This window comes from Nesoenas mayeri (assembly GCF_963082525.1).
Source record: "Nesoenas mayeri genome assembly, chromosome: 24".
NCBI classification, from domain to species: Eukaryota; Metazoa; Chordata; class Aves; order Columbiformes; family Columbidae; genus Nesoenas; species Nesoenas mayeri.
In genome coordinates, this window is record NC_137546.1 from 5,418,703 (window position 1) to 5,561,794 (window position 143,092).

Below are 143,092 nucleotides of genomic sequence, written 5' to 3' on the forward strand. Positions count from 1 at the left end.
TCCGTTGTCCTGATCCCAACCTGGGCTTTGCTCCCCTCTCGGCTGATAAACCACAGTGAGGTGCTGGGATTTACTGAGGATGCTGGAAGAAAACAGGACCCATTGCTCTTTGCCATCTGCCTGGCTTGCTCCGAATCCTCCCGTATCTCATCTCCCTGCATATGGTCACCCCAAATCTTGGCCCAAAATCTGTGTTTATGGAAGTGGCTGCTGGCTGCAAGCTTCTTCCTGCCCATCCTGGTGGTGAATTACCCGTCTGCTGCCGTGCTTTACCCATCCAAATCACCCTTGCGAGCAGCTGGATGCTGCAATGCATCATTTTTTTAGCTCACTGACCTCTTTTCCAAGCTGGATATTTTTGGGAAAAAGGTGGGGAAAGCGGAAAACGTCCCCCCCTCCATAGGGACCAAAGGGCTGGTGGCTCGAAGGGCTCAGGATGGCCACAAACAGCTTATGGGGAGCTGGGCTGTTGGGTGGCTGGTTCCAAGTTACTCTTGTTTATTATCTTTAAAGCCAACGCTCTGGAGAGCTGCGTCTCTTGCCTGATGTGGATTAAGGTATTTGCAGCGCCTGGTGATGATAGACTGGCTGAAACAGCCCGGTGCCCTCGTGTTGCTGATGGAAACATCAAGGCAGACAGGCCCTCGCTAATGAGCCACCCTGCCCTAACGAGCTTGTGTTTACAGGCTGGGGAAAGAGGAGAGAGGAGAAAAAACATGTCAGAAAGCACAGCCATGCATCATCAAGACATGATTCTTTTTTATTAAGAGCTGGTTTTATTATGGGTGCTTTTTCCCAGCCATCCCGACCTGCTATTTCAGCCCTCGTCTATCATCCCAAACAAGGGAAGGAGGGGGAAAAAAAGAAAACAATTAGCTGGAAACAAAATACTTGTAATGGCTGCATTTTAATTACAAATAAAAAGCTCTCCAAATAGGCCTATCATGCAGAAATAAAAAAATTCGGATGCTTGGCTTGGTGCAGATGCTTTTCTTTGTGCAAATGGCTGTTACGGCTTCGTCTCTGTTTATTCGATCGCGAAGAACAAGGGGTGAGAGCAGCTGTGCAGCAACCCGGGAGATCTCCTCGCAGCACATCTGGTGCTGGCGTGGCCGTATCCTCGGCTGGATGTCAGGCTGGGGGCTCTGGGGGTGCAAATTAAGGGGTTACAGCTAATGCAGGGAGTGGGAGCTTGGGAGTCTGAACCCCAGCTGCATCTCCCTTGCTCCTGGGGCCAAGCCCCTGGTGGGGCAGTGGGATTCACCCTGTGCAGTGAGGGGAGGAATGAAAATCAAGTGATGTGAGCGGCTGAGTGTTGGAGAGATGCTGCTGTGCTGGGAAAGCTGCATCCTTCTGGATCTGGGTACCAAAACTGGGTGCAACAGGTGGGATGCTCCTGTAGAGCTGGGGCTTGTATCAGTTTTAAACTAAAGAAGGGGAGGTTCAGGCTGGACATGAGGAAGAAATTGTTGCTGCTGAGGGTGGTGGGAGCCTGGCCCAGGTTGGCCAGAGAGGTGGTGGATGAACCATCCCTGGAGACATCCCAGGCCAGGCTGGACGGGGCTCTGAGCAACCTGAGCTGGTGAAGGTGTCCCTGTCATGGACTGGGTGACCTTTGAAGGTCCCTTTAACCCAAAATGTTCTATGATTTTCCCAAGACAGAGCATGCAAATGTGCCCTTTCCACTCTGGGCAAGCCTGGATTTTTAGATCGCACCAAAAAATACTGCAATCTAGAGTAGCAGGGAGTCAAACCCCCTAAAATTTAACTGTTATTTGCACAAATCTGGTTTCTAGATGGATCTGGCAGCCCTGATTTGGTGTTTTGGGCATCCAGGATACTCTCCATGTGTGCTTCTTGCCTGTGTCTGAAACTATTTTTAATGAGGGTGTGCCAATTAGTGAGTTTGCAGTGCAGGCAAAGGGAAACAAAGAGTGAGCATCGTGTGTGATGGTTACTGGGGATGCAGGGATGGGGGGACTGGGTACCACACTGGCAGGGGTGGAGGCAGCTGTGGTGGTGCTGGTCATCCCAAGCATCCTCCATCCTTAGTGTATTTATTATCCACGTATAATAAATCCTCCAAGATGCTCTGCATCTGGAAAGGCCGGGCCAGAAGCTTTGCAGCTGCAAATCAATAGCTGGGGCTGGCAGAAAGTTTCAGCCTCAAATGAAATGGGATGAATCCACTGCAGATGCAATTGAGGGAAATCAGGAGGGTTTCCCTTATACCTTGTGGACTTCTTGGATTTTGGGTTGATTTGCTGTCTGGGAACTCGAAAGAGGAAAAAAGGAGAATTATTTTTTCACCTGGTTTGATGCAAAGTTAGACCTGTGGATGTTTTAGGACTGTTTGCAATGGCAATAGTGCCCATTATGAGTGAAAACAGTGCTGCTTTGTGATGGAAAAGGTCTTTTGCTAAAGTTTTGGGGAGGGAAAAAAAGAAAAGAGGCTTTATTGTTACCAAACCAAGCGCAAACCTGTTTCCAGTCTGAGCTTTTTAATTCTCCCTGTGAATACTTTGATTTTGATTTACTGTGTGATGTAAAAAAAGCCACGTTGCAGGTATTTTATCCTTAGAGAGGGGGATGTAAACCTGGATACCTCCCATTGAAACCGAGGAGGCGGTGGTGGCATGAAACCGATGTAAACCTTTTTATTGAAGGTTTAAAAACCCCCAACAAACCTAAACTGGCAGCAGAGTTGAGACGCCTCAGCCGTGAGCAACGTGATGGATCGAATTTGTGTGTCACTGAGATGCAGCAAACTGCTCTCGTGTTGATTTTTCTAAAGATCCGCAGCCATCAGAGAAATGTAACATAATTGCTGCCCTGTTTATCGATGGCGGCACCGAAAATCCATCGCCGCGGCAAATTAACCCCCTCGCCCCCAAAATGCAGCTCCTGAAATGCTCCTGCATCCACCTCCGTTGGCTTTTAGCTCTCAAGCCTCACCGGGGTGTTAATTCCCTGCAGCATCCAGTCCCTCGGTTCCTTCCCAACATGGGAAGCATCTCTATCAATTAATAATTATATACATTTTATATTTTTTTGGCTTTCTTGGCAGCTGTCAGGTATTGATAAGATTGATATGGGGACTGATGCTCTTGTGATAAATGGAACTCTGCTGCTGCATCCTCCAGCATCTTCATCCTCCAGCATCATCTTCTTCCCCCAAGGCGAAGAAGAGGAGAAGAGGTCCCTAAGTCCTCACTGTTGGTCCTGAGCTGCTCTAGACTTGGCTTTTCCATGGGATGGAGCCAGTGTCCCCCTCCTGGGACCCTTCCCAGGGCCTCGCTGGCTCTTGGCACCGGCCCTAAGCCCTTTATCAGCCGTGGCCAGTCCGGTCGCCTTCAAGCTGGGCTGTGTCACCGGCTGCTTTGTCACCTCCTGCCTATAAATAAAGCATGAGAATGGGATGAAAGGGGTGAAAAATCCTCCTGTGCCCAGAGCTGAGGGTTTAAACAACAGGTACAGCATGGAAAGGTCCAAAATCCCCACGGCAGGTGGAGAAGTTGGAGCCAAAGGGGTTTTTGTGTGATCCCTGGGCTTTAAACCGGGTCTGAGCAGGACCGGGAGCTTTTCTGTTGCAAGCATCACAGTGACCTCGCACAGCTCACCAGCAAATTTTCCCGCATCATATTCGTGCATGAGCTCTTATTTAGGGGCTGTTGGTGCGGCTTAGAGGGAGGGTTTCTTGCTGCTGGTGCTTCCTAACTAGTGACAACGTCTGCAAAACCCTTAAGCTGGGATTAAACCCAGCATCTGCGGCAATGGCAGCCACATTGTGGATCTGGTTTCTGCAGGCTGGCTGGTGGTGGGTTAAGGAGATGAACCAAAATAGCTGATATAATAATAAATGAGGTTTTATTTGGCTAGATGGCAGTTTCTCGAGAGGTTGGGGCAAGGGCTTTCACCCCAGGGTTGGCACCTCTAGGGGACTTGGGGATATTTTCAACAGGGTCCATGAAAAGCGGCTGAGAAGAACCCAATTACTGTTGTTTTTTCCTTTAAATCACTGCCCAGCGCCTTGTGGTTTTGGTTGAAAATCAGCTGCAAACCATAAACACCCCAATCCTCCTTCTGCGACTCGAGGAGTTTTCCCTTCTCCCCCTCTTGGGCTCTTCTGTAAATAAAAATGAGCTTTATTGATTTTATTTCAGTAACGGAAAAATAATTCGCCTTTGGCCCGAGCTCACAGGATGCTAAACTCCATCCAGCGTGGGTTTGGCTCTTTTTTGTCTCCTTTTTTTATAGTGTTTCTGATCTGTGTTTACGATGCCAGCGCTGACACATCCTAAACTACCGCACGGCTATAACCTCCGGAAAAACTCCCGGCGGGATCGAAATAGTGGCTGGCAAATGTTCCTTCCTCGCTGGAGCTTGTGAATCAAAAAGCATCAAGGGTTTAAGCAAAGGCTTGTGCCGGGGAGGGAGAACTTATGCTGGAGTCGATGCATATTTTATCACTGTGCTTATTCACTCGCAGCCCTTCTCCCTTTGAACGCCGTGCGGGTTTTAATTAAATAGTCATTGGCAAGGCTGTTATTCTAGCTTGGAAGGCCTCCAAATGGCCGTGTTTTTCCCCCAAAACGATCACAAGGGGATGTGTTCCCATCCCCCTCGTCCTCGCCAAAGTTCGTCTTCCGCAAATACCGCTAATTACGTTCGTCTGGCCGGCTGCCGGCTCTCTGATAGCATCTTTCATTAGCGCTGACCTCTCGGCGCTCACAAGGAGCTGGCTGAGGTTCCCGGAGCGGTGCCTGGTGGTTGTCACCAAGAAGTGTCCCTTTGGTCTCGTGCAAGTGGGTCTGGGTCTTGCAAGCGATGGGGTCGTGTTGGTGTTCATTAGAATCTGCTTGCAAACTAGGTTATGAAGCTTGGGTGCTGTTCCCTGTCTACGCAACTGGGTTGGTCCTGGTTGCAAAGCGAAGCTGAGGTGGGTGCCACCAGGATTTGTTCTACCAAGAGGTTGCTGGTGGTTGTGTGGGGGTGGTTGGCTTGGAAAGTAAAGACATGGACCTGCTGGAGAGGGGCCGGAGGAGCCACGGAAAGGATCCGAGGCTGGAACAGGGGACAGGCTGAGGGAGTTGGGTGTTCAGCTGGAGAAGAGAAGCTTTGGAGAGACCTTAGTGCGGCCTTTCTGGACTTAAAAAGGCCCATAAGAAAGATGGGGACAAACTTTACAGAAGGGCCTGTTGTGGTAGGACAAGGGGTGATGGTTTTAAACTAAAGGAGGGAGATTCAGGCTGGACATGAGGAAGAAATTGTTGCCCCTGAGGGTGGTGAGAGCCTGGCCCAGGTTGGCCAGAGAGGTGGTGGATGAACCATCCCTGGAGACATCCCAGGCCAGGCTGGACGGGGCTCTGAGCAACCTGAGCTGCTGAAGATGTCCCTGTCATGGCAGGGGGGGCACTGGGGACCTGGGAAGGTCCCTTCAACACAAACTATTCCATGACTGGGTGCAGAGAGCTGAAGAAATGAGTGGGAGCGGACAGGAGCTCTCTCCTTGCCTTTAAACATCTCAGGGAGGCTCTTTGATGGCAACACAGCCCATAGCAGCCTAGATGTTACTATAGGCAACTCCCCATAGGGTTTAGGAGAAACCACAGCTGGAAGTCGAGCTGTTCCACCCCAGAGCTGCTGCGATGGGTCTTGCCCTTCCCCTGGCTTTAAATTCCCAGCCGGCAGCTCAACCACTGACACGACTTTGCTCCCGTTTGTCAGGAACAAGATACTTAATTTGTCAGTTCGCTACGCTTAGTATTTCTTTCATGTATCACGTTGGTTTTAAATGCAAAACATGTCTTGGATAAGCTCACTTTTTTGCCTTTTTTTCCCCATCCTGCTGTAGCTGACACATTGAAGGTGGCTGTGTTTAACTAATAAAACAGATTTTTAAAATGCTGGTTTTGCACTTCTTTAATTGACTTCCAATTTCCATTCGCATGCAGCCCGGTACATCGCGAAGGAAAAACGAGCACCCAGCAAATAAGAAATGCGTCACTCACCCTTTTTTTACCATAATCAAAAATGTAAAAATTAAGAATCTGAATCAATGTACATTAAACTATGTAATTGCCTAAATAAACGTGTCGGGGGTAGATAATGGGTCTTCCTGATTAGAAAAAAAAATACAGACTTTAATGCAAAGGTTAGACTTGGTTGCAAAGCAGCGTGGCTTAGAGGTTTACACCTTCCTTATTGGGGGGATGGACCAGGCAGGGGGCTCAGGGGCCAGCGATGGTCCAGGTGCTGGTGATGAAGGAGCTGGAGAGCATCCTTGGTGGTACCCGTGAGGGATGGAAAAACTGCTAGCGGATGGTGGAAACTGGTTTCCCAGCTCTCCCGAGCCTGATGGTGGTTGTATTTTCTCTTCCAGCACCCAGTCCTGGTGGTCCCTGAGCCAGCAAATGTCTTGCATGAAGGGAAGGGGCTTCCAAGAGCAGGACCTTCCAGATAACCCCCTGGGTTAGTTGATATTTATCATTATTTAAACTTGCTTGGGGTGGTTTGTAGCTCTGTAAGACACACAATGGAGTTTTATTAAGATGCGCTGCGCCTCCCAACCCATTTCCCTGTAAACTGTGGCAGCTTTGCTGATCTGATCAGCAAATGCCACAAGCTCCACTGAAACTGCTCAATGGTTTTATGGTTATCCCGAGAGCTGCAAGCCCGTGGTTTGGTGCTGCCCATCAGCAGAAACAGAGGTGGGTGTCTGGCAATGCTGGCAATCGGTGGTTGGGATCTGGTGATGGGAATAAGTGGTTGGGATCTAGTGGTGATGGCAGGAGTTGGCCGTTGCCACCGTGTCTGCCAGCCCTCCCAAAGCTCCTCCTATGTGATGGTATTTGGAAGCAAAAAAAAATCATCCAGGTCTGAGTATCAGTTTGCATTTGTCCTTTCCTCTTTGTTTTTCTTTCACTGCAGCCAAAAGTCATTTTGCCGTCAACCACGGGATCACCACATGCTTTTTGCTCCAAACCTGCTTGTCCTTCCCTGCAGAACAAGCCGTGCTCCAGCACGGGATGTCCTCGGTGCTTTTAATCTCCAAAATTGCCTCCCCAGGCGAATTGCTGTTAATATTGGAGAGTGCAGGAGCCGCGGGGAGAGCTGCCCACCCGCCGTCCTTGTTATTCATCGCTCGCCATCATGCTGGGGGAATGAGCAAAAGCTGCTGGGTTTGGAGTTTTGCAGCCTGGCAGCGAGGAGTTAAAGGTGGAATATGAAGAGGAAGCAAAGAGGCGCCGTGGGAAGGGCAGGACGGCAGGAAAGCTTGTCTGGGGAAGAAATAGAGAAATAAAACTGGTACCTGGAAGGGCTCCAGCTGCCCGGCTCACAGCCGGCCGGCGCGTCCTCTGCTCCCCAGCAGCCAGCTGGCCGTGGTGGGGATGCCGAAGGGCACGAAACTGAGATGCTGGCAGGGACAAGAGGCTTTTCTGCAGGTTGTAAAAGGGGCTGAGCTGCTCCGGTGAAGCAGCCGGTACCTGGGTTTTGCTGGGGGAGAAGCGGAAATGTGTTGCAGCATTTATGAGGCTATCTTGTTGGGCTCGCTGCTCTGGCTATGGAGGTAGCTAAATAGCAAAGAGTTAAATAATAATGATGATAATAAGGAGCTTTTTTTGCCTGATAAGGTTTGCCAGCTCGAGCATCTTGGCAGTGTGAGATGCTGGGATGCAGGAGGTGGCAGAACCTCCTGGATGATCCATCATGATCCTCCTGGGGTGGGAAGAGGTGGAAGAGGCTGGGCCAGGGCAGCTTTTAGAATCACAGAGTCACAGAAGAGTTTGGGTTGGAAGGGACTTTCAAAGGTCATGAAGTCCAAGCCCCAGCTTTGCACAGGGCCAGGGTGCATCACCCACCCTCCATGCAACATGCTACGGCTAACGAGCAAACCTCAGAGGCAGGGTTAATTAATGCAGCCTCCCAAGGTCTCTTGACAGGAGTGGATGCCACTGATCTTCATAGGAAGTCCTTGAAGGCAGAAACCTGAGTTTTCCAGGCAGTGACTGAGAGAAGGAATAAATCCTTTTGGGAGCAATTTCAAAGAACATTAAGCTAAGCTCTCCTAAACCACCACGAGCAGCAAGATGTGTGATACCACGGGCTGCTCCAGCACCACCTCTTATCTCCAAGCCCTCCAAGCGCATCCCTGACTTTGTGCTCATGACCTGCTGCCACCAAGGAGGCAGGTACAAGGGTTTTGTCTGTCTGGGAGCTGCTTTTGTCCGTCTGGGGCTGCTGGATGATGGATGATGAGCTGTTTCTCTAATGGCTAGAAAGGAAGAAAACGCAATTACCCGGAGTAAGCTTTTGGCAGGACATGGATGCAGCAGAGTGAGGTCAGTGAAACCTGGGGAAAAGTGGCTGATGTTCACATCCAGGGCTCTGGTTTGCTTTTGGTTGCCTCCTCAGAGACACTGTTCGCACAGTAATTAGCCATGTAAAACATGCGTCGGCTCTTTGTTCCCATTAGGCTTGGCTAGGGCTCCAAATGATGTGCAACGGTAGCCCGCGGTTAATTTTACCAAATGTTCCCTTTAATTTCATTTAAGACCAGCTGTCTATAAATCTACAGTGCCTATTTACATTCACGTGCCTATAAATATGCATAAATTATTCTGTGCTGAGGCTAAGGTAAGAGATAAGGCTCTGATGCCCTGTGGCCCCCAACCTTGATCCCTGGGGTGATGTGTGCAGTCAAGCCTTGAATGCTCAACATTGGCTTGATGCCATTGGGGTTGAGCTTTGGGTGATACCTCCTCAGGGATCCAACCTCCGCCCGAAAATTCCCCGTTTATTGTATGTTCAGGTCAATATTAAACACCCTGTGTGTAAAGCAGGAATTTATCAGGCCGTGTACAGCTGGGAGCCGCAGTTTGTTTGCACCTGAGCAAGCACACCCATGTTTAAATACCTCTAAGCAAACGAGTCCACCCAGCTCCTGCTTTGCTCTTCCTTGTGTCTTGAAGTCTCAGTTTATTTTTACTATTTAAGGGCAGTTTGTCTCCTTCCTTACTTACGGGGACTAGGAGGATGCCTGCTCAATGGTAGATACGAGTAACATTGTCCTGGTAGTGTTGCTCCCATGCTACATGGTTCAATGTGGGTTGGTGGCTTCTTCTACGAGCTTTCACCATCATGTCATGTCTAAGCCACCACCTCTGTTGCACGAGACCCCAGCACAGATCCCTCAAACCTGCGTTTGCACCGTCCCTCCCTCCGGTAGCACCAGGATGGCCGCGAGGAGGCTGCCGCGGGGCGATGGGAAGGGCTGCAGCTCCTTGGTCCCGAAGCGTGGTGAGATGTGGTCGGCCAACAAGCGTACGTGGAAGTGCCGGCCAATGCAGTGGACCAGGTTGCCCACCACGGCGCACTGGAAGCCACCCGGGTCAGGCATGGCATAGGCTGCGCACTCATACCACAGCTTGGCCTTGGCGCTGCAGCGGTAGACGCCGATGCCCCTGCTGCGGTGGACGTCAAAGCGGTAGATGAAGCCGTTGACGCTCACCATGTCAACCGTCCTGTCCTTGCCGCCGCTGGCCGGGCTGACGCTCCAGCTGTCCGAGCGGGCGGCGTAACGCAGCAGCACGTAGTGCAAGGTGCCCCCCGTCACGTAGATCTCCCCATCGCACACTGTGGCCATGTGCGCCACGGCGAAGGTGTCATGGGGCAGGGGGGCCGTGAAGGTCCAGCGGTCCTGGCGGGGGTCGTAGCGCTCCACCGTGTACAGGCACTCGCCGCCGATGGCGTAGAGGTGGCCATCCAGGGCCACCAGCTTGCAGCGAGGCCGCGCTTGGTTCAGGGGACAGATCTCCCTCCAGATGTTGGTCAGGGGGTCATAGCAGAAAACACGCTTGGAGGGTCTTTGTGCCCGGCCTGTGCCCTCGCAACCAGCCACCACAAACAGGTAGTTGAACATGCTGCACATGGCACAACCCCTGGAGACCACCTCTGGTGGCACATGGCAAAGGTGACACCAGCGGTCCCCTCTGTCATCGTAGTAGCACAGGCGGCTGGTATGGAGGCCGGGCTCCTGCACGTTGACATCTGCCACGGCCACGGCCATCTTCCCCTTCATCCTCCGCCGCAGGATGAGCTCCCGCTCGCTGGCATTGAGGCGGCCGTAGATGGACGGTGTCCTCAGCACCTGCAGGTAGTTGTCACTCATCACCTTGTAGGCGGCCTCCTGGAGGTGGCTGAGCTTCTGTGCCTTGGCTGTGCGCAGGACCTCGTAGCAGTTGCCCAGGTCCAGGTGGGTGGGTGGTGGCATTTGGAAGAGGTCGGCACTGGCCACCAGCCCTAGCCGGGGGCTTGCAGGTGGCATGTTGGGTGGCTCCATGCCCCCAAAACCCTTCATGGGCAGCTGGAGGTGGGGACTGTCGGCAATGTGGAGGATGCTGTCCCTGCGGCCAGGAGATGGTGGCTCAGGGGACAACTCCAAGCTCCTCATAGGTGGTGGAACTATGGAGGGGGTGGTGGGATCCCATATTGACAAAACTGGGTCAGGGTCCCTGGTTGCAAAGCTCTGTAGCTCCTCATTGACCTGCTCCGAGCTGCGCCGCTGGGATGTTCCCAGGGGGATGTAGGGGACAGACCTCTTCTTCAACACTGTTTGGGAGATGGACTGGACGTAGTAGTCATAGACTTTGCCTTTGAGACCAGGGACTGGCTTCTCGGCCCCGTCCTCCGCCCGTCGCTCGCTGATGTAGTTCTCCTCCACCTGGATCTTTGCCACTGAGGAGAAAGAGTAGGAGGCATCCGCCACCACGTTGCTCACTGTCATCATTAGCCCCAGGTCCGAGGTGACACTAAGGGTCTGGGTTGTCCCCCTGAGCCCCTTGGCCTCCCGTTTAATGGCTCTGCTGGCTGAATGCTGCTCGGTGCTTTGGGCATGTCCATCAGCTGCCATCGGGCCATCGGTAGCCCCGGGGGACAGCCTGGTGCGTGGGGCGACCGTGTCCTTGCCCCTGCGGCTGCTCGGGGCTTTGGCTGCATCCCCAGGGATGTAAGAGCTCAGCTCACTTCCCAGCTCAGTTCCTGCTTTGCTTCCTGGCTCGCTTGCCAGCTCACTTCCCAGCTCAGTTCCTGGCTTTGTTCCTGGTTTGCTTCCAGATGCAATTCCTGGCTCACTTCCTGGCCCACTTCCCAACTTTCTTTCTGACTCTCTTCCTTGACTGCTTCCCGTCTCAATTCCTGGCTCCCTTCCTGACTTACTTCCCAGTTTGCTTCCCAGATTGTTTCCCAGCTTGATTCCTGGCTCATTTCCCAGCTCACTTCCCAGCTCAATTCCTGGCTCTCTTCCTGACTTACTTCCCAGTTTGCTTCCCAAATTGCTTCCCAAATCACTTCCCAGTTTGCTTCCCAGGTCGTTTCCCAGCTTGATTCCCGGCTCATTTCCTGGATCACTCCCCAGTTCAATTCCTGTCTCTCTTCCTGACTTACTTCCCAGTTTGCTTCCCGACTCAGTTCCCAGCTCATTTCCCGGATCACTTCTCAGTTCGCTCCTCGTCTCAATTCCCGTTCCTCTTCCTGACTCACTTCCCAACTCGCCTCCCGCCCCGTCCATCCCCTCTCTCCTCCACGCCAGCCCCGGTTCCCAAACCACCTCCTCACCCTCCTCCTCCTCACCCCTCCGTTCCCCCTGGGCATCCATACACCGCATCCCAGCGCTGCTCCCGTCCCCATCCCCACCTCCTCTCCTCGCCCCCTCCCCAAACCTCCTCCTCCGCAGCCCCGCCGCCCCGTCCCCATCCCCATCCCAAGCTCCGTTCTCCCTTTTCTCTCCTCCCGCGTCACCCAGCGGGATTTTACCCCCGGCGAGCGAGCGGGACTTATAAAACCTGAAGGCCCATGTCAGGAGGAGCAGAGCGGCGGCGGAGAGGACCAGCTTGCCGGCCAGCTGCATGTCGCATTGCCAGGGTGGCGTTACCCGCTGGGGCATTTTTCCATCCCTTGGAACACGGAGAAGCCGATTAATGATTGTTGAGCCAGCCCGGAGCGTGGATGTGAGGGTTCGGGGCAAGGTGACTTTGAGAAGGTGAAGTTGGCAGGAGGTTTCCGGATGAGTTTTGCATGTTTGGGGATGGGTTGGGCTCCGGGGAAAAGGTCCAGCCCAGCGCTGGCGGCACAGAGCCGGCTTTATTAAATAGCCTGGGAAACAGAGAGGCTCAGAGAGCAGCGAAAAGCAGCACAAAGGGAGGAAAAGTATCCTCTGAGCAGCCCGACGGTGCTGCCTCCCTTTCTTTTTTGCTATTAAAAAGGGATCATGCACTGGAAAGAGAAAATGAAGTTTTGTTGGTTGTTTTCTGGGAAAGGTCCCTTTTCCCTGGGTGCAGGGACGGAGAAACAAACCTTCGGTCCGACACTGAGCAGCTGCTCGGCGGCAGAGGCGGGTGACTAATCCGGCGGCCTTCGTTAGTGGCACACTCGCTAACGAGGGGTGACAGGGAATAGCCCGAAAGCTCCTCGGGGTCTCTCCGAGGCCAGCGTGGAAGTGGCAGGGGAATAAAGAGCTGGTGGAAGAGGTGCTGGGGGCGTTGGGAGGGGGAAAACGGGGCAGCGAAGAGGAAATAAAGGCAGGATGGAACTGCAGCTGGTGGCTGATGTGTTCAGAGACCCGCATCCTTGCGTGAGGAGAGGGATGAGCTAAGGGAAGTGAACAGATGTGCCACAACTGGGAAGAAATTTGGGGTGGGAGAGGTGTGAGTTATGGTTTCAAAGGGGTTTGCTGCTGCCTGTGGGATGTCTGCGGGGACTGGAGGCGCTGTGGGGAAACTGAGGCACGGAGGATGCCAGACAGTGTGGCGCTTGCTTCTTTCTCACTCTGGAGAGATGTCGGTGATGCGTCTCTGATCTGAATTTCAAAGATTTAGGGGAACTGTCATCCCCGTTGTCCCCGAGGCAGCCGGGTCCCCACGCCTGGACCGCAGCGGGGGGCAAGGAGGGAGCCTGGGGAATGGCATCCCTCATCCCTCACCCCTCACCCCTCATCCCTCATCCCTCTGCAACCACCGCTCAGCGAGCTCAATTCAAAGGGAGAAAATTAATTTCCTTTTCCCCCGAGGGGAACATCTCGCATACTGAGAGATGCACAAAGAATCGAGGCCCTAAACCAGCGAAGAAACAGCCCGAACGTGGGTGGGGGTGGGCGGCTGCTCCTGTTTGCGTACAGGGAATCGCTTGGTCCTGATCCAGTGGGATTTGCAGGAGAAACGAGCCCACGGGATGCTGAACCAGCTCCTTGTATGAGGCGTGGGTGCGATGGGTGCTGCCGGCGTGGGGCAGGGTGGTGGGATGGGGTCTAGAGTGGGTGGTGGGTGCTTGTGAGCTTGTACCCAGTGTCCACAGCCACCCAGACCACCTCGGGTACCACCTTTGGTGACGGGGAGCAGCATCTGAACCTCCTTGGGACACATTCCCCACCATCACAGCAGCTGCAGCACCCAGATGTCCTCCTGCCAATGCCGAGATGCTGAATTTCACCGTGTCGGTGCCAAAGGGGATGGGGGTGGTTGTTTATCTGCCACTACGTTTGCCAGGGATGCTCGTTAGGTGGAGAACCATGTGCTAAACAGTGTGATATTTATGTATATAGAGAGAGAGGATGGAAAAGCAGCAGAGGGGTGAATTTCCTGTGCTGGCCTGGCAGCTGGCAACCCCCATTTATATCCCTGCTGTGAACAGGGAGACCTCACCAGTATTTTTTGGGGGGGTTACAGCATTTGAGAAGATGTCACCTCGTACGGTGTCACAGGGAATTGGGATATTTAGATTAAGAGCTGACTGACGCATCCCACTCAGTTGCATCTCAAGCTTGAGCCCCAAATCAAAGCAACACCAGCCAAAACCCCCCCAGCTGCTCATCTCCATCCTAATTGACATGGGGACCCAAAATTCTATCACTGGGGGGGGCTGACCCAGCCAAAACCTTGGGCAAGGTGTATCCCTCCTGCCTGCAAACCCACAGGGACCCAAAGCTGAGGCTGGAATTGGGGTAACACACTGAGGCTGGAATTGGGGTAACACATTGAGGCTGGGATTGGGGTAACACATTGAGGCTGGAACTGGGGTAACACATTGAGGCTGGAATTGAGGTAACACATTGAGGCTGGAACTGGGGTAACACATTGAGGTTGGAACTGGGGTAATACATTGAGGCTGGAATTGGGGTAACACATTGAGGTTGGAACTGGGGTAACACATTGAGGCTGGAACTGGGGTAATACATTGAGGCTGGAATTGGGGTAACACATTGAGGCTGGAACTGGGGTAACACATTGAGGCTGGAATTGGGGTAACACATTGAGGCTGGAATTGGGGTAACACATTGAGGTTGGAACTGGGGTAACACATTGAGGCTGGAACTGGGGTAACACATTGAGGCTGGGATTGGGGTAACACATTGAGGCCAGGCACGAGTTTCGGGGCTTGGATGATCGGCAAAGGGTCTGTGACCCCTGGGTTTCTCCATCTCTCGCTGCCACTGGTTTTAATCTGCAGGAAGATCTGCCAAGATCCTCGTGTTCAGGAGCGGGCGAGGATGAATTATGCATGGGAACCCGGTCACGGCCCCGTAATGAGATGGGGGAGGCACCGGGTGACGCTCCCGGTCACTCGCGCTGACATTCGCGGCCCCGCGAGCTGCAGCATCCCTGCTTTGTCCCCCCACCCCCATGTCCCAAAGGATGCGCTGTATCCTGGAGAGATGCAGGTTGGGCTGCCAACACCCCAACTCTGTGCGTGTGCCAGGATGAGTGCGGTTGTCCCCGTCATCGGTGGGTTTGATGGACCTTGGGAGGGCAAATATGAAGCACAGGGGGAGCCGAGGAGGCTTTTTGGCTCTGGGTGCTGTTGTTTTCACAGATGGGTGGGGGGCCTAGAGCCCCGGGGGGGGGTTAATGAAGGAGGATCCCTGTGTGGGGGGTGAAACTGCTCATTGTCCAGCAGGACCTTTGGGGCAAAATGTCCATTTTTAAGGGGTTGTGCTGTAGAGTGGAGGAGGTGAGGGGCTTGTGTGTCCGGACAGACAGCTGCGCATCCAACCGGACACATGGACACTTGCACAGACAGATGGACACTTGTATGTACCACTGGACAGACGGACACTTGTACGTGCAGACAGATGGACAGACGCCTGCCCAGCCAGACACTCACCTCCTGCACCCTGCAGCACAAACTGCCCAAAAATGGACATTTTGCTGCAAAGGTCCTGCTGGAAAATCAGCAATTTCACACCCCTGCCCGACGCCCAGTGCAATGGGTGGGTGACAGACAGACGGACAAGACACAGGCAGATGGACACATGGACAGGCTGAGGGGGGGACTAAAGGGCCCGATCCTGCAGATGAGTGGGGGCGGGGCAGGGGTGTGTCAGGGGTGTGGCGGGGGTGGGGTGGGGGTGTGAAATTGCTGATTTTTGAGGGGGACTTTGAGGGAAAAGTGTCCATTTTTGGGGTATTTGTGCTGGGGGATGGAGGAGGTGCCGTGTGTGTCCCGACAGACAGACAGTTCTGCATCCAGCTGGACTAATGGATGCTTGTATGTCCAGACGGACACTTGTACGTACCACTGGACAGATGGACACTTGTAGGTGCAGCCGAACAGACACACACCCAGCCGGACAGTCACTCCCGCACCCTGCAGCACAAATACACCAAATATGGACATTTTTGCCCCAAAGTCCTGATTGAAAAATCAGCAATTTCACACCCCCGCCCCACCCCCACCACACCCCTGACACACCCCTGCCCCACCCCCACTCATCTGCAGGATCGGGCCCTTTAGTCCCCCCCCAGCCTGTCCACGTGTCCATCTGTCTGTGTCCTGTCCATGTGTCTGTCACGCACTCATTGCAGTGGGGGCGGGGCAGGGGTGTGTCAGGGGTGTGGCGGGGGCGGGGCGGGGGTGGGAAATCGCTGATTTTCCAGCGGTGCATTTGGGATGAAAAGGCCATTTTTGGGAGGGTTGTGCTGCAGGTGCAGCAGTGAGTGTCTGGCTGGGCAGGTGTCTGTCCAGCTGTACGTACAAGTGTCCGTCTGTCCAGCTGCACGTACAAGTGTCCGAGTTGTCTGTGCAGAGCTGTACGTCCAGCCGGACAGACGGACACTTGTACGTACGTCTGGACAGACACCAGCCAGACACTCACCTCCCACACCCTACAGCACAAATGCACCAAAAATGGACATTTTTTCCTGAATGCACCACTCAAAAATCAGCGATTTCACACCCCCGCCCCACCCCCGCCACACCCCTGACACACCCCTGCCCCGCCCCCACTGCAATGAGTGAGAGACAGACACACAGACAGGGACACGACAGACAGACATATTATGGGGGGGGGGGGGCTAAAGGGCCCGATCCTGCAGATGAGTGGGGGCGGGGCAGGGGTGTGTCAGGGGTGTGGCGGGGGCGGGGCGGGGGTGTGAAATTGCTGATTTTTGAGGAGGCCCTTTGGAGCAAAATGTCCATTTTTGGTGCATTTGTGCTGCAGGGTGCGGGAGGTGAGTGTCCGGCTGATGTCTGTCCAGATGTACGTACAGGTGTCCATCTGTCCGGCTGGACGTACAGCTCTGCACAGACAACTCGGACACTTGTATGTGCAGCTGGACAGACGGACACGTGTACATACAGACACCTGCCCAGCCACTCAGCTCCTGCACCTGCAGCACAACCCTCCCAAAAATGGCCTTTTTAGTCCCAATGCACCGCTGGAAAATCAGCGATTTCACACCCCCACCCCGCCCCCGCCACACCCCTGACACACCCCTGCCCCGCCCCCACTGCAATGAGTGCGTGACAGACACACAGGTGGGGACACAGACAGACGGTCACATTGGGGGGTGGGGGCTAAAGGGCCCGATCCTGCAGATGAGTGGGGGCGGGGCAGGGGTGTGTCAGGGGTGTGGCAGGGGCGGGGCGGGGGTGTGAAATCGCTGATTTTCGAGTGGTGCATTGGGGATAAAAAGGCCATTTTTGGGATGTTTGTGCTGCAGGTGCAGCAGTGAGTGTCAGCTGGGCAGGTGTCTGTCCAGCTGTACGCACACATGTCCGTCTGTCCAGATGCACGTACAAGTGTCCGAGTTGTCTGTGCAGAGCTGTACGTCCAGCCGGACAGACGGACACTTGTACGTACGTCTGGACAGATACCAGCTGGACACTCACCTCCCGCACCCTGCAGCACAAATGCATCAAAAATGGCTTTTTTTTTCCTGAATGCACCACTCAAAAATCAACGATTTCACACCCCCGCCCCACCCCCGCCACACCCCTGACACACCCCTGCCCCGCCCCCACTGCAATGAGTGAGAGACAGACACACAGACAGGGCCACGACAGACAGACGTATTATGGGGGACTAAAGGGTCCGATCCTGCAGATGAGTGGGGGCGGGGCAGGGGTGTGTCAGGGGTGTGGCGGGGGCGGGGCGGGGGTGGGAAATCGCTGATTTTTGAGGAGGTCCTTTGGAGCAAAATGTCCATTTTTGGTGCATTTGTGCTGCAGGGTGCGGGAGGTGAGTGTCCGGCTGGTGTATGTCCAGACGTACGTACAAGTGTCCGTCTGTCCGGCTGGACGTACAGCTCTGCACAGACAACTTGGACACTTGTACGTGCAGCTGGACAGATGGACACTTGTACGTACAGCTGGACAGACACCTGCCCAGCCAGACACTCACTGCTGCACCTGCAGCACAACCCTCCCAAAAATGGCCTTTTTAGCCCCAATGCACCGCTGGAAAATCAGCGATTTCACACCCCCGCCCCGCCCCCGCCACACCCCTGACACACCCCTGCCCCGCCCCCACTCATCTGCAGGATCGGGCCCTTTAAACCCCCACAATGTGTCCATCTGCCTGTGTTCCCATCCGTGTGTCTGTCACCCACTCATTGCACTGAGGGTGGGGGTGGAGGGGTTGAGGTGGGGGGGAGTGAAATTACTGATTTTTGAGTGGGACCTTTGGGGCAAAATGTCCATTTTTGGGCAATTTGTGCAGGAGGTGAGTGTCTGGCTGGGAGGGCATCAGTCCATCTGTCTGCACATATAAGTGTCCGTATGTCCAGTGGTACATACAACTGTCCATCTGTCTGTCCAACTGTCCATGTGTCCGGCTGGTCGTGCAACTCTCTGTCTTGACACTCGATACACTCACCTCCAGCACAATCCCTTAAAAATGGACATTTTGCCCCAAAGTTCCCACTCAAAAATCAGCAATTTCACACCCCCCTCCCCGCCCCCACCACACCCCTGCCCCACCCCCATTTGTGGGCAGGATCGGGCCCTTTATTCCCCCACAATGTGTCCGTCGGTCTGTGTTCCGATCCGTGTGTCTGTCACCCACTCCTGGCACTGTTGGTGGGGCAGGGGTGTGAAATTGCTGGTTTTCGAGTTGAACCTTTAGGGCAATAATGCCCATTTCTGGCAGCGCTGTGCTGGGGGATGTATAGATGTACATGTACCCACGCGTCGCGCTAAGGAGGACGCGCGGGGGTTGCAGCCGTGGCGTCTCCGAGCAGCGGGTGACGTCTCGGCGCTTGTGACTCTAATTGAATGTAATTGCCTCCTCCAAATTTCGCTCGAACCTTTTCAAAGTCCCTGAGATGAGGGAACCCGGCTCCCTGACGCCGCTCCTTGGGGTTCTCAGCCCGCCTCGTTCCCTAAGAACCGCAATTAATTTTTCACGAGCTAATCATGTCTCTTAGGCGGGTTGTCAGGCGCGGATCTGTCACTGCTCATCAATAATGGAACAACCCGAGCAGCTCCTGCCCCCTCCAGCCTCCTGCATTATTCACCGGCAGGTCCTCAGCCAACCGTGTGTGGTACGGGGGGGGACCAGCGCTTTAATTGATGTTCTAATTACCTGGAGGCAGGTGGATGGGGATGGTGAAGGATGAGGTGACAGCAGAGTCCGGCACGGGATGTTTTCTCTCGTAGAATCATTGTGGTTGGAACAGACCCTCAAGGTCAATTATTTTTGCGATCAATTTTTGGATTATTGCCTTGGCATGGTGGCATCTCTCCCACATCTTGGGCTTTTTGGGAAAGCAGGCAGCACCTCTGCTCAAAATGAGGAGAGACCCACGTCCCAGGGCAACGTTTTGGTGTTGAGAAGGTCCCATCCTGTATCCTGATCCATCACTGAGCATCCCGCGTGCACCCGCATGGGTGGATTTGGGATGCGGGACCTCCGAGCCCATCGATCCCCTCTCAGCTGCAGGATGGGGACACCACATCCCTCTTGAGATGGCACCAGTTGGTGCTGGCGCTGCCACTGTCTCTCTAATGCTCATTTCCATGGTTCCGGGCTAGAAATCGCCACATTTGCATTTAAATGGAGGTTTAGGCATCTGTAAATCCCCATTTTCCAAGCAAGAAGGCCTAATGGTTGTTTAATCACGTTGGGAAGAGGCCCCTGGAGCATCTCCAGCATCCGTGCTGCGACGGGGGTCTCTCCTGCCTGCTTGGTGGCGTGGGGGTAAACTGAGTCGCATGGATTTCCCTAAAAAATAAAGGTTCACCTGAAAAATCAAGTTTCCCTTCTTGCCCAGGTAGGTGGTCGAGGGGGCAGCTGGTCCGAAGGGATCCGGCTGCTCAGATGCTGGTTTTTGGGATGAAAGCGGAGCCGCTGATCCTCTTCCACCCCAGAAAGCCCCCGACCCACCCCTGCATTGCTGCCAGCCCCGATTAGTGCGCACGGGGTTTGTTCAGCTCCTCCGAGGCCGGGAAATCACTCGCAGCGAGGTTGGCGACGGAGCATGGTAAGGACTGAATCTGCTTAATAATAATTAATCATAATAGTAATAATAATGCTTAGCACCCGTCCGGGGGCTTTGGAAAGCTGAAGCACCACACGGCTGCTGGCTAATCCTTCAGGATTAAGAGTTCCTGGAGGAAAAGGCAGGAGAACACCCCGTCCTCGGGCTGCTCTCCCCTGGGGATCCTGGATGCAGTGAACCCCGGGGAGGGGACACAGCCCCAAAAAACCACCGGCATCCCCAGCACTGGGCGGGATTTGGGCAAAATCACCTGCTTTTTGTACAAAGAGCCGTCCTGCAGCAGGATTAACACCGTCCTGGGATGCGCTGGGTGGCGCCAGGATCTGGGCGCGTTATCTGTTTCCATGGTAACGCTCAGCTAAGAGGGATGGAGTGGGTGGCACGGACCGAACGTGGGTTCTAAACTCAACCGGTGCCTTGTGCCACGGGACACGTGCTGCCCGCTCATGTGTGAGCGGTGACATTTTGGGTGGGAGCCGCCTGTCACTAGAGATTGAGCGTCCAGCCCGGGACGAGCGGCGCGTGGCTCCAGCTGCCAGCAAAGCCAGTTCACCCCAACCACAGTCCCGGGGTGTAAGGTCAGTGATCTGCGGATTTTGGGCTCCCAGCACCACCGTGCGGGACTCGTCCCCAGTGTGACACTGGGGACACACGCAGTCCCTACCCCAAGAAACTGAGACCTGGAGCAGCTCGGTGCAGTGGGAATGGTGGCAATGGATTCTTTTCCTGGGGAAATCTACCCTTTGCATAATAGACACTCCCCCCCAAGACCCTGCGAAGCCCCTGGGCACCCCAAAATGGTTCTGGGTACCCCAGCACAAGGTAGAGCACTAAGCACAGCCTTCTACACGGGGAGAGTTTTCTTTTTCCCTTTTAATTAAATTGTCTGAGGAAGCCGAGACACAGACAGAAAAAGATATAGACTGTAAATAGTATAGAAAAAAAAGAGAGAGCAAGAGAACCAATTGATGGAGATGTAAATGCCAGGTGGAGCCGTACGGAGGAAGAGGAGGAGGAGGAAGACGCAGGCGAAGCTTCACGTCAGCTCCAGGATCACTGTTAGGGTGAGCACCAAAACCAGTCTGAAGCCGCGGTGGCCGGTAAGTGAACCTGGGCAGGAGAAGAAAACGAATGAGGAGTTTCGGGAGCCCCGTCTCGCTGCTTGGGTTCAAGCAGGATGGGGTCAGCACCTTTTCTTTGGGGGGATCTCCCTGCTAAACTTGCTCTGGGGCTTGTATGGGGTGGGCAGCAGGTTGGGGATGCTGTGGGGAGAAGTTCCAGGGACCCTTGGGGTGCAAGGACATCCCTGCTGCAAGGGCGAGGGCTTGGGGCAATGCGAGATCATAGAAGCATTTTGGTTGGAAGAGACCCTTAAGATCATCGAGTCCAACCGCTCCCCACCCCTGTCCCTGCCCCATGTCCTGACAACCTCATGTCCGTCTGTCCAGCCCTCCAGGGATGGTGACTCCAGCACTGCCCTGGGCAGCCTGTTCCAATGCCCCACAGCCCTTTGGGGAAGAAATTGTTCCCACATCCAACCTCAACCTCCCCTGGCGCAACTTGAGGCCGTTTCCTCTGCTCCTGGCGCTTGTTCCTGGGGAGCAGAGCCCGACCCCCCTGGCTCCAAGCTCCTTTCAGGCAGTTCAGAGATCAGAAGGTCTCCCCTCAGCTCCTGTTCTCCAGCTGAACCCCCCAGCTCCCTCTGAAGTGTTCTCGCATGGTCCTTCCATCCCTGGGTGGGGTTCAGGTTGAAATCTCAGCGCTACCACCACTCACCGTTGGAGTCCTCTGTTCCTCTGGGAATATTTGGGTTTTCTAATGGGAAAGAAACACCAGACAGTTTATTGGGGGTGGAAGAGATGAGCGAGGATTTCCGGAGGGACGGGGTGACCCCCGCGGTGCCGTCATACCGAAAACGATGAGGCGGGTGTGTGTGTCGGTGGAGCCCAGTGGGTTCTGGGCGGTGCAGCGGTACATGGAGCCGTTGAGCTCGGCCGGCACCCGCTCCAGCACCAGCTCTTTGCCGTCGTGCTCGGCGCTGCCGTCGAGGAGCCGGCTCCCCACACGCGTCCAGGTGAAGAGGGGCTCGGGGAAGACTTCGTTCTGCGGGGAGAGGAGTGTGTAGGGTGAGAAAACCCTGGAAAACCCCCAAATCGTAGAGTCATAGAATCACAGACTACTTCCTGCAAAGAGATTTTAGACCTGTACAGTATAGCCATGAACCATATGTTGACCTAAAGAAAACGGGAAGAGCAACAGTAACTCCAAAGTGTCAGAAAATACTTAACATTCAAACTCGTCTTCACACAGACCAAAAGACCATATCCAAACACAACAGCTCTTGTCGTCAACAGCTCTGACCACTTTAGAATGAACCAGTACAGTTTGTGCTGAAGCAACATTGTTGGTCAAAAAAACAGTTTATGGCATATTTGAAGTTACTTTTGTTTCTCTGCGAGACTGCAAATAATCAAATGTAGACATTAACACCTCATGAATACACTTAACTTTCCATCCAGCTATAGCTTTATTCAGCATGACTGTAGGTAAGGGTAGGAGCAAACAATCATTGAAGCTTAAAGAACATTTTTAAAATAAGTACCAAGGCTTCATATTTGTTCTGAAACTCTTTGTTCTGTTTTTACAGAATTCTGTTTAATTTAATTGTCTTGTTTTTTTAAGGGTCAAAAGACCCTCAGGATCATTGAGTCCAGCCATAAGCTAATTCTAGCACTAAACCACGTCCCTAAGAGCCTCATCTAAATGTGCATCAGCATAGGGACCGGGATGCAACCCAAGGCCAGCAGCCCAACCGTGAGGCTGTTTGTTGGGGCGGCATCACCCCGCGGCCATGGGGAAGGATGGAGATGCTCACCTGGAAGCCCTGCACCAAGATCCGCACGGTGTCTCCCACACGGGCTCTCGTCGGGGTCATCGTGATCTTCGGGCCCTTGGGAGCCACTGCAAGGGAAGAGGACAATGGGGGACATGAGCTGAGTGAGGGGTTGTGGGTGTGTGGCCTCGGCTGGGGTTTAATAACGGTTTGATGAGCTATGGTGCTGAGGGGCTGGTTGGCTAATGGCTGGGTGATTGATGGACAGGCTGACGGGTGTCCGAATGACTGACAGACAAGGCAAGGGCCCTGCGGGCAGATGAATGCAAAGCCCGCGAGATTGAGAGACAACTGTAGCGGGATGCATGATGGAGAACGACAGATTGCCTGATTGAGCCCCTTTCTGCTCAGAAAGAGGGGTCAAGAGGAGGCAGGTTGGTTTGAAGCCATGGAGATGGGCACCTCGGCAAAGCAACCCGTCAAAGTCTTGGCCTCATGGGGCTGCAGAAGGTGTGAAAATGCTGGGTTTAGGTTATTTTTGGGCTGCTGAGAGAGAGATTAAATGCTCAGGAGGGAGGAACAGATAACGGAAAGCCTCCTATTAGCAAGAGAATTGCTGCCCTCAATGTTGAGAGTCAACCTCCTGTTGACCTCCTTATTGCCACCAACCTCCCACTAACTGAGCCAGCTGATGAGCAATTTGCCAAGAAATGCCAAAAAAAAAGAGGCAAAAAGTGCCAAAAAAAGCCAAGAAACCCTTCAAAGCGTCCTTACCAAGCGTCACCTCGGACTGCATGGGCATGGAGAGCGCCGGGTGCTTGACCTCGCAGCTGAAAAGCGCCTCGTTGTCGATTTGGGGGTTGAGGGTCCAGGTGAGGGTGGCCCGCGCCTCCACCGTCCCGTCGCTGACGGGCGCGTGTGTGTGGCGGAAATAGTAGATGGGCTCGGCCACGTGTACCCAGCGTGGGAACTCCCGGCTCACCACCGTTTCGGGGATGATTTCGGTGACGGGACCTCGCTCAGCAGCCAAGCCCCGCGGTGGGTCCATGGTGACCGGGGATTGGCCGCCTCCCACTTCTCCTTCGCCCGCCAAAGATTTGGGGACCTTGGTGTCATCCAGGTCGCGGTGAAGGAGGTTACGGGGTGCCCAGTTTCCGGCGCCGGCCGGCGGCTCCGGCAGCGGGGTGGCCTCGATGGGTTCTCCGTCCCGCTTGAAGTACACCTGCGTGGGGACAAAAGGGACAGTGAGGGGACGGCTACCACCCTGGACATCCCCAGCATCCCTTGGGGAGCTTTGGATGGAGCTCCTTCTCAAGGTCCCCACAGAAAGATGATGCAGGGCAAGATTTGGGTAGCAGGCAGCTATTCGCCTCATTCAGCCTCCAAAAGCAGCACATATATATAATATATTCTCTCTATATACATTTTTACGGTTGATTCATGTATGTATATGAAAGATAAAGCCCCGGGGCTCACCAGCGGGGCGGGCTTGCCGCCGGAGACCACGCACACCAGGGTGAAGTTCTGCGCCTGGTAGCGGCTGAAGGGCGCCGGCGTGTCGGCCGCGAGCACCGAGATGGACGTCGGGGGAGCTGCCGGGGAGCAGAGCCAGGGCATTGGCACAGTGTCCTCAACAGGCACCCATCGCCATCCTCATCCTCACCTCTGTCCCTGTTCCCATCCTCATCTTCATCCGCATCCCCATGTTTGTTCCTGTCCCCATCCTCATCCCTGTCATCATTCCCATCCTCATGTCTGTCCTCATCCTCACTTCCATCGCCAGTTTCATCCCCATCTCCATCCTCATCTTCATCCCTGTCCCCATGCCCATCTCCATCCTCATGTTTGTCCCCATTCTCGTCTCCCTCCCCACCCTCATCCACTTCCTCACCATTGTCCCTGTTCCCATCTCCATCCCCATCTATATCCCCATCTGCATCTTCATCCCCATCCTTATCCCTGTCCCCAGCCCCATTCTCATCTTCAGGTTTGTGCTCATCCTCATTTCCATCCCCAACCTCATCCCTGTCCCCATCCTTATCCCTCATCTCTATCCTCATCTTCATCCCTATCCTCATGCCCATCCCTTGTCTCCATCCTCATCGTCATCCACATCCCTTGTCTCCATCTTTATCCCCATCCCCATTTCTATTGCCAACTTCATCCCTGTCCCCATCTTCATCCCCATCTCCATCCCTCATCTTCATCTCCATCCTCACCCCCATCCCTGTTCCCAACCCCAGGGATGGGAAAATGAGCCAAGCCCCTCCTGTCCCCAAACCCCGAGACCCCGCACTCATTTCCCACCCCAGTCCCACTCGGGGAGGCGTCGCACTCACCCATCACGTTGAGGAACACGTTCCCGGACGCCAGGACCACCTTTTCCCGCGTGGCTCGGTCATAAATCCCCACGTGACACTCGTAGGGACCGTTGTCCGAAATGCGAACCTCAGGGAGGCTGCGGGGGACAGACAGGGCTCACCCCTTGCTCCCCCCGCCATCCCGACCCCGTTTTCCCAGGGGACGTGGCATCCGGATCCCGAGGCATCGGATGGGGTCGCTTTTCAGCAGTGCCGGGGATCAATAAACTATTAATAACCGCAAAGGCTGCAGGAGCGAGCTGCGTAATGTGGTTTAGCAGCTGGAGTTTACCGGCACTGACAGCTCCTTGGGAGGGTAAGTAATTGCATTATTGAAAGGAGAAGCGTACGGGAGGTAAAGGCACCGCCGAGAGCAAAAAACCCACGAAGCGTGGACATGAAACGCCTGCGAAACGCCGATGGGAAAGTCTCGGCACCAGACGTTCCAGACCGCTCGGGTGATGCGGCAGCTGCAGCAAAGCGTGGCGGATAAAAAGCATCAAAAGCCCGAACTCCGAGCACACGCTTCGATCGGTGTATTATTGAGAGTCTTTAAATAGATATCGTAAAAAAAAGAAGAGAGGTGCGAAAGGATTGGTGCTGCTGGGGGTGGAAATGCTCGTGGGAGTTGCAAAGGAGTCACTTTGCTGAGCGTGAGCGTCCCACCTCGCCGGCGAGCAGCTTCCCACTGCGGCGAGGAGGAAGGGGCAACCCCTGAGCAACCCCTGAGCATCTCCTGAGCAACCCCTGAGCATCCCCTGAGCGTCCCAAGCATCTTCTGACCCTCCTGAGCATCTTCAGAGCATTCCTTGAGCATCTCCTGAGAATCCTTGGAGCATTCCCTGAGCAACCCCTGAGCATCCCAAGCACCTCCTGCCCCTCCTGAGCATCCTCAGAGCATTCCATCTCCTGAGCATCCTTGGAGCATACCCTGAGCAATCCCTGAGCATCCCAAGCATCTCCTGTCCCTCCTGAGCATCCTCAGAGCATTCCCTGAGCAATCCCTGAGCATCCCAAGAATCTTCTGCCCCTACTGAGCATCCTTGGAGCATTCCATCTCCTGAGCATTCTTGGAGCATTCCCTGAGCAATCTCTGAGCATCCCAAGCATCTCCTGCTCCTCCTGAGCATCTTCAGAGCATTCCATCTCTTGAGCATCCTTGGAGCATTCCCTGAGCATCTCCTGCACTTCCTGAGCATCCTCAGAGCATTCCATCTCTTGAGCATCCTGAGTATCCTCACAACACCCTGCTGAGCATCCCCTGAGCACCCCAAGCATCTCCTGATCCCCCTGAGTAATCCCTGCGCATCCCCCTTGAGTATCCTCTGAGTATCTCCTGAGCAATCCCCATCATCTCCTCCCACATGGAGCCACCCCCAGCTCAAACCCCCACCCTTTTCCCGACAAACCCGCTTTGCTGAACCCTTTCCAAAATCCCCCGGTGCCTCCTCCTCACCACACGAGCCCCCCCAGCACAAACAACCCCCCGTTGAAGCCACCAGTCACTCGGCAGCTCCTTTTTCACGGCCACGCCGCTTTCATCTCAAGCCTCCGCCATCTGTTCCAGCCTCTAATTAACCAAGAAATCATCCACACCCTTCGTTAGCGACAAGCAGGAGCGGTTCTGGTCCCCGCCAAGAAGAACAAGCCCTTTGGGTTTGCATGTGGCTTTGGGTATAAAATAGTCCTAATTGTGTCAAGTTCGATGTTTTTGCAATAGGAAAGGACCAGAGAAAGGGAAACCCCAGCCCTGCAAAGCCAGAATGGTGCTTGGGGTGTCCTTTGCGTCCTCTAAGCACGCTGGAAATAAGGCAAAATAGAAATGATATAGCTATGCATAAAGCAGTGCCTTACTTGATGAGGGTGGGGTTTTAATTAGAGGATAGGGAAAAGAAATCATTAAAAATCAAGGGTTGGATATCTCTCTGGGCTTTGCTTTTCACATGTGAGCGGGTGGCGTTCAAAGGCGGAATGAAAAGGAGCAGATAAGACGCGTGGATAACGTGGGACGGCACCGACGTGACCGTGCCCTTAAAAAGCTGTAAAGAAAACAGGCAGAAAAGGTGGAAGAATAGAATGAAAGAGAGAAAAACCTGAGTGGAAATGGTTGGGAAGTGACCGAGCCACCGCCGAACCCTTCCAAAAATTGCTCATCTGCTTCACCGCAGCCCAAAATAAAGCAGGACTCTCATTGGAAAAAAAAAGGCATCAAGCCAACGATTCAGAAAACAAGTTCTAGAGAGAAATATCTCCTTGCTCCCCAGGCAAGTTGTTGTTTTCCTCTGAAAAAAGGCGACCGCGTCAAAAGACTTTGACCGCGAACATCTATGGGCGATTTGCCGACGCCGTGCCGGCGATTACTGAGGCTTTTAAGCTCTTGGTCCTAGGGCGGCGAGATTTTCTGCTCGCAAATTCTATTAGTTCTACAAACATGTGGTGAAAGGGAGAAAAAATGGAGGGTTTTGAGCCAAAAAAGGAAAAAGAGCAGCTGGTTTTGCCTCGCTGGGATAGTGCAAGGACCTTGTCTCTTGCTCAAGGGATGCTCGTGGTTGGGATGTCTCGTTCTGCGCACGGGGGGATGTTTGATTTGGGTTTAATTCCCTGAATTTCATGGTGCTCCCTGCTAGGGTTCGGTTTATGGCAGGGGAGGAAGGCTGGTGAGTTGGGGAATGTGTAATCTCTTCGTGAAGCTGCCAAAAACGGGCTCTAAACGATAATTAAGAGCGTCAGAAACTTGTACGACAGCCGAGCGAGGGGCTGAGCGGAGCCTGTGCCACGCGGGGAAACGCAACTCAAAAGTGGAGCAGCCCCTGAGCATCCTCTGAACATCCCCCTGAGCAACCTCTGATCAACGCCTGAGTATCCTTGGAGCATCTCCTGAGCATCCCCCTGAGCAGGACCCGCACATTCTCCTGGGCAACTCTTAAGCATCCTGAGCAACGTCTGAGCATCCCGAGCAACTCTGGAGTATCCTGAGCAATGTCTGAGCATCCTGAGCAACTCTGGAGCATCTCAAGCAACCTCTGCGCATCCTGAGCAACTCTTGAGCATCCTGAGCAACTCTGGAGCATCCCAAGCAACCTCTGAGCATCCTGAGCAACTCTTGAGCATCCTGAGCAACCTCTGAGCATCCTGAGCAACTCTTCAGCATCCTGAGCAACCTCTGAGCATCCCGAGCAACCTGTGAGCATCCTCTGAGCATATCTGGAGCATCTGCTGACCTTCCTGAGCATCTTCTGAGCATCATCTGAACACCCCCAGAGCAACACCTGTGCATCCTCCTGAGCAACCTCTGAGCACCTCCTGACTCACTTGAGCATTCTCTGAGCAACCTCTGAGCATCTGCTGACCCTCCTGAGCAACCTTTGAGCATCTTTGGAACATCCCCTGAGTATCTCCTGAGCAGGCCCTACACATCCTCCTGAGTAACCTCTGAGCAACCTCTGAGCAATCCCTGACCCTCTTGAGCATCATCTGAGTGTTCGCTGACCCTCCTGAGAATCCTCTAAGCATCTTGGGAACATCCCCTGAGCAACCCCTGAGTATCCCATGAGCATCTCAAGCATCTCCTGAGCAACATCTGAGCATCCTCTGAGCAACCACTGAGGATCTGCTGAACCTCCTGAGCAACCCCTGAGCATCTCTGGAGTAATCTCTGTGCATCCACCCGAGCAACCCTTGAGTATCCTCTGAGCATCCCCAATCACCTCCTCCCCAGCCCCGTTTTCCTCCTTCTCCACTCTATATTCACATTTATTCCCCTGAAGCCACTTAACACCATTTCTCACAATAAAACATCCCTCTGAGAGCAGCAAAATTACAGCAGAAAACTCACCCAAAATTCAAATTCTAAGGGATTTCACACTCGCACACACGCTCATCCACCACATTTGCAAGTGCAAAGCATCACATACCCTATTTTCCCCACCATACGCAGAATTTTATTACCCCGCGCTGGGGAAAAAACAAGCTTGGAAATCCAGTTTGCAAATTCTAATTTAAAAAAAGAAATGAAGAAAAAAAAGGTGAAAAAGAAATACTTCAGCCCAGCCTTTTTTTTTTGCCTTGAATTAAGGTTCCCCTTGATGTTTGTTTTCAGGCTCCAGTTTTGTTTTTATAGCACTGGCAATAAAACAAGTGTGTAATTAGTAATAAAGCTGACACTCCTGCAAAGTGATTTGGCACTTGGAAGGAAAGCAAAGACAAGCTTCCATGATGCCTGTTTTATAAATATATATATACACATATATATTTTTATTTATTGCTTTTTTTCCAAGCTTTGTTTTTCTAAGCCCATTTTCACCCTTGGAAACATCCATAATTGCCACTTCTTCCCCAGGGACACACTGTGGGTATTTGGTGACCGCGCACGAAGGGACGATAATTCCTTTGCAATATAACGAATCCCCACCCGCAGTCAAAGAGGACACAGCGGCTATCGCCATAATACCCTCAACTGCCCCAAAATGGGGATATTCCTAAAAAAACGGCATTCAAAAGTCAAAGGAGGGGCTATTACCGCACGGTGGATTGATAGACCAGATCCTCCCTCTTCCGATAATTCTCCATGTGCGAAAAATTGGTGGAGAACATGGCGTCGAAGGTGAAGATCTTCTGCTTGATGGTGCCACCATCGGTGACCTGCGTGAAGAAGAAAATATAGATGACATACCCGTGGTCACTTGTGTGAACACACGAGCAGCTTTGCGCCCGCTTTTGAATTTCAAAAAATACTTTAAAATATTTTTATTTTAATTAATTTCATCCTTAATGTTTCTACTTTACATATTTCTGCTTTTGATATTTTTCCTTCAAATATTTTTAATAGAAATACTTTTAAATATTTTTATTCTTCATGTTTTTCTTAAGATTCACTGCCCATGATTTATTTATTATACACTTGATGAGATTCAAAACCAAACCCACGTGTTTCCGTCCACTTCACAGAATCCCAGAATCCCAGAATGTCAGGGGTTGAAGGGCCCTGGAAAGCTCATCCAGTGCAATCCCCCCATGGAGCAGGAACACCCAGATGAGGTTACACAGGAAGGTGTCCAGGCGGGTTGGAATGTCTGCACAGAAGGAGACTCCACAACCCCCTGGGCAGCCTGGGCCAGGCTCTGCCACCCTCACCCCCAACAAGTATTTATATCTCATATTTATATATGAGATATATTGAGATATATATTTATATCTCATATTTAAGTGGAACCTCCTGTGTTCCAGTTTGCACCCATTGCCCCTTGTCTTGTCACTGGTTGTCACCAGCAGAGCCTGGCTCCATCCTCCTGACACTGCCCCTTTCCATATTGATCCCCAGGAATGAGTCCCCCCTCAGTGTCCTCTTGTCCAGCTCCAGAGCCCCAGCTCGCTCAGCCTTTCCTCACACGGGAGATGCTCCACTCCCTGCAGCATCTTGGTGGCTGCGCTGGACTCTCTGCAGCAGTTCCCTGTCCTGCTGGAACTGAGGGGCCACAACTGGACACAAGATTCCAGGTGTGGTCTCCCCAGGGCAGAGCAGAGGGGCAGGAGAACCTCTCTGACCTACTGACCACCCCCTTCTAACCCACCCCAGGTCCCATTGGCTTCCTGGCCACAAGGGCCCAGTGCTGGCTCATGGTCACCCTGCTGTCCCCAGGACCCCCAGGTCCCTTTCCCCTACGCTGCTCTCTAATAGCTCATTCCCCAACTTACACTGGAACCTGGGCTTGTTCCTGCCCAGATTCATGACTCTACACTTGCCCTTGTTCTATTTCATTACATTTTTCCCCGCGTCGCCAATTCCCATCTCCAGCCACTCACTGGAATTGTAATTTTTAAATAGGAAAAAGTTCTTTTTAAGAGTGGGGAGGACTCACTTCTTCTTTGTTTCCCCCAATACCTCCAGATTTGTTTCTCCCTCTTGCGAGGAGTGAGATTTAGTACAAAATTCTGGAGAAAAAGGCAGAGAAAAGCAATGGAGCCGGGAAATGGGCATTTTGGGGCTAGAACAGCTCAGATCGATCCATCAGAATGTTAGAACAGTCTTTTTTTTAATAGGCCGTGCACAGAAGGGGATTTTTGGGGATTAAACCCCCAAAATCAGCATCTCTCCAGGATCACCCAGCACTTCTCTCCCCTCTTGGGCAAAATTCAACGCCAAATTTTCTTTATTCCCCCCTTTTTTTAATGGCAAAAAGGAAGGGAAGAGAAGAAATAACACAAAGAATCTGTCACTAAACCCACCTCTTCAAATTTATTTGCCAAGGCTGAGGCTTTTATGGCAAAGCAAATACACGTTGGCACGGACGCGGGATAAAGGACCGCAGGAAGAATTATCGGAGCCGTAAATCTGTGGCCTTGGGAACCAAGGGAAGTTTTCAAGGACGCGTTTTGATTTGTTTTTCCCGGTTTTTAGTCATGCCTGGAAACCTCCTGGAACTCTTTGGGTATTGGTAAAAAAGGGGTTTATTTAAGGGATTATTTTTGGGATGCAGCAGAGTGGTTGGTCCCAGAGGGATGTTCGGCGTGGGGACCACTGGATGTGACATGGAGTTTAAAGCCATAGGAGTTTCCCAGCACATCTGGGCAGATGTGGGTTCTATATCTATATCTATATCTATATCTATATCTATATCTATATCTATATCTATATCTATATCTATATCTATATCTATATCTATATCTATATATCTATATCATCTATATCTATATCATCTATATCTATATCATCTATATCTATATCATCTATATCTATATCTATCATCTCTATCTCTATCTATATCTACACCTACATCGATATGTCTATATATATGAGTATGGAAAAAGGAAAACAAATGCAGCTCAAAGCATCTCTCACACCAACACTCCCCCCCCGGTACCCATCGCATCCCCCCTGAGGATGCACACAAAGGGAAGATGCTGCAGCCTGATCGTATTCTTGGGGATTTATATAAAAGCACATTAAAAAAATAGTCTTTCTCTAGGAATTAAGACCTATTTTCATCCTGAAAATGACCCTGGGGTCATTTTTTATTTGGAAAGGAGCTACATATAAAGTTGGTGTGAGCGTAGGAGCCGCCAAGCTGGGGAAGAGGCCAAAAGGATGATCATTCCGCAGCACCCAAATTGCCCCAGATTTTATGGCCACACTGAGGAGCGGGAGAAAAAGGCGTGTGGGGAGAGGGAAAAGCACATTGAAGGCACCAAAGCTGAGCTCAGGCAGCTGAATTATTTATCAACTCCAATAAAAACCTTATTCTTGCCAAAACCGCAGCGATTGCTACAGTGCGGGGACACATTAACCTCCTGCCCCCTTCCCGCGTGCCCCTCCCCGGTTGCTGTCACCTCACCAGTGACCCGGCACTTTGCTGTCCCCAAAATACGCCGGTGCTGTTAATATTGGCAGAGCCTCTTGCCGGGATGCTCGGGGGGTAGATAAGGCTGCGGATGGGGGACCAAAGGGATGTTGGGGGTGGATTTTGGAGGACAAACCAGAGATTTTGAGGGTGTTACAACCCTAAAATTACAGGCGGTCTCTGTAGCACCCTGGGGAACAGGTCTGGATTCCTTCAACCCTCCTCGTCTTGGGGCCGAATTGATAATTTTCCTCCAAGTAAATGCTATGGAAAAAGGGAAAAATACCCGCAAGGGGTGACTGATGCTTGAGGGGTTTGTAGCATCCCGTGTCGCAGCTGCAGGGAGAAACGCATCACGCTGGAAAAACCCTTTCTTAGCTTTATTTCTGCCTCCTTCCCCTGCTTGTTCAAGCATCTGCATTTAACCCAGCTGGCTGATGTTCCTCCTCCCACCCTGCGCTGCCCCACCTTGCTCAGAGCCACCCAAACCGCCGCCATCACATCTACCTTCCAAAAACCACACATGAGTTGATTTAGTTGCCCAAACTTGCATGATTTGAGCACTGCAACCCTTTTCCATCCCCCAAAGGGCAGCGCCAACGCTGGCACCGCCCTCTCAGCATCGCTCAAAATCAATTGTGCAAAAGGATGGTGCAATTTTGGGAAGCGCAGCCCGCGCTCCCCGCTGCCGGAGCGATGCCCTGGCCCAGCGGTAATAGAGAGCTCAATAAACTGCGCTGCTGCTCGTGACCTTCTCTCCTTGCCTAAGTATGAGGAATTAAAAGAGTTCCCCACGCTGACATTTAAATTATCATCTCCGAGGCGCGGGGCTGACCGAGCCGGTGGGTAATGAATGGCACCGGTCAGACCTCTCGCGGTTTCCAGCCCCAAATCTCTCCATCAGCCGCTTTGCTCCGATTTTGGTGAATTTCTCCGCAGGTGTAGAACTCCAGATTTTTTCCTTAAAGAGCAGCAGGTTTATAAATCAGAGGCCATGAACTGGGTTGGCTTGAAAGTTTGGAGGGGGATGCAAATGTCTGGGAGATGGTTTTGAAGAGCGAGAGGCTAAAAAGCAGCATCCCAGTGCTGCATCCAGCCCTGCATCCCAAAATTTGGGGCTCTGGCTTTCCCAGCAGCATCATAGGGTGGAGGAAACGTTTGTGACATCCCTGGAATATCGGGTGCCCTTCGCTTGGTCCCTTCACCCTGTTTTCCCCCTCCCTGGAGCTGCTGTTGTTGCCAGTGGTGACTTTATCACTGTCACCAGCAACATTTCCCGCTCGGAGCCGCTGCCGAGGCTGGAATGTCTCGTTTCTCCTAATGGGCAGTGGCAGAGGGAGCCCCCGTGGGGACAGCCATTTGTCACCATCCATCAGGTGGCTCCGAGTGGCACCGCCAACTTCTGTGAAGTGTCGGCCACCGCTTGCCGTGGGGTTTGGAGCCTCCGGGGGTGTTTCCCAGGCAGGGATGAGCCCTTAACAGAGCAAAATGCTTTGTAAACCCCTGCGCCGAGCCAGGGGCTTAAAAACGAGAGCTGGGGAAAGGGGGGGACATAGGGACGTGGGGTGCGTCCCCTCACCTGCAAAGGCCACAGTGTGGAGAGAAGTGCTTGTGTGCGGGTGCTACAGAGAGCAATGTCCACATCCTATGAGTGCTACATAGAGCAAGGTCCACATCCTACGGGTGCTACGGAGAGTAATGTCCATGCACTATGGGTGCTATGGAGAGCAATGTTCACATACTATGGGTGCTACAGAGAGCAACATCCATACAGCATGGGTGCTACACAGAGTAATGCCTGTGTACGATGGGTACTGCACAGAGCAATGTCCACACACTATGGGTGCTACACAAAGCCATGTCCGTGCACCATGGGTGCTACACAGAACAATGTCCACTTACTACAGGTGCTACAGAGAGCAATGTCCACATACTATGGGTGCTATACAGAGCAATGTCCATGCACCATAGGTGCTACAGAGAGCAATGCCCACTTACTATGGGTGCTACGGAGAGCAATGTCCATTCATCATGGGTGCTATAGAGAGTAATGCCCATACACCATGGGTGCTACAGAGAACAATGTCCATGCGCCATGGGGCTACCAGAAAGCAAGGTCCATATGTCATGGGTGCTATGGAGAGCAATGACTATGCATCATAGGTGCTACAGAGAGCAATGTCCACTTACTATGGGTGCTACAAAGAGTGAGGTCCATATACTATGGGTGCTACAGAAAGGGATGTTCACATACTACAGATGCTGTGGAGAGCAATGTCCATGCTCCACAGGTGCTACAGAGAACCACGTCCATACACCGTGGGTGCTACAGAGAGCAATGCGCACATACTATGGGTGCTACAAAGAGCAACACCCACGTGCAGGCACTGCAAACAGCATCACCACCCCCCGCTCCACATTCTTTTCCTTCTTGCTAATTACACCGAGCACCAAACTCTGATCAACCACGGCAGAGCGGCTCCCCGCGGGTTCCCCCCTACACCCCCAGGCCGAGCCACGCGTCCCCGCTGGGAAATCACGCCGGGCCCTCGCCTGCCACCAAAAAACCTGCAAACCACTTTTTCTTGCAATTACCATCATCTCATCCGTGCCCCGGGCTGTGTGTACAGCGTGGCTGCTGCTGGCTGCCCGCGGCCCCCGCCGCTGCCAGCTGTCTGCACAGCCACTGCAGGCACTCCGAGGATTCCCCGTCCCTTTCCCACTTCTATATTAATTTTTTGAGCTCTGCACTGCTGCAAAAAAAGCAATTTTCTCCCTCCCCAGCCCTCACACTGACCGCACTAATCAGGTCTGGAGCGCGACCCCTGAGACGCCTGCGACAGCAGCCAGCGAACGGCTTGACAGCTCCGCATCTTCCCGGACTCATTACACGCTCGTTTGCAAGGATGTCACCACCCTCGTCACCCGCAAGGGGTTTTTTGGGCGCTCACCTAACACGTCAGGGGTTCGGACCCGTGTTTGTACATGTTCTCAGGCAAATCGCACCTTCTGGAGACAAATGTACCGTGGAAGGGGGTGGTTGGATGTTAATTAACGCCTCTGCAGACGCTGCGTGTTCTTGTTTATGCCGTGAAAAAGCGCCTTTGCTCAGCCCAGGCTTCCTTGAGCCTTCTGCATTGTAACTGCTCGAGCTGAGGGGATTTGTGACCCAAGGAAAACATTGTCCCTTGCTGCCATCCCCTTCTCCATGTCCCTTGGCCATGGGGCTCCCAGGGGAGTTGCTGGAGCGGGGCTTTTGGGGGTGCTGGGTTGCAGCACAGTGCTTTTTGGGGGTTTTTACCTGCTGCACGTCTAAGCCCCTTTACTCCTCACAGCCTTCAGCCTCGGTCTGCAGCACTCCAGGGATTGTGCACCCACCCCATGGGTTATGCACCCATCCTATGGGTTTTGCACCCACTCTGTGGGTTATACACCCACCCCAGGGGTTGTGCACCAATCCTACGGGTTGTGCACCCACCTTGATGGGTTATGCAGCCACGTGAAGGGCTTTTCACCCACCTGAAGGGTTATGCACCCATCATATGGAACATGCAGCCACCCTGATGGGTTGTGCACCAATTCTATGGGTTATGCACTCACTTGAAGGGTTTTGCACCCACCTGAAGGGTTATGGACCCATCCTATGGATTATGCAACCACCCCATGGGTTGTGCATGCACCCTATGGGTTATGCACCCACTTGAAGGGTTATGGATCATATGGATTATATTGCCACCCCATGGGTTATGCACCCACCCTGATGGGTTGTGCACCAACCCTATGGGTTGTGCACCAACCCTATGGGTTATGCAGCTACCCCATGGGTTATGCACCCACTTGAAGGGTTTTGTACTCACCCTGTGGGTTATGCACCCACCCATGGGTTATACACCAATTCTATGGGTTATGCACCCACCCTAATGGGTTATGCCCTCACCCTGTGGGTTATGCACCCACCCATGAGTTATACACCAATTCTATGGGTTAAACCGTTACCTTGATGGGTTATACACTCACCCATGGGTTATACAACCACCCTGATTGGTTATGCCCTCACCCCGTGGGTTATATACTCACCCATGGGTTATACACCCACCCTGATGGGTTATGCCCTCACCCCGTGGGTTATACACTCAACCCTATGGGTTATACACCCACCCTGATGGGTTATGCCCTCACCCCATGGGTTATATACTCACTCATGGGTTATACACCCACCCCATGCCCAACACCAAACTGCTGCTGAATTTGCTGCTGCACACTCCCCTTCTTTTGCCTTTCCCACTCCCTGCAACCCATCAACATCCTTCGACTCAACGAGCTCCCTCTGCTCTTGGGAAAATAAACCACGGGAAGCGGGAGACCCACGAGTCTCCAGCCCAACCAGGTGCCGCACACAAAGATGCTGTCAGGATGATTCACAAACGGTATAAATATAACTCTGTACTCCCAACATCACTCCAGCTCCCCCTGCATGGAGGAGCTGAGAATGGGGGTTCAAAGTCTGTGAGTGAGACAAGATGGGGGGGAAAAGGGGGAAAAATCCCTAAAATGGGGAGAGAATCTGGGAAATCCTGAGATGCTCTATAAAAAACCCAACTTTCTGAATGCGGGATGTCCCTGTGAAAGAAGAAAAAGGGAAAGCGGGTAAAAAATATGGAAGAAAGGGGGATTTGCGGTGATAAAAATAAAAGCTGGGTGATTTTCTTCCCCTCCCACCCTCTCTGTGGGTTCTCAGAGGGTGATTTGCTCGGCCGCCCCGGCGCATCGTCCCCTGAGCGAGGGCTCCAGCGCCCCTCCGTGCAGGGGGATTATGCAAATCCAGCTCCCGCTCGCGAGAAAGTGGGTTAATCCAATATTATTGAGTGGAAAAGGGAAGGAAAAACTCGATGGAGACGGCAGCGCCGTGCAAAAAGCCTCCTCCCCAAAATAAGGGGGAGACGAAGGCCATTGCAAGCTGAAATGTAGGGTTTGGGCTGGCTTTTGGTTTATATTTGGGTATTTCTCTGTATCCTCTTCACACTTAAATACACATATTTATAGCAAAAAACCAACTAGGACTTGACAGAAATACGCCTGTGCACACACCTGGCTCCGGCAACTGAATATATATCAGTACAGCGAGCACATTTTCCTATTTATAAACCTGCTTGGATGCGAAAAAGAGCTTTAAGGCAGAGCCGCTCCTTGTTCAGGGAGCAGAAACAAGATGGTAAACCCAGGAAAAATATCCTATGGAGGAGGGTGGCCCCTCCAGTCGAGGCCACCAACCCAATTAGCTCTTTCTTGTCCTCCTCCGCGAGCAAATGTATAAAGAGCTGAGTTTTCCCCATCCTGGAAAACGTCTGAGTTTTCTCTGATCAAACCCCTGCGGGGGTTTTATTCGTGTTTGGCAGCTTATCTTGAAATTCCCTGGAGAAAGCCAAAAATGCTGCTGGAGACTGCGATATGTGAGGCTGGATCCAGGCTCAGTGCGGCTGGGAGTGATGCTGGTGCAGGGGAGAGTTACAGCCTCCAAATCCCCCCTCCCCGAATCAAACCAGAGGTTCTAAGTCTCACATCCCACATCCTTGAGTATTTTGGGGACAGAGATGGGAAGGAGAAAGAATTTCCTGGGGAGGCTTGAAGAGCCCAGTACTACTCCCCACATACCCTCACATTTCCATCATTTCCCCCCCCAGCATGAAAACCACCCTCTTTTTCACACCATTTCACACCCAACATGCAAATCTTGTTTGTGCAGCAGTGCCAACCTGAGCCCCTCGCTCCCAAACCCCCATTGGCAAAGCCCCCAGCACCGAACCGAGCCTCAAACCCACCTGAAAAACATCATAAAAAGGCTGGAAAGAGCTTCACACAGCTCTTGGGATGATTTCAAAGCCGTTTTACATCTCTTCCCCCACCCAGATTTTCAAAGGCCGCCCTGCTACGCCAAATCAATATTCCCATCAGTGAGAGCATCGTTTGCTTTTCTCTCCTCCATCCAGCCTTGACCTTCTGTTGCACAGGAGCAAAGCAGCCGGGTGGCTCCGTGTCCCCGTCCCCAAGGGCTTGAGAAAAGTCACCGGCATCGCTTACCCGGTACCAGACGATCTCCCGCATCTTCCCATCCGTCTTGAAGTTGCATTTCAAGGTGACAGCATCTCCCACCACCACGGGCGGCAGCGGCTCGATGCTGACGGTCAGGTAGGCTGGAAGAGGTGAAAAAGAGCAGACAAAGAGATGTGAGCTGCCGGGAAGGATGGGGCAAGGGGTTAAAATGTTGTTCTTTAAACCGTTTGATGGTTTTAATGGCTCTGCAAACACTGTCTGCATCCCATATGGGGATAACGCATCGTGTCCCCTCGCAGTGATGAGTTTCAGCTGCTGCCAAAGCACAAAAAGACCCCACAAACTAGGGCAAATCCTTCCTGGCCTTATTTACCAGCTTCTGGCACCAAAAAGGACCCAGCGTTTTGCTGCTTTGCAAAACTGCCCACGTTTGCCTGGATAAACCCTGGGCGCCCAGCTTTTGAGGTTCGCCTTGATCCACATGCAAAGCCCTGACCCTGCAAACTCAAGCCCAACCTCCCTCTGAAGATCTTGGCTTTGACTTGGTCTCCACCATCATCCGCCCCACATCAATTCTGTCCCCATCGCAGACCAAATTCCTCCTCGGAAGGAAAGAAAATGCTTTAAAACCCCTAAATGACTCATTTCCCACGTGAACAGGTCAAATCGGTTGAACAGAGGATTTGCAAAGCCTCAGCTGAGGTTTTACAGCCCAGCTTCTTCCCATCTCCCCTGTAGCTGGATGCAGGATCTGTCCTCATAGCAGAGGGAAAAATCAGAACACGGGCGGCTCCATCTGCCCATTTTCTCCCTGTTTCCCCTCGATTTGCTGCAAAATATTCCAGGAGCACGGAGCAGGCAGGGTCAGGAGGGCAGGCAATTGCATTTCTATTCTATTTTCCTCTATTTCCTCTGGCTGCTGGAAGATCCTGGATTGACAGCCCACTAGATATGAGCCTTTCTTTAGCATCCTTTCCCTGACAGTACCCGTTTGACACCGTTTCCAACCAGGGCGCCCCAAAACAACCCTTAACCCGCTGCAAATATCCATTCTTTTGTAAATTATTGCTTGCGCCAGGTGGAAAAGCAACACTAAAGAACTCCGGAGCGCCTGGAAAATGGGAGCGGGTTTAGAAATGAGGCTGAAGAAATGAAAACTCCTTTGCAGAAAATGCCCTGAAAGGAGGAAAGGTGCTTTTATACGTCCCGCAGCCAGCAATTGGAGGCTCGCAACACTTGTAAAACAAGTTGCCGGTGTTTTCGCAATAAATCTCAAGCGCGACCCGCGGGAGAGGAGGCTGCAACACGTACCTGCTGCAACAGCAAAGCAGCGTGGCCTGGAATACTGAGCATGGGGCTGTCAGGCGCCAGAAACCCTCTTTATACTGGATTTTTGGGGGGTTGTGAAAGCAAATTTGCTGCTGCAATGGGTGGGTTGCAAGGAGATATAGAAAACAGTGACTTTTTCTCGGTGGTGGGGAGTGCTGGAGGGTGTTTTGCAGCGTTGCACACGGGGACAGCAGCACTAAGCGGGGATGTGGGGTGGAAATTAAGGGCTGTTTTAAGGCCTAAAAATGAGGTTTAGTTTTACATCTTTGCCACCCCAGCTCGTCAGCAGCCGCATTTATTTAGGGACGGCTTCTTTCCAGCCTCTCCTCGCCTGGACAGGGTTTATTTTAGCAGGCTAAAGCGAGGATTAATTCCTCACGGCTGCCAACGCAGCACACGCTTCCCCTCGAATTCGGGGCTTTGCAGATGCAGCGATGGGAGAGGAGGAGGAGGAGGGACGCGAGGAAGGTCAGATGAGGTTCCGCAGCCCCGATTCCCCCTGCATTTCCAAAATTGAGACGGGCAACGGGCACAAAAAGCAAAGGGAGGGGGACAAGCGGACGTTTTGCTCGTCTGCCCAAAGGAAATTGGGGACGGAACCTCCACATGTGCGGAAAAACTCTCCGTTGGAGCCGCGGGGTGAGATTATATCTCCCTCCTGCCCCCGGCGTAGATCAACGGGGTGATTAAATAAAGCGGGCGGGTGACAAAGACAGAGCTAAGGTTGCGTTTTCCCTCGTGCCTGTGTATTATTGCGGTACAGGAGTTCCCGGCTCGTAACCGTAGCATCTTAGATGGTTTTCCTGTGCACAGCAATGGGAAGCCGGAGCATCCCTGTCCCAGGTGTTTTGTGGTGGCTTAGACTGTTTTCTGATAGTTGGTGGCTTTTTAAAGTCGAAAACCAGCCAAGCTCGGGGTGTTTCCGTTCACCCACCTCCGCTCACGTGCAGCCATCGCATCGGCACAAGCATTTACCGCAGCAAATCCAACCGCAAACACCCCCAACCTGCTTCTTCCAAACCTCGAAAAAGCCTAATGAGGGGGTTTATTTTTGCTTTACACCCTCCATGGGCTGCACAAATCACTTTGAGATGGCTCAATGGGGCTGCAGCCCACCAGTTTGCACCTCTTTACCCAGTAATTTGGACTGGGCTGTGCTGGGATCTGGATATGGGGTCCTTAAAAATAGTGGGTGATCTGGCATTTCTCCTGTGCAGGTCCTGCCTGACAAAGCCAAAGCTCTGGGGCTTTGGGGCTTGTTGCGCTGGTGCCAGGGCTGCCAGGGGTGATGCAGAGGGGTGATGCTGATGCCTGGACGGTGAAACCCCAAATTCAGAGCAAAATCACCCCAAAAGATGAGGAAAAGAAGGAGGGAAAGAGCTCGAGTGCAAAGGGAGAGAAACAGATGCACAATCCCCGGAGGAGCCAGCCCCCAAAATGCTACAGATGTGTGTAAGGGAGGGGGAAAAGCAGGGAAAATCAAGCCTGCCATCAAAAAAGAACACAAGAATCCAGATGGAGCCGTCCAGAAGCTGCTGGTTTGCTGCTTGACGTGCGAATCTCATCCCTTGTGCCCCCTTCCCTGTGCTTTCCGATGCTGGAGGATGGCAACGTGTCACCGCTCCTCAAAACCCCCCGTTCGCTCCTGGATTTAACAGCTGTGCCAGGTATTGCTGAATTTTAAGGACTTTAAAGAGGGCTGAGCACCAGATTTACTCCTTAGTAGGAGGAGCCCGACCCAACGTCTCCATCATCCTCTGTATTATCAGCATCCCAAAGGCAGCTCCGAACCCCGAAGCTCCTCTCCTTCCCCTTTGCTCTTTTTGAATAAGACACATTTGATAGCGAAAGCTGTGCCGGGCCACCCTCTGATTAAATTCTGACCTATGGAAATTCAGCCTTCTGATTAGATCGCATCCCTGGGGAGAAAAGAGTATTTTTGCTAGCGAGCAGTGGGAATTCTTGCAACATCCAGTTTAAAGGGGAAAAAAAAGGAGAGAGAGGGGGAAGGGAGAGATAAATGAAATGTCCTTTTAAATCAGGAGTGACACATTAATAAAAGGAGCACATTGTAACATGCTCGGCACTTTCAATTACCAAATAGCTGCGAGGGGGGCAGCAGGTTTCACCAGAAAAAGACCCATTTTTGCCCCGTTTTGAGCGTCCCATGGGGGATTTTTGGCATGGGAGAGCAGCCCCATGGACGTCTCATATCCCAGCCCTTCCAAAAATTAACCTTGAACTAGCGATGGGCTTTAACCCTTTGGGATGTGTCCCCAAGGTTCAACCTGTCCCCATCTTTGCGTTTGGGGGCATTTGGAGCAATGACGATGCTTCCAGGGGTGCGAGGGGGAAGATGCTGTGGGATGGAGCTGGAGGAGGGACGCGTCTGTCCCCACTGTGTCCCCCCATCCTTCAGGTGCAAACACGTCCCCCTCAGCTGGAAGCAACGGGGAGAGATAATATTAACACATCATCATTTTAATCAGCCCGTGATTAGCGGGGCTCATACATAATTCACACCGAATCCTCCGCCGCTTTCCGGCGCATCCCCAGGATGGTATTTCGGGGTGCAAATACAAAGAGGGAAGGGGAAAAAAGGAACCAAGAACCCCCACTCATGAGCACAGGGCTGATTTTCATCATTTTCCAAGGTTTAAGTCATCCAGGGGGCACTTTGCTCCTTGCAGAAGAGCCGGTTGCGATGCTAAAAGATCGCTAATCACCCCAAAAAAGTAAAAGCAAAGGGGTGATTTCGCTGCCCGTTCTCAAGCAGAGGAAGATGATGGTCGGCATGAGGGGAAAACACTGGTATCTGCGGGTTTGTGGCCATGTGCGAGGCCTCGGGGACGTCACCTCCCGTGTGGGGGCTGAGGAGCATTAAGCAAACGCGCTTTGACTTGCAGCACTTTGCAACATCTTGTTCATTAAAAATTAAACGTCGACAGTTGCTCTCGTTCCTGTGAGCGCAGCAGATCCCTCCCCCCGCCCTCACAGCTCCGGCTATGCCTTATTTATGATATTCTGCCATGATTTACAGTGATAATGTCTTGCTGCTTTTTCTTGCTAAGCCAGGAGGGCTACAAGGGGCATGAACGGGTGAAGGATTCGCATCTGTCCCAATGAGCGGCCAAATTTTGCTCGGTCTTGAGCTTTTCCTCCTGGAAAGCTGCTGCATTGAGATACATATATATATATATTATAATATATATTCTATTTTTTTTTCTTTTTTTTTGAAGTGGAGCAATAAGTATTTTAACACATATTTAACATCAACGAGCGGAATGGGATGTGCCCTGTGAAGAGCATCGCGCCTCCTTTTGCAAAGGGAAAAATAATATCGGAGCAAGCCCGTTTGTATTTCTAAAAGCACAAACTGCTCGAGTTTTACTCCAATTTTCAGCTTTTCCTTCGACAAAACCAAAAGCCAAGTGTTAGGGGGGCTGAGTGTCACGGAGGCACTCGAGCTTGGTTTAAGGGACAACAGGGTCCAAAGCAACTTTGATTAAACGGGTGAGAAGCAGGGTTTTAGCGCTCCAAAAGTGACTCGAATACAGGTTCGGATATCAGTTGAGGAAAACTATTAAGGGGCAGCAACTAATAATTCAGGAGGTCCACAGAGTGCATGCATGTGGCTTCACCAAAACAATGCCGGCGCCGGCCCTGAGTCCGGGAAGAGTCCACACCTGCCTGATACGGTGTGGGGTTATTGTAAAGGGATACATGTACTCGTATTGAGTACGGAAAGTGTACACTCGCAATCCTGCAAGGGTTAATACACGTGCGAATGTGCATGGAAAGTTACACGTGCTCATGTGGAAGCACGGGAGGAAAATACACTTGCGATTATGCAAGGATTAATTTATACGCGTGCTCGTATTGAGCACGGAAAGTACACGTGCATTAGTGCACGGAAAGTATAAATACACGTGCAAATGTGCACTGAAAGTAGATACACTCGCAATCCTCTGAGGGTTAATTTTACTCACACCCGTGGCGGTGAGGCAAGCGGGGTCTCCATCCCAGGGGGGCTCTCGGTGGCAGCATTTTGCTCCTGCTCCAAGAGATCCGCACAAGGAGCAGAGTCTCGACGAGAGTCCCGTCTTTATAGGCTGATCAGACCTGACTGTGGGCATTCCAGAAGCTTCTCTACCCCCACACTGGCTTTGGGTGCCCCTGAAGCCTCCAAACATCCCCCACACTGGCTCCTCGGCGCTCCCTTCTCCTAACGGCCCTGGCCAGGGGCTCTGGGGCCAAAGGAAAGAAGCTGTCGGCCTCAAGCAACAGAGAGAGAGGGAGATGTGTCTCCTCCTTCCATGATGAAGGAGCGAAGGGAAGAGAGGGGGGTTTGCATCCTGCCACACTGAGCATCCCCAACCCGCTCAAAATTTGGGCCGGATTTTGCAAAACTCGAGCTGGTTCGTGGAATAAAAGTGCAAAAACACGTCCTGCTGCGAGGAAGAGCCCTGCTGGCAGAGAGCAAATTGTATTAACGCTGTGTAAATAGGATATTAACGGGCCGACCAAACAATTAAAGAGCCTGTAATTAAAATTCATCTTCCTTCACACCGCGGCGTATTAAAGTACAAACGTTTAATTAGATGCCTCTTACCTCACAGCCATTTGCATAAGTGGGAGGAAACACTTTGTGGTTGTACGTTTAATTATTCTTTATGGGTTTGCTGGGCTAAACCAGCCCCAAAATCCTTAGGTATTGCAGGGCAAACGTATAGAATATATAGGGAGTATATAGAGAATATGCTTGAGTCTATTTTTCTCTGACTAACTAGGATGCAATAGGCACGTTAAACCCGACAGATCCTATGGACGCCTCTCATGTCTTGTTAGCTCTTTGTCATGCAAATCGATAATTTTAATCGATACATCGATCGAGAGCGGCCGGTTTGGCCTTTCGACCCCTTTTAAATCCAGATTAACTGAGAAAACCACTTCATCAGGGCTGGGGGACAGACTGACCCCAAGGGGTTCTGCCGCACTTAGGGTTTAATGATCAAAACCTGTCATAACTCTACAAAACGATGCGTTTTTTAAGCTTTATCAGTTCAAAGTGTATGCCCGTGTCCCAGTCCGAAGCTTTTTGCTTTGCTTTGGGGTGTATAACGTGAAAATTAAACTCAACTTCCAACAATTCCAATGCTGGTGACAAAACCCAGTTGAGACGGGGGTTTGAACGCCGCCCACAACTGTGATTTTTGCCTCAAATCCTGGATTTCTCCTGGAAAAAATATCCTAGCCAAAAAGTATAAAGCAATAAAGCCTAATTTTCAGTACCCAACATCACTTTGTGTGCAGCCGTCTCAGCATCACACAGAGTATCTTCACCACTGTGCGATCACATAAGGGCTTCCCAAAGAGTTATGTCAATATATCTTAAGGAAAAAAAATCAATTTTTAGATGGTTTTTGTCCTCATTATGAACGCTACAGTCGTTTTGACGTTCTTAAGGGGAGAGATTGAATCTTACACGCCAGCGTCTGTAGCGAAACCCCGGTGTGGTGCAGCAACACCGCAGGTTGTGGAGAAACGAGGCTCTAAATGGCTCACGCTGGCCTGAAAACATGTTACAAATGCTCTGGCTTTGCGGGGTTTTCATGCACATCAGCATGGTCAACGACCTCGGACAGAAAAGGAGAGTTTGGGCCACTTCAGGCATGGAAATGCAATGGATGATTTGGGTGGTGGGAGCCTTGGGATGCTGCGGTGTCTTCTCCTGCTGCTCAAACATCCACCTCCTGCCTCTTCTCCAGCTCCTCCTTCCACCATTTCCACCTTTCCCTCTCCAACATCCATCTCTTCTATATCCTCTTTCCACCATTTCCATCTCTCCAACATCCATCTCCTGGCTCTTCTCCATCTCCTTCATCCACCATCTCCACTTTTCCAACATCCATCTTTTCCATCTCCTCCTTCCACCATTTCCACCTTTCCCTCTCCAACATCCATCTTTTCTGTCTCCTCCTTCCACCATTTCCACCTCTCCCTTTCCAACATCCATCTCCTGCCTCCTCTCCATCACTTCCTTCCATCATTTCCAGCTTTCCAACGTCCATCTCCTGCCTCTTCTCCATCTCCTCCATCCACCACCTCCACCTTTCCAACATCCATCTTTTCCATCTCCTCCTTCCACCACTTCCACTTCTCCAATGTGCACTCCTGCCCCTTCTCCACCTCCTTCATCCACCATTTCCATCTTTCCCCCTCCAACATCCATCTTTTTTATCTCCTCCTTCCAGCATTTCCACCTTCCCAACATCCATCTCCTGCCCCTTCTCCATCTCTTCCTTCCACCACTTTCACCTTTCCCTTTCCAACATCCATCTTTCCCATCTCCTCCATCCACCACTTCCACGTTCCCCTCTCCCGTTTCCTTCTATCAGCCACCCAACCACCAGCTCTATCCATCACCAAGCACCAGCTAACAGACCAGATGTAAACACCACCGTTTTCACAAACCCATCGCCACCGTTGGCGCGTGTCTCTCGACAAACAAATCCACGGTGGATGGAGCCATCCGTATCAGCTATGCGGTTTGGTCACGGACTGAGACAAAACCCGCTTTAACGTCTCCATCGCACCTTTTCTAAGTGAAAGCTCATCGGCAAGAGCTGTTCCAGCTCATTGGAGCACAAGATGAGAAAGCCCATTTCTAGCTCGGCTCCTTCGACTCGCAGCACCGAGTTAGTGCTTGTACTACATCTCCGTCAAGGCGTTTGCCTCAAATCCTCGGGAAATGGGTCATTCCAGCAAGAAGATGGAAGTTTGGAGGCAAAACGTCTGGAACAAACCCGTGTCCTCCTACAAACACCTGGAACAACCTTCAATGTGTCGTTTGGATGCTCAATGGATCCTGCAACCTAAAAATCAGGTGGTTTCCAAGACAGAAACTCAGAGATGCAACGCTAGCGGCATAGATCCTGAAGTCATGAAGCCAAAGGCCACGTCTTGTCCACCCTGTGAAGCCAAACCCATCGCCTGCAAAATGAGAGATGCTCCAGGTGGTGCAGAAGTGATGATTTGGGGGTGAATGCAAGAAAAAGGAGGTTTGGAGGAAAGCAACAGGCACTGGACAACTGGGAGCAGCAGGATTTTGAGGGTACCTTACTGGGATGAATGGGAAATCTCTTCCATTTGGGTAATACTTCAACACCTGCGAGGCATGAGGTTACCCCTAGATGAACATGGAGAAAGACCAGAGACCCACCCAAAACCAACAGCCACTTGCGAAACACCGACCCAACCCCCAAACCCCATCAATCAACCCCCCCAAAAAACAGTTTATGTGAAGAAGATGAGTCTCACCATCATACGCAGCTTATCAGCAGGGTTGTGCTCACCGCTTTGATAACTCTTCTTGATATATCGTATTGTATTAGCTGCTACCAGACCCCCCCCGCACAGGCTGGGAAGTTATGTACGTAAATTATAGATTTAATATTTATCTCCCGCCGTCACGCGGACGTGAAGTATGTTTAGCAGCACTTACTCCAGCTTGGTAAAGCTTTATTTATAATTTCTCCCCCCATGCTGCTCAGCATCGCCGTAAAGCCAATGGCTTATAACACACGCCTCCGTTTCCTAACGACGCCGGGTGTGGGGGGAAGGAGAATTTTACTACTGCATCTTCACACCGCTGATATTGCCATTAAACCAGAGTGCTGGAGCACCCAGCTGCTGTTTACAGCCGCTAAAATTGGTGGTCGTGACCCGCGATGGGTCATTGGGTTTGGATTTTTGGAAGAGAAAGGTGCTTGTCATCATTATATTGCTTGTTGGTCTCGTTCTTTTATCCCCAGTTACAGGTTATTTAAGGATTTGGCCATCCTGGGTGATTTTTTGGGCGGGTTTCGGAGTCCTAAATGATGTCTTATCCCAAGAGAAGAGGGAAATGAAACCTGGGAGAGCCCCAAAACAAGAAGCCGGTGACATAACCAATTGGGAGCAATGGCTTTGCCGGCACCTCTCGGCCTCTCCCCGGCAGCGCAAGCCGCTGCCGGTGCCAAAACGAAGCCAAAACCCCCCATGGGTCAACCAGGGCCTCCCATGCCCTATTTTTCAAATAGAGATGACACTCTTCATTTGCATATATGCAAATAGGGGCCAATTACCTTGCCAGTCGTGCTGTTTGAAAACCCCCTCATGCCAGCTGTTTAAGGTAGAGCCCTCAAAACCAATTGAACCTCAATTTTCTTCCCGTTTCATGAGCTAAAGGCGACAGATCTGGGCAAAACAAGGTGCAAGGGCTGGGAGATGCCGCCCATGCCTTGGAGCAGCTCTGAGCACTCATCCTTCCTCTCTCACCCCAAATTTTCCTTTCCCCATTTAAGCAAACCCAATTCTCACCGGATTCTTGTCCTCCTGCAGATTTCCCCCAAAGCCCCTGATTTTTCCTTAAGATTTCCACCCCAAATTGCCACCGAGCCCAACCGTAGAGCCAGAACCCCCTCCTGCGTGCCGCTCGTGCTAATAACTCCCAGCAGAGATTTGCTTTCTCCTTTTTCTAATGATGCCTCATTGTAGCTGTTAATTAACCCCAAGACCTCCTAAAAAACCCCAACTCTTTATATTCCCTGACCCTGTTAGCGCTTTAGCAGCTCTCCCCGTGCTGCACCGTGGGACGCTCCTCCGAGCGCATTTATTAGTAATTCCATGTATTTCCAGAGAGACTCACAGTGGGGTCTTGTCTTTCCCCAGCAAATCCTGAGCTCACCAGACGGGGTATTTTTCTACACTCCTACTTTTGCAGAGCGGGAGCCACCAAAACCAACGCGACGCCTCCAGCATGCTGCAACATCCCCCCTAAAAATGCATTGCAATAGAATATGTTGTCCCCCCAACGCCTGGGCAAGATGTGGGTTAATACCCAGGTGTCAGGATGCAACCTTAGCAGCCTCCCCATGCCAAAAATTCACATTTCCTCTCCTTTCGTATTGTTTTTCATCATGATGGGATCTGCAAATCTCCAGCAAACCCCGTCCAGATGTGGGGGTTTAATCCAGAATTAAGTGCGGCAGGAGAAGGAGATACTATATTATAATCCTGTGCTGCAAAGACTTGGAAATGTTGGGGCTTTTTTCACCCCCAAAAACCTCTTTTCCAGCAACAGGCTCTGCTTTGCATCCTGACACAGAAGAGATTCACTTCTGGCAGCTCTCCCTGTGTTGGCATCAGGAAGATGCAACATCTGGATGCTGCCCCCGAGCACGGGGGATTATGGAAAACCTCACCTGGGATCAAGGGTCTCGTCTCCAGCTGGTGCTGAGCAAAAAAAACCACCCTGGAGATGCAATTCAGAAGGAAAAAAACTAAAGTGAATTATTTGTATCCAGCCTGGTTTGTCAGAGCTCTAAACTGAAGCGGATGGATTAGATACAGATGTTGAAGTCTGGGAAAAAAGGTGTTGAGCCCTCAGCAAAGTCTGATCCGGGTCTTGGGTGAGCGGGGACGGACACGCCGATGGTTTTGTTGCTGCTTCATCCCCCGTCGGGGTGAGGATTATGACACCGGCAGCTCATTATTGGAAAGCAGGGCTCACGGTGTTAATCTAGGCTGGAGCTTAATCCCAGTCAGGGCTAATTAGCGGAGCTGGGAGCGGCAGGGAGATGCTCGAATGATGCTCTTGGAGTAAGTCTTGCTGTGTGCCTCAGTTTCCCTGCTTGCAAGTAAGACCTTTCACAAACCCATCTGAGATCCAGCGAAAATCCCATCCCGGAGTAATAACGAGAGGTTATTAAAGATGCTGCTCCTCTGCAAATTAAGCGGAATTTTGAATTTTTCCCACCTAAAACCTCACAATCCTCCCTAAACCGTCTCTTCTTCCAGCTTTAGTGGGAGATACACAGACTTGGGGTGGGCAGAACTGGGAAAGATAATTAATTTCACTTAAGAATGAGGAGGAGGGTTTAGGTTTAGATGCTGCCATTAGGTTTCCCATGGAGTTAAGCATCTCGGTGAGGTGTCGGCGGGGTTTTGCTCTGCCAAGGTGGCCCAAGAGAAGTCGGTGACCGTGACCCAGCTGATGAATTCACTTATTTATTTCTCTATTTGCAGGAAATCCAATTATCCCATATTTCTGATTGGTGACAAATGAGGCAGCCATCGATTCTCCCCTCCATCCCCGGCTCTGCCGGGAGCGCTCTCCGCCCGCACCATCGATTCCTGTGCCGTGGAACTGCAAAGGGATTATTCATGATTTTTTCCCCCATCTTCCCTCTGAACAACTTCTCTGCAGCACAACCTTGGGCAGAGGACGGGGAACAAAGCCCAGCACCAGCTGCAAGTGCCAAGTGCTACTAAATCCACTTTTTTCTTGCAAGTTAGAGAGTGATGTGCAGCTTTTTACCCCAAAAATGACCTGGAGGGAGCTGGGGAAGGTTGGATTGTCACCTTTAGTGAAATTGGGTGCTGAAAAGCAGCCAAAGCCACCCTGAGCCTTTCTGAAAACCCCTCTGTGCTCTCATGGGGAGTGTTCTGGAGGCAGCTGGAGTTTCTGGATGTATATGGGAGTAGGGGATGGATGGATGGATGGATGGATGGATGGATGGATGGAGCTACAGAGGGATGGATGAACGAACAGAGAGAGGGATGGAGGGAGTGATGCAGGAATAGAAGAATGAAGGGATGAAGGAAAGGATGGAGAAGTGGAGGGATGAAGGAAGAGATGGATGGAAAAATAGAGGGACGGAGGGATGAAAGAAGGGATGGATGCAGGGAAGAAGGAAGGGATAAAGGAATAAAGGAAGGGAAGGAGGAATGAAGGAATAAAGGAAGGGATGGAGGGATGAAGGAATAGAAGGATAGAGGAAGAGATGGGTGGAAAAAATAGAGGAATGGAGGGATGGAGGAATAGAGGGATGCAGGAAGGGATAGATGGAAGAACAGACGGATGGAGGGAAGAACAGAGGGGTGGATGGAGCAGAGGGATGGGTGGAAGGAGGGATGAAGGGACAGACAGACTGATGGGTTCATGGAACAAATACCTGCACATCCTACATTACAACAGACACAACACACCAGGATTTCCAGCTACAGCCTCTGGCCCTGGCCCAGAAAAGCCCCTCACAGGCACCAATTTGGCATTCAGTGCATCCCAACCTCCCCTCACCCCCGGCACAGGATTTTGCCGTTTCCCTCGGTATCTCCCCCAACTCAGCCCCATCCGCCGCCTTTTCCCCTCCATCCCCACCGTCCCCTTGCTGACCAAAGCCAGATTGCTAATTCCAAGCTCCCCTCTCCTCCCCGATTAACGCTCCGTGATTAATAATCCCTTTGCTTTCCCAGTAATGCCGCGCCGCTAATAAGATTAAAACATATCTCTCTCCTACAGCACTGATTCACAACGCTGATTTACGATTACTTTGCCGCTCTTACGGAGAGGATACACACGGCTGCTACCTTAATCCCTATCCATCTCCGCACCATTGAGAAATAACTGCTAATTAATACCTTTCTGTCTCCCGACTGCTTCCAGATATGCCCAGCTATCAGTATTTGTCTGCCTTCTTGCTCCTGATCTCCAAGGCTGATAGAGCAAACTCCCAGTCCTGCTCAATGTGTTATCCCTGCAGAGGGGATTTTGGGGTTTTTCCCCCCAAAATGGTGACATCCCGGAGGTCCTTGCACCCCAAGTTTGATCACAGCAAAGCTGAGGAGGTTTTTCTGAGCATCTTTTCCTGGGGATGATCTCAGCTCCATCTCCCCATGACTCCACTTGTCCCACATCCAGCCCTATTCCTGCATCACGACCCCACATTCCCCAGCCAGTTGGGATACGGAGCATCCTTAGATAAACTAAACAGCCCCATTTTTCACCCCATTGCATATTTTCCTCCTCTGCCAGGAGACCCTGGACTGGCCAAGCCAAGCAGCTGGATGCTTTAGGAACGACAGAAAGAGCTCGGGAAGGCGAAAAAAAGGGCAAAGAGAAAACTACCAGAGCCTCTGATCTGATGAATGTGGCAGGGGAGGCCGATGCTCTGCTTTTAATAAAACATAACGAAGCGTAGGATCATAAAATATTTCCTTTAATTCAGTGCTCCCGCGAGGCTGGCTAAGAGAGGCTGGGTAATGCGGTAGGTTTTCCTCGCGGCTCGTCGGGGGGTTGAGCGCTGCTGGGGTTGTTAAACAGCCCATTTGAAAGCGTGGAAGAGCTCTCCTTTCCATTTCCAGCCCAGTTTGGGGGGCAGGAAGATGGGGGGCTGTGTAGACCCCCATAGAGCTGAAGCGCATCCCTCCCGCTGCACGATTCGGGGGGGTCCCCAGCTCCAAAGCCGCATTGCTTCACCCCACAAAGATGGACCTTTTGCGGTGGAAAAAGGTCAAAAAGCAAATTGAGGTGGGATGTTGGACTCCCATCCTCATCCCCAGCGAGTATATACATGTCTAAGCATATATATTAAAAAAAATACTATATATATATATATATATATACACACATCTCCAAGGCAGTGTGGCGTAAGTGATTAACATTCTTGCGTTAAAAATCTCTCCGCATCTGCTTTGTCCTGCACTCAGCACTAAATATAACCGCTTCAATATGCTTCTCTCCCTTCACCAGAGAGATAACATTGTTTAAATAAGCCCTTTCAATTCAAAAGAGTCGGGTTGTTTTCTCACAGCGGGGAGCTTTGCGCAGATCAGGAGCCAGAGGAGGGTGGTCCATGCAAATCAACCCCGAGCCACCAGCATCCCCAACATCCAAATGTCCAAATCCCACCCCCTTCCAAATCATTTCCCACCACGAAGTCGCCCAGATGTAATTTCCCCGCTCTAAAAAAATACACAAAGAAATTAAAGACGCGTTTCTAGGAGCGGATGACGGGTTGAATTTGGAAACCTCGAGCGTCGCTGCGCTCCCACGCTGCTGCTATAATTATAGTGGCGTAAATGCGTTCTCCGTCAGGAGGAAACCCAACCATCCTCAGCCAGGCGACCGCTTGCAAAGAACTTCCGTAGGAAAGCAAATAAAACAAAGCCGCGATAACGCAACGAGAGATAAATAGAGCTTAAAAAGAGCCGCCTCCGCCGGCGCTTATGGGAAATATCTCATGATCGAGTCGCGAGGCGGGGAGATGGTTTGAGTGGAGATGGAGGTTTTTCTGTAGGAATTATGGTCTACCTGAGGCCAAATCAATGGAACTCAGCCTTGTTCCTGGTGGTGTTCTATTTTTTGCATCCTTTCTGGAGTAATATCAACCTGTTACATGATGCTTCTCCAGCATTTCTACATAGAAAATCCCCACTCGCTACCAGCTTGCTGGATATATTTTGGGGTAGTGGATAAGGCAAAGTTGCCCAAATCGTCCCACCTGGCTCTGAGTCACCATCTCCTTCTGCAACACAACTTGGCAGGTGTATCTTTGGGAGAAAAACCAAGAAAAGCAGTTAAATTCAAGCACCGGCTCTTGGGATGCTCTTGGACACGGCAAAGCATGTGGTCCCTTCATCTTGCAGCTCGTGCAGAAGCTGAATCTGCAGGGAACAGGGCTTTTCTGGGCTTAAAAATATGAGGAAGATGCTTGATGGAGCAAAAAAACTATCTCAGATCATAGTACATCAAGGGACGGCCTGAATTCAGGTTGGAAATCTTCCCAAGCGCGACTTAGAGCCAAGCTTTGAACTCTGCTCTCCAGAGGTGCAAAGCTGGGATGGAAACCTAAATCACTTGGCCATTAAAATGCCTTTCTAGATCATTTCCAGCCAAACCAAGGAGATATATATATATTTTAGAAGGAAAGACGGAGCCAACAGACAACTTGTCATGAAGAAGGTGCTCGTCTCTACAAGAAGACTCATGGGGTACAGGGAGCTCAGCTCACCCGCATCCCTACCACCTCAAAATTGGGGTGATTCTGGTGATTTTAGTGGTACCTGCTGAGCCGGAGCCTTTTTCTCCTCCTCCTGATGTTATGGCCCATCTCTCGGTGCCCAAAATGATGCCAACTGCCAGGCAAAAATCTCAATTGTCATCATTTTCCTCTTCTCAAGCATTATCAGCCCCAAGTGGAAAACCAGTCCCAGCACGAGCACCATCAAAAGCAACATTCCTACCAGTGAATCCAGGGTTATCGATGAAACACATCCCAAAAAACGCATTTCCATGGCCGGCAGTCCACCCAGAAGCAAACCTGAGTGTCCCCCTGCACCCCACCCCTCACCCGAAGGAACCAAACCCCCATCGCTCCGCATATTTCCATTGCTCTGCATCCCTTTGCGAAGGAAAAAAATAGGTATAAATATATGTACCCAAATCTTCATCCTGCTCCAAACCAACCTCCATCCTCGCTCCAAACCAACCTCCATCCTCGCTCCAAACCAACCTCCCTCCTCGCTCCAAACCAACATCCATCCTCCTCCAAATCAACCTCCCTCCTGCTCCAAACCAACCTCCATCCTGCTCCAAACCAACCTCCCTCCTGCTCCAAACCAACCTCCATCCTTGCTCCAAACCAACCTCCATCCTGCTCCAAACCAACCTCCATCCTGCTCCAAACCAACCTCCATCCTGCTCCAAACCAACCTCCATCCTCGCTCCAAACCAACCTCCATCCTGCTCCAAACCAACCTCCATCCTGCTCCAAACCAACCTCCATCCTTGCTCCAAACCAACCTCCATCCTGCTCCAAACCAACCTCCATCCTGCTCCAAATCAACCTCCATCCTGCTCCAAACCTCCATCCTGCTCCAAACCAACCTCCATCCTGCTCCAAACTAACCTCCATCCTTGCTCCAAACCTCCATCCTGCTCCAAACCAACCTCCATCCTCGCTCCAAACCAACCTCCATCCTCCTCCAAACCTCCATCCTGCTCCAAACCAACCTCCATCCTGCTCCAAACTAACCTCCATCCTTGCTCCAAACCTCCATCCTTCTCCAACCTCCATCCTCGCTCCAAACCAATCTCCATCCTTCTCCAAATCTTCCTCCTCACTCCAAACGTCCCTCATTGGGGTTGTCAGGATCCTATTAATGATATTTTTTGCTTCTAGCTATCACCAGCACCAATTGCATTTCAAAGGAGTGGCTCCTCTGCTGCCAACACACATAAACCAGGTGCTAACGCTGCGAGATCACGGAATTGCAGCAAGGAGGGTCCCCCAAAAAGGCCTTGAGGTCACCCCATTAGATAAGCACATGGGGAGGGCTCTGACACAGTGTTTAGGGGGGATAAACCAAATTTTTCAGCCAAATGAGAGTAAAAACAAACACCTTCCCCAGTTCAAATGGTTCAGCAGACCCTAGAAACTTCATTTTATAGAATAATGCTATAGAGGGAGCCATGGCGGTGGGTTATTGTTGCCGCATTTTGCTACGAGCCCACCTGCCCTTGGCACTCCGGGTGACTCCAGCCCCCAAAAGCGTCGAAAACAAGCCCGTGATTGATGGTTTATTTTAGGAAGGAGAAGGGGAAAAGTAGGAAGGAGATAATGCTGGGGGAAGAGATAATGTGAGTGCCAGTCATTAGTGAAAAACAAGCCCATCAGTGCTCCAAGTGCCTCGGCAGCAAGCAAACAAAAGGGCAAAGAGAGCAGCTTGGCAAGGGAACAGAACTGGCGGCATCAGCTGCATCCTCCTCCTCGCAGCGGGATTTGTGGTGTGCGAAGTTTGCAAAGCAAGAGCTGCACCTCCAGGAAATCAAGATTTGGGGGCTCCTTGCCTCGATTTGCCTTTTTGCTGAGAAAAGAGCAAGATATGGTGTCACTGAAACCGTGGTTTTCTCATAGAAAATAGGGGGGGAAAGCCCAAAGCGCTGAGGAAATCCCATGGGTCCCAAGCGGGGTGATGGTTTGTCCTCCCTGTGCCTGGTCCCAGGCAGGTTCTGGCCATCCCCATCCTTGCTGGGATAAGGTGTTGGCTCCATCCCACCTTCCTGGGAGACTTTTCCCTCAACAAGTGCTGCAGGAGCCTTCGCAGGATCCTTGTCCCTGTCTCAGCCTAATTCCCGAGCCATTAGCACGTCTGGATTAAATCAAACCCACTCTTATCACAACACAGCGGAGGGCTTTTTGTCGGCAGATCTTGGCAAAAGGAACAAGGCAAAGCTGGTCATGCTTTCCCAGTCGAGGATTTTCTGACAGAAAAGACCATTTCTGCAATGACAACCAGGAAAAAAAACCCGAAACATCTCCCCAGAATGGGAGGTTTGTGAGAACATGGTTAATGTCACATCTGGATGCTCCGTGAAAACCCATTGATGCAGGAGCTGAGCTGCATTTCCACGTTGCCCAAGCCCGGGTGCAACACCAGGGTATAGACACCTTGTCTGCAAGTGCTTGAGGGCATCAGAGAAATCACAGCGCGTACAGGAGGCCTGTGAGGTATACAGCATTTAGCATATGGCGTATAGCATTTAGCACGCAGCATATAGCACTTTGCATTTAGCATGTAGAATTTAGCATGTAGCACATCACATTTGGTGCCTTGCATTTAACAGGTAGCACCTTGTGTTTAGCAGGTAGCACGCTGCGTATAGAACGTAACACCTTGCATTTAGCACGTAGCGTATAGCACCTTGCATTTAGAATGCAGCACCTTTCGTTTAGCATGTAACATATAGCACCTTGCATTTAGCATACTGTATTTAGCACACTGCATATAGAATGTTGCACCTTGCATTTAGCACCTTGTATTTAGCTTTAGCATATAGCACTTTGCATTTAGCACCTTGCATTTAGCATGTAGCACATTGTATATAGAACGTAACACCTTGCATTTAGCAGGTAATATATAGCACCTTGCATTTAGTGGGTAACATATAGCATCTTGCATTTAGCGCATTGCATATAGAACGTTGCACCTTGCATTTAGCACCTGGCACTTAGCATTAGCATATAGCACTTTGCATTTAGCACCTTGCATTTAGCACGTAGCACGTTGCATTTGGCACCTTGTACATAGAATGTAGCATTTAGCACTTGGCATTTAACGTGTTGCACTTTGCATTTAGCATATAGCGTTTAGCATATAGCGTTTAGCACACAGCAAGGGCTGCTTAGCTCAAGGCTCTTGCAAGCAAATCTGTACCACAAGCCCTTATTTCAGCAGCAAGGGGAGCACCATCCCCAACCCAAACCCTCCAGCATCCCTAGGCTGGACTTATTTTGGGGGGTACTAAGAATTCCAAGGGATTGCTTGTTGCAGGAAGGGAATTTGGGGGGTAAACACCACAAAACTGAGCTCTGACACATGGGGGAGCTTCTGAAATGCTCAGGGACAACCAGGGACCAGCTACGATTTAATGCATGAGTGTTTCCACAAATTAATAAAGCCCAGACTATCTCCGCACCCCAAAGATGCTCATTAGCTTGGGAAGGTATAAGGCGAGGGGAAGATCCTTGCATGTGTTAAAGGGTTTTTTAAAGAGCTCTGGGTTCAAACTGTCAGCTCTAAACTGTTCAAAAATGGAGCTGGTGGGAAGAGAAAAATTGGGCTAATTGGGGAAGGGCAATTAGTACGGCCAGGAGGATTTTCGGACGGTGCTGCGTGGCCTGGATTTACCAGAGAGCAAAGCCCAGGCTTCATACAAATGCAGAATCCATGGAAATAGTAGGCGAGGATTAAAAAATGAGGTGACCCTGAGCTGAATGCACGATTTGCCGGGGAAAAGCAGGAGGAGAAAAGCACGGAGGGAGCGTGGGGTGGTTTTTCGGGTCAGTGCCGTGTCTGCAGGTGAATCGGAGCAGGTTTTGCTCCCACGTGGCGCAGAGGATGCTCCTCCTTTCCCCTTGTCCCCCCCAGCACTCAAACTTGCACCAAACCCCTCTTGGCTTTCAGTGAGCTCAGCAGAGACGCGAGCAGGTGGCTCCCATCGCCCCGGCAAAAGCCGCACGCCGGTATTTTCCTACGGAAAGGACAAAATCAAGAGCTTTTCCAGGCTTGCAATGAAGGGGTTGGATGTGAGCTGGGAAAATCCCTGCAAGGAAAAGCCTCGGGGTGAAAGGAGAGAGGGGAGAAATTCAGCTTGCTGAGAAAATTACAACCCTAAAGGGATTTTTCCAAACTGGTTTTTGGCTTGAAGAAGCAGTAGCGCAGGGATAACCCTTAGGATAGATCTCTGCAAAGCCCGGCCCAAGCAAACCTGGCCTTTTGGGGCAAAGCCCAGAAAACCCATAAGCAGCTTCAAATAAGAAGCTACACTTGAATTTTCCCCATCTCACGAGGCACCGGGAGGGGGTGGAAACAGCAGCTCAACCAAACCGCTCAGATAGAGACTATATAAATATCTCACCCAGATCAAAACTTGACATATTCAGCCCTTTCCTTTCATGTTTGCAAAACACGGCTCTGATTTTCCACGGCTGTAACACAAACCCCCGCGAATGTTTGACGGCGACATATTTCAGGCGACAAGCTGAGCGCCAGCTCGGATTTCGGCGATGCCAAAAAAACTCTGATTGCAGATGGGGCTTCCCAAAAATCTACGGGGGGGTGTGGGTGACCAGACCCTGGGGCTCCATCTCCATCATTATCCCTGGTCCGGCCACTCGCCTCCTCCGCACGGCCTCGTTTTCTCATCTTGACGGCTCTTTAACCCACTTCTGGCCCTGCCCTAGGCGGCTTTTGCTGGCCAAGATTGAGCTTGTTAGATATTAAAAATAAAAGAGCTGTCTTACAAGGGGCGATGCTCCCAGGAGGGATGTTTAACATGTCAGGAATGATGCGGCCGACCTACCGCACAAGCGGCTTTGTTTGGGTAAAGAAAAGGGCTTTTTGTTACAAGGCGATGGGTAGAAACCTTAAAAATATTCCTAATAAAGGCACAGGTGATTTTGGGATGGGAAGGATCCCCAGCGCTCGGGATCTTGTTGCTCCTCGTGGATGTGGCAGCGACGGGGGCACCGTGTGATGTATAAAGTGACAATAAAAGCAAGATTCCCCCCGCAAAACGACATGGGAGGTATATGAGAGACACAGAGAGACAGTAAAAGCAGTGGGAGTTTTGGGCACGTGCCCCCCTGTGTGTCCCCAGGAGATGGGGCTGGATGCTGATGGATCCCACGTGAAATAAAGCGCCAGGAAGGGACAAAATTCATGGGGCACGTCCTTCTTCCCCAGGACGCCGGCAGCTCCGGCCAAGGATGCTGTCAGCCACGGAAAAGCCATCTGCCTGCCCAGTTTTGGGAGCGAGCGCTCGGCCTCCGCAGCTCCCGGAGCAAAGGGAGGCAGCGCGATGGGTGCGCCAACCCCAAAATGAGCCTTTTTGCAATGATTTTTAGCCATTTGCTGAAAAAGCACAGTGCAAACTGGCTTTTTTTTTGGGGGGGGGACAGCATTTCTCTATTGAGTGCTGAGAGATGCTTAAAGCAGCTGATGCTTGGGATACAGGAAAGCAGCAAAGTCCCAGCATGGTTTGAAGAGCCCAAACCTGGCTCGGGGATGCCCAAACCTGACAAACTCACTCATGAGACCCTATTGAACGCCACAATCCTCGTCCCGCATCATTTTATAACCCACGTTCCTCCCCCAAGGGCCACAAGTGCCCTCTAGACCCATCGCAAACCAACTTTTTCCTCTTCTTTTTCCCCACCAAAACAGGCACCGCAAACACCCGCACGCCCGCTCGCACAAATCGGCAGCAGAAGAGCGATAGCCCAATTTGCAGTGATTTAAAAACAGGATAAAGGGTAGAAAAGCAATCCATGGATATGATGGACATCTTGCCGCTGGGGAAAAGCTCGGGGGATGTGTTTTTCCTTGGAAATTATCTACCTGTGACCTTAAAACAGTGGCAGAGGTGGAAAGGAGATCCAGGTGGGAGGCAGGACTGGATTTGGGATGTATTCCCGTGCGGATTCGATTACTGACCACGTGTTGGGCAGTTGGGATGCTCAGGATGCTCGGAGCAAACCGGGGAGGGAGAAAAAAGCAGCAGCCGCAGCCCCGCAGCACATAAAACCCATCACGGGGGGGACGGCAAAAAGGGATGCCAGAGATGCACAATGCTTTCCCGTCCCTGGTTCAGCTAAATCTGAGCCTAAACTCAGCGGTCCGTGGTCCTCCAGGGATTGTTTAGGAGCTGCTCGCGATGCTGGGGAAGAATCGGCTCCTTTGTGTCGAGCTCTCCCCGCTCAAGCCCGCAGAATGCGGCCGCCGCTCCCCCCCCGCGCCCTGCAGCAGCTGACGGTGCCTTTCCGGAGAGGAAAAAGTACATTATAAATAAAAAGAATAATAAAACGAGGAGATAGCGAGCTCTGCTCATCCCTGGATCAGGCGGCGCTTGGCAAAGCCTCTGAGGCTCCGGAGAGCAGCCGGGTCTCGCTGTGCTCATTAAAGAGCCGCCACCTGAGACCCTAGAGTGGGTGATTTGGGGGGGCACGGGGAGGGGGACGCGTGGGGAAACAGGGGAAAGAGAAGAATGATTGCCTGCGAACGCACAAGAAATCAAATTGCACGGCTCCCCCTCCGTCGGGATGCGGGGAGGGGAAAGTTTCCTGCCCCGCTGATTTTACCTCCTAGGAGCCCCGTTTTTGGGGATGGAGTTGGGGTGAAAAACCTCAACAAAGATAAGCGGGAGTCAAAATGTTCATTGGGGATCAGGGGGCTGCTGCTCCATGCTGGGTGTCCCCTCCCTCCCATCTGTGGGGTTTAGGGCACCCCCTTGCATACCCAAAGGGTTGGGGGTCTCCTGGGTGCTGCAAAATCCCCCTAAACACTCATGGGGGTCCCCAGGGCATGGACCCCCGTACGGAGCGAGCGGAGCCAGGAATGGGACTCGCAGCCGGAGCCCCAGTACAGAGCGGGGACGGGGATACTGGTCCCCTCTGTGATGCTCAGGGGTGAGGGACGAGCATCCCCCATCTTCTCATCCTGTCTCCAGTACCCAATTACCGGGTCCAAAACAGCTGCCCTATTAACACATCCACTATTAATTGCTCCCCTATTAATGTCTCCCCCATTAACGGCTCCAACACCAGCACCCCATTAATCAGCTTCAAACCCCAGTTCGGGGGGGGCAGCCCATTGACGGGTCCAAACCAGTCGCTCCATTACCAAGTGACTCCAAAACCAGTCTCCCATTATTGAGTCCAAACTGGGCACTTGCCCCCCACCCCACAGCCCCCCCAAGTCCTTGGGGGTGCAAACCCCAAATACGCCACACTCTTACAGGGGTACAGGTGGGTTATTTTTTGCGGGGGTGACACTCACCCAGCACCAGGTCCAGCAGGTCCCAGAGCAGCAGGCACAGGAGGGGGCTCATTGTCCGCATGATGCCCACGGGGGGGGCAGCCCCATTGGGGGGCTCACCGGCCCCCCAGCCCTTTATCCGGGGGGCAGGCGGGCATGGCGGTGGGGGGTTCAGCCTGGGTTTTGTGTCCCCCCCCCGCAGCTCCTCGGCCCGCACCCGTCGCTGCTGCCGCCCTAAGCCGATTTATTGCAGCGGGAGCGGAGCGAACTGGCGGCCGCCCGCCCCCGGGCCCCCCCCGCTGCTGAGCCCGCCCCGGCCCGGCCCCCGGGAGGGGCTATGGGGGGGCGGTGAGGATGCGGGAAAGGACGGAGAAAGGGATGCAGGATCTGGGGGGAGGTGCGGGCAGGGTTGGGGTGTATTGGGGGGGTGGAAGGAGGGAGCTCAATTTAGGGAGGGGGAGCAGGGGTTGGGAGGGTGCACAGGAGGCAATGTGCGATCCAGCGGGGGCAGGGGAAGGATGCGGGATGCAGGCAGGAGAGCAAGATGCAGGCAGAGATGTGGGGTGCAGAAGAGGGAAGGACGCAGGCAGAGATGTGGGGTGCGGGCAGGGATGCGGGGTGCAGGCAGAAGGGCAAGATGCAGGCAGGGATGGGGGGTGCAGGCAGGGATGCAGGCAGAAGGGCAAGATGCAGGCAGGGATGCAGGCAGGAGGGCAAGATGCAGACAGGGATGTGGGATGCAGGCAGGGATGCAGGCAGGAGGGCAAGATGCAGACAGGGATGTGGGATGCAGGCAGGGATGCAGGCAGGAGGGCAAGATGCAGACAGGGATGCGGGATGCAGGCAGGGATGCAGGCAGGAGGGCAAGATGCAGGCAGGGATGCAGGCAGGGATGGGGGGTGCAGGCAGGGGTGCGGGCAGAAGGGCAAGATGCAGACACAGATGCGGGATGCAGGCAGGGATGCAGGCAGGGATGCAGGCAGGAGGGCAAGATGCAGGCAGGGATGCAGGCAGGGATGGGGGGTGCAGACAGAAGGGCAAGATGCAGACACGGATGCGGGATGCAGGCAGGGATGCAGGCAGGAGGGCAAGATGCAGGCAGGGATGCAGGCAGGGATGGGGGGGTGCAGGCAGGGAGGCGGGATGCAGGCAGAAATGTGGGGTGCAAGTAACCAAAGGGAGCCCTGGGACTGCAGTTTCCATGTGCCCCCTCTTCCTCCAGCAGTTCCCTGCATCCCAGGATCCAGCCCTGGAAGCACTGAGTCCCCCCCAAAACCCACCCAGCGGCTGGGGACGCACCCCCTCTGTGGCCCTGCTTTGCAGTGACCTTGTTTTCCTCCGGCTCCCCAGATTTAATTAGTTCCTGGACATAGAGGAAAACACAAATACTGTTTACACATAGCGCAGGTAGAGATTGGGGCAGCCCGGGGCTCACAAACAGCCATGGCAGAAGAGATCAGGGGGCTGGAAGAAGCTTCTCCTCCAGGTTCGAGGCCTTTTTTCTGTTGCAATTCCACCTTAGAAGCAGCATTTCCCTAAAACACACCTTTTTTCTTTACAAAATCAGTTTTACCACTGTTTTTCACTGCTTTTCCCAGTCCCTTGTGCTCACCCCAAAACCTTTTCTTACAGCCCTCAAACCCGGCTTAACGCCACCGCTTCCCAAAATCAGGCGAAAGCCCCTCAAAAGTCAACCCCATGTAAAATAACACTCCCCTAAACCAGCATCCTCTTCTGGGGGTTATATTTGCCAAAAAAAAAAGCATAAGGACTGAAGGTGTCCCTGGGGTAAGGATGGGGAACAGCCTTCAGACTCCAGCACAACCAGCGACACCACTCTGGTGGAAATTGGTGAGTTGGGGCTTGTTTCTTAAATCCCCACCTTGAAAGCATCAGGCTCTGTGTAGATCAGTGCATAAAAAATACTAAATAAAACCAATTAGTTGCTGCAATTCCCCTGCGTGAGCTGGATTTTCGTTCCCCTCTCGCTCCGCTTTCCATCCGCTGGGAAAAGCCGCAGCTCGTTCTTGCGCGGAGCCGTCCAGAAAGCAAATCTGGCTTTGTTTGATCCTGGATTTGACGGCTCCCCGAGAGACAGCGCCTTTTCCTTTGCTCTCCTGGGTTTATAACAATGAGAGGAAGAAGAACCGGCACCCGTGGGGCCGCATCCCAGCAAACCCTAAAAAAGCTCCGGCCTAACTAGGCGGCCTGGAGGTAAAACCGAGTTCAGCCAAGCCCAACGTGCTGTTGTTTGGTTTCAAGCCACTCTGCGGGGTTAACAGCCCGCGCTCGACCCAAATGGTGCTGTCAGCTCCTGTAAGAGCCGCTCCTCGAGATGTCTCCACCGAGATGAGCTTCTTCCTCTTGTATTTTTGCCGCAAACCCCCGGCTCCATCACTCATCAGCCCCTTTTTCTGCTCCCATCCCAAGCAAGCGGGAATAACCCGATTTTAATTTATCCCAGGGAGGCACACGGAGCATTTTTCCCCCCTTGTACGCATAGGCGAGGTGAGTAAAGAGTGGAGATTTTATGCTGGGAACTGGAGAAAGGTCGTATCCAGCTAAAAACCATGCAGGAGACGTCCAACAGCTACACCCCACCATATAAAAACACATTTAAAATAAAATCCCACGCCTTCTCAAGCTGAATTTTAGCCCTTTAGCTCTGTCTTTTGGCTGGACAACCTTCCCCCAGAGCAAAAGCAACGAGCCGGTGAGAGAAGCATCAACTAAATAACTCGAAACATTGAGAGCAGGACTTGTTTTTCCGTGGCAAAGTGGCTTTGGCAGCCTCCAGATTTCGTATTCGAGCGCAGGGAAACCCAGAGAGAAGCGAACGGGCCCGTCAGCTGCATCCCAGGACATCGAAGGAGACAGTAAGTGATGTAAATTGGGGGATAAAAATCCTGCCGTTTGTATTGGGTGTCTGGCTCAGTTGGGTTTCGCCTGGGTTTTAATTTTGTGTGAATCCAGCGGCTGGTAAAAGCTCCTCGGTTGAGAGCCCTGGGGGCTTTGGGCCCCTAGAAAAGAAGAAAATGAACCAAACCGATGGGGAATGATGCTTCTTCCCCAGCTAAACACAGCCATCCACACCATGAAAGGGGTTATTCCATGTATTTTTCAATAAATCAGGGTTTCCCCACAGCCCCAGCCCATTGCCAAAGGCCAGATCGCTTCTTCATCATGCCCTGAAAATATACATCCCTATTTTGGGATGGAGCTCTCGTCCTCCCGTCCTTCCCACCTTCATGAGGGATGGATCCAGCTTGGAAAAACTAGGTCCAAAGCTTTAGCCCTTTGGGAGCAGCTTAAATCCAGGGCAGAGTCTTGCGGATGAGTCTCCTCCATCTGTCCTCAGCGACCCCGATTCGGCACCAAAAAAAGGCTCCAAAAGGCAACAACTTCTCAGCTCCTCTCTCCTGACCTTTCCAGAAGAAGCCCGTGTACTAATTAGCCGAGTAATAACGTGGCGAGGATGTGATTCCTCATTAGCTTTTGCGAGATTCCCAGCTACATGACTGATATGCATCTACAAGAAAATTAACTGGGGTGCCAGGGCTCCATAATCAAGATTAATGAGGGAAAAGAGCAGCACGTGGCTCCCCCTGCCCTTCACGGGGGGTTGAGCGCACCCCAAAAAATGGGGCCAAAGCCCAAATTGGTGGGATGTTCCTCAACAGAAACTCCCCACCGAGCCTGGAATAACCCAAATTTTCCCTGAATCTCAATGTAATATATTCAGGATCTCAGCTGGTCCCAAACACCCCGCACTTGCACCATCCCCACTGCTGGAAAATGCTTGTATAGAGCTGGAATAATAAGTTAATAAGGAAATATTATAAATAATAATAAATGGGGTTAATGGTAATACAGACAGTGCTTAATCTGCTCCTCAACATGCAAAATTCCTTTGCTTGTGAGCTAAAATGACACTAATTCACCCCAAAGCATCAGCATCCCAATAGGATGGAGAGGAGATATCACCTGTGTTGCAAAGAGTGTTCTCATGGTATGAAGGGTTAATTAGCGTTGATGGAGATATATCCTCGGCTAATTGCCCCATAGAATAATGAACCCCGCCACGGTGCTCCCAAACCCCACGTCATCCCTCGGTGCCTTGAAACTGGGGGAAAATTCAATCAAATCACAGGTGCTTGACTTCAAATAATCCCTTTTACTCCTCCCAAGCAGTTTTCCTTCAATAATAGAAACAAAAAGCCAATAAAACACAAACACATCACCATGGGATGACCCAACACTCTGCATTGAACCCAAACCCTTTTCCTCCACCCAAGCTCCGGCTTTTCCCACCCGCAACATCTGGTTTTGAGCAATAAAAAACCACCATAAAATGAACCAACTGCGTTCCTTCCATAAGTATTTCTTAGCGAAGCAGCTGGAGCCAAACCCACCGTTTCCCTGGTTGGAAAAGCATCTCATTGCATTTATTTTCAGCGTATTATTAAGCGCTGAATTCCCTCGACCGAGCCCGCTCCGGCCAGGTAATGCGAAGTATCAAAGCCCTGTGATGCGGGAGGGAATTAAAGCGATTTGTTCGATGCTTTTCTCCTCCCTTGACAAGCCCAGCGGTGGCAAAACCACGAGGAGCAAAGAGAGCATCGTCACATTAACGAGGGGCTTTTCACAGCGCGCGCATTGTAATTAATAAACTATAATTAATACGTTCCGGCGTCGATGCAGAAAAGCAACAGCAAACCCCAGAGCCCCCAAACCCACCGCCTAAATGTGCTTTTATCCCCAAATCTCCCCAAATTAAGGTATTAGTCAACCTTGCTTTACACACACTGCGCATTGATTGATTCCCAGGGCTGGTGTTTGGGGCTAGAATGATTCCATTATTATTTATAATGATAATTATAAATCCACGCTGGTGGCTAATGCGTTTCAAAAGGTATTATTTCATTTATCTACGCAACAAAATGGGACTTATAGCTAAATATATAGTCACACAAGAGAGAGAAACAGCCCTTCTATACAGGCAGAATTCAGAATATAAGTCTCCATATGTTCAGCCCTGTCCTTCCCTAGAGTCAGTGAGTCAATATTAAGGCTGGATTTACTATTTTCCACCAAAATGAGTGAATAAAATCATAGTTTTTAAAAACCGCTGCAGTATTTCATGCCTGTAAGTCACCCAAGGAGGGGGTTTGGGTTTGAATATCATGTTTTTGGAATAACAGGGAGTATTTTGAAAGGATTAGTGTGGCCTGTCTCCCCCTCCCCTCAGTTGGAGGGTTTGCAGTGTTTCAGCTGCAAAGAACATTTTGTTACAGAAATCTGCCTTAAAAAACCCCAAATTGAAACATTTCATCTGCTGCGATTTTTCCCCCAAACCCACGATTTACCCAAAACCTTAGTATTTTATTCCGTCCTAGAATAGCCTTAATTTGCCCCCCTAATTATTTGGGGTCTGTGCTTTGCCCAATGTACCCGATGCTCCTGCATCTCCAAGCCAGAAGGGGCCAAAAAATCCCCTTTAACACCAACCACCATGGGAGAGATTTGGCTTTTTTAATAGGATGCTCATCCCAAAACCACCTCGAGCAGTCCACAGCCCTCAGTTCCCTCCAAGAAACATCTCCCGGCGCTAAATGAATCCTCCTAGGGACTATATAAATATAAAAGTGCATATGCACAGAGATATATATATATATATATACACACACACATAAGACGTTTGAGAGGATGTCTTCACAGCTGTACAAATAGGCTGATGACAGCTATGGGATGGATATAAATAAGATTAAAAGTTGCAGACGCCCTTTCCACAGCATTTTCCCCACCTCCATCCCCCCATCCTCCAAACTCCTTATTTTTGCACTAAAATGATGGTTTTTTTGCACACATATGGGTCAAATGGCCTCAAAACCTGCTCAGGACCAGCCTCATGGCCTCTTTTTTTAAATGGAGTTGCTGGGGGTTACATCCATCCTCATCTTCACCGAACTAGTTGCCACCAAGCAATGCCAGATACAGATACAATTCTCCTTTTTCCCCAATAAACCCAGTTCAAAAAGCCCCACTAATGATCAATCAGGGCCTCTCAGCCTTGGGAAGGAGTTAAATAAATATTCAGCAACAATTTTAGGATCTTTTTTCCCGTCCATCCCCTTGGCTCCATCCTTGTTCTGTCCCCACAAATTTGGGGTGAACCCTCTCAACCCTCAAAGCTCCAAGTTCTAGAAAAAGATGCTCTTTTTCAGCATCTCTCTGTTGAATGAATAATGGGATTTGCAAGAGAGCATCAACTTTGGCGAGCAAATAATGGGGGATTTGCAATGGAACGTCACCTTGGTGAGCATATAAGGAGGGATTTGCAGTGGAACATCACCTCGGTGACCAAAAAAATGGGGGGTTTGCAATGGAGCATCACCTTGGTGAGCAAATAAGGGGGGATTTGCATCAGAGCATCCCTCGGCTGAACAAATAACGGGGGGTTGCAATGGAGCATCCATCCATTGAACAAATAATGGGGCAATTTGCAATGGAGCATCACCTTAGTGAACAAATAAGGGGGTCTGCAATGGAACATCAACTCAGTGAACAAATAAAGGGGGTTTGCAATGCAATGTCACCTTGGTGAGCAAAAAATGGGGAGTTTGCAATGGAACATCACCTTGGTGAACAAATAACTGTGAGTTTATATGAGAGCATCCCTCTGCTGAACAAATAACGGGGGGTTGTGAAGGAACATCACCTTAGTGAACAAATAATGGGGGGGTTGCAATGGAACATTCTCTGTTGGACAAATAACGGCGAGTTTGCAATGGAATATCACCTCAATGAACAAATAACGGGGGGGTTGCAATGGAGCATCATCTTAGCGAACAAATAACGGGGGGTTTGTGATGGAACATCACCTTAGTGAACAAATAACGGGGGGTTTGCAATGGAGCATCATCTTAGTGAACAAATAACGGGGGGTTTGTGATGGAGCATCACCTTACTGAACAAATAATGGGGGTTTGTGATGGAACATCACCTCAGTGAACAAATAAAGGGGGTTTGCAATGGAGCATCACCTTGGTGAGCAAATAACTGTGAGTTTATATCAGAGCATCCCTCTGCTGAACAAATAATGGGGGATTGCAACAGAACATCACCTCAATGAACAAATAATGGGGGGTTTGCGATGGAACATCACCTTAACAAACAAGTAACGGGGGATTGCAATGGAGCATCACCTCAGTGAACAAATAACGAGGGGTTTGCAATGCTACATCACCTCAGTGAACAAATAACTGGGGGTTTGCAATGGAGCATCACCTTGCTGAACAAATAACTCAGAGTTTGCAAAGGAGCATCTTTACCTGAACAAATAACGAGGGGGTTGCAACAGAGCATCCCCTTGGAGAACAAATAACGAGGAGTTCACCAGTAAAACACGACACAAGGAGTGAGGAGAGCGAGGAAACACCCACCCTGAGCTGAGCTTGTCACCGTCTTTAGCAACTGGAACAAATCTGAAGTGTCGACCGAAACTGTGTTAAGCATTCAGGGAGACAAATGCCAGGCCCGGGAATAAAGATCGGCTGCTCCCGTTTATTTCCATCAGGCAATAATAACCCGCGCCTTTGCTTTATGAAGTCGAATTTGTTACGGTGGATGAGCTGTAAAAAATGGTGGAGTTGTGGGGGGAGAGGAGAAAATAGAGGCTATAAATAAATTTGTAATTTTAATATGCATTACCATGTAATTGAGAGGGTAAAGGATGGAGATGGTGCTGGGTCGGAGCTACCTACAGCCTCCCATGGGTTTTTTTGGCTGAGCTACAAGTCTCTGGGGATAGATCCTATTTGAGTCAGATGGTGGCTTTGGCAGGGCATGCAGGAGCCCAGAAAAGAGTGGAGAAAGGGGTAAATAACATTTCCCGGTCACGACAAGGCACGGCGAGCGATGAGCAAGAAAGCAGAGCCAAACAGCTGAGCCTCAAAGCTCCCGCACTCACAAGGAAGTGGATTTGGGATTGGAACATAGGAATAATTGCTAATTTATCCCTGATATGCAGTGAGGGCTCCAGGAGAGCAGCAGCCTGCCCTTGGATGGGTGCAAGGGGATGGATTTCCTCTTGGGGAGAAGCACTGGTGTGGGGAGGCTTGGGATAAAATGGGACCAGTGAATGGATGCAGCATCCTTTGGGATGGATGCAGCATCCCTCGGGATGGATATCAGTGTCCTTTGGGATGGATACAGCATCCTTCGGGTTGGATACAGCATCCCTCAGGATGGATATCAGTGTCTTTTGGGATGGATGCAGCATCCCTTGGGATGGGTATCAGTGTCCTTTGGGATGGATACAGCATCCTTCAGGATGGATACAGCATCCTTCGGGATGGATGCGGCATCCCTCAGGATGGATATCAGTGTCTTTTGGGATGGATGCAGCATCCCTTGGCATGGGTATCAGTGTCCTTTAGGATGGGTACAGCATCCCTTGGGATGGATATCAGTGTCCTTTGGGATGGATGCAGCATCCCTTGGGATGGAGGCATCATGGAGAGGAGGGATGATGGGTCCCAATAGCTTGCAAAGCTCCAGCCTTGTTCTGCAGAGCTGGCACTTAGCAGCTGTTAAAAAGAATAAATGATATATATCTATATCGATAAATCTCCTCCTCTTAATGGTCAAGGCCACTTTCACAGTGGAAATTTTCAGCGCAAAGCCAGAAAAACCCAGCTGCTGCTCTACACAATAGGGAAAAACCCTCTTGCCAACCCCAAATCCAACCCATGCAATGTGTTTCCAACCTCGAGAAAGAGGCAGAGAAAGACAGACAGACACACAGATGGAGGGACAGTCACCTTTAAAAGCAGAGGGCAGCCCCCCACCAGCTGCGGGCTGTTGCAGGTGGCCATAAACCATGAGGATTTTAATCTGTTTTGCTAAAATACATTTTGGCATCATCTCCCCTGTTGCGGGGTTGTTTGCGCAGCTGCATTTTGGGGCCGCTCGCTTTGCAAACGGAGCGAGCGGTGACTTGGGGAGCACACGGACTTCCCTCCCATCACACTGCTCACCTTCCCTTTACTGATTTTTTTGCAGTGTTTTATAAAGCAAATTTCCCTTCAGGTAGCAAAGGTGCCGGGCTCAGCAGAACCCGGCCCCGCTGCCATCTCAGCGCCGAGATCTCTGATATTTATTTACCGATCGCTCGCTCGCAAAAGCCTGTCAGGTCTTTTCTGTGTCTTGGTGCTTTGCTCCTCCGTGCCTGAGCTTCGCTTGTATTTCAAGGGGCTGATCCAGCACAGGTTGGGGGCTTATAGGATGTTAATAGCATAATATATATATTTTTTTGGCATGGAAGAGTTGCTTAATAAAACATCTGCATCTTGGGGTGGGTTCATACCCAGCGTAGCGTGTCCCCCCACAAAAAGCAGGGATGCTGATGGCAGTGGGAGCTTTGCCAGCCCTGATTTTATCCCCTTTTGACCTCGGCTCTTCTGTGGATGCCCGAAAACCTTGGGAAAAGCTGAGGCTGAGAAGGCAGAGCTCAGCGGGACCCAGGCAAACGCGATCAGACAGGTCCCCTCCAGCCCTTGGCACGGCAGGAGCAGGGGGGGTTTGCTGGCTCCTACCTCCCCGTACCAAGGTAAATCCATCCCCGCTGTATCCGCAGAGGGATTTCCAAGGCATGGGGGCGATCCTGGGCTTGCAATGGGGGTCAAGCGGCTTTTCCGCCGCTTCTCATCACCCAAATCCCCGGGAGCAAACAAGCAGCCGGCGCCTGTTTAAACAGAGATGCCGTCAGGCTGTTTGCGCTCCCACAGAAAGAAGCGTCACCCGCGCCTCTCGCGGCCATCACCTAAATTCTCCTTGCGTCCCGTATTCCGAGCTTCACCTCCCTTCGCCATTCACCTCCGAGCATCCGTAGCCTGAAGGGATTGCCCTGGTCACCCAACCCGACCTTTGCCAGCGGGAAAAATTGAGTTAGTTTCCAGCAAATCCACCACAATTCCTTTGTATCTCTGCTCCAAGCCACCCTCTGTATCCATATTAAGACAACTTACACCAGCTGCATCATCCAGACCTTCCTCCTCCTCACTCCCAGCATCTCTACGCCCGCTTTGTTTTCACGTATTACCTCCCCAAGCCCATAAATCTGCGGGTTTGAAGCATCAATAAATGTTTTTACACATTGTCAGGGGAGCTCTTACGATGCCTGTATCACCTTGGGCACATACGATGTTTCACGGAGCATCCATCCATCTCCAGAGTGTGTGTTTTCTGCTCTAGATACTGACTTTAAGCACCGTCCATCACCCAGCGAGAAAGACAGATAACAAGCAACACATGCCGACGCAAACAGGTGAAATTTGGGCACTGGGGAAGTTTCCAGCCAAATACCCTGTTTATTTCCACATGGTGGAGTCTCCTTCCCAAAGGTGTAAATGGGATTTGCTTGTTTGCGTGCTTTTTTTCCCCAGTAGCAATGTATTTGCTTTAAAATAAAGGTGAATTATGCAAGATCTCTCAGGGTTAGCAAACATGACTACGAGCAAAATCAACTTCGTTTTGACCCAAATTAAAGAGATATAGGTCAATTCCTCAATATCCAAGCCCCGCAATGGGGTTTGCAGCATTGCTTTAGTGCATGGCCTTCCCAGTGGATGGGTCAAAGTGGATGCTTTTCAGCCCAAAAGCCTCAAGCTGGTCCTGAATTTCAGGTGTTGGGTACAAGGAGCAGTTGCACAAGGTGGTTTTTCTTAGGGAAAATGGGTTAAAACGAGCTTTTCAACAACCCCATGCTGGACTGGCTAAATACCTCATGGGATGGCTCATTGCTTCCTAAAACTAAAGCAAAAATGAAAAGAAAATATGGGGTTTTTTTGGGAAGCCCAGCGGGAACAAGCATTTCATTGCTGCTGCGCCAGATTATACAAATTGCTGGTAAATTTGGGGGAAAAACCATAAAAATCCTCCCACCTTGGGGTCTGCCCATCACCTCTGCAAGATCCTGACTCCTCCAGCTTCTTTTACCTTGAATATACGATAACGTGCTTTGCTGCGGAGGGTTTTCCCCCCTCCCGTCGCTGCTTCACCTCCCAGCATCGCGAGGCGAGCTGCGGCAATGCGGCTTGTGTATCCTACCAAAAGATATTTAATAAACATGCAAATCACCTCCCCACATCTCCTCGGGCAGGTGAGGTGCGCGAATGGGCTGTAGTTAAGTATTAAATCCATCCACTGCCAAGTACCTGGAGGAGAGCGGAATAAACCGGAGCTGAAGTTTGCATGGAAACAGGGTTAAAAAACCTCCTAAAAATGCGTTTAACGGCGGCGGGGAAGCTTCTCTCATCCAAAAACAAATCTGATACACCATACCGTGCACCCACCGGTCAGAATTTAAGTCAGTTGCAAAGAGAAAAAGAGCTAAACCCACAGCATATAGGCTCATTATGGACCAGACGCATGAAATTTTCCTTTTATCAAGTCAAGTATTCCCCGGTGGGTTTTCGCAGCGTTTCTCAGCCCCTGATTCCTCTTCCTGAACGAGCAGCACTTGATTGCTCATTTTAACCATATTCTGTATTTCCCAGGCCCATCATACCCTTCCTACCAGGTTTTCCTCTTAGATAAATAAGGCAAATCTTTGTCATCTCTCTTCAAAGATGATTTTGTCCAAGCCAGGTGGACTTTATAGATGCTTCCCCTAAGGAATAAATCACTATATTCCCCCCAGGCTGAGCGAAATAAATACAAAACTCAGCAAACCTTGAGATGGGAACAAGCATGTATGTGTCTTATCACTACATGCTCTTGAGCACGCTGTGCTTTTCCCTTATTTTCTCCCCAAAAAACTCCCAAATCCAAGGAAAATTGTCAACCTGATGATGTCCATAGGGAGGGCAGGGAAAGGAGCACAGCCTGGATTTGAAGCCAGCACGTTAATTTACAGGATTACCCCACAAAACATTGAAACCTTGGTATTTTCGCTCTCTAAATGACTATATTTGAGTAAGGTCTTCAAGAAGATGGTCCCACCAACATTGGACTTGCCCCTGTGGGAACAAAACCTAAAACATAATCCAAATAAGTCCTTTAGAATATCATAGAGGCAGCGACGCTTTGCACGGGGATGGAAACCCATTCAACCATTGCAACCAGCAGTGATTTGGGAGACGTCACATTTTGCAGTGCGCAAGGTGAGGAGCCTAAAAATGCCCCTGAAAAAGAGCCAGAGCTTCCCAAAAAGAAACAACAGGGCTGTCGAGAGAGTGGGGGGGTTGCCTATTGGACGCACAACTTGGCATCAGCTCAATCCATGGCGTTGGCAACAAAATATCGCAAGTCAAAATGTATAGAGCTGAGCTTAAACCACACAGAAGAGCAGCTAAATCCCATGCATCTCCCCCACCAACCAGAGCAACAAGCAGTATGTTTAATTTTTTGCAGAGCAAAAGGGGGAAAAAAGTTATTTTTCTTAAAAATAGTTTAAAAAATAATAAGAATAACAATTTTGGCACCGCTCGGAGCTTTCGCTCCTCCGCTGGCCCTGGTGATATCGGAGCCAGAGCTGCACATTCCCCGGCGCTTTGGAGTGAACGCAGCCAACATAAATCAAAGCCGAGCACCGCAACCTGCAATGGATCAATGAGGAGGCCAAAGGGAACGAGCGCGACCCCGCTCGCGCGGGGAAAACACCAAGCGGGGACGGGAGCCAGTTGCTCATTGCGAGCCAAGAGAAAATTCTGCCTTTTAAGGGTTTTTTCTGAGCCATCCAGAGGAGACCTTGCCCTCCTCGAGCGGTTTTACAGCAAGAAAAACGCTCAATTCTGGGCACATCCAGCCCAGCACGTGACTATTTCCTTCAGAGACCCGACCTTGGGTTGCAACGGGCAGTTTTACGAGGAGTAAAAGCACCTTGAGGAATTGACAGACAAGCGGCTTTTAGTAAGTCGGCGTCTCGCTTTCCTTTGGCTTTTCTCCGTTTATGAGCTCTTTGGAGATTCGGCTCGACATCTGCTCGCAAAGGGGCACTTTTCGGGGAGCGTTGCAACACGATGACGAGCAAAGAGTCGGCGGCAATGCCTGACCCAGATTTTTTGCTGCTCCTTTACACCAGCGATGAGATCCGTTCAAAATAAACCTTCTCCAAGAGGATTCCTAACTAAAATAGTAGCAGGAGGAAATTGTTACTACGGCTGGAAGAGGCGAGGATGAAAGAGCAAAAGCAAGAGAGGAGCAGTTGAATTATAATGATATTTACTTTATTTATAAGGAAAGAGGGGGAAAAAAAGGAAAAACAAACAAAAAACCCCACAAACCTTGGGCATTTGCATCCAAGTGCTCAGCTGTAACTTTGCCAGGAGAAGGCGGTTGGAAAAAGGCCACCAAAGTTGCTGCCCCTTTTGCATTTGGGCTCCGTGCACGAGTTCCTGTGCGATTCCCGAGGCCGCTGGGCTTATCGCTCCCGATAAGCCTCTTTTTATAGGTCTGGCAGCGAGATGCGAGAAAGCAGTAATTAAATTTCTCGCACGCAAGAAGGTTCAGCGCTTCGCGCCCGCGTCGGGAGGAGTCGGTATAAAACGTCGGGGTGGGCCGACGACAGAGGGATTGCAATTGTGTTTAGGGCAAGGCAATAATATGAGAAAAATGTAATGCTTTTCAGCTCAAAAAGCAAGTGCAAACCAGGGAGCATCTTCTACCCCATGATATTAATCCAACTGCCGCCTTTTTATCCGCTAAAACATGCACAGACACCCTGAGAAGTTCATGAGTGGTATAAACTCAACCAAGCAGAGACTTATAAGTAGTAAAGCCAACACATGCCTGGAAATCAGCTTGGAGACGTGGGTAGACCCAAAACAACCTTGAAAATGGGTCTGTTTAAGGTTTCCAAGTGCTCCGGAGAGGCTCAGGTCCATGGGCAAGCAATGGGACATGGAGACCTAGATGCTCCAAGAAGCTCTCCCTGGAGTCAACCCACCAACGCTGCAATGTGAATGAGTCTCCACCAAAAGGCGACGCTGCCAAATATCATTGATGACCTTCACGGAGCTGCTGATGTGGTTGGTCCAAGTCCAGCTGCTCCATGTCCATGGGGAAACCTCTTTTCCCAAGGCACAAAGATGAAAAAGAAGAGGAGGCCAACATGAGAGGAGCACATCTCCTCCCAGGATGAAACCCAACTCCGACAAACGCCCGTTAGCCCCATAAAGATGAAAAACAAGGGAGGAAAACGGGCAATAAGCTGCTTTCAGGTGGAAGACACAATGTGATGCCCTATTTAGGCAGGTGCTTCATCAGCCAGAGGAAAGAACTTGACTCATGTCTATTTTATGAGGTCTTTTGCGCCATTCTGCTGAGTGCTTGGCTGTCTCAAGGCTCCAGCCTTCCAGTTGTTAGAGGCAGTTATCTCTATGCAATTTAATTAAAGTCTAGTGTTTAATGACACAATGTGTAGCTAATTATTTTTCACTGGTTGTCAGGAGGAGCTTTTTTTTTGGTGGTGGTTGGAAAGCAAAATTTAATTACGGCAAAGAAAGCACGGAGGTACTATCTTGAGGGCTTTTGGAAACAAAGAGCTTCGAGTGGGCGAGTGGTGGATCCAGCTCTGCTCATCGAGGCAAAAGAAGATGAAATATTGTCCGGAGCAAATAACCACCAGATAGGGCCAAGAAATGGGGACCTGAGGGATGATCCAGGTTTGGTCCACTCTGATTTGGTCAATATGGTCATGGAAAGACATGAATAAGCCAGCACATGGATGCATGGAATGGTTTGGGTTGGAAGAGACCTTCAAAGCTCATCCAGTCCAACCTCTGCCATGAGCAGAGACATTTTCACCCAGCTTAGGTTGCTCAGAGTAAATTTCCGTGTCATCTCCAAGACATAGTCCATGGAGGCGCCATCCCAAGGCAGCAAGTAAGCGTTTTGGGGTAAAGATTTTGATGTAGAGCCTACGGGATGCAAAATGTGTGGGTGACGCCAACTCACAGCACAAAAATGGGAGACAGACCGAGTTCGCTCATCCTTGGATCAACGCAATAAAATTCTGGGTTTTCACCTTAAAATAGCTTCCCACACATCAAGTCCCTCTTTCAAGCTGTCATTTTTTTGGGAGGAGAATCTGTTCGCATCTCAACCCGTTTCTTCTGTCAAATGGCATTATTCCCTGGCCGAGCCTGCGTCATTCATCGGTTGCCGAACGCGTTCAGCGGCAATTTTAGCGTTGCGCAGTTTCGCCCCGTCAGCAGAAGGAGGATTTGGGAATCCTGTTTTCCCCTCCCCGTCTCCAGGCCTTTGTCTACTGGGAGATTTCCCCTCTCTAAGCCTCAGTTTCCCTGTAAAGTCGAGATAATGACGCACATTTCTTTTTGCAAATTGCTTTGATCTCTCCTGTTGAAGGGTGTTCTGCGAGACTTAATTACATGTGTCACCACCAGCCTTTGCTGCGCACATTAAAATATCTTAAGCCGCCTAGAAATGCAGAGGAGATCTATGCAGAGAGAATTAAATGTGCAAAATGCTCATCTGAGAGCAGAGTTTTGCAGTTTTGAAGAGGGCTGGTGAAGTTCTGCAGTTGATAAGTAGCTTTGAGAAACTCCCCATCATTTTCGCACACGTTATTATTTCTTTTTCCCTTCAGTATGAAAACACATCCGCTCAGTAATGCACTTAGAGTTGGCAGTGGGTCTAGAAGCAAGAGTTGCTTTTAGCAAGACACAAGCAGACACCATTTTGCTGCAAATCAACCCAACTTTTTCAAGCTAAACCCCCACTGGAAATGGTTATTTGCTTGAGATCTTTGCAACGCCTACACGCTCGGATGGTACAAGCGGCAAACGGTGACACCCAATAATTACAGCTGGTCAAAACATGGAATTTCAGTCTCAGGAGAAATACTGACATCCTGAAATTTGCAGGTTTGTTCCAGCTGATGGAGACGATATCATTGCAAAACTGCCCACAGACACGGGGGGGTTGGTTTCTGGTTTGGAGCATTATCTCCAGAAAAGCCTGGGTGATGTTACAAGACACTTTAGGTGGAGGTTTAAGTTTGTTAGCGCGTGATGCGACAGCGACCGAGACATTAGAAATGTCGCAAGAGCATAAAATATTCATTAAACACCCCAAAAACGAATGGGTGAGGGGAAAAACCTGCAAGAAGCCAAGCTGGATGATGCATTTTTCCCAGCAGCGTGGCCTTGACGAGATGAATATTGCAAAGACATCCAAGATCATTTACATTCTTCTGCCCACGACTTTCCTCCTCATCAGCCATCTGCTCCCCTTGACGGGCTCGTGCTCTTTGGGGAGAGATTTAGTTTCCAAGGCTGGAAACAGCAAGAGGAGCTGGAATGAGAACAGCAAAAAGAAATCAAAGTCCGGGAGGAATGTTGGAGGTCAAGGATGGAGCCAACTCAACGTGCTCCAAACATCCTTTTTCCTAAGGGTTCACCGCATGCACAATAGCGACGACAAAGAGAAAAGGAGGAAAAAGGCCCACAATGCAAAACAAACCCCAAAAAATAAGGAAGGGAAGAGAAAAGCAAAGCGCTTCCCAGGGAAAAGCGCCCCATCCCCAGTTCCCACCAGTATGGAAATGGGCAGGATGGCGAACGGTGGCGGCGAAAGCCACCAGTGCAATTATTTTGGAGAGAGGAGCGTGGCTTGAGAAACTCATTGCCGTCCTTTGTGGATCTTTAATGAACCTTTAAACACGCCAAAGGGGAAAAAAAATCATAAAACAAAGAGGAAGGGAAATGAAAAGCTCTCATTAAGGCTTTTGGCAGATCTGATTAGTGGGTTTAGAGCCCTAAACAACCGTTTAATTGGTAAATCCTCCGGCAGCCAAGGGAAAGAAAGGGCCGGGTACAAAAGCGAACTGTTTTCCTTGTTGTTGGAGAATGGCTCCCTTCCTCCCCGGGGAGAGGGCAGGGCCGGGCAGCCGCATTGCCAAGAAGATAATCCAAATATCCAGCAGAAAGTCCCCTCTTCTCCCTTGAATCCTGCTCTTTTTCTAAGTGCTGCATCCAACTTTGCATTTCTCCACCTCGCCCAGCTGAGATGCTTCATATGGCAATGTTAGAAAGGGCTGTGAGTTGAGATGCGAGCAGGGACCTCACCTAAAACCACATCTTTAGCGCTTGGGGGTAACTGGGGTTGATGCTGAAGGCTGTAGCTGCATCCCCGGCCACATCTGCAAATGGTCAAGCGTGGCTTATTTCAGGTCTTGTTTCCAGCTCTGTGCATCTTCACAATAAAGTAAAAATAAAATAAAAATAACCAGAAATAAAGAACCAACCTGTAGTTGCGCGGGCTGGAAGCGCAGCCAAGGCAAAGCCACCCTTTGCACATCTCCCTTTGAAGATCGTCGAAGCTTGAGCTTTGGTAACTTGGAGAAGGCAAAACTTTTCTGAGGTGGTTGAGCAAATCCCTTGTGTCGTGACTCATTTGTCACCCTAATTTAGCTGCCGCCCCTACGGCACACTTTGAGCTCGCCCCGGTTCCCTCTGACTCAGGATTGCTCCACATTTCCATGTTCTCGTTGCAGCAAAAGCCATTTGAGGTGGGTACCAGCAGCAACGTGACAACTGCAGTTGTGGTATTGATCCCTGGAAAAGTGGCTTTGACCTTTTCACAGAATCCCAGAATGTCTGGGGTTGGAAGGGCCCTGGAAAGCTCATCCAGTGCAATCCCCCCATGGAGCAGGAACACCCAGATGAGGTTACACAGGAAGGTGTCCAGGCGGGTTGGAATGTCTGCACAGAAGGAGACTCCACAACCTCCCCTGGGCAGCCTGGGCCAGGCTCTGACACCCTCACCGGGAACAAGTTTCTTCTCATCTTTAAGTGGAACCTCTTGTGTTCCAGTTTGCACCCATTACCCCTTGTCCTGTCACTGGTTGTCACCAGAAGAGCCTGGCTCCATCCTCCTGACACTGCCCCTTTCCATATTGATCCCCAGGAATGAGTCCCCCCTCAGTGTCCTCTTGTCCAGCTCCAGAGCCCCAGCTCCCTCAGCCTTTCCTCACACGGGAGATGCTCCACTCCCTGCAGCATCTTGGTGGCTGCGCTGGACTCTCTCCAGCAGTTCCCTGTCCTGCTGGAACTGAGGGGCCACAACTGGACGCAAGATTCCAGGTGTGGTCTCCCCAGGGCAGAGCAGAGGGGCAGGAGAACAAGGGAGTGACCCTCAAGCTGCCTCAAAATGGCGGCACCAGAATCACCTCAGGGCTCCAAATGGCGCCAGAATCACCTCAGGGCTCCACATCGCACCAGGGGAACGAATTTTGGTTCTTTTGGCCTCAATGCAACGCTCTACACTTGCCCTTGTTATATTGCATTAACTTCCTCCCCACCCAGCTCTCCAGCCTGTCCAGGTCTCTGATGGCAGCACAGCTTCCAGTGTCACCACTCCTCCCAGCTTGGTGTCATCAGCAAACTGGCTGATCCCTCACCCAAGTTGTTGATGAATATATCAAATAGTCCTGATTTACCATCCTCTTCACTATTTCAGCTTCATTTCACCCTCTCCATCCTTCACAGCCCGATCCCCATCATTGCAATTAAAAGCATCTTTAGTTTGGATGCTGCTGGCACCAGCATCCCCAAACTGTGGGTATCTGCTGGGAGAAGTGACAAAGCACCACGAACGAGCATCACTCGGTGTTCCTACTCCTCTGCTTACCCTGGAAATATTTTCCATGCAAACTTCGAGAAATTTGGGAACCCCAGCTCCTCCTGCAACTTCAATAACTTGCCGCCTTCCTTTGCTCAAGTCCGTAATGTTGTGCTGGGGATTAATTTGGCCCCGTGCCTCCTGTTCCATCCTTGGCCTTGGATGTCCTTTGAGCTCCTCTTCGAAAGAGATTGATTAATATGAAATTACTCCGAGTCCTTTTAGCCAGCGCCAGTTTTGACACTGAGAAGGGAAAGGGCAGGATGACAGCGCCCAAATCAAACATTTGCCAAATTAATTCCTCTGCTGCACATCCTTTCGAATTTTGAGTTGTTTTTTTGTTAAATCCATCAGGCAGTAATTCTCTAATTAGCTCGGCGTTGCTTGGGTGAGGACACCGATCTGATTTACGAGGAAGGAGAATATTTTAGGTATATATTATATATATATTTTAGGTGCAGCGCAACGCGAAAGGAAAAGAAAACACCCCTGACCAAATATGGGAGATGTCCAAAAGGTAAAAAATGCCTCTTAAACTGCATAAAAGTGTGGAATTAGAGGGGAATTGAAGGAATTGAAAGCAATGGGTGCGGGCAGGATGGTACCCGCTGGCTCCTGGCCACAGCCTTGGGAAAAATCACATTAGGGCGGCTGATGCTCCGCAGAACTGCTGCTAATGCATTAATGCTCCATTTAGGATCAGGACCCATCGATCCCTCAGCTCGGAATAACTAATTCCAGCCCCCGGTGGGTTAATATGATATTTACATGCTTGGAAACCTTCGTGTTACCGGCAGCGCTGTGACGGAGGTGTCAGGGCCCAGCGCCGCCCTGTAATCCCGGTAGAGCATCATTGATGCCGAAACCAAATCAAAGCATTGAAATCCAAAGCGCTGGTCCCGATGATGCTCAATCACCCAACACCTCCCCCGGCAACGCTCAGGTCAATTAAAGGAGGGAGAAGGTTGTATCTTTGGTGGGCTCAAATTTACAAAGTCTGTCGCCGCTGCAGCATAAATTAGTTGTTTCGCTCTTGCAAAATCCACCAAAAAAACCCCCAAATTTCATGCAAACCTTCTTTTTGCTGGTGGGTGAAGCTGTTCCCACCTTACCGAGCGCTTCGGCACACAAGGCATGATACGACCCCACGATATTCAGATTTTGCAGCCCCCACAGGCTGCCTATAAATAAGGCAAAGGGGAGAGAACAAACCCACGATAAGCTCGTGATGGATTCACCCACCCCAGGCGCCCACGTGCAGCTGAAACTCCTGCGGGAAAAGAAATCTGGGGGGGTCCACACTCTCCATCCCTCCCAAATTCTGCTTCCGGAGCCAAAAAGCTGCTTTCTGACCCTAAAAAACCCTCTTTCTGACCCTAAAAAGCCACTTTCTGACCCGAAAGTGCCAACTCCTGACCCCTCAAAAGCCACTTTCTGAACTCAAAGCACCACTTTCCAATGCCAAAGTACCACTTTCTGACCCCAAAACCTCACCTTCTGAACCCCAAATGCCTCTTTCTGACTCTAAAAAGCCACTTCTTGACCCAAAATTGCCAGTTCCTGACCCAAAATTGCCAGTTCCTGACCCCTAACCCCCGTTTTCTGAAGCTCAAATGCCTCTTTCTGACCCTAAAAAGCCACTTTCTGACCCCAAAATGCCCATTTCTGAACCCCAAAAAGCCACTTTCTGAACTCAAAGCACCACTTTCCGACGCCAAAGTGCCGATTTCTGAAGCCAAAATGCCGATTCCTGACCCCAAAAAGCCACTTTCCAACCCCAAACCCCCATTTTCTGAAGCTCAAACGCCTCTTTCTGACCCCCAAAATGCCAATTCCTGACCCCAAACCCCCACTTTCTGAACTCCAAATGCCTCTTTCTGACCCCGAAACGCCAATTCCTGACCCCAAAACGCCAATTCCTGATCCCGAAATGCTTCTTTCTGAACCCAAACTGCCAATTCCTGACCCCAAAAAGCCACTTTTTGAACCCCAAATCACCCCAGTGTTCACATGCAAGTCGATGGAGATGCCGTGACATAAACCAGGTCAATTTGGGGAGAAAAATGATGGATTTGGCCTCAGCGAATATGAGGGGAGACAGGAGGGAGATACCAGGGAAATCGGAGCCGAGATGAACTAATTCTGCAGGGACACACTCAAATATTTCCCTGCCTTGTTCCAGCCGGCAAAATTCCATTTATCTCGCTTCTCTTTGCATTTCTTTGGGATTCATTCATTTGAGGTTGAAACCCATAAATGGCCTTTTTCTCTCCCCAGACCCTTCCTGTCATTTCTAAAGCTGCTTTAATTCCCCAACAAGATTCATTCCCTTCTCGTTACTGATGATCCCGGCTCGGGAATCGGTCACCGGAGAATTTGATCTCCTTCCATCATTTTGCAAGCGCAACGGGCAAGAAGAGGTGAAGAAATCCTTAATTCTTTTTAAATAAATCCCATTTTCCCACAAATTCCCAACATTCCCCCATCACCAAGAACTTGGAGGTGGTTGCAGTTGTCCACCATGCAGCGATTTTCCCCATTTTCCCCCCAATATTTGCTTTTGCATATTGTTTCTGGAGCTGGAAGAGCAGCAAAAAGATGCTACTGGGTGGAAATTCGGGGTAAAATAATCACATGTTAAAGGCGAAATGTTAAGGCAAGAAGGGGGTCACATAGCCACCCCTGGCAAATCTTATTAAAAGAGATACAACCTTGTCTTTAAGGGGATATTAAGGAAAAAAATAGGGGAAAAAACACGCAGAGAGAAATTAAATAAGTGAGGTAAATGGTGCATTTAATCCAAATTTGGGGATAAATGTGTTGCCTCATCATGAAATGCTGATTTTTGCTTCCTAAAGCTCAGCTCTGCCCCAGGAGCTGAGACCAGGGGAGCGGTTTCTCTACAGGATGTTCATGTTTCTGCCCTGAATCAGGGGGGAAACATATAAATATATCACAGGATCACACAGAATCCCAGAGTGTCAGGGGTTGGAAGGGACCTGGAAAGCTCATCCAGTGCAATCCCCCCATGGAGCAGGAACACCCAGATGAGGTTACACAGGAAGGTGTCCAGGCGGGTTGGAATGTCTGCACAGAAGGAGACTCCACAACCCCCCTGGGCAGCCTGGGCCAGGCTCTGACACCCTCACCATGGAGAAGTTTCTTCTCATCTTTAAGCAGAACCTCCTGTGTTCCAGTTTGCACCCATTGCCCCTTGTCCTGTCACTGGTTATCACCCAGAAGAGCCTGGCTCCATCCTCCTGACACTGCCCCTTTCCATATTGATCCCCAGGAATGAGTCCCCCCTCAGTGTCCTCTTGTCCAGCTCCAGAGCCCCAGCTCCCTCAGCCTTTCCTCACACGGGAGATGCTCCACTCCCTGCAGCATCTTGGTGGCTGCGCTGGACTCTCTCCAGCAGTTCCCTGTCCTGCTGGAACTGAGGGGCCACAACTGGACACAAGATTCCAGGTGTGGTCTCCCCAGGGCAGAGCAGAGGGGCAGGAGAACCTCTCTGACCTACTGACCACCCCCTTCTAACCCAGTCCAGGTCCCATTGGCTTCCTGGCCACAAGGGCCCAGTGCTGGCTCATGGTCACCCTGCTGTCCTCAAGTCCCCCAGGTCCCTTTCCCCTACACTGCTCTCCAACAGGTTGTTCCCCAACCTTGACCTCCAGCCTTCGAGCCCATGCAGGAGCCGCTGCAAAAAAATCAGGGGAAAAACTGATGGAAATCTTATTTAAGCATTTTGGAAGTCATTTGGGGGTGCTTAAGTCTCTTATATTTGCCGCCGGTCCCACTCCACTGAGCAAAGCAAGACGGATGGCCCAAATAAAGCTTTTAATTGGCACCTTCTCCCCTGTCTTGGGCCAATTTCGAGGCTTAATCGTGATGAATAAGGAGGAGAACGGGTGGTGGGATGCAGGAGAAGGCGGCTTGTTGGGAACATCCTCTTTCCATCCTAATTTTCCCTATTTCCTGCCTTTACGCTGCCGTTTTTCAGCCCAAAAACCTGCATTTTGCTCCCAATCGCCAAGCACGAGCCGAAGCCTCAAAGTGCTAAAAATCTAATTTCTTATTTATTTGTAACAAATTCCCGGAGATTCGGCCAAGCAAGCGCAGGTAGGACACAACAGGCTCCATCCTCGGTCTTTATCTGACCCCAATTCTCAATATTTCTAACCCTTATTGGGATATTTTAGTGCTTTAGGGTGGTTTTTTATGGGAAAACCACAATGTGCTACTATTTCCCAGGAGCTAAACTTCATGCAACTGATTTTCCACATGGATTTGGGGTGGCTTTCCTAAAAATAAGCCTTTCTGCGCACTATTTTGGAGCTAAAACGGAGGAAATCAGGGCTGAAACTGCAGGAACTGTGATTTTGGGGCTGAGCATCTTTCTCAGTCCCCAGGCTGGTCCGCAAACCCCCTTTTTGTGAGCAAAACGTGTCCTTGGATGGTTTTGCTCCCCCATTTCTTTTTCTCCAGTGTGCCATTGCTTTATTCATCGATATTTGCATTGATTTTGCCATAAAACGTTATGGATTCTGCTTGGGGAAAAATAATAATCATCATAAATAACATTGATCTGCTGCTTAATTTGGTGCCGAGCTGGAGACATGTAACGGCTGCTTCCAGGACTTGCATTGAGGTTGCAAGAGCTCAGCCTTTTAATATTCCATTTTCTAAGCCTTTTAAACATTATTTAATGCAATTTGCTGGTGAATTTGGGAGCTCCTGGCTCTCCAGGTTGGGCAAGAAACAACATTTTTGGGAGACGCAGGAAGACGGTCATTTTCCCTCCCTATCCCAACACAAACCGCTGTGGAGCAGGGCACAAAAAACTATGTATAATATCACTAAATACTCACAATCATCCCAATCCATCAATAAATATCAATAAAACTCAAATCCACTGTAAATAATTTAGTAGTATTAGTCACAGAATCACAGAATGGACTGGGTTGGAAAAGCCCTCAGAGATCATCCAGTCCAACCCTTGGTCCAACTCCAGCCCATTGACTAGATCATGGCACTAAGTGCCATGGCCAATCTCAGTTTAAACACCTCCAGGGCCGGTGAGTCCAGCACCTCCCTGGGCAGCCATTCCAATGCCTGACCACTCTCTCTGCACAGAATTGCTTTCTCATCTCCAGCCTCAATTTCCCCTGGCAGAGTTGAAGCCCATGGCCCCTTGTCCTATTGTTGATGCCTGGGAGAAGAGCCCAATCCCCACCTGGCTAGAACTGCCCTTCAGGTAGTTCTAGAGAGTGCTGAGCTCACCTCTAAGCCTCCTCTTCTCCAGACTAAACAAGCCCAGCTCCCTCAGCCTCTCCCCATAGGGCTTGTGCTCAAGTCCCTTCCTCAGTCTTGTTGCTCTTCTCTGGACCCTCCAGCACTTCAATCTCTTTCCTGAGCTGAGGGGCCCAGAACTGACCACAACACTCCAGGTGTGGCCTCCCCAATGCAGAGCACAGGGGAAGGGTCACTGCCCTTGTCCTGCTGACCACGCTGGTTTGGATACAGGACAGGACACCATTGGCCTTCTTGGCCACCTGGGCACACTGTTGGCTCCTGTTGAGCTTCCTGTCCATTAGTCCCCCCAGGTCCCTTTCTGCCTGGCTGCTCTGCAGCCACTCTGTGCCCAGCCTGGAGCTGCAGGGGCTGTTGTGGCCACAGTGCAGGACCCGAGAAGAGGAACAAAATGCTCCTTTAATTTAAGTGTGATGCAATGCGCCAAAATGATGGTGCAAAGGCAAAATATGAACCATTATTAAAGTGAGTTTATCTCATGAAAAAGAATAATATTAGGGGTAGGCACAGAGCAAAAAAAAGCTCAGGAGCGCGTTATTTTTTCTCTAGGGAGGATTTTTCCACCTTTTCCTTGCAGAGTGACCTGTATGCTATAAAGTCCCTGGGTACCTGTAATCTCCTGCGTGCAGCACAAAGAAATAGAGAATTTGGGGTTTTAACGATGAGCAACACCAATCCCAGGCAGATAACGGTCGGGTTCAGAAACTCCCGCACACTCCGAATGCGAAAATTGGATTTCGCTGGTGTCCTCAAAGAAAAAATATCAAAGAATAGGAAAAAATATCCAGATTTGCCCATCTCTCTGGAGGAAAACTCCTCCGAAGGCCGCGGTTTAGGCTTGATCTGAAATGCCGGCTTATGGATTTCTAAATCAAATTGAAACCCCGACGCTTCAAAGTGAGGGAAATAAAGAAAGAAAGCGTTGAGGTTTGGGGGGAAAAAAGAAAGAAAGAGATGAAACAAAGAATTTGTGCTCTCTGCAGACCTCACATCCCCAACCAGCATCGTGGCCAAAGCAACAGTGATTTTGTGAGGTATGGAGGTATTTGTATAGATTTTTAAAAAAAATATTTGGTCTCCTGTTAGATGTTCCAAGCCTTTGACACCTTCATGCGAGTCTGGATTTGTCACCAACTTGCCTGGGGACCTAAATGCATCTTTAGGAACCAGCCCCTGGATTATACAAATTTTAATTCTGATTTATTAACATGCTCGAAGCGCAACTCTTGATACTTTTTATAAATGGGACCTTCTCACAGCAGCTGCATGAATGGTCCAATGATGGGAATTTTGGTATCAACATGTCTCCTGATGGTGCTCCCGGTGCCGTCCACCCCCAATAAATACAATTTGGGGGTGAGATATGGTATTTTTACCCCTGGCAGGTGCTTATTTCCCACCCTGTCAGGTGTAAATTAGATCATAGAACGTCAGGGGTTGGAAGGGACCTGGAAAGCTCATCCAGTGCAATCCCCCCATGGAGCAGGAACACCCAGATGAGGTTACACAGGAAGGTGTCCAGGCGGGTTGGAATGTCTGCACAGAAGGAGACTCCACAACCCCCCTGGGCAGCCTGGGCCAGGCTCTGACACCCTCACCATGGAGAAGTTTCTTCTCATCTTTAAGTGGAACCTCCTGTGTTCCAGTTTGCACCCATTGCCCCTTGTCCTGTCACTAGTTGTCACCAGCAGAGCCTGGCTCCATCCTCCTGACACTGCCCCTTTCCATCTTGATCCCCAGCAATGAGTCCCCCCTCAGTGTCCTCTTGTCCAGCTCCAGCGCCCCAGCTCCCTCAGCCTTTCCTCACACGGGAGATGCTCCACTCCCTTCAGCATCTTGGTGGCTGCGCTGGACTCTCTCCAGCAGTTCCCTGTCCTGCTGGAACTGAGGGGCCACAGCTGGACACAAGATTCCAGGTGTGGTCTCCCCAGGGCAGAGCAGAGGGGCAGGAGAACAAGGGAGTGACCCCCAAGCTGCCTCAAAATGGCGGCACCAGAATCACGTCAGGGCTCAAAAAAGTGGCCCCAGGGGAATGAATTTTGGTTCCTTTGGCCTCAATGCAACACTCTACACTTGTCCTCATTATATTTTATTAAATTTCTTCCCGCCCAGCTCTCCAGCCTGTCCAGGACTCTGGATGGCAGCACAGCTCCCAGTGTCAGCCGCTCCTCTCAGTTTGGCGTCACCAGCAAACTGGCTGATCCCTCATCCAAGTTGTTGATGAATATATTGAATAGTACTGGTCTCAGTACTGACCCTTGAGGGACTCCACTATCTTTGATTGATCTTTGGCTCAACTTTCTTCCATGAGCATCTTCTGGTAAGATGTCACGGCCTTGGAAATGGGCACCGTGTGGCTGGGACAACAGCATTTGTCCTGTTGGAAAAGCTCCATTGGGCCCCAAGCCCACCCTGGTACTGATGCTGGTGTCCTCCAAACACTTGGGGACAGCCCCAAAGTCAAGCTTTGCCCAAGCTGGGCTCCTCCATGACCTGAGGTTTGGTGATGTGCCACCACCACACCACAAATGTCCATGATGGGAGGGGAACAGCTACATTTTCCATGCTCCAAAGACAATACTTCCATCAAATACCCCCAGGAGACACCAAAAGGTCCATGTCTTGGCCAACTTGAACAACCCCACACATGCAACAGAGATGTAGAACCGCTTTTTGCCGTGTCTGCGCAACACTGGGTTTCCTATGGGGCCAGTTATCTCAGGGCGAGTGAGCAGGAGAGTCCTCCTGAAACGTTGATTGCAAAAATCAATACACATTTAATTTTAATTGAATTTCTGAGCTGGGCAGGAAAGCCGGAGCCGCTTTGCCTCTCTTCTTGCAGAGACGCTGTGGAGCAGATAGACAAACGGACATTCCGTCCCAGTCAGATGAGCCAACGACTCCAGTCAATCCAGTCTGTGTTGAGCCTAACAACCCATGGTCTTAGGGGCAAGATGCTTTCATCAAGAAAAATAGCTTGAAATCACCCAAATGTCACTTCTCCTACACACCCAAACCATCATCCAAATCTCAGTTTTCTCCTCCTACCCATCCAAACCATCACCCAACTCTCCCTCTTCCTCTCCTACTCATCCGATCCGCATCCTCTTGCTGTTGCCACCAGCTTCGGGCACATCTGTCGGATCCAGATGCCAACTGCAAGAAGAGGGAGAGCTGGGACAACCCATGAGCTCTAATTTCTTTGTCTAAGACACATAGATGGGGATTACATGGACACAGGTGACTCAGGAGGCTCCAGCTCTTTCTATACTCCATAAATAATCATCATTGCTGGCTCTTGGCTCCAAAAAATTCCAAGAAGGAATTGATTGTAGGGTCAAGAAGGAATTGTTATAGGGCCTTTAGCCCTTGGTTACACCAAAGCTGTTTTTTGGAGGGATGCATTTTTGCTCCCCTCATACGACCCCTGCAGAGCATCCACCAAACATCATCGCTGCAGAGATTACAGACTCAACCTCCTCATTTTCCCACCTGCATCTGCCTCCGCGGACCCGCACGTGGAATTTCAGATGCACGGAGCGGATTGATGCCGGCTCGTTCGACCGCTCGCGTTAATTCGCAATTTGGGTGCAGAAACTGCACACGCATCGGCGAAGAAAAGGGAGCAAAAAGCAAATTGGGAGCAGCCCCCGGTGCCTTGAGGGTTTTGGGTGGGCTGGAGAGATGCTCAGGGAAAGTGAGCAAGAGCCCAGCTAAACCCAGCCTTAATTTAGGCTCTGGATTAAGCAGGGGTTGTTAAATACTCCCTTATTTTGTAGCAAGGCAAAGCTCCGCATCCTTCCAACCTTGCTTTAATACCCATCGATTCAGCAAGACAAGGAAAACCAACAAGGGAAAACTCAGGATGGAGCAACATTGCAACATTTCAGGCAAAAATGATGCACAAATCCCCCTTTTTCCTGCATTTTCTGTGTCCCCCATAGCACCAACACCCAGATGTTCCTGGAAAGCAACTGCTCAATAGTAATTTTGAGGGAATATATATGTCACCCAAAGGGTTATCAACTGATACCCTCCTGCCTCTGGCCCCTTCCCAGGGCAAAGACGCTTCATCAGCATCCGCAAAAAGAATGATTTTTTAAATGTTATGTTATTTCTCAGCCCCAGAATCCCCATTCATCCTTCCTAAAGGAAACCAGTTTGCACAGCAGAGCTGCCCTATTTGGAAAAGCCAAATATCCACCCTCAGGCTTTCGAAAGCAATCAGAAGTTGCAGAGACATTAAAAGATGCAGAGACCCCAAAATAAGGTTTAAAAACCACCCCGAGCTACCGATGAGCACGAGCTGGTCCCCATCCCCACGGCAGTCGCTCTGAAAAGGGGTATTTGTGGTGTGGCTTTTGAGGTAACCTCGTGCATCTCCCCCCGATCTCTTTTCTCCCCCTTTATTTAGAAATTGGGCTGATTCACAAACCACTTCATCACTGCAGAAACACGCCCAAAATCCCCCATTCAACCGCTTGTGGTTCTAGAAGATGCCGGAGCGATTGGTGCTGGTACCAGGTGCTGGGAGGGGTGACCCCAAAACTCAAACCATCATGAGTGTTTCTTGCTAAACGGCCCTTTTTGAAGGTTTTTTGGAGCTCGAGTCCTCAGGGGATGCTCCAAAGTACTGAATTTTAAACCAGATGTACAGTGTCCAAAGGGACAGCGATGGGCAGAGCCCGTCCTCGCTGCAAAACCGCCTCACCCCTACAAACATCATATAATCACATTATAATTATAAGTTAATTAAAGCAGAAGAGATCAAAGCCACTTTAGACAGATTAATGATACGATGAGTGCCAGAAATCTTCCCCGGTTTATGCATCGACCGCATCGCCGGAGCCTTTTTCCAGGCTCTGGTGCTTTTGTGCGTGTCGGGTGGTTCTTTCATTTCCCCCCCCTTGGTCCCCCCCTTTTTTCCCTTCTCTCTCTTGATGGATGAAGGATTTGAAGTCCTAACAGCTGCGGGGATTTGTGTGGGGAAGAGAGGCCACATTCAAAGGATTATCAAGCGAAAAAATCAACTCGCTTTAAAACCAAAAATAAGACTAAAAAATGAGAGGGTTGGAGAAACCGCAGGCAGGCACCGAGAGATCTGTGTATATATATATAGTTATAGACATACTTATTTTTATATCAATTTAGTTATATATCTATTTAACACATTTATTTTAGATATATATTAAAAAAATAAAGCAAAAAACAGGGAGGCTGAGTTCAGTAACAAGCCAGCATCCCACATATTGAGGAGAAACGGGGCAGTTTTAGGGATGTTGATCATGGTGATGTGCCAAAAAAGGGGCATTTTTCATCTTCCAGCTCCCCGTCCCTTGTTTTCTCTCTCTTGGCTTACATGTATGGTTTTCTCCTCCTTTCCTCCCCATGGGATGCTCTTCTGCATATTGGGGTGGTACATGTGCCCAAGGGACCATGGGGAGAATTGGGTGGGTGTCTCTCTAAAAATCTCAGTATCTCTCCATTGTTGCCTCCGAGGGCCAGATTTCCATGGAGAAAAGCAAACTCAAGCCAAGATAAAAAAGAAAGAACTCTGTGCTCTGCACTGGGGAGGCCACACCTGGAGTGTTGTGGTCAGTTCTGGGCCCCTCAGCTCAGGAAAGAGATTGAAGTGCTGGAGGGTCCAGAGAAGAGCAACAAGACTGAGGAAGGGACTTGAGCACAAGCCCTATGGGGAGAGGCTGAGGGAGCTGGGCTTGTTTAGTCTAGAGAAGAGGAGGCTTAAAGCTGAGCTCAGCACTCTCTAGAACTACCTGAAGGGCAGTTCTAGCCAGGTGGGGATTGGGCTCTTCTCCCAGGCATCAGCAATAGGACAAGGGGCCATGGGCTTCAACTCTGCCAGGGGAAATTGAGGCTGGAGATGAGAAAGCAATTCTGTGCAGAGAGAGTGGTCAGGCACTGGAATGGCTGCTCAGGGAGGTGCTGGACTCACCGGCCCTGGAGGTGTTTAAACTGAGCTTGGCCATGGCACTTAGTGCCATGATCTAGTCAATGGACTGGAGTTGGACCAAGGGTTGGACTGGATGATCTCTGAGGGCTTTTCCAACCCAGTCCATTCTGGGATTCTGTGATAATCACCCCCAAACTGGCAGCCCAAATTGAAGCCTCTTGGGGAAGGAGAAATTCCAGCCTGGAAAGGTAAAGGAAAGCTGGAAAAATGCTCCAGTGTTCCCCCAAAATTCCTCAAATGGGGAAAAAGACAAGAAAAAAAACCCTTCTAGGAACATTCCTCCCCTTGTCCCCAAAGGACATCCCCTCATCGTGGGATGAGAAGCTGAATCTGATAATTGCCATCTGTAAATGTCTCCAGGCAAGGGCCTGACCAGGCAGCAAAACCCCAATGTTGGGTTCGCTGCCTTTCACCAAGGTCACCGCAAAGAAGAAAACGGTATTTGCATGCAATTTTCACCAAAAAAAATCCCCCCACGTTCAGACATGTCAGTTAAATTGGCTTTCTGGGCATTTCTTCCTCTTGGGTGAGAGCAGATTGAGTCCTATAATCACTCCTCAAATTCAGTTACACATTTCAGCTGGTTTATGCGGCCGCCATCCTCAAAATCAACTCAAAATACATCAACCATTGCTTTTGAACTGGTAATCTTGTAGATTTAAATCTCTCTTAAGGATGCTGCTGAGCTGAGGGCTGAGTATCCACCCCGGGGGGGGTTTGATGTGACCACGCACCTTGATGGGTGTCATCATGAATCACTGCAAACCATTCATCACCCCCCCCAAAATATTGTGAGCTGATGCGATGTCACCTCCGCATACCCGCCAATCACACCTACATCATCAGGACAGTTGATTGACAGCTTGGGATAAGAGTATTAGCACCACAGATAGTGATTTGTATCTATAAAGTGATTTTATATATATATATTAAAGCGAACAAATAACACAATGGTTTTAAGACACGGGAAACAAAGCAGATTATTCAGTGCAATCCCCCTCCCAAAGCTGCTCCACAGCCACCTCTGCCCAAAACCAGGTGGGTTTTGGCAAGGAGTTGGATTGAGGGACAATTTTCTCATTGAGGATTGAAAACAAAGCACGTGGCTTTTCACCAGGGTGTCCAAATGATAATTGGCGAAACATCTCAGAAGCGTTATCAGGGATTTAGAGGTGCGCTATGGTCCATCACCATCAAGTCTTTAGATACGCAAAGATGCATCATGTAGAGATTGGATCTTGGGAACAATTTCTTCCCTGTTGGAACAGGCTGCCCAGGGCAGTGCTGGAGTCACCAGCCCTGGAGGGCTGGACAGACGGACACGAGGTTCTCAGGACATGGAGCAGTTCCAAGGGTGGGGGAATGGTTGGACTCCATGATCTTGAGGGGCTTTTCCAATCAAATGAGTCTGTGATTCTATAGGTGGCAAGGGACAGACTTCAAGAAACAAGGACAAGCATCATCCCAACATCTTCTTAACCCCAGTTGCTGTCTCCCAGCTCTTAACCCCTAAAAACCATCATCAGGAGGAAGACTTTGCAAATAAAACCCATGCCCGTCCAGCTCTGCCTCGCAGCTTTGGGTCACAAAGCTGGAAGGACCCATAAAAGCAGCAATTGCATATATATATATGTTTATATATATATATATATATATATTTATTTATTTATTTTCAATTTGCATGGGGACATCACATGAACATGACGGAACAACATCATTCCAGAGGAGCATCGGCTGCAGATGCACCAGCTCCAGCCCAAGGTGCAGAAATCAGCGACCGAGGTGCTCGATGAAGCCGCAGTGACGAACCCACCACGTCCTTGCTCTTTAATTACAGCGTAACCGCTTCAAAACCAAGAATCAAAAGCGAAACTCCCCAATCTTGATGGCCCCCTGTCCCCAGCAATTAGCTGTGAAATCTCCCAGCAGACCAGGTCACCTTCACAACCATATTAAATTGCATAATATTTTAAGGCCAGGCCAGCACAGGTTTGGGATTCAGCCTTCTCCACCTGTTTAAACTTGGATATTAAGTCATTTTTATTCAATGTGTACCCAATTCAAACAAACTCGTGGAATTCACAGCACCCAAAAGATGGGACTGTCAAGGTCCTTGATGCTCAGGGTCCTCCTCCCCACCCAGGTGATGCTCCCATGATGGAGCTCCATTTAAACCCCCAGTATAAACCAGTATAGACACAAAATGAGCCTCCCAACTGCAGTTCGGTGCATCCCACCCTCAAAACTCAGGGCTACCGACGGGGTTTTCCTTGCGCTGAAAACCCAGGAGCTTCTAGTAGCGGATCCTCCCTGACAAAACACATCAAAACCCACCCCACAAACACAACCCGAGGAATTAGCAGCTGTCGTGCAGATCATATTTTATATTTGTGTGCAAATAAACACAGGTTTTGGCTCCTTGCCCAGGCCAGCAAAAGCTTTTATCTCCTGAGAAACACCAGGGACCGGGTGAACTTTCCAAAAAAATCATAAATAAAGCATCTTTTTCCCACCTCCTCTTGCCATCTCCCCCCTCCAGCTGGGGACAGTTGTTATTTCTTCCTCTATAGCGAGTTCATTGCTTTAAAATACCATTTTCCCAGCTTTTTTTGGTTTATTTTCCCCTTCTTCCCCCCTCCCCTAATTCTTCATGCTAATTTATGGAAATCAAACAGCGCCTGTTCCCAGCCAGGGATAATAAAAGAGAAGTATTAAAGGCGGGGGGGATGCATAGCAAAGGGGGGGTTTAAGTACTAATTGTTCTATAAGGAGAAGGCGGTTTATTTTCTTGCTAAAGGGTAGGTTATGTTTAATTAAATCTACTTGTTCTCGGCTTTTCAATGAGCTTCGGAGCGTCCGTTATTGGGCATGGGGAGGATGCTCCGATGGGTGATTGCAAGGGGGGACACGCTGGATCATGTTGGATCTTGGGAACAATTTCTTCCCCATTGGAACAGGCTGCCCAGGGCAGTGCTGCAGTCACCATCCCTGGAGGGCTGGACAGATGGACATGAGGTTCTCAGGACATGGGGCAGTTCCAAGGGTGGGGGAACAGTTGAACTTTATCATCTTGAGGGGCTTTTCCAACCAAAATGAGTCTGTGATTCTATAGGTGGCAAGGGACAGACTCCAAGAAACAAGGACAAGCATCATCCCAACATCTCCTTAACCCCAGTCACTGCCTCCCAGCTCTTAACCCCTAAAAACCATCATCAGGAGGAAGACTTTGCAAATAAAACCATGCCCATCCAGTTTGGACACATTGCAATCACATTAGTGCACGGGTGAGCACCCCTATGGGAAAACGTGGGCCAAATTGGGTGCAAATTGAACAAAGGAACATTTCTTTTTGCTGGGCAATTCCAGCACAGCGCACATTTAAGCATTACCTTTCCCAAATGCAGCGTTTTTGGACCATGTGCCGCAATGCAAACATACCTAAGGGCCTCTTGGAAAGGAGAACAGAGCCCATTGCAGGCAGGAATTGGAGAAAAAGCTCCTTGGCCAGCAAATTTGGAGAGGTGCAACCCGTGAAAAGCTGGCGATGCTTTGGAAAGCCCCATTTACACGTCTCGGTTGCTGCATCCCTACTCAGCGAGCATCACCTGCATGGACATCGCTCCCTCCCCTCTCATCCTCCTCCTGGCCAGATTTTATTTTGAGGGGGGTTTAAACCTTTTATTTTCTCCCAGGTAATTAAATAGATGCAGCTCGGCGCTGCTCGGCATTCCCGCCCCCTCCGATAACATCTCGGATGGTTCAATTCTCATTGCTCCAATAATCCAGATCTAATTTGCCGGGAGCCCGGCGCCGAGTCTTTTCGGCACTTCATTAAGGCGCGTGAGCAGCATTTCATTACCCACCGCCATCCCCAGCAAATTCCCCTTTGGAAAAACCCAAAATAAAGGCTGAGTTTGCAATCCGTGCGACCCCCAAGGGATTTGCCCAGTTGCCCAAATCGATTTTCAGTCGCACAAGGTGCAAAGTTTCCACTGCCCAGCCCCAGATTTATTCATGCTCCCCCACTTCAACCTCATTTTGCTTTTCCCAGTGGGTCCAAAACTTAACGCACTTTCACGGGGGTCATTTTTACTTCTTCAAGCTTTATGTGTCCATCTGGACACAGTAATTATCTCTGGAAACACATATTCCCACAGGCCAACGGACCACGCTCATAACCCACATGCAGCTTTTTCCCCCTTCTAAGCTTTATGAACCCGGCTTTATTTTGCTGAAAAATATCATTACAAACATTTTCCTTCAAGAAAAGCTCATCTTTAGGAGTTTTGGGGGGTGGAAAGCTAAGAAATTACATGGAAAGGGGCAAAACTCAAGGGAGGAGCTGCGCCGATTCGGGAGCATCAGGTAGGATGGGAAGTCAAGTCGATCCTGCATATGAATCAGGGATTTGGGGAGAAATCAGGGTGGGTTATTCTGCATATAATCTGATTACAGGGCAGCCCCCACATGCCTCAGTTGCAGCTGATTTCAGGGCTCGGGAGGGTGTTGGATAAAGATGAGCTCCCACTTCAGGCTCTTCAAGCATCTCCTCTCCGCAGGAGAAGGGACAGACAAGGAGAAAGGAAGATGGAGCGATAGGAGGGAGGGGGAGCGAGCGCGGGCTGGAGTTATTTATAGGAGCCGGGTTTGTGCGGGAGGAGATAGCGATGCCAAAAAGAGATGGTAAAAATAATCCCGGAGACAGGTGCCGCTGCCTTGGGGAGGAGGCTGCGGCAGCAACAGCCCGGGGGAAGTGCAAGGTAAGGAAAAACGGGGGAAAAAATAGAATAAATAAGAATAAAAATGATATTTGCGTTTCTCTGCATCATCTCTGGGTTATACAGAGAAAGCCCGTCGTCTGCAAAACCCGCACGCCACAAAATTGGAGGCTGGACTGTATGGACTTCTTGCTGGAAAACTGGGGCGTGCCAACAGTGCTGGCTGGGATTTGGGGGAACCCAGAGCTCCCCATACCCAGACCAAGGGCCCTGTGGAGGGTTAGACACGGGACACGACCCACGACTGATTCCCAAGGGCAGGGTATGGAAAATAACCCCAGATCCAACCACGATTCCCCACACACTTTCCCCTATGGCTGGAAACTTGAGTCCTGAAACCAGCTTCCACAGCCAAGCTCCAGCTTAAATGCATATTATTAATAAAAAACTTTATGAACTTAGCCTGTAAAGCTCCTTCCCTCACCATGGGGGAACAAAAACCCCACATTATTTGAAGCAAAAGCTCCATTTTCCCTGGTACTTTGCCATCAGCAGCTCCTCTGGAGATATTTGACATGGGGACAGGGACTACGTCCATCCTTCCCCATCCTCACTATGCACGGATGCAGCTGGTACTGAGACAGCTCCTGCTTGTCCATATAAACATCCATTTAAAATATAAATATATATACAAGTAGGAAAAGCCACCAGAAAGAGAGGAGGGGATTAATCACGCTGCACGAGGAGGAGGGGGACGCTGCACACTCCCAAGAGCTGCAATCGGATAATCAAGGCGAGCGCTGGCAGCGAAGTGGCATCTCGACGCCTTGTTATTCCTTCCACGACCTTCTCCCCTCCCTCCTCTTCCCTGTTTTTCCCCCCCCTGCAGGAATCCATCTCCTCGCCCTCTTTTCGGAGCAGCTTTCATCAACTTGTCACCCAGTGACAACAAGCCCGGCTGCGAGAAAAATACATCAGTACGAAAAGGGAAAAGATATAAAAATCATCATCTAAATCCACGCAAAGCTTGATGCATCCCAATAACGTGAAATTCTTAATATCCCAATCACGGGATATTCTTAAATCGGCAGCATTTTTGGCTGGACAGCGGCTGTTTGTAACCAAGCGAGCAAAGGCAAGAGAAGCAAGAAGGGACGACGGAGCGCGTGGGATGCGACACATTCATTCCCACCTTGCACTGACAAGAAAAAAACCTCTGGCCTGTGCTGGGATGGGATTAATTTTGTTTGCAGAGTAGAAAGAAATAAAACCAACTCGCTTTCCTTTTCCTTTCCCGGTTTTCCGTTGGCCTGGGCGATGTGGCGGGACGAGGCCGTGAAGGATGTCGGCGATGCTGGCGCACGTTCCGGTGCCTCGGCTGACAACAGGAGGACAAATGAGAGCGTTTAGGCAGTAATTAGGCACTAATGACCTACTTGGAGGTCTCCGCCGTTGTAGGAAATAACCTGAGCAGGGACTGGGGCGAAGCGAGCTCGAGTGTACTCAGCAATTTATCAGGTTATTGCCAGCTCGCGGGGAAGTGGCAGTTGAGTCATTAACCCCATTATGGACTTTTGCTTCTCATAGATACCACTGTTAAATAATAAACCCCTTTTTTAATAAAACCCAAGCCTTCTTTTCCTCCAAACAAGGAGCTTCTGGGCTTCTTTAGTCTGTTCTAGCAAAGCAAAGAGGCGTCGCCACAGGTGCTAGAGGATGTACAGTCAGTGTGCCAAAAAAAAAGGGGGTTTTAGCCCCAAATTTCCAGCTCTTGGAAGGTTTTCTTCACGCCTGGTGAACACACTCACCCCCTGAGCAGAGCTTTTTGCAATACTCAAGCGTCTTCCCATCGCTATATATAGATGCTCTTACTTCCACTGAAGGAATTGATTGTAATTTGGGGGCGGAAAAAAAAACAAACCAAAACCCACAACTTTGTCCAAGTTTCATATTTATATAGTGCCAAATTCATGCAATTTTAATGAGGGTTCTGGCAAGCCAGCTGAGCTGGAGCAAAACTACACACGGTCTCCTTAAAGCTCACCGGGCTCCAATAGACCCACCAAACCCAACTGGAGATGCTCAACAGGCCCCTGGATGGGATCCCACCCTCCTGCCAAGACCTGGAAATCAAACCAGCCACCCTGCAGGAGGTTTCTAGTAATCCTGGGGTTTTTTTCCTTGTATTAGCAGGAAAGGCTGTGAAGACAAACCCCGTGCTGCGACAGAAGTGAGCGTTTCCAAGCCTGGCACCGATAGAGCTCAGTTTCTGCTTTGAATCCAAGTTCAAGGGTTTGTTTCCTTCCAGCCGACTCGCTGCTCACAAAGACGCCAGCGGGATCCGGGCGGTTTGCGAGTAGCAAGGGGAGCGAACCTTTCATTCATTGATGCTTTTGGCCATCCTGGCATCCAAATAAACGCAAAAGCCAATGTGGGTTTCACCTTCACCACCTGAGCTGTCTTTTAGATATTCACATCGTGGCCATGACCTTCACGCTCTTAATAGCCAACTAGGGGAAAAAGGAGGTGTATGAGCAAGCAAGCAAAGAAAAAGGATATTAACCCAAGACAAAGCGCTATTTTCCTCTCTGCTGATGCTTAAGGAAAGGTGCACAACCTGCTCTGACACCGGTATTGTAACCAAAGCCGGGCAAAGCGCATCCTCCTCCCACAGCATCCCACCCAAAGCTTCGTGTCCTCGCTGGGATTTAACGGAGCGTGGCCATCGGAGATGCTCGAGGTGCAGAGCATCCTTAATTACCGTTACGCCCCGTTTACTCCCCGGGGTGGCATCATCACCGCGACGCCTCACGGCAGCGTTAACGCGCTGTGACTCCCGCAACATCTGCTGCGCCGTGCCCGCGGATGAACGCTCCCCATCCAGCCCCGGCCTGTCACAATGCCTTAAATAGGAATGAAAATCAACGAACGGGACGGTGCTGGGTTGCACGAGGACGAACGGTGCGAATAATCCACACATGAGAACGATGCGACATCAGTGATTGCAATGGGGATCCCACAAGGTCCGGCAGCGGTGTCGGAGCAGATTGGGGTGAAAAGCGTTCGGAAAATAACTTGGTTGCCAAAGAAGGAAAAGGATAAATAATAAGTAAATCAATGTATATGATAGAGAGGGGAAGTGCTTGTGCTTATGGGTGCGTCCTCACGTTTGGGACAAGCAAAGCTTTATCCTCCCATAAGGAAATTGCTCTTCATTTTGCAGGATTCTGAGCATTAGGTGCAGCACAGGGTGGTTTGGAAAACAAAATATAAAGAAAAAGAACTACCAACAAACCAGAAACAGTGAGTGCTGCAGAAAGGAGAGACCCAGCACGTAACAGGGCAACACAAGCCCCATATCAAGTAATTATGCTCCAAAAAACACAACACTTCACCACGAATATTTCCCATTGCCAAAACCATTTAAATCCCCACGACGCAGAGCGGGGAAAGCAAAGAGCGATGCAAATCCCACACACTTGAGACGGGAAGAAAACAGCCTCAAAAGGGGCTTCGCCTCACGCAGCTCCCACTTGAGAGCCTCCCAATTTCATTTTCATTTCTTTTCCCCGTTTGCTCAGCGTACACAACCAGGCAGGATGAATATGAAGTGTTGCTAATGACCTCGGCGCTGGCGGGGATGGGGTTTGCATCACATCCCACGAGCATCCCAGGGGATACTTGGTCCTCCTGAAGCCTCCGACCACATCGGTGGCTTTATCCCCAAATTACAGAGGGTTATTTCTCCTGTTCTTTCCTTCCCAGGTGCCAAATAAGAGGTTGAGCTGGGAGAGGGAGATGAGCAAGGTCAGCCAAGGGTTGAATGCGAAATCAACGTTCCTGAGCTCAGGTGCACGAAGGTTTCTTGTAATCTGGGTCTCGTGGGCAAAACACAAGATCGTTGCGTTACTCAACTGCAAATTTTTCAGCACCTGCAACTCATAAAAAAATGCGGGTTTTACTCTCTGAGCACCAGCAAACCACTTTCTGCTGGAAAAATGGAAAGGAGAAAGAGCTTTGTGCCCAAAATCTTGGTGGAGGAAGGAGAAATGCCCCCGAATTGGGACATAAATAACAAGGCTGGTTGCACAACCAAGAGCCAGCCGGTCCCTGCTGCCTCCAAGGGAGACCAAAAGGCCACGGACAAGCCACATTGTGGCTTTTGGGTACACAAAAACCCCATTGTCACCTGCAGCATCCCCAAGAATTGGGCACGGGGTTGCTCCCGAGCCAACGGGTAAACCCAGACTTGCCGTAAAACCCACGACGGGTGATGGATTAGAGACAAACCAGCTCCCGGGCGCGTTTCTCCTCATTCCCAATTTCAATTTCCTCCCATCATCGGCTTCGCTTCCCAAAGCAGATCATTTGCAACTACAAAGCCGCTCCATTTTTTGACGATTTCAGAACATAAAAACCTCTTGCAATCACTTCGGAACGTCTTCAAAGCGCCGCTGCCGCCAGTCAATCACCTCCCTACCTCCGCAAAAGCTTCATCCGAAACCACCGATGAAACTTAAGCCGCTCTTCTGTCTCCCAAATCAAAAGATCTTTTATGAACACTGAACCACTTATATTTGAGGTAGGGTTATTTTATATAATATGGAATCATTCGGCTGTGTAGCCAAACTTCTTGTGACCACAAAGAGAAAAACCCTATGGCTTAAACCGCCCCCCAAACCCTATTTTTATGCTCCTGACCATGTACTAAAGCATCTCAGTTCTCTGCTTGGAGGAAGAGGAGGGATGAAGGGGAAGGAGAAAGGGGATGGGAAATGTCAGTCCCTGGAGCAGCAGGTGTAAAACAGGCTGCAAGTGGAGCCGGTCGCAATCTATTCAATCTTCTTTTTTTTATATGAAAAATTGTGTTAAGCGAAAATTTGTGCAGAATTGGGAACCCTCCACGCTTGTAATTACTTACTTTAATGTGCTGTTTGACAGCTCTCCTGATTACTGTGATTTTAAGGCTCCCGGCATCTCATCATCGCACGAGCGGCTCGAGCTTTGGGGAAGAGAAATGGGAATTTCTCCCCCTTGTGATTGCATGGAAAATTTGGGGAATTCAACCCAAACTTGCCTAAGCTGGAAGATAAACAAGGAGACCCTCCACACGCTGTGATCCTCATCGTTATGTCCAAGCCCAGCTAATGGTTTAGCTGGTGCTAAACCATTTATTGCGTGAAACGGTGCGTCCAAAGGGACCGTTTAGTTCTTTCCCCTCTAACCAGCTCAGGCAAAGCAGGTCCCAGGCGCACCAGTAATCCCAGTTGGTGTTCGCCAGGACCAGCACCTCCTGCGCCATGGAGGGCTCGCTTTGGTGTCAGAAAGGTACATTGGAGGTTAAGACAAAAATCACTAAACACACATTCCCAGCTCTGAGCATCAAAGACAAGAAGAGCTTTGACATATTTTCAATAGGGCATCCAAACTCCCTTCCTGAGCCCCCCCAGACCCCTATTTCTCCAGCCAGATGGACAGGAAAACCCCACTAGCGAAACAGCAATGTTGAACAGGGTGGAAGTATCCATGTTTTCCCAAAATCCAGTGTATAAAGCTCCAACAGCAGCAGCTCCATCTCCTGCAATTCCCATTCCCCCACCCTGGGCAGACCTCTTAATACAGACATTTTCCCATTTGAAGTCTCCTTTGCCTTGTCTGCACTTTTTCTCCCGATAATGAAAATGTATTTACATTGGCGGGTTTTAATGTAATGAAATGACGCTTCCTTCCCCCCGCCCTGCATCTCTTAAAAGCCTCATTCTTGCATTTATTTCCTGCCATCGCCTGGTAACGCTTGAAGTGAGCAATTCAACCCGGGAACCGAGGACATGAGTATAAAACATTTAAACTATAGGTAAGGGGAAAAATACAGACAATAACAGAGTATTGCAAGTTATACGGTGCAAACAAGGGAGTGCTGATGGAAGTGGTCACGGTCAAGGGTGAGATGAGAAAGGCTGTCTATAAATTAACTCCACCTGTGTCTATATATATATATACACACACGTATATATACCTGTGCTGATCTAGCAGCCAGCAAAGTACACGGTGTTCTGGTGAAATGAGAGAAAAGAACAGCACAGAAGGTATAAATGGGATGGAAATGGGTCAGGCAGCAATTCTGACATCTCTTCCCATTGCTGCGGGTTGGGGCAAAGACAGCTAATAATAATAATAATAATAATAATAATAATAATAATATCTATATAAAGCAGATTTGCAAAAGCACCTCTAGCAGAAGGAGATGCTTTGGGCACAAGATGCAGAATATCTCTCAGAGCAATACAATTGCACTTATCCCTGGTAACCTGAGACCATTTTCCCTGCACAGCCTAAATTTGGGGTGTGTGACACCCCAGAGTGGCCAAATATCCACCCTCGGAGATGGGATGCTTGAGCATTGGGAAGCGATCCCTATCCATAGGCTTGGAAGAAGGAAAATTGCACCAAAAAGCCAAATTGTGGCACGTGGAGTTGGAGGTCAATGAAGGACACACAGACAACATCAAAAAATGATGGTTATTCTTTCAGAAAAACAGGGTTTTACCTCAAAATATGGCCCTTGTGTAGCTCAGACACATGTGGTGGAAGGTCCCCAGTTCACCCAGTTCCTCCTGCCCTCCAACAGACCAACTTCCCAGCTATTTTCAGAATAAACCAGCCCGATTTCACTGAGTCCTAAACGAGCCCATCACGCCAGAACGCCTCCATTAGCCAGCTCACAAATCCCTCAAACCAGCCCATTAATTACTCTTGCTTCCCCATTTAGAGAAGCACCGTGACTTACTTCTTTTCTGCTGCAAACCCACACCATTAGGGCGCTTCCCATTTACCTTCGCACCCATTAGCAAAACGAATTAAGCTTTTAGCTGCGGTTTTAAATGGCGCGACCGGTTCCTGGCCGTCTATTCCCCACGATGTTTTGCATTTAGAAGGAGCCTAAATTGTGGAAAATGCACTGTTTCCCCCACTTTGTAGCCTAATTCAAGCTTTTATTTTAAGAATTGGAAGCTGCGCGGTGTCTTTGCTTCCGTGCCCTGGGATGAGCTTTGGGGAAAATTCAGTTCCACTGAACCTCACCCACCTGTTTCATCAGTTCAAGATGATGGAAATGGGAACAAAAAGGGCTGGGTTTAGGGTTCTGTCCCCAAATTTGGGGGGGGTTTTGCACACATGAGCTGCTGCAAAGCAGCACAACCAGCACAGGGGATGCTGCACATGGGATGCGGCCAAAGGGACATGCAGCCCCAGGATGCACTTCCTACCTCCCAGATAAATGCCCTAATTACAGGGCCCGCTAATTAAACTGCTCCTTGGGCTTCAGGAAGGGCGAATCAAGCAGAATCCAAAAACGAGGACACCAGTGTCATGGGGGGGACCCCAAAAAGCAGGTCTGGACGTCAAACCTGCCCTCAGGGATGCGTCCCCCATCCCGGGTACCACAGCAGGCACATTTATCCCCATAGCTTGGAAAATTCTGGACCAGACTTAGATAATTTGAGCAGACGATGTAAATTCCCCCTCAGTGGGACACGCAGCCAGTGCAAAACCCATCACAGCAAGGAAAAATCAGGAGATAAGCTCAAAAAACCCCACTTTCTGAAGGCCACCTTCTGCAAAAGATGCCACAAAGTACAGACCCACCTGTGCTAAAAGACCCCACAAAATCAAATCTCCTTCCTAAAATTAATCCTCTCTAAAAGGAAACATATTCAAACCCCATTATGAACATACCGTGCTTCCTTTGGTGCAGGAGGTGAAGTGCTGCAAGGCAAATCCCAGTTTTAAGTCTCCAAAACCAGCATCTCGGCTCCTCCAGGTATGACCCAGCAACCAGGCAAAGCAAACTGGGGAGGATTAGGCTTGGTCAAACTACTTTTCCCCCCTAATTTGGGGGGAAAAACACTAAAAATACCAACAGCAAGGACTCAAGCAGCATCTCCAGCCCAGGAACCATTGCAGGGACCACCTGCACCTAATGAGCTGCACATGATGCCCCACTTGGAACAAATAAGCTCCAGCCTCCCCCCTTATATTTGGCTGCAAGAATTAAAGGGCAACTGCAAAAATTAAGGGGAGGCTGCAAAAATTAAGAAACTGCAAATAACAGCTGCTTCTCATGAGGGAAAATCCATACGGCTTAGGGGAGGGTGTTCAGCTTTTGTTGAGCTCAAAGCCAGCACTAAATCCAACCTAGGCTGAGCTTAGCCTATTTATGCTCTTCCTCTGCTGCAAAACTCCTCTCCTTATTGCATTTTAAAGAGTGGAAGTTGAAAAGCAGCGTGGCAGGACTTGGTGCACGTTTGAGGTTCCTATCGCAGCCTTAAAAGGGCCAAATCTCAGTATTATAAGAATCTCGGCCTTATAAAAATCTCAGTGTTTCACAAATCTCAGCATTACAAAGGGGAGCAATAAACGGCTTCTTCTCCTTGTGTTTCAACCCTATTGCAAAGCAACGTTTTGCTGAAATCAAGACAAGGTTTTAGGCATCCTCAGCATGCCCAGCGCTTTATTCATAGAGATTTTGTAACGTTTCTTTCCATTTCCCCGGGCTGGCTGCGATTCGTGTCACCGCCTCAATGACAGCGATGCAAATAGGAGAGGGATGCTCGCTTGGCAACAAATAGGTCAGGCTGTAAAACAAGGACGGGCTGTCACCTGGGCTCATCTCTTGGCAGCTGCGAATGGGCTAAAACCCCTCAAAATTGGGGTATTTAGTCGCTGTTAACCACAGCAGCGGCGTTGGTGGCTCTACGGATGCGCTTAAGTGCTTTGCTGGCTGGGCTTGAGTGGGATTTTTCTGTGTTTATGGCTCTTTTGGGAATGCAAAGGGGTTTTTTCCTTGTCTGTGCCATGTGAACTTTACAGATCGGGTAAATATAGGGATGATTTAAAGCAAGTTGTGAAGCAGGAAAACTCTCAGAGTGGATAAATCCAGGGCAGGGGGATGAATTTGGCGATGGGAGAGACTCAGAATAAGGCAAAGGAGCTAAAAACAGGCTCTTGAGGGGCTGAGATAGCCCCAAAAAGTGGTTATTTCACCCCATTGTAGCATCCCGTCCCATCAGGATTTACATTGCTCCACCTCTGGTTATTAAAGAATTAGAGAAAAGAATATGGCTTTTTCCCATTCCCTGCAGCTTTTCTCTTTTTCTCCTTCCCTGTTAAAATCCCAGTGACAAACTGACTCAGAAAAAGGGGAAAAATAAGCATGGAAGATGTTTCCAAATAGGAATTATCACTAAGGTTATTTTGGTTTTGCACAGGACGGGCCAACTCAGGAGTGGAAAAACCTCCATGTTTTTAACCCACAGAGAGTTAATGCATCTAAGAAAGGGAAAGGAAAAAAGAAATCAAATGACATCCCATCGCTGCGCAGCCACCGGCCAGGAAACGGGGGGAACTGTAAGAAGGTGCATAATGACCCCGAGTTATTTCCGAGCGATTATGGAGGAATAACAGTTATTACGGGCAAGAACGGGGAAGGTCAAATGGTCTGATCCTGCTGCAAGGCAGCTGTTGTCACAGAAAAGGGGGGATTTGGAGCCTTTGAAAATATCCCTTTGGTGAAGAGCAATTGCTGCAGGAATAACCAAGCCTGGGAAATTGCCCAAATTAGGAGTGGTTTAGGGCTTGGGAAATGTGCTACCATGGGCTTGTCCTCTGCTACTGCATTCCCGCGTGACCCTGGGCATGTCCCTTAGCCCCCATTCAATACATTCCTCCAGCCGCTTCAATAAAAACCATCGCTTATTTAAAATACCCCCCCCTTTTCTGCAGATGAACTCAAAGACATCAGTCTTTAACCTTTCCTTGGAGAAATAGCTGAAAAACCCACCGTATTGAAGCCCATGGAGCAAGATGCCCAGAGGATGTGGGGATGGGACGGGGATGAGCCTGAAAACCAAGACAAATGTGACATTTGGGAGCACCGACCCCCTCCCTGTGGGTGACACATCACTCGGCTCTCCCACGAGGGCCACTCATTTTTATGGTGGAGCACACTCGTCTCCCTATTACAGGAATAATTTAATTAACTTGGAGAAATGTAATTAATTTTAATTGTTCGCGATAATTCATTGTTTAATGTGATATTAATAATTATTAAAAAAAAATCCTAATGCCCAGTAACTGTCCTATAATGTGCTAATTAAACTCTCATATAGGAAGCACTTAATTTCAAGCACTGGGAAATTGTTTCTGGTCTCTGGAGCCTGAGTCAGTGACCCAAGAGGATGGAAGGAGGTGAGAAGGGGGGGGTAAAGCTGTCCCCCAAACCCCAAATCCAGCTGCAGCTGCTGGGTTGGCTGACAATGCACCTGAATAGTCCTTTTTCTCAGGATTTTTGGCCTCCTGAAATGATCCCCATGGGGCTCATCACTCTTTCCAGCAACCTGGTGCAACCCAAGAGCCCCTGCAAGGGTGGAAAACGCTCCTTTCCGTGTCCTCCGCTGCTCTCATAACAATCTTAAGTACTTAAATATACAATTTCCATTAAGGAATTACATGCTGCTGGCAGCCTTTTAAACCAAGGAAAGGACCCCCCGTGGAACTGTTTGCTTTCTTGGAGTGGTATCATTTTCGGCGAAGGATTTGTCCTCTAATTGCACCATCTGTGCGGTGGGAAGATGCGATTGCATCCCTTGTTTTGCTAATTTTTTCCCTCTCTATTTTTTCCCTGCCTTGGAGATAAAAAAAACCCTCAGCAATTGCAGGTCCCAATGTCCCCCCAGCCTGAGGTGTGGATGCTCAGAGCCACCAGACTCCCTTTTTGGGGTAGTTTAGTGTGAAATACACAACGGGTACCAAAGCAGCACCCAACAGCGCGTGGGATCCCATTACACCAGCTGTCCCCCCTTCCTCGTGCACTGGGTCATGGTCTCCTCTTGTCATAGCAGGACAGGCCCACAAACCCCTAGGGATGCAGCCCAAAAAGCAAGTCCACGATGCTCTCAAGCTGCGGGGCCAAAATGAGGGGAAAAGTGGCAAATTTGGAGCGAAGAGGTGATGCCTGATGCCAGCTGGACGCACGTTTGCTTCCAAAACACCAAGTGATTTGAAGATGGAGGAGTTGGGGGGCTTTGCTGCACTTGGAAAAGCTCCCAAAAAACATCGATTAAATCCTCGCTGGAGGCAACAAAAGCATCTCCATCCTCCCACAGCGGCAAAACTGCATTTCCCCAGACGGTGCTGTCAAGACCTCAAAACCCCTTTTTTTTTTTTACCTGTGAAGGGCTTGATTTCTGGACATTTCTTGCAAAAAGAGCCTCGGGAGGGGGGGACACACACGCACGTCTCTTGCTTTACCGACACCGCTTCAGTCGCAGCGCAAAACCTTTGCTAAAAATACCTTTGGCTGCTTTGATGAGGCAGGAGACAGCGGCTCCCCGCGCCTTCGGCAGCCGTCATTACCAGCTCGCATCTGCCTGGCTGACAGCAAGCGGCTCCTTTTCCTTGCGGAGGTGCTAAAAAAAAAAAGAAAAGAAACAAAAATAAAATATATAATGAGATAAATAAAGCCACGTCATTTGTTTTACTTGCCAACCCCGGAGCAATGGGAGATCTGCTGCAAAGCACCTGTTTGCTGCTTTCCCACCGCCCTTGCAGGTGGGTTTTGCGCAGCTTGGGGAGGAAAAAAAAGAGCGTGCAGGAGGGGAGAGAGATGAGATGGAGCTGAGCAAGGGGAAAATAAACCTCCTAAACCAAGCGCAGTGCTGGAAAAGCAGGACCTTGGTGTCTCTGCAAGCTGGGAGGTGCTGGTAGACACCACCTAAGCCCCCGAATCTGTGTGTGCAAGGAGGAAAAATGAGATTTGATGGATAGTGTAGCCCCGTCCCGCATTGCAAACTGTTTATTTAATCATTGCAAGGACAATTTTGGCAGCGCAGATCCTCGAGGAGATGGCAGCGGGCTGAGGACCGGCCACCCGCAGAACCTGGTTGGACCTCCACATCCCCCCCATCCCTCTGGCACATCACCGGCAAGCGGCAATTAGCGCCAGAAGAAGTAGTCTCGCTGTAATTAGTGTCATTTACTTAAAAGGCTCGACCTTGAGGAGGTTTTGCATCGATCTCGGCTCAGGCGTTGGAGGATTTGATAGCAGCAACATCTCCCATGTGCATGTAAACCTCCCGTCTCGCCACCAACCCTACAAAACCATCTTGAGCTACAAGCGTTGGGTCTCCAAATTAATTAGGGGGGTTCGTTTTGCTTGGGGAATGGGAGGAAAATGGGAACAGGCGGCTGCTGGCCGAGCATCAGCTTTGCAAAGCGGACTCGGAGCCTTAATTACTCCTTTCCCTTAACCTCGTTGCACCTTGAGGTATTTTAACGTCCCCATTGCCGGCGGTGGGGCTGGATCGATCATCCCTCCGTTGGCATCCGGACGGGCTGATTAATGTAAAACTAACCAGTTGTTCCCACCCCTGGGGAATGAATCACTTAAATGCAGGAATTACTCAATAAACCGTTCAAACCCACAATAAACCAGGCATTAAAAATTAATGGCTTGACATCTCCGCCATGTAAACATAGCTAATAAGACCAGGGTAGAGAGCGGAGATGGGGGGACGGTCCCATATTGTCTCTTTTTCCCCATTTTTGCCCTAAAAACGGCATCAAAAAGGCCAGGAAAGGGCCAGTCTCTTCCAGTTGCATTCGCAGACTCAAGCAAGCCAAGGACCGGCAGCTCAACGCCAACAAACCGGCTTCATCCCCCCCAGGAGAAAGGCAAAAGGGGGTTTATTTTAAATCCCTTTCCTCCCATAATACATCTGACACTAATCAGGGTTCCAGCCCCATGGGAATAAATGATTAATGATGTTAAATATAGCAGGAGATTGCGAGGGTAAAATTAGGCGCCATGCATAAAACATCACAGCTCCTCGTTAGATAGTCAAATTAGACTAATGGTTTGATGTTCACGCGGGCTCTGGCCCTGTAATTATGAATGGACCGGCTAATGTCCTCGCAGCTGCGCGCGGCTTGGATGCTGGTGCTGAGAAATAGTCCGGGCTCCAGCGCTAATGAGAACACGGTGACAGTAATTAGAGCACAAGGACATGTGAGGGTGGAGCTGGACATCCCGAAGGTCAAGGGTGTGGTGGGGATGACATCGTCCCACCAAATGGCTGTTTGGCATCTTTGAGGGATGTGCTCCTGGACCATGGCGGGATGGTTGGGATCACATTGTTATGGGTTTGTCATGAGGTCAACAACATCATGGGTTGGCTTTGCTCTGTGGTGTGACCATCAATCCAACATCTCCAAGGCTTGGGGTGAGGGTTTGCTGCAGCTCATGGCTCTGTATCCCAATGAGGGAATCAACATCATTATGGATTTGCCATGGGATCTACAGCATTATGGGTTTGCCATAGGGTTCAACATCGTTATGAGTTTGCCACAGGGTTCAACGTTGTTATGGGTTTTTCATGGGATCAGCATCATTATGAGTTTGCCATGGGATCAGCATCATTACGGATTCATCACGGTATCAGCATCATTATGGGTTCACCACAGGATCAGCATCGTTATGAATTTGCCATGGGATCAATGTCATTATGGGTTTGTCATGGGATCTGCAGCATTATGGGTTTGCCATGGGGTTCAACATCATTATGGATTTGTCATGAGATCAGCATTGTTATGGGTTTGTCATGGGATCAGCATCGTTATGAATTTGCCATGGGATCTGCACCATTATTGGTCTGCCATGGGGTTCAAACATCATTATGGGTTTGCCATGGGATCAGCATCATTACGGTTTGGCTTTGCCCACCAGCACAGCCAACGCTCCACCATCCCATCAGCACGGCAAGAGCTTTTTGCTCAGCGCAGTTTGCAAAAATAACCCCAAAACTCCCCCAGCTGCCCACCTCGCAGTTTCACACCATCATCATCCACTCTCCTGGTCACTAATTAGCTCCAAGCAAAGCCCAAAGCCGAGGAGAGACGGAGGTGGAATGCGAAGCCAGCGACATATAGAACCAGTTCCTCCAAACCAGCGCGGAGAACACAAATCTGGCTGTAATTAAGCTCATTATCTAGGAAAAAGAGTGAGACACGGAGCAGTTGCGTGGCTTGAAAGCCTTGTCAGAAACGGGAGGACGAGGGGATAAGCCTTTGTGAGAGTTTAAGCTCGGACAGCCACCGGCCTTAAAGCTGGTTTCAAGGGAGATCAGAGCGACAGGGAAATAAAGACGGGAAGAAACCAGCCCGGAGGAAGCAAATTTAATAATGTCTTCTTCCACGGCCTTTTTGCTTAAGGCACAAGACAAAAAGAGCCCAAAAAGGCCAAAACAGCCAGAATCCACTGCCCAATGCCTCTGAAAACCATTATAAACCAGTTAAAACAGCCGTGGGGCAGCAGATGTGTCCACCTGCTGTAGGCTTTGATGTGCATTAAGATCTCCAGAAAACACTCCTTTTTGGGGGGAAAAAGGAGAAAATTCCCCCTCCCAGCACCAGCAGACGGGGGAGAAAAAACATCCCCAAAAGTTGCAGATGGTGATTTTGTGCCATTTCCGAGATTGTCCATTGTTTGGAGAAGAGGAGATTATAGCCTGTCAAGCAACCTGAAAGCGAGCCAGGCGGGATGTTTGCAGCCTTAAACCCCTGAAAACGAGATTAAAATTAAAAAGCACTTACCAAAAAACATTTAAAATGGTACTATTTTCCCTCCCCAGCTGCAGAGAAGTAGGAGACACAGCCCCAAACCCACTGCTGCCTCCCCCAGCCCCGTGCTGGGCAATTAACACCAACCTTGATGAATTTTTACTTCCTGTTGCATTAGCATCTTCATTTGTTCCTCCAGCTTTAATTGCAGAGGGCTGGATGGAGGCAAAGCCGCGATGCTGAGCCCTGGGTTCAAGTTCCCATTAACCTCCGGCCTGAACATGGATTAATAGGAAGCAGAAGGAAATATCAGGGGAACAACCCAGCCACGCTTTGACCCCAAATGCGAGCAGAGCATCGCTCTTAGCAAAGGACCTGGCTGCTCTTAAATAAGGTTTTTTACCATTTTTGAGCAAAATTTGACCTTCCCATGGCTTCAAATCACTGCTGAGGTGGTAAAATACCTGCCCTGCTGCATCCCAGCTCAGCCTGGGGACATCATCACCCCCGGTTCTCCATCCTCTCTCGGGGATTGATTTTTGTCACGTCCCCACATGCTTTCAAATCCTCTTTCCCCAAATAAAATCCCCACTGTGCGGCACGACCCGGCGTCGCCGGCAGCATCTCGCTTCGGGCTTCGGATCAAACCAGCTTTGTCAAGGCGGATGGGAAAGGACGCGTCCACTTGACAGATTGGGGTTTGTCAGAAAGCGAGGTGGGGGGGGTGGGGGGTGTTTTTTGGCTAACAACCTGAAAAATGTCATTTTTTGACAAGGACTTCAAAAAAAAAGCTGTGACACAAAGAGCCGTTTAAGCTTCGCTTCTGCGAGAGGCTCCTGCGAGAGCACTTTTTCCCCCTCGCCGCTTGCAATCCTATTAGGACGGTTTTACATCCCTGAGCCAGGGATGAGGCCACAGAGACCCCCAAATCCACACCCAAGGGAGGTTATAACCCCCTTTTTTCCTTTGCAAGGCATCACGGTCCCTACCGGGAGCATCCCCACAAACCCCCAAAGCTCCGCAGCCCTTAGCACCACAGTGCAAAAGCAAAAGCCACCGGTGATCCTGGGGGACATCTACATCCCACCCGACAAGGAACGGCAACCGATTGACTCTTATTAATTGTCCAATAATCTCCGGGAGATCGCGGCTTTGATAAGCGCTCCTCTGCGCAGCTGGGGTCAAACGCATTAGTAAAATTTAATTAGGCTAATAAATTATTGAGTTATTTTTTCGCTCCTTGCTGGGGTACTGGGAGCTCACCAAGCCTTGTTAGGCAGGTACGATGTGGGTCCTCGGCTTGGGTGGATTTGTGCACTCAAATACAGAATTTTGGGGGTTAGAAGCTCAGCAAATAGGGAGTTACCACCAGCCCAGTTCTCCAGCCTTACTGGACCCAGTTGCAACCAGTGCAATGACGCACATGGGGTTAAAGCGCAGGAGCTGGTCCTGTGTAAGATGCAACCAGCCCTGCCGTACATCAAACTTCTTTACTTTCTTTTCTCTTTCTTCCTTTCCTTCCATCCTCACCCCCTGCAATAGCCCAGCTCACCCAGACCCACGCTGAAGGCAAAGGGTCAGCATTTCCCTCCCCGTTTCCCAACAGGTCTGGAGCAAATCTCCCCAAAAGCTGCAGCGACTTCTCCGCTCACCCAACTTCTCTTGGCACCCTTGGCTGGCAGAGCCCCCGGCACCAGGAATAGCAACGCGTGTGGAGGTCCAGCTCTCGCAAACAATGACGCCTGATTAAGGCAGCTGCTTCATATCCTACCCTGGGAAGGGGAAACTTTTCCCAGCAGCTCCATCTCCTTTTGAAACAAGACATGAAGCATCTCAGGTCCAGCTTTCCCATTGCCACGAGCCCACCAGCGTGGTGGATGGTGACAGAAAGGTGTTTTCATGGTGAGTGCATCCTTCAAAAGAGCAGCACAGCCCTTAGGCTCAGCTCAGCATCCCTGTATCGCTGCTGAAACCAAGCCCAGGATGAGACCACACAAACTGCAAACGCTTGTCTATTGCGGATCCTCCAGCCCCCTCCTTGCACGGAAGGTACCGAAGCAACTCGTTCATAGAGACATCATGAATCAGCCTTTAATATAGCGTACGTTGCATTATTTTTAGCCGGGGAACGCTATTGTATCCCGCTTGTGCGCGGGAATCAGACCATGAAATTGGCTGGATGCAGACTCGTCGTGTTTGTCAGCGCGAGCGGGCAAACAAGCAGCTGAGCAGTGCCAGGGTGAAATGTTAAAAGCCTTTAAGTGCCATTTAATGGCACCTGATATTAGCAAGCTGGGCATTCAAAAAAGCCGCCTGGTTATTAAATGACATCCTCAGCGGCCAACCCCAGTCAAGTCAGGAGCGAGGGTTGCCCTAAAATTAACCTGCCAACCCAATTTCGGAGCCTGGCAGGGCGCCTATAGCGACTCTGCATTATATAGTGTTATAAGAAAGGCGAATTACAGCCAGCTACAAGTGCTCAGCCCTGCGCTCAACAAACTGGGGTGTTGTAAGCAAGCATGGGTGGAGGAAAACCTATTTTTTAGGATAATTTAAACCCCTAGGGCTGGATCACCCCTGCAGTGGGGTTGCAATTGCTCCAACACAATTAATAGTTGCTAGATCCCAATGACGCTACAAGAGGCATCCCCCAGCCAGGAACAATGGTAAAACAGGGTGAAATATCCCCAATGAGCCTCTGAGATGGGCACAGAGGCTTCAGCATCTTTATTTTTTGGCTGAAGAGGGAAGAAGTCGGGGTCCTTTCCCCCCACACCCTCCCCAGTTGCAGAAAAAGAGTCAGAAACTGCAAATCCTGCTCGGAGGGCGTGGAGCCAAGAGGAAAAACAAACCCATCCAAGATATCTGAAGAGGGCAATCACGGCTCTTCTCGCAGCCCAAATTGTTAGTTTAGCAAATTACTTTTGAACAGCCCGTGTTTTGACATCTCTCAAGTGTTTTGCTTCCCTTCCGCTCAACTCAAGGTGACTGTTCCCAGCCTCAAACGCTCGGTCAAAAGCAAAACAAGAGCATCTGAGCTTGGTCTTCCTTTGCTTTGAGAAGCAAATCTCCCCAAATTATGGGAATGGGGATAATCCCGTGACACCCCCTATGTCCATCCCTTCCTTGGGGCCACTTACAGGGCTGCAAAATCTATATTACCTGGAGCAGGAGAAGCAGAGGAGCAAACCATAGGCATGCGAGACAATAACTTATTTCTGCCTCCACTCTCCACCCATTACTGCACTTAAATTCAAACCAGCTGAAGCCACAACAGCTAGGGAGGGGTTATTATGGATGGTCAGGTGTCTCTAAAAAAGAAATTAATGGTGGAAAAACCAGACCTGTCAGCTGAGGTTGTGCTGAAGATGCTTCTTTATTTGTGGCAGGAGCCAACGGGGATCAGAGGTTGTGTCTGTCCCGCTGCTCCAGCATCAGTCACTTCATTAAGGTTCAAGTACAAGTGTTGCACTGCAAAGGCAATTAGCGGATTATATTTATTTTGCCCACAGCAGAGGATGTTCTGCCACAGAGCACCCAGATGAAAAAAGGGGAGATAAACCCCCAGAATTCAGCGTCTGGAGCACATATTTCTCCATTTGTGATGCATTTGCAGTGGATCTGTACGGCAGCTTTGCTAAGCCTGAACCCAAACTCAGTTCCAAGCTTCACAAGAGCTTATTTCCTCTGCTCTGCCGCTATATTTGATGTCTCTCACTTGCCAGCTCCCCAGGGGCAGAGCCTAGAGCAAAGCTTGCAAATGAACACGAATTTCTGGAGGTTTTGGGTTTTTATAACATCGCTCCCAGGATGGAGCCGGCTGCTCTCTGTGCCGGAGCCGCGTAGCTGGGCTTTGATACAGAAAGCTGCAGCACGGCGGGTCGCTACGTCCCCTACCTGCTTTATAAACCAGAGACAAAGATGCCACGGGGGAGATTTCGCATTTCAGATTCACCAGCGGTGGCTCCCGGCGATGCCTGCGGCTGGTTTGGCGGGTCCTGGCGATGCCTGCGGCTGGTTTGGCAGGTACCGACGATGCCTGCGGCTGGTTTGGCAGGTACCGGCGGTAGGAGGACGCGCTCACCTGCGCTTGGCTTCGCTTTAACCTCAATGGCGGGTGACAAAAGGCGGCGAAAAGCAGCAAAAAGTGCCAAGCAAAAGCGTCACCCCCCTGCAAAGGGGTTTCGTACAACCCCAGAATCATTTTGGTTGGAAGAGACCCTTAAGATCGAGTCCAACCATAACCTAAACCTAGCACTAAACAATGTCCTGAAGAGCTTCACCTGTATATATTTTAAACACCTGCAGCACAGCTTGTTCCACTAAAACATTATTCAAATTCTAAACGGTACTAGATTTAAATTTACACCCCATAAATCTCTTTTGGAGGTGTACTTACAAAAATAAGTTAATCAAAAGCAAGTAATCACCCTCACAGTTAATACTAACAAATCCTTTAGGAAAACCATACATGGGTAATGTTTCCTTTAGAAAGCAAGCCTGGTAACACAAATACATCAAAAAGGTTTTTATTCCCGGCATTTTAATTCTTATTTTACCTCATCAACAGCTGGCAACCAAACGCTTTCATATCCAGCAGATTGCATTCAACTCTCAAATAAAATTAATAACTAATGGCTCCTTACGAAACAAAGCGAACAGCAGAAAATTCACGGCAGAAAATGCAAAAGGAGCTGGCTGTGCTGTTAAGCTCCCTTAAAGAAAAATAAAAAGAAGCAAAAAGGTTTTACACTAAGTCCAGTTTTAGCAAAACCCCTTCCCTTTAGCCCCGTGAAAGAGTCTGACCCCATTTTTGTTTACAGGCCCCTCTTAAGTATGGAAAGGCCGCAAGGAGGCCTCAGAAGAAATAATCGCTTGCCCTGCGCTCTCTTGAGGATATTTCCAGAATAAAATCACTCACCAAGGAGAATATGAGGGTTTTAGTCTCCTCAGAAAGCCCCCGATTCCTGGGGGGTTGTTGTTCGCAGTCGCCGCCCCCACAACACCAACTCCAACACGGTTCAGTGCAGGCGCCATTTTACACCCCGGTCGCATCTTCTGTGGCCATTTCAACACGATCCAGAAGCTTCTCTGACCCGGCAGCTCCTTGTCTGGGGACCTTGTTTTATTGAGCAGGGGATCCCACCCCTCCTGCCCCCCTGGGCAGGGAAACCCCCCTTTAATGGGCTGGAGACACAACAAACCCCGGCTTGTTAAACATCCTCCAACACAGGATTATCACCTGCTGTTCCTTTGGCTTTAATCCTTCCAAATTGCTGAGGAAAAAAACCCCACAACCCTCCCTTGGAGGAATTAAGAGGATACTAATATTGCCTGTTATCTGCAGGGGGTGTCCCCCCCAGCTTTATTTTGCTGAAGCCTTTTTATTCTTGGTGCAAACACGTTTTTAGGAGATGCAAGCAGGCCCGGCTCAGCGTTTGCCACACGTGCAAGGGGAAAATCAACCAGAAATGCAGCTGCATTTCGAAATATCCCTCTTTTTTAAATTATTTCCGTTGCTGCAGGGCAGCACGTCCCTCTGCAACACAGCCGGGTTCAGCACCCACCTGCAGCAGGCTCTGCACCTTGGCACCCATCCTGCTGCAAGCAATCCTGCCCCTTCTTTTAAAAAAGCCTTTCCTGTAAAAAATTCTTTCATTTTTTTTTTAAAAAAAGACTTTACGGGAGAATCTATATCTTTTTATTTGATATTTATTTGATATATTTTGCTCCCAGCTCACTTAGAGCCAGAAAAGGCTGGAAAAACAGCTCTGCGTCCCATCTATTTCTAAGCAGGCGGCGCTTGTTAACCCTCCGCTTTTGCACGGATTTGCACGTCCAACCCCAGCGGCTTCAATCGCATTCAGATCAGCAAAAAGGGATGAGCGAAGGACACTGGCTCCTTGAGTTGTGAAAGAGCAGATTTAGGGGGTGAAATGATACTCGTGGGCACGGTTGCCCCAAAAAGCCCCAAAAGGTGCAGCATCCCAGCGCCCAAAATCTCCTCCAACAAGCCAGAGCAATTAATTCTTGATGTTTTTCCAGCCCAGCTGACCTGGGAAAGCAGAATTTTTCCCAGGATTTAGGAGATACCCCTTGCAGACTGTCCCAAATTGGATTTTTTCAGGCCGATAAGGAAGCTCGTAACCTTATTTAAAAGTCACTTTTGCTTGTAATGGAGGCACTTACCCCTCAGATACATCATTCGCCTCGAGTGGGTTTTATTACCGGTAATAACTCCCGGAAAGTTCTCAACAGATGGGGATTTTATTTGGTTAATCATTGCTGTTTGAGTTACAGCAGGAAAGGCAGCGCTGGGTGAATGGCACTGGGGGCCGGGACCCCAAACCACCGGACAGGGGCATAAATTAGACATTCAGCAACTTTCCTGCCATTTTTATGCAATTGAGGACGACACAGAGGAGAGAAAATGCTGGTTTTTCCTACCCAGCAGAGCTCCCGTTGCAGGGAAAATAAGAAAAAAGAGAATTTATTTTTATCTTTTTATTTATTTTTGTTTTTCCCCAGTTAAGCTCGTCTCTCTGAACTCGTCCGCCCAGGAATGACAATTACCAGCCTATTCATTTGTGTGTTATGGCCAGGGGATATATATCTGTATATTTATATATGCACAGGGGGAGGTAGTGCTGCATAAGCCTTTCTCTTGCTGCTTTACATGTGTAACCACTCCTCAGATATGCCTTTTTTTTAATAAAAAATCCAGCCGATTCCCATGTAAACCCGCGGGGAACACGTGCGTGACGGTATTCTCACCACCGCTGCGGAATGACCTGTTAGAGAGCAGCGTAGGGAAAGGGAGCTGGGGGTCCTGGGGACAGCAGGGTGACCATGAGCCAGCACTGGGCCCTTGTGGCCAGGAAGCCAATGGGACCTGGGGTGGGTTAGAAGGGGGTGGTCAGTAGGTCAGAGAGGTTCTCCTGCCCCTCTGCTCTGCCCTGGGGAGACCACACCTGGAATCTTGTGTCCAGCTGTGGCCCCTCAGTTCCAGCAGGACAGGGAACTGCTGGAGAGAGTCCAGCGCAGCCACCAAGATGCTGCAGGGAGTGGAGCATCTCCCGTGTGAGGAAAGGCTGAGGGAGCTGGGGCTCTGGAGCTGGACAAGAGGACACTGAGGGGGGACTCATTCATGGGGATCAATATGGAGAGGGGGAGCGTCACGAGGATGGAGCCAGGCTCTGCTGGTGACAACCAGGGACAGGACAAGGGGCAATGGGTGCAAACTGGAACACAGGAGGTTCCACTGAAAGATGAGAAGAAACTTGTTGGGGGTGAGGGTGTCAGAGCCTGGCCCAGGCTGCCCAGGGGGGTTGTGGAGTCTCCTTCTGTGCAGACATTCCAACCCGCCTGGACACCTTCCTGTGTAACCTCATCTGGGTGTTCCTGCTCCATGGGGGGATTGCACTGGATGAGCTTTCCAGGTCCCTTCAACCCCTGACACTCTGGGATTCTGTGCGCTGCAAAAAGCGGGTTGGAGCCTCTGCCAATGCAAAGCCCGGCCCAAGAGGGGCTTAAGGGCCAGATCCTGAAGAATTTGCATTAAATCAGGTGAATTTTGGAGGAATATATCCCAAATTGAGGCTTTTCATAAATATCTATGTAATTATAGATGTGTATATATCAGCTCTGGGCTTCTTGCCCCAAGCAGGGTGGGGGATGGACGGGATGAAAGCCTGACCCAAAATGAATTTATTGCTGTAATTAAGGTCTAATTAGTGCGAAGCGTGTCTTGGAAATGAAGAGATGGGGTTGTAGTCCCCAAAAAAAGCAAAGGGAGAAGTGGAGCCTTTTCTGCCCTGGAGCTGGGGAGGGGGGAGCAAAAATTAAAAAAGAAATATAACCAGAAAGGATTTGAATATCTCAATTCCTCCCATGCCCAGCAATGGGGAAATACCTGGTCAGGGAGAAAATATTAACCCCAAAGGGCTTCACCACTGGCTGCAGCAAGAAAAACATTGAGGGTCGGGTCTGGTTTGTCAGGCAATTCTTTTTAAGCAGAGCTTGGCAGCCACTTGTTGTGTCTGATGGAATAATTTCCACCCTCCGGCCACCGCGATTCCTCAGGACTTAATAACCAAACACCTTCCAAAGGACATTAACTTCAGCCCCTGGAAATATTATTCTCCTTCCCTGCTGCATATATATCTATATTTTTACATATATATGTATAAATATAAAATATATAATGAATATATACACATTATTTGAACACAGAGCAAGGAGCATCACCAGGGATGCAGCACCCAATGCAACCCCCCAGCCCTCTCCATCCTCTCCAGCTCCTTCACCCTGCGTTTCCTGCAGCAATTTAATTACTTGCCTCTTTTAATTGCTCCTTTCAAGGCAGGTTTCTCTTCCCAAATCTCAAGCGAGCCCGTCTTCAGAGCGGTCCTGCCTTTGCAGCTCAAAGCAATTTCTCCTTTGCTCCTTTTCCACCCCCAGGCTCCCACGCTGCTTGTTATGATGATTATTATTATTCGCAATTTATTTGTATTTCTTTTTTTCTTTCTACTCGCGGCTTGCAAGGAGTCGGAAAAACCCAGGAGGGATCCAACCAGCTTGATGAAAGGTGATGGAGAGGAACGATGGGCACACAGGAAGGGAACTTTGCTTGTGCCCCCCAGGGAATAAGCAAGAGGGAAAGCTGATTTCCCTTTGCCACCCCACGGCTGGACCACCTTGAAACCTCTCAGGTTTGTTTTCTGCACCAAAATATTGGTGGAAAAAGAGAATTTCTTCTCCTGTGGCTGCAGACAGCTCAGACACCTCATAACCCACATTATAACCCACATCTATTAATGGGATGAAATTCAGCAAGGCCAAGTGGCGGGTCCTGCCCTTTGGCCACAACAACCCCCTGCAGCTCCAGGCTGGGCACAGAGTGGCTGCAGAGCAGCCAGGCAGAAAGGGACCTGGGGGACTAATGGACAGGAAGCTCAACAGGAGCCAACAGTGTGCCCAGGTGGCCAAGAAGGCCAATGGTGTCCTGTCCTGTATCCAAACCAGCGTGGTCAGCAGGACAAGGGCAGTGACCCTTCCCCTGTGCTCTGCACTGGGGAGGCCACACCTGGAGTGCTGTGGTCAGTTCTGGGCCCCTCAGCTCAGGAAAGAGATTGAAGTGCTGGAGGGTCCAGAGAAGAGCAACAAGACTGGGGAAGGGACTTGAGCACAAGCCCTATGGGGAGAGGCTGAGGGAGCTGGGCTTGTTTAGTCTGGAGAAGAGGAGGCTTAGAGGTGAGCTCAGCACTCTCTAGAGTACAAAAAGCCATGAGCTCCTCGCCATCCTTCCCATGGGCATCCCGGATGTTCGTGAGGATGCTCGTGGTCCTTGGGATGCGGGATGCTGCACGGCTGCTCCGAAAACTCCACAACCCCGCTGTCGTGCAGCTGAGATGGGGGGAAAACTTGATCAGCAAAGACTTTAAGGGCAAAGAAAGAAAAACCCAGCAAAGCACATTTGATGGCTAATTAGGAAAATACTGGGAAAGCGGCACAAGGCGGATAATCTTGGCTCCCCGGCAGCAGGGGCCGCGCCGTCCCATTTCAAGGTTGAGCGGCCGGGAATATCAATCTGATGATTGTAATACTACAAATGAAAATCAAATTGAAGGCGGTTAGAGGAACGCATTATAAATTGATTTAGTCCTCGGACAAGTTTCCACCTCCCTGGCTCCGGGTTTCTCTTCGGGGACAGAGGAGCTTTGGGTACCAGAGATGCAGGGGACGGGCTGCATCCTTTTGGCCATTTTTCCATCCATCCCACACCATTTCGGGGGGGAGAAAGAGCATTTTGGGGCTTCATATTGATTTTTGAGGATGTATATTAACCCTTCGGGATGCTGTTGTTGAATCAAGGGAGAGAAAACATTGACACGAGCCAAATCCGGTTACAAAATACTGCAAGGAAACACGCTGATTCCTACAGGATTTATTTCCATGCTCCCAAAATTTATTTCCCTCTGGAAACCACGTGTACTCAGCTCCCAAAACCAGGGGATTTTGGTACCATTATCCTCGATTCAAAGTCAAAAAAAAAGGGCTATTTCAGCAAAACCCCCATTTTAGCGCAGCCGGCACCCGCTGAGCGCTCCCAACCGCTATTCCTGCATCTCCGAGTTGCCCCAATATATACAGATTCCTTCTTTATACAGGTAATAATATACATCATATTTATATATATATTATATATATATATTCACACGCAGACACACAGACGCCTTCGGTTGAAGAGCCGGCACCTCCAAAGCCTGCAGGGAGGTCACCGCTCCCACCGCTAAAAATATCCCCTCTCCCCATGCACAAAGCTGGTTTTGGGGGGACAAAAACACCCCATAATTCAGTTTTCTCCTCCTTAAACCAAGGGTGATGTACCCAGGGCAGGACCACCCCCGGCAGCTTTCGAGTGGTTTTCTGAGGTAGGTGCCAGGTGGGTGGGGGGTCCCGGGTGCTATAGCATCAAGGGGAGCTGCCAGATGAGCAAAGTGCTGTCAGCATCTCCCCCCCGGCGCGGCGATTCGGGGCTGAAGTTACGGTACCCCCGACCCCCCGAAATGATGGCGACTGAGGAAATCTCCTTGCGGGGGGCGTCGCGGGCACAGGGTCGGCTCCGCACCCAGATATCGGGGTCGTCGGCCATCTCGTAGATGGAACCGTCCTCCTCGGTGTGCGCCGGCGCGACACCCGCGGGCGCTTCCCGCACCGACAGCAGCTGCCCGGGGAGGTGCGAGGTGGATCGGAGGCGATATTGTAATAAAATCCCTTTTTTTCTCATTTCTCGAGGCGGGGGGCCGTCCAGTTCAGGGGGTTTCTCATCTTCACCTTCCTCTTCCTCCTCCTGGTCGCCTTTTAGCACGTCGGGCGCCAGGGTGCTCAACGCCACCGCCAAGAACTCGACGGGGCCACCGTGGCCGTTGAGGGACACCATCCCTTTTCCTGGCCAAAAGAAGAAGAGTTTTGTTAAAACCAAGCCCCAAAATAAGGTTGAATCCACATAGGGAGGGTGTTTTGGGGCACTCACCGGTGATTTTGGGGATGCCCTCCAAGCGGGGCACGGGCAGCAGCACAATGATGCCCTGGTCGGTGCCCACCCAAAGCGACCCCTGGCAGATGAGGAGGCTGGTGACACGGACGTGTTTCTGACCTGTGACAAAAAGGAAAAGGATGAGGGATGATTTTGCAGCAGCATCTTCCCATAGAACCGATAACCAGTGGGTTTATCATGAAGAACACTCTCCAAAGTCCCCCCAAAACCAAGCAGCGTATTTGCACACAGATCTCCATGCCAAGGAGAGCATATATAACTAAATAAAAAAAGGAGGGGGGAAAAAAGAAAGAGAAAAAGTGAGACTTCTAATGGCAAATGAATATTTGATCGCCGGGACTTAGCGCTGCGTGGCGTCGGACTCGGCGAAGCAATATATCTGCAACTCTGGTTTCTCCGGGAGGACTTTATTAATGACCTGTCGAGTTAAAAAGGATGAGGGAGCGCGAGTTCAAAAACGCATTAATACCCAACGCTCGCTCGCCCGGAAAGAAAAGGAAGTGATAAATATTTTAACATGCCCTTAAAAAAAGAGGGGAAAAAAAAGAAAAAGCGACTTACATGAGTATCGCGCTTATAACTAATTACGCAATTATGTCGTTCGGTAGCTGGAACAAGGCGGTAGACAACCTGGCAAGCGCGGGGTGGGTGAGAGCAGGATGGGTGGATGTGGATGGGAAACGGTGCTGGATGGGGGAAAATGGGGTGCACAGGGCAGTGGCCATGGGGTGCACACATGGGTGAGAGGATGGGGGGCAAGGATGCGTACAAGGAGGTGAAAATGGGGTGCAAGGAGACGAAAATGGGTGCAAGGATGGGGTGCAAGGAGATGAAAATGGGTGCAAGGATGGGGTGCAAGGATGCGTGCAAAGAGGTGAAAACAGGTGCAAGGATGGGGTGCAAGGAGATGAAAACGGGTGCAAGGATGCATGCATGGGGATGAATAGGTGGATGCACACAAGGATGCACAGAAGTGCGAAAAACGGGGCGCGTGGATGCACGGGTGCAAAGGTGGGGTGCAAGGATGCAGGCGCGTGTGCAAGCACGGGGTGCAGAGGGGCAAGAAAAGGATACGCGGCTGCAAGCACACATGCAAATATGGGGTGTGCGGATGCAAAGGTGGGATGCATGGATGCACACACAGGTGCAAAGATGGTGCAAGGATGGAGCGAGTGGATGGATATGCGCAGAAGTGGGGCGCACAGATAAAGTACAGGAGTAGAGGTGCAAAGATGGGGTGCATGGGTGCATCTCCTTGTGAAGACAGGCTGAGAGAGCTGGGGTGCTCAGCCTGGAGAGGAGAAGCTCTGGGGCGATCCTATAGTGGCCTTTCTGTACTTAAAAGGGGCCGATGAGAAAGATGGGGACACACTCTTCAGCAGAGGCTGTTGCGACAGGACAAGGGGTGATGGTTTTAAACTAAAGGAGGGAGATTCAGGATGGATATCATGAAATTGTTGGCCCTGAGAGTGGCGAGAGCCTGACCTAGGTTGGCCAGAGAGGTGGTGGATGAACCATCCCTGGAGACATCCCAGGCCAGGCTGGACGGGGCTCTGAGCAACCTGAGCTGCTGAAGATGTCCCTGCTCATGGGCTGGGTGAGCTGGGAAGGTCCCTCCAACCCAAACTGTTCCATGATTTGATGATCCTGTGATGCGCATGCAGCTGCAGAGATGCCACCAGCTCCATCCCCACCATCAACAAGCAGAGACCCCAGATGTCCAAGCTCAAACCTTTACACAATAAATTCCTCGTACAGTTCCTCTGCAAATCACAACCACAAACCCAAGCAACACATCCAGGGGGTGCTGCCCCAACTCGCCCGTTCGTTGCAATGAAGAAGTGAGGGAAAGCAGAACTCACCGGGCAGGACGAAGGTGGTCTTGGTGGCGATGTTGATCTCCTGCAGGTGCTCCAGGGTCTCGGTGTGGAAGAGGCGGATGGAGGACCCTGAAGAAAAGGCCATCCAGACGCCGCTGCCCGCCTTGACCATGTGTGTGACACTGGCGCCCGCGTCCGGGTGGGCCTCAAAGGTTTGCTGCCAAAATCGGGAATTTCAAAAAGAAATCAAAGGGTCTATCCCTAAAATTGCTGCAAAGCTGCACAGGGAGGGGACCAGAGCGACCAAAAACCAGCCCCAAAGCCCAAGGTGGGACAAGACCTTCCTGCTTCCCTCCAACCCCAAAAATCAGCGATAAAAGGCTCAGCCCCTCCTGCAAGAGCCATTTGGGGATCAAAAATGGGCCCATCTGCTTCCAGTTTTCTCGCTGGAGCGTTTCCCCATCAGACCCGGGATGCAAACTGCAGGAAAAAGACGCCTTTTTGCATCAAAAATTGCCCTTGCTGCAGATTCCCACAATAAAAACTCACATTAACACATAGGGATTAAATCATTGAGGGAGAAACCTTCATGCAGTAGCTTCGCCTGCATCTCTTCTATGGCTTTGAAACATTTTTTTGCCTTAAAATTTGCTTTATATATTAAAAGAAAGAGGAGCGGCTATTCACCCCCTTCCTGAAATGACCTGCAGAGTGCATCTCCCCAAAAACTCACACAAAATTGAGGCAGATAGAGACTTTGAGGCGATTTCCCCACCCCACGTGGGGTTTATCCCCTGATGGTTCATTCCAGGCAAACCTCATTACACCTGGTACCATTTACACCAATCCTCCTGTATCCCTGGATATTTTTTCCTCCTCCATCACTTTTCTTCTGCAAAAATTCCCACCCGGCCTCTGTCATAAATAAAAATCAGAGCCTGAAAACGAATCCAGTCCCCGATGCATTATTCATCTCCGGCATCGCCGTTAGGCTGGATTTACGACAGCTAATACATGCAAAGTAAGTTTGGGCACTAAATGTGAAAATTAAAGGTGGGAGAAAGGGTTTTTTTTAATAAAAAATAAAATAAAATAAGGGACTTGTCAACATTTTCTGTTTAGAGAGGGAGATGGTTCAGCATCCCCCTCCTATGAGGGAAGGGACCCAAAAGTGATGAAAAGCAGCAAAGCAGCAAAGCAGCAGCAGTAAAGGTCATTGCACAGGCAGGGGTGTGCGTTATGAGGTTCGAAGTGCTCCGATCCCCCCAAAAACCCACGGTGGATGTGACACGGGGGGTCCCGGTGCTGCTCCCTACCTGTGCATGGAGGCTGGTGGCATCGAGGACGGTGACCTGGTTGTCACAGCTGGCCCACAGCGTCTCGTCCAGTGTCAGGAGGACACGCACGGGGTCAGTCCCCACGGCCAGGCGGGCAGGCTGCTCCCCCACATCCCACAGGCCCCCTGCAGCGCAAACGGGGGCAAGAAGATGCTCAGAAAGGAGGATTTTTTAAGGAAAAAAGCGTTTTTTGAATAATGAATCCCAGAATGTCAGGGGTTGGAAGGGCCCTGGAAAGCTCATCCAGTGCAATCCCCCCATGGAGCAGGAACACCCAGATGAGGTTACACAGGAAGGTGTCCAGGCGGGTTGGAATGTCTGCACAGAAGGAGACTCCACAACCCCCTGGGCAGCCTGGGCCAGGCTCTGACACCCTCACCCCAACAAGTTCCTTCTCATATTTAAGCGGAACCTCCTGTGTTCCAGTTTGCACCCACTGCCCCTTGTCCTGTCCCTGGTTGTCACCAGCAGAGCCTGGCTCCATCCTCCTGACACTGCCCCTTTCCATCTTGATCCCCAGCAATGAGTCCCCCCTCAGTGTCCTCTTGTCCAGCTCCAGAGCCCCAGCTCCCTCAGCCTTTCCTCACACGGGAGATGCTCCACTCCCTGCAGCATCTTGGTGGCTGCGCTGGACTCTCTGCAGCAGTTCCCTGTCCTGCTGGAACTGAGGGGCCACAACTGGACACAAGATTCCACCCTAAGTAACTGTGAACCCCTGGTGTCCCCAGCGCCACCTCCGAGCACCTTAATGCCGCAAGCAAAAGGATGCGAGGAGCTTGCACCCCGTATTCCAACCCCCACAAAATGCTTTGCCCCCACGCAAGCAGCTTTTTAGCAGCACTACCTGCAACACTCGGGCACGTTCCTTGTCTCAAAAGCCAATAATTCACCCTTTTCTTTTTTACAATTTATTTGCCCTTGAATTGACCCTCCAGAGCTGATCTAGTGTCTCTATGAACCGCATCCAGGCTGGACTGGGATAAATTCACCACCAGCGGCAGCTGAGCAGCTTCAAGAGATAATTGTTCTCCTTTTCTTATTCCAAATGCCATTTTTTTAAAATAAAACCACAAGATCCGAGGGCTAAAAAAGCCTTTTGGGTGCTGGTACCTCTGCTCCCACCAGCAGGAGTTTACAACCCGGCCACCTTGCAGCAGATCCTCATTTTCACCTAAAAATCGAGCTATTTCGGGAAAGCTTTTGCATTCCAAAGAGATGGGGATAAGATTACAAACCTCACCCCGCAGCCCTGCCAGCAGCTCGTTATTTTCTCTGTGCATTTATGCAATTGAGATTAAATTAAAGCCGCTTCATTAATTGGATTGTATGGTTGCTATAGGGTGGGAAAGGGGAGGCGCAGCACCCCAAAATTCAATTTAAATGGCTTTACTGACTCCGATCTGGCCTGAGTGCTGCTCGCTGCGGGTTTTCTGAGTAAATGAGAAGGTTTTGTCCAAAAATAGGCCAATGAGGCACATTATTTGAGGCTCTTTCCTACCCTCTAGTGATGAAGCAAAGGTATTAACAGCCCAGGCGAGCAGTCAAGTTCCAGCCTTGGGCTGAGCCAAAACCAGGGAAATGCAACCCAAAAATGAAGCTAATAAAGGAGAAGGGTCTTGCATGAGTGGGGTTTTGGTTTATAGCAGCAATAAGGTGATTGTTTTTAAGCTAAAAGCCCTGAGTCCTTGTGCATCGCGGCCTCGGAGCCTTCCCTGGGTGCAACCACCCCCCGAGCAAACCCTTTGCTACATATCACCCCCTTGCCAGGACTGTTTTCTACATATTTTCCCCCAAAATCTCTTGCATTCACCCTAGCAATGCAAAAGAACATTTTAAAAATAAGATAGCACTTCTTAAATGCAAAATAGCATTTTTAAACCCACCCTGGGCTACAAGAATGTTACGGATTAGAAGGGACCTCGAAAGACCATCTATTCCAAATAAAGTGAAAAATGGTGCTTTTATCACCATTTTAGCAGCCAGCACATCTCGCTGGCTCATAGAACTTCCCAATCCCTATTTTTTTTAGGGTGTCCTACCCAAAATCTTGTCCAAAAAGGCACAAGGGCATGTCCTTACCGTTATTCCTGGGGTAGGCGGCCACGGTCCCATCCTGCAACCCAGCAAACAGGAACTCGGGGCTGTGCTTCAAGCAGAGGACGGGTTGCATGCCCGGACTTTTGCAGGTCAATAAACACTGCGTCCCCGTGTCCACGCTGCCATAGACCACGATGCTGAGGGGACAACACGGGGGGGACAAGATGCAGGAGATGCTGGTGGTCCCCAAGATGCTGGTACCCAAGGATGGATGGATAGGATGGACGGATGGGATGGAGAAGACATGGACTCGCCTGCCCTCCCCGCAAGCCCAAGCAGACAGTGGGGACAACAGGAGGGGACAAGATGCAGGAGATGCTGGTGGTCCCTAAGGTGTTGGTACCCAAGGATGGATGGATGGAAGGATGGAGAAGACACAGACTCATCTGCTGTCCCACAAGCCCAAGCAGATGGTGGCGACAACAGGGGACAACACATTGGGACAAGCTGCAGGAGATGCTGGTGGTCCCCAAGGTGCCAGTACCCAAGGATGGATGGATGGATGGGGAAGACACAGACTCACCTGCCGTCTCGCAAGCCCAAGCAGACAGTGGGATGTGGGGACGTGGGGGGTTGTTCGGTGGTGGATCGGGGTTCCCGGGTGTCCCCATCGTCCCCCGCCTCGGGGATGTACTCCATGCACAGCACTGGTGATGCCACCGGGAAGGATTTCACCGTCCGCGGCACAGCGCGGTTCAGGGAGAAGATCTCCACCTGCCCCCCTGCGCCTTCCTGGCCGCCCCCAACCTGTGCAAGGCAGACAATGGGTGTTATCCCCAGCCAGTATGACCCAAACTTGGGGTTTTTAGCCCCGTTTTGGGGTTGTTTTGCTCACCCAGAGGTAGCCCTGTGGCAGTGAGGTGCTGACGGCGGAGAAGCCCAGCAGAGAGGATTGCACGGGGTTGTGCACCGCGGCGCCGAGCTGGGGGAGAAACCAGGGTACACAGGGGGCAGAACACCCCCAAATTAACCCAACACACGCCGGGTAACAGTGCACACCCCAAAAATCAAGATCCAGCCAAAGCCCAGCTTGTATTTTTAATTTTCCAGGCTGGATTGTGTGAATTTCTATCCTTGCAACCAGCTTGGTGACCCCAGCCCATCCGCTGTGGGATTTCTGCCTTTTGCCCCAAAAAAAGATGGATGTAAAGGGGCAGGAGGTACCGGGGGGGGGTTGGAGAAGAGGTTGGATGTGGTTCTTACCTGCAGATCGAGGGCTTTGGAGAAGGCGGGCATGTGGCAGGAGAGGATGGGGCACCAGAACGGAGCTTTGCTCTTCTTATCTTCATCGGGACAGAGCCAGCCCGGCTGGTTCTCCTCCCCTGCAGCCAGCGGAGAGGTCAGATTTGGCCAAAACCGCCCCCCAGCATCTCCCCCTTTCCCAGTGGGACCCCAAAATTAGTAATTTGGGGTGCAGAGTCCTCATCTCCAACCCCAAAATATCATCATCTGTGGACTTGGGGAACATCTCACCCCTTTTCTCCAAACTATTGCGTAGTGCCCAGCCAAGCAACTGCCTCAAGCAGCGGCAAAAACAGCCCCAAACTCAAATAATATATATGTTAAAAGGGGGAAAAAAACACACCCTAATGTGTTTCTTCACATTAGGCTTTAATGTGTTTTCATTTCTAACTCGTGGGTACAGGATTATCCCCCAGGCATCCCAGATTTTAAAAAAACCCCAAACAAATACATAAACTGTTAAAAACAAGAGAATCAAAATAGTTGCAGCCCAGGGGGATCTGAGCACTCAAATAGGGTTTCAAATGATGGTTTTTTGCTTTCTTCCATTAAACTTTTTGTTGTTGTTGTTTCTGCAGCAGCTGGTGGATTTACATAGGGACAGGGGTGGGGAAGCAGCAAGAGGGTCGGCTCCTCCTTCGCTTATTCATCCTGTTCTATGGAAAGCTGCTGAGCCCTGCCAGTGAGAGCAGCAAAACGCAAAGCGTTTTGAGGCAGAATTACCGATTCCCAGCATTTTCCAGCATACAAACCCCCAAAGTGTCCTCCAGCCCCCTGCTCTGAATTTTTTCCCCTGTCCTGTTTTGTGTCAGGCTGCTCGGAGCAACACAAGTCATAGAATCATAGAATATTTTGGGTTGAAAGGACCTTCAAAGGTCACCCAGCCCATGACAGGGACATCTTCAGCAGCTGAGGTTGCTCAGAGCCCCGTCCAGCCTGGCCTGGGATGTCTCCAGGGATGGTTCATGCACCACCTCTCTGAACAAACCTGCTCCTGACTCCCAAATTTGGCTTTTCAAAGCCAGGGTGAGGGTGAGCAACACGCTACTCACGCAGTCCTATCTTGGCCAAGTGCAGGCGGTTGACCCAGGAGATCTTGCTCAAGGGGTTGGGGGTGATGAACACAACCATGACACTGATGGGGCGGCCGGACCTGTGTAGGGAGAGCATCACCAGGTTGATCTTCGGCCTCTTCCTCCTCCCCAAGGAGGGAAGAACCCACCCGTGATTCATAAACTCACTTATCCGGCTTCCCAGGCAGCAGGAGACGGAGGCGGCACTTGTTGGCGGAGTGGATCTCCTCCTCCTTCACCTTCATCATCCTCTGCAAGGCCAAGCACCAGTCCTGGGCCACTGTCATGTTCAGGTTCTGGAGGAAAAACTCAAATCATGGAAGAACCTCCAAAACAAGCCTGATTCATCCCCAAATTTCACCCATGGGGTTCAGGAGGATGAGGATGGTGGTCCCTGAGGAACCACATGGTTATTGCTTGTACCCAAATCATGAGCTTGCCCGTACAGAGGTACCTGGTAGGTGCCATGCAAGGTGCTGATGAGAAGGGTGATCTGCTCCACCACCGCCAGGTCCTTCTGCAGGTCCTGCAGCTCCTGGAAGAGCCGCGGTGGCCCCAGGTAGACTTTATCTTGGGTGAAGAAATAAAGAAATGAGGACCATGGAGAAATTCTCCATCCCATTCCACTGCAACCAGCCCAAGGGTTGGGTGCTCACTGTGCGAAGCCTGCCCGGCCGGCGCGTGTTTCTTGGCCCCAGCATTGTGGATGACGACGTTGTCCTTGTCGTAGGCACCGCTCTCCTGTCCCACCTCCACCACCTGGACCTGCGGGAGGGCCGTGCTCCACTTCACCACGTATTTGGGACCCAGGGGCACCAAGCTGCTGATTTCCATCTGGCCTCTGTCGAGGGAGGACGCAAAAAAAGTCTGTCAATGTATCAGCAAGTGCTGCGGTTTGCTCTGCAAGCTCTTGGAAAGCGCATTTTGCAGCCCCACGCCATGCACCACTGCACGCCTGCACCCCCAAATGTGGGGCACACAACCACCGCAGACCATGCGCAGCACCTACCCCGGGTTCACCGGCCTGCAAGAGGGGAAAAATCATTAATAAAGTGGTATTATGGGGAGCTGAAGGAGGGGTTTGTATCATCAACCTCCACCAAGCCCGGGGGTCCTGGACCCCGCGCTGGCTCAGGGACCCAACAGCACCAGGGGATGGAGCTTTTACCAAAAGTGGGGGGCAAAGCAACTCCAAATCAGTTGGGTTCCCGCTCCAAAACAAGCTGGGATGGTTTTAAAAGCCCTTGGGGTCCAACGAACCCCAGTGAGCCCAAAATCGAGACAGGGAAGGGAGATGCTCGCTATGTCGCCACTTTGCAAAGTGATTTTTGGGGGCCTGGGGGCCACCAGCACGTACTTGAAGTTGATGTTGGCGCAGACCAGCATGTCGTTGAGGAGGAAAACCTTCCGCTCCTTGGACTTGATGAGCTGCCCCCGGTCTCCGTACACCGTCTCCGTCAGCGTCTCGCAGAGCAGGAGCTGCCGCTGCCCCGAGCTCAGCAGCTGCGCAGGGGATGGAGAAGGTGTTGGGGCTCAGCCTGGGGGCTTTTCTGCGCCTCCTGCCCCAGAATTTGGGTTGCTTTTCCCTTATTATTATGCCCTTATTGTGAGGATTTTCCTCCAACCAGGAGCACACACAGCCCTGAGCTCTGCAGAGACAATGCTCTGATGCAAAAGCCTTTTGCACCCTGTATGTCCAACAATGGAGACAGCAGAGCCGTAGAGGACCAACTTGACCCTTTTTCAGCCCTTTCTTGGGTCTCTTTTCATCCCCTGACCCTAAATCCCGATCTCAGGGCTGAGCTGGCGGGTGTCCCCCTGCGGTTTTTGTCCCCGGCCCAGGATGTGTCGCAAGAGCTTCATTTAAGGCTTGGTTTTGTTTTGCTTTCCACCAACAATTGCAAAATCAGGCGAGTGAGACAACATCTCATCCTCACTTTTCCCTGGAGGGGAATTTCCCCGTGCCAGCCTCCAGATTTGCTTTTACTCAACATCCTTTCAGCGTAAATGAGGATCCTGAAACAAAGAGGAAGCTCGAGGCTGCAAAGCTCAACACCCCATGGCGAGGATGAGGGCGCGAGGCCGAAGGACCCACCTTGTTGAGGCTGCTGCGGTCGCTGATGCTCTTGCAGAGCTGCTGGATTTCGGCAACTTGGTCGGCCAAACGCTTTTGCTCATTGAGCTTCTCCGCCAACGTCTCCAGCTCGGTGAGGGCCAGCTGGAGGGACAGACGGTCCGCGTGGCCCTTGGGGGTGTTTTTCAGCATGTCCTGGGATGTGGGACAAAAGACACCCCAAAAACCCCACATGAGACCTGTTGGAGATGCTACAATTGGAAGCGCTTGCAGCACCTCCAAAATTGAAGCTTGGAGGGTGATCCTTGGGATGGTCCCAAGATGCCAACCCAAAAATGTGTCCCTTGTTCAAATGCTTGCCAAAGCACCCAGCCTGCAAAAAATAGGGTGCAAAGGGAGGTGGGTGCAGGAAGACCCGCCCGTACCTGCAGGAGCAGGATGAATTGAGGGAACCTCTGGATGGGCTTCACCATCAGCCCGTAGAGCGTGACGCGGTCGGCACTGGCCATCTGCCTCTTCTACGGGGGGGGAAAGAGAGGCAAAAAAGAGAAGTTTTCACCCATAACAGTGACCGGCGGCACCACGCACTCGTGTTTGGGTGCTGCTGACCTTGAGGAAGTCGAGGAAGGCGGGTTTGGTGAGACAAGCCTTCTTGATGAGGGACATGGCGGTGGTGAAGTTGTTGACGTAGTCGCTGTAGACGTCCAGCACCATCGACTTGGAGAACTGGGGAGAGGGCGGGAGGAGAACCACAATGACACCTCAAAAAAATGGGGGGGGTTCGGCAAAGCGTGGGGGTGCTGATGTGTTTTTGAGGTGGTACCCCGAGTCAGGGACGCATCGCTTTAATCCTCCACACCCCACACTGCGATCATTGAGAGCGATCCAGGGGGTGGTTTAAGGGGTCCCCCTGATTTTTCCTCCTACCGAGGCCACGAAGAGGTCCCCAATCTTCTCTGCCGTGTCCCACTCGGCCACGCGGGAGGCGAGGGCGATCTGGAACATGGAGTGGCACTGCAGGATCTCCTTTAGCCGAAAAAACACCACCTGGCACTTGCGAGCGCTCAGCACCTTCGGCTCCATCTCCAGCAGCGGGTTCCTGTAATCCTGCGGGAGATGCTGGGGCATCAGCATCCCCTGCATCCCTGTGCACCCTCCAAAAAAAAACCCTTTAAGAAAGGGGGTTCCTCACCTGCAGGATGCGTTTTAATGAGTCCACGTAGCTGCGCTCACTCTGCACGATGGAGCCGAGGATGTGCCGCCGAACCACCTGCGATGAAACTGGGGCTCGGTTGTTGTCCCCCCCACCCAAAAAGTGAGGGTTTGGGGGGGTGAGGCGGGCACAGGGCACTGCAGAAGCGCTGACGCGACGGCATCGCTTTCTGCTGACTCGCCTTTTCCCCGGTTGCTCAATCACGGGGACAAGGGGAAGCTGTGACTCCCCCATAAGCCCCCAAAAATCAGCCATGCCCACCTGCTGCGGGCTCAGCCCCTCGGGCATGGGGCCCAGCTCTGGCGGCGGGTGCTTCATGTCGGAGACAGTGACCTCCAGGAACCCCGTGTCCTCCTCCTCCGAGTCCCCTGCAGGGAAAAAGAACTTAATAAAATGCCAAAATATAACAATTTTAGAGGTTTTTTGGTCTAAAGGAAAGCCCGCAACCCCAAAGCTGCTTCACTGGGATGATGCAGGGGCTGGATTTGGGTCTGGAGCTGCAAGCTGAGATGGACCCTCCCAGCGTTGCATGTTTGTCCCCAAGCTCCAGCCGCTGTCACCGGACACCAGGATGAGTCAGGCTGAGCAGGGACCGAGCCAGGTCCCCACGGGGAGGGGACAAAAAGGGTCCCTGTCCCCAGAAAACACCCTAATTGGGGGAAAATCGCCCTGATCCTCACTCCAAGGGTGGGCGCAAGGGAAAAAGAGGGGAAAAAAGCAGCAAACAAGCAGCACGCAGAAGAAAAAGGGGAAGGCGAGAGCCAGCGCCCGCCAGGCGGCACGGAGAGCCCTTACCCGAGGCCGAAGCAGCGGAGGAGGAGGATGGCGAGCGAGCCAAGACGGCGGCATCACCATAGCCATACGGGGACGGCCGCTTCTTCCACATGGCCGCAACGCCCCGTCACGGCCACCCCAGCCCCATCCCCGTCACCCTATAAATAGCGGGTACCGGGAGGACCGGCCGGGCGGGAGGGGAGGGCGCTGGCAGCCGGGTGACCTTTTTCCTTCCCTAATTTTGGCCGGGAGGATTCGCCACCCTTGGCCGCCGCCTCCCTCATCTCCTCCTCCCCATCGCCACGGATGGGATGCTCTGCAGGACCACAGGATGAGATGCTCCCCAGCATCTCGCTCTCAAAACCCAAAAAGCATTTAAACCCCCACCCCGGCGAGGCTAAAACAGCGCTGGGGACATGCAGCAAAGGCTGGGGACACACACACCGGATCCCCGGGCAGCCACGGCCGAGCCGTGATGCCGCCCGCCGGGATCCTACCTCCCCCGTGATGCTCCAGGGAGACCCTCGAGCTGCGGCGGGCGAGCGGCTGCTTTTCCGCCTCCGCCACCCTCCTCCTCCTCTGCTCCCCATCCCCTACACGACAGCAAGAGGATTAGGAAAACACCCCCAAAAATATACACATTTTCAGGGCAGATGCTGCTCTGCATCCAAGGAGGGCACCCATGGGTGCTGGAGCTGGGCTGCACCCTAAAGACACTGGAGCTTGGAGTGAGCTGAACTGACTGAGCTTGCACGGGGATGCCAAGATGGGGAAAAAATAATAATAATAAAATAAAAAAAGAGCTTAAAATGCAGAAAATAAATCAGCAAAAGGAAACGCTGAAAGCCATAATGATTCACGATGGAATTTAAAAAATACTCTCAAAAAGGCTTATATGTGACTCTCAAAAGGAAGGTGGGGGCACTCCCCGCTTACCCGGGGTTTCTTTGCGGTGCAGGAACGTCACCTTCCTCATCACGGCGATCTTGGTCTTCTCCAACCCGTCCTTGGTGCCGCTTTTGGCCGCTTTCATCAGCTGAGTCATCTGGGCAGGGGGACGAGAGGGACCGGGATGCTCAGGACAGCACCGGGACCCCATTTCGGGTCTGGATGCAGCGGCACCGTCCCCTTGGGGACATCCCTTCCAAAATTCATCCCCATTTTCCCACCCAGCACAATGAGGAGGAGGAGGATGAAGGCGGCCGAGGAAGGAGGATGCTCCAGCATCTCTCCCGCCTCCGCGGGGACGCAGCAGCAGGCGCAGGCAAAGCGGGAACGTGCAGCGAAAGCGAAGAGGAGGGAGGGGACAGAGGCACCAGCGCGTCCGTCCCCTCCTCACGGACAAGGTTTTACGTGCCAGAGAGCAAAAAGCAGGGCGGTGTTGGGGTTCCACACCTCAAATCGCAGCGTTTTTAGCCCAAGATGACATCGGCATCACTTTCCCAGCCTAAACTGGCCATAAATGGCCAAGCGGGATGGTCTGGGGCTGGGAAAGGCTTTGCGCTATGTTTCTACGCCTCCCAAGAATCTCCTTCCCCACCTGATTTCCACCCCATATCAGGGGGCAAAAAAACCTTCTCAGATCCATCTATCCTGCGGGCAACCTCGCTCGGTCCAAACGCCCCTTTGAAAAGAAAACACACCCCAAAAAACAAATGTTTTGAGCAGCTGGAGGATGGGGACACCAAGACAGATGGACATGAGAGGCAGCTTTGTGATGCTTAACTCAGTTTTTGTTTCTTCTAGGGGATAAAATGGGATGAATTCAGGCTGGATAAACTCCGGGAGGGTTGTTTTGGGGGGACAAGGGACGGAGGAGGGACAGTACCTTCCAATCGTACTTCTGCTTCAGCTCCTGCATGTCTCTCCCCCCAACTCTTAAAGCCAGGATGTCCCTCTTAGTCCTGGCGTATCTCTCCTTTAGTCTATTCAGGTCTGGAGAAAGCTGAGCCCAAAGCAAACCAGGCGGGAAGAGAAGGCAGAGGAGGCAGAGAAGAGATCCAGGTAAGCAGCCAAAAAGATAAATAAAACAAAAAGGAGGAGAAATCATCCCAAAGCAGCACGGTACAGGCAGCATCTCCCCAAAACCTGATTTTGCTCAAGCAACGAAGGGACTAAGCGTGAGGAAAAGCAGCAGCCGCGCTCCAGCGATGCCGAGATGCGAAAGGAAAGGAGGGGGAAAAAGGGGAAGGAAAAATAAACAAGAAATGAAACTCCCGAAGTTTCATGCTGGCTTTGCAGCGGGTTAACTCGGGATCTGCAGCATCTTCTGCTTCGGGAAGCTGGGCTTGAGGCTCTGGTGCCTTTAAACAAGCAAACACGGGGCGGACGGAAATAAAATAAAGATGAAAAGGTGAAGCAAAGCGTTACCTTGGGCTGGAAGGATGCTCTCTGCTTGGCCGGCTCGGCTTCTGTCTTGTTCTCCTCGCCTGAATCCTCGCTGTAGCTCTCGAACTCACTGGAGCTCCAGCCCAAATCCTCGCCGGCCTGCGGCCCCTCTCCGCGCTGCACCTCCTCGTAGATCAGGCTGCGTCCCGGCCCCACGCCTGCGGGAAACGGCTCCTTTCCCACCCAAAACAGCCATTCCCCCTCGCCAGGGACCCAAACCCCAGCGGTTCACCCAGGGTCGTCCCCCGTCCACATCCTCTTTAGGTTGTGCCTCGGTTTACCCGGCTGGGAAATGGGTTTGTGGGGAATTGGGAGCGGGGAAGGTCTCTCCCTACCATCAGCATCGAGGGGCTCGCAGGGGACATCGTCGTAGATCACGTCGTCTTCCACCGCCGGGAACTCGAAGCGCTCACCTTTGAGGGGACAAAAAACCCCCCAGGGACTCAGCTCAGCACCCAGGATGGAGAAATCCTTTTGCAGGTTGGTTCTTTTCAGCTTTTTAACCCACCTTGGTGGCTGTTTTTCCTCTTCCAGGTCTGGGTACCGATGTGGGGGTCACCTCCAGCCTCCCCATTGCTCACCCCCACCGGCAGCCTGCGGGGAAGGGGGGGGTCAGGGAGCACCTGGGGTGCAAACCCCCCAGAATTGGGTACAAACCCCCCAGAATCAGGTGCAAACCCCCCTGAAATGGGTGCACATAGGCCCCTCACCCCCCATCACCCCCCAAGGTGGGGGAAACAAGGGGGAAACGAGGGGGAAACGAGGGGGAAACGAGGGGGAAACGAGGGGGAAACGAGGGGGATGGCAGGGACAGAATTGAGCATCCCCTCCCAAAACTGCACAAAGCAACAACCCCTTCAAGTTGTCATGACCCCGATGGGGACACGTAGGATGTCCCCAGGTGGTGCACCCCCTTTTCTGCCCAAACAGCCACCAAGGTGGGTTCAAAAGCTGAACAGGGGTTCATGTCCCCCCCGCTCCATTCACACCTCTGCTGCTTTATGGATTTTGAGGGGTCCACGGGTTTTAGGGTCACAACACAAAAGAACCATAAATGGCTTTTTTAGCCTTAGACTACGTGATGCTGGAGGGCAGGAGGATGCATTGACATTGGGGAGCATGGGGAGGGGTCCCCATCCCTGGTGGGCGTCTTGCCACACTCACTGTGCCCTGTGTGTGTTTCACGGTGGGGGACAAACCCTCTTTGCAGCCAAATCTGCAGCTGGGGCAAACACCAACCCCCCTCAAACCCCCACCCCAGGGGGTTCCCTCAACCAAGGTCAGGGGTTCGCCAAAAGGGGTACCCACAGCCCCCCTAGATTGCCAGGGTGCACCCGCAAACCCTGTGATCTCCTGCTTGTAATAGGAAGAATTTGGGGAAACTGAGGCACAACATGCCAAATGGGGGAGGGACAGGGGACACCCAAACCCCAAAGCTGTGTTTTCCCCTTTGAGGCACTCAAACTCCCTCAAAATCCCCTCAAAACCCCACATACCCTTCCTGGGTCTCCAGCACCAGCCCGTCTGCAGAGAGGAAAAGCAAAGAGAAGCTGCATTGGCACCCAGCGGTGTCACCCAAAGGGGACATGATGGGGACACCGGGGACACCCAGCCTGCCCTCTCACCACCGCTGGAGCTGGCAGGTCGTCGCCTGCGAGGGGGAGCCTGCAGGATGACGTCCCCCCTCGGCTCTGCCGACGAATCTTCCTCCTCCTCTTCCTCCTCGCTGTCCTCGAAAGTGAAGGCTTCGCCAAGGTCTTCCTCCCCGTGGGGACTCGGGGTGGCCAGGGCGAGATGGTCACCTGCCAGCAGGAGCTCTTGTCACTTGGTGTCTCCTCACCGTGCTGTGGTACCCCAGGAGGGATGCAGGGATGCAGGGGAACAATGGGGGACGAAGGGGGCAGGATGGGGGAACGATGGGGGATGCACAGGACAAGGGGGCAGGATGGAGGCAGGATGGGGGAACGATGAGGAATGCACAGGACAAGGGGAAAGCATGGGGAAAGCATGGGGAAAGCATGGGGAAAGCATGGGGAAAGCATGGGGAAAGCATGGGGAAAGCATGGGGAAAGCATGGGGAAAGCATGGGGAAAGCATGGGGAAAGCATGGGGAAAGCATGGGGAAAGCATGGGGAAAGCATGGGGAAAGCATGGGGAAAGCATGGGGAAAGCATGGGGAAAGCATGGGGAAAGCATGGGGAAAGCATGGGGAAAGCATGGGGAAACGAAGGGACAGAATTAAGCATCCCCCCCAAAAACTGCACAAAGCAACAACCCCTTCAAGTTTTCATGACCCCGATGGGGACATGTAGGATGTCCCCAGGTGGTGCACCCCCTTTTCTGCCCAAGGTTAGGTGTCCAAAACGAAAAAACAACCCCAAAATGCAGCTCTGGCGGGTTGTCGGTACCTAGTGCAGGGTGGGGGGGCAGCTCAGACGAAGCCATGGCACGGGGGTCCCGGCTGCTTCGCCTCGGCCCTTCCCCGAGGCTTTCCTGGGGGAGAGAGGACAAGAAATGGGTTGAGAGGGGAGATCAGCCCCCAAATCCATCCCTGGGCGAGGAGGCGACGTGAGGAGGCGCCCAGGGGTGATGGATCCCGCTCCGGCTGCTGCAAAGCCTTACAAGGAAGCAGAAACGCTGCCCCCGGGGCCAAATTTGCACAGAAAATCCAGCCTGTGCACAAGAAATCCACCCCGTGCATGGAAAATGTATCTCACGAGTGGCAAATTTACCCCAGGAATGGCAAATTTATCCCAGGAACGGCAAATTTCTCCCAAGAACGGCAAATCCAGCCCCGAGCATCAAGCTGGAGGGTCCCGGAGGGTTGGGAAGCGCCGAGCATCCTCCTGGCGATCGATGGCTCATCCGCTCCGGTAACCGGAGCCGCCCGTCCCGACGCCCCGAAAGGTCATTGTGGGGAAGAGGAAGGACGGAGCGGGGACCCCCCCACATACAAGGGACAAAATGACACCCGAGAGGCTGCAAAGAGCAAAACGAGGCCAAACTCCACCAATTCGGTCCCGCTGGAAGCGGCGATTGGTGCATGATGGATGTCACCATGCTGTTCCAAAAACCATTTGTCCCCCGTTTCCTCTGAAATTGGGATATAGGGATGCACAGACTCCAGATGATCCCAAAAATTAGGATCTATTTATTCCCCATGTACCAAAAGCCCTTTGAGCCCCAGTGTGGGTACAATTGCCCCGCGTGGCTTTGCAGCAAGACATGCAGCTCCAGAGCCATATATAAATACATATATATAAATATACATATATATGGAGGTCTAGAGCACAGCAGGAGGAAGCTGAGATCAGCAACCACCTCCCAAATTTGCCTTTACCCCAGAAAAGGAGCTAAAAACCCCTTTGCAGTCACTACATGTGCACAAGCTGATGCTGCAAAGCGCTCGGCAACCCCAACCCCGCTGAAAACCCCCAAAACATCAACCTAAACCCCATACAACCCTATTTGTATTAAAGAAACATGAATAAAACTCCTCTTCCCCTCCTTGTTATCGCCACAAACATCCTCTTCCAACCACTTTTGCAACAAACCCGTTGCCTCTGTAAATGCATTAATAGGGGTTTATTTGGGAGGAGGACCCAGGGATGCTTATTTTTCCTGCTCAAAGTCTTTTTTTGGCCCAAAATGAAGGTGGTTGGCAGCGAGGTCGCTCTCACATGTCAATAATCTGCTTCCCATCAGTGTGGGAGCCAATTCTGGGCTCTCCCCCTTTTCCAGGGTTTGATCCCTATGGATGCGATGCCAGAAACCACCGCAAACCAGGAGAAGTGCTGAGGACCACAAGGAACAATTGAACATCAATCATATTGCTGCAGTGATGCCACACGCACACACACAAAAGGCAAAGCAAAAATAACACCACCTGGATAAATAAACCAATAACACCCGAGGAAAATAAACCCAGCAAAGCGATGCCGGTGGTTTGATCCAGAAACCAGTTTGATCACTGGTTTTCTTTGCTTTTCCAGTAACCCGGTGGCTCCTGCACTCAAAGAGGACGATGTTGGGTCCCCATTCAATGTGGAGAAGGTCACGTCCCGTTTTGAGAGTTGACATAAGCTCCTCTGGCCTCGTCTGTCCCAGGGCTGGTTATTTTTTGGGCTGCGAGCACGAGGAGAATTACCAGCCCTCCAATAAACCCGCCCTCACTTTTAATTGGGTCTTGCTAAATTAAAGAAGTCATTTTGAATCATTTTTTGTGTGTAATGGTTCAATATTGGGGGTAGGAGCATCCAAACAAAACATATCCCATGGGATGGGGGAAAACTCGGGGGAAGGAGATGCCCAAGGAGCAGATTTGGGTGGAAAAAATGGGATGTAGAATAATCCCAAACAGGCATAGGAATGCAGAATAAAGACACGAGGACGCAGAACGATCCAAGAGGGATGTTGGGATGCGATATCTTTGGAAATATAGTTTTAAAGCCCCAAAAAAGCTGCTGGATCCTCACCCCACCACCATGAACCACAGCTCAGCCCCAGCCCCAGGGAGGGGAACAAATAAATAAAGCTGGATCTAAATAAAGGCAGAGAAGCAGGGCCATCTGCTAAACCCGGCCCGACCCTTCGCCTAGCGAAGCTGGCAACTATTTGGCTTTATTTGGTTTATTTTTAGCCGCCGTCGCGGAGCGACAGGTCCCAGCTGGCAGGAACGGCTGCCAACCCGGGGCAGCGATAAAGCATCTTCCCCCCCCTCCAAAAACCCTTTTTCCCCTTAAATGTAGAGGTTTGCGAGCAAATAATAAGAGAAACTCCATAATATCACAGCGGGGATGCAGATGGGATTTACCGTCCTGCTCCGCCCCACATCCCCCCCATGTTAATCCCTCCTTATAAATAACCCCACGCGCTATTTATAAGCGATGGGAGGGGATATTTGAGACGTAAAGAATAGTTTTCTCCCAAGAGTTTCCTCCGACCCCTCATTAATTCCTCCGGCCCACGGTGTCGCATCCCAATTGTGGTTTCCAAAGGCTCATTTCACCACCTGGGTGATTTTTCCACCGTCACTTCAGCCAAAATAACAGAATTAATTGTGATTATTGGCAGAAAGAGCAGCGTGGTCCCCAGAGCAAAGCAGGGATGGTTTTAACCCCAAATTCCAGCCCTTCCAGTGCAGTGCCTCAGGGTCACTGCTGGGGCCTGTATTGTTCAATATATTCATCAATGATTTGGATGAGGGAATAGAGTGACTGTCAGCAAGTTTGCTGGTGACACCAAGCTGGGAGCAGTGGTGACACTGGAAGCTGTGCTGCCATCAGAGACCTGGACAGGCTGGAGAGTTGGGCAGGGAAAAATGTAATGAAATATAACAAGGGCAAGTGTAGAGTCTTGAATCTGGGCAGGAACAGCCCCAGGTTCCAGTGTAAGTTGGGGAATGGCCTGTTAGAGAGCAGTGTAGGGGAAAGGGAGCTGGGGGTCCTGGGGACAGCAGGGTGACCATGAGCCAGCACTGGGCCCTTGTGGCCAGGAAGCCAATGGGACCTGGGGTGGGTTAGAAGGGGGTGGTCAGTAGGTCAGAGAGGTTCTCCTGCCCCTCTGCTCTGCCCTGGGGAGACCACACCTGGAATCTTGTGTCCAGCTGTGGCCCCTCAGTTCCAGCAGGACAGGGAACTGCTGGAGAGAGTCCAGCGCAGCCACCAAGATGCTGCAGGGAGTGGAGCATCTCCCGTGTGAGGAAAGGCTGAGGGAGCTGGGGCTCTGGAGCTGGACAAGAGGACACTGAGGGGGGACTCATTGCTGGGGATCAATATGGAAAGGGGCAGTGTCAGGAGGATGGAGCCAGGCTCTGCTGGTGACAACCAGGGACAGGACAAGGGGCAATGGGTGCAAACTAGAACACAGGAGGTTCTGCTTCAATAGGAGAAGAATCTTCTTCTCAGTGAGGGTGTCAGAGCCTGGCCCAGGCTGCCCAGGGGGGTTGTGGAGTCTCCTTCTGTGCAGACATTCCAACCCGCCTGGACACCTTCCTGTGTAACCTCATCTGGGTGTTCCTGCCACCATTTTCCTCTTTATTTCCCTTTTCAATATCACCAATGAAGTGGAAAACATCCATCCCTTGTCCCACCCGCGACGTGAGAAGCGCAAACACAGGGAAAAGGGGGGCAAAATATCAGTAAAAAATCAGAATTACAGCACTTAAATTAAAAAGAGCCTGTTCCGCGAAGTTTTCTCACAAAGGTGTCCAAAAAGCACTGAAAAAGCCTTATTTACCACCAAAAATCTCCCCAATTTGACCCTTATCCCAGTCTCCTCCTTTCAATGCTTTGTAAAGCAATTGCAAAGTTCACTCGCTATGAAACTATTCCAGCAAGGAATTGGAAGGGAGAAGTATTTGAATCAGAAATAACAAGGAAAAAAGGCCAAAAAATAAAGGTTTTAATCCACTGTTAGTATTTCCAGCTTAAAATTTCCAACCATTCAAGCAGCCCATAAACCGTCAGGGTTTACCCCTCAAATGCATTTCTTCACATTGTTTTGCTGCTGTTTTGGGGCAAAACCCACTCTTTGCAAGCTGGTATCTCACTAGAACACACTAAATACATTAAACAATTATATATAAGCAGTGCAAACAGAGGGAAAACACATTGCGGCGACTTCACCCCCTCGCAGAGTGCGACGCGACCTCGGACCCAATGCAACCACCGTCCAAAACACCACTAAAAGGAGCGAAAAATACCATTATTTGCTGTCAAAACCACCCTGGAAGATGCTCTAAACCTCCCAAAATTGCCGTTTTCTGCAGGTGCCGCAAACCCCCGCTGGGAAAACCCAGGAGGGATTCACGACCTTTGCAGAATCTGCAAGAAAACGGGGTGAAAAAGCCTCAAAAAGGAGTGTGGAATAGGCTCGATGCACCCGTGCCCACATCCTTTGCCATCGCTGCTTCTTTTTGCTTATCTATTTAAAAGCAATTAAAAATATATCATATAGATATATATAAATAACAGAGGCGAAGCAGCACCTCCTCTCCCTGCAATAAGATGCGATAACCTATAGATATACATAATATATATCAACTTATACGGATTTATAAGGAGGGGAGACGTTATTTGCTGACCTGGGAAGGCCGCGACTCCTCCGGCTTTGTATCCACATCGGCCGAGCGGGCCCCAGGCGGGGGCAAAACGTTGGAAATGACCCCAAAAAACCCCCAAAACGACGGGGGTTTATCCAACAGTCACCCGCCCCGGGGTGCCCGAGGAGGGGGACACCCCCAAACCCAGCCCAGCACCCCCAGAATTCGGGCTGCGAGGCCTGCCGGCCCGGTGGGAGCCGCGGTCCAGCGGCCGCAGCGAGGGGGATGCCGGGATTTGGGGCATCATCTCCCCCCTCCTCCTCCTCTTCCTCCTCCTCTTCTTCTTCCCAAGCAGCTCTGATTTACACCCCAGCTCTTCCCAAGCCTCACCAATAACCTCCCAGCAGGATTTATCCCCCTCCTTGGCTTTTTAACCCTTTACACCCCAGCGCGGGCTGTTAACCCTTTCACCGCCAACACCAAAAACAACCACCCCGGGATTTGCAACAATTTCCTCTTTTCCTGGAAATCTTGGAGTTCCGCCACAATATTTCCCAGCTCACAACGCCAAAACGCAACTCCACGTCTCTATTTTGGGTTATTCCCCCACCCCACGCTGACTTTTCAGGCTCTAACCCCCCGGCTCAAAACACACTGTTAGAGCAACAAAGCGCCCCACACATGCAGCTGTTTAAACGCAATATCCCTGTTGCAAAACGCGCCCATTTTACCTATTTCATGGGTGTTGAGGCTGTTTTCCTCGCTGTTCAATAAGTTCCGCGGTGCCGTGGGGACGTTAGTGGCCGGCACTCCCGGCCCAGCCCAGCTGGATAACACCCCTTGCAAACAAACCAAACAGCGCTCAGGTTGATTCCGGCTCCAAACCAGCCCAA

At 50.8% G+C, this 143,092-nt stretch overlaps 3 protein-coding genes across 3 annotated transcripts; all 3 read right to left on the reverse strand.

Moving 5' to 3' along the window:
• Window positions 1-9,193: 9,193 nt before the first annotated feature.
• Window positions 9,194-11,944, reverse strand: KLHDC7A (kelch domain containing 7A; the record flags this gene model as incomplete). Its single annotated transcript, XM_080358778.1, has 1 exon — window positions 9,194-11,944. The coding sequence occupies one exon, from the start codon at window positions 11,942-11,944 to the stop codon at window positions 9,194-9,196; it is 2,751 nt and encodes a 916-aa protein (XP_080214904.1).
• An 8,864-nt stretch (window positions 11,945-20,808) lies between these two features.
• On the reverse strand, window positions 20,809-60,935 carry IGSF21 (immunoglobin superfamily member 21; the record flags this gene model as incomplete). Its single annotated transcript, XM_080358914.1, has 10 exons — window positions 60,845-60,935; window positions 38,381-38,493; window positions 29,485-29,606; window positions 24,945-25,063; window positions 24,082-24,197; window positions 23,380-23,827; window positions 22,648-22,733; window positions 21,683-21,875; window positions 21,549-21,587; window positions 20,809-20,882 (listed from the first exon to the last, which is right to left on the reverse strand). Exons 1-10 carry the CDS (start codon window positions 60,903-60,905, stop codon window positions 20,809-20,811), a joined length of 1,371 nt encoding a protein of 456 aa, XP_080215040.1. The 5' UTR covers window positions 60,906-60,935.
• A 59,610-nt stretch (window positions 60,936-120,545) lies between these two features.
• Window positions 120,546-137,632, reverse strand: ARHGEF10L (Rho guanine nucleotide exchange factor 10 like; the record flags this gene model as incomplete). Its single annotated transcript, XM_080358994.1, has 28 exons — window positions 137,566-137,632; window positions 136,783-136,959; window positions 136,654-136,681; window positions 135,666-135,751; window positions 135,493-135,570; window positions 135,140-135,315; window positions 134,598-134,714; window positions 133,706-133,814; window positions 133,267-133,362; window positions 132,257-132,363; window positions 131,975-132,052; window positions 131,710-131,889; window positions 131,392-131,508; window positions 131,208-131,300; window positions 130,804-130,977; window positions 130,066-130,211; window positions 129,365-129,549; window positions 129,163-129,278; window positions 128,877-129,004; window positions 128,688-128,788; window positions 127,597-127,715; window positions 127,229-127,315; window positions 126,917-127,140; window positions 126,376-126,530; window positions 124,276-124,421; window positions 123,002-123,176; window positions 121,116-121,238; window positions 120,546-121,030 (listed from the first exon to the last, which is right to left on the reverse strand). The coding sequence occupies exons 1-28, from the start codon at window positions 137,600-137,602 to the stop codon at window positions 120,546-120,548; spliced, it is 3,843 nt and encodes a 1,280-aa protein (XP_080215120.1). The 5' UTR covers window positions 137,603-137,632.
• Between the last annotated feature and the right edge of the window lie 5,460 nt (window positions 137,633-143,092).